We start from the raw sequence: 143,601 nt of genomic DNA, 5'->3' as shown, positions 1-143,601 counted from the left end.
ACAGCTGTGGCTGCATTTCCTCAGTGCCCTTTTCCGGTTCCTCTACTGTTTGGCTGCTCCCAGCTACACCTCCCATACTTTCTAGAGCCCCTTTGTCACCTTTAGCACAAAGCTTTAACCCCCTGTTCCACACAGTCCTGAAATCTGTCAATTCCAGCTGTTGTCACTCACTTTCCCAGATGTAGGATCAGGCACTGATGACAGATCTCATTTATCACACAATTTTGTCTGGAGCCAGTCTTCCACATGCATCTTCACCTTATGCTCCAGGTTCTAGCCTGGCTTTGTGGCTCCAGGTTCTAGTCTGGAAAGGCCTTGGTGGCCTCTTGTTATACACTGGTTATGACAAGTCACAACCCATGAGGTTAGCTGAGTGACTCCTGATGGCTTTTGAGAGCCCGTGGAGATTAGAAACCCAGAGTACCAAGAAGAAAGGAAGGGCCTTTGTGGTCATCCAGACCACATGGAGTTGTATCCATGAGAACAGTCTGGGATTTCTCTTCTTCTCCCTGGGCTCAGCAGTTCCTCTCCTCAGACTCTTCCAACTAAAAGACAATGGGTCACTGTGTCCTTTTAAAGATTGGAATAACAAAGTTCAGAGATGTTAAGTCATGTGCCCATGACCATACAATGGAGATCAGGGAAGGCTGGGATCTGGGTCTCCCAATTACCAGGCCTTGGCACCTCCTTCTGGGGTCAGACAGAGCTGGGTTTCAGAGACCTGATGACTGTACCTCTCTGTGAAATGACATATGCATTGCAAAATGCACCTTGGTTGGTGGTGAAGAGTTGTCTTAAGTGACAGGTCCCTAACTCTACTGCATCTTCCAGAAGAGTCCTGTTTCGGAAGTTCAAACCATTTGTGTTAAAGTAAATGTGTGAGCTATTCACACACTCTACTCTCAGCTGCAAGAGTAGAACTTCTAATGTTCTAGATGGGGATGGAAAAGTCTGATTGTGACAAACACCTCTCTCTCTCTCCCTCTCTCTCTCTCTCTCTCTCTCTCTCTCTCTCTCTCTCTCTCTCTCTCTCTCTCTCTCTCCCTCTCTCTCTCTCTCTCTCCTTTCCCCCTTTTTTCTCCTCCACCTTTACCTTCCTCTTTCCTCTCCATCACTCCCTTGAGTCCTTCCTCAGTAATTCCCTTTAGAGTTTGACCAGACTTTTATAAAAGGTGGTGGGGTAGGGAATATCCAGGACTTTGTTGGCACAAACACAATTTTTTCCCAATTCTGTAAACATTCCTCCACTTAAATATTCAAAACTCCCTTAAAATCGACCTGAGGAAAGCCTTGGCATCTTCCTTCCTTCTGTGAGGGAGGAATCCATTAGCCTCATTCCATCAAATGAATATGGGAACTGTCTAATGAAAGGGGTCCCATCTGCCTTTTCCCTCTGTGCTCAACATACTCTATTAAGAGATGGACATAAATATTACCCAGCTGGAGCCTAGTGGACCAGAGAATGTTGGACAAGCTAAGGATGCCCCTATTTATGCTCGGCATAAGAGAGGCCAGCCACCCATTAGGTGGCTAACTGGAACTTTGCCCAAAAGAAGATCAACAAAAATTGCTGGGAATAAATACACTGTTCTTTTGATTTTGAATCTAGCTATCCATCCTAGGGTAAGGAAAAATAGACTATTAGAATAATCAATCCTTTTTGCCTAGGAAATACCCCATTTTTAAACAGAAAGTCTCATGTCCTAAGACACCTCGTAATCCTGGGAAGTCAAGATGGCTGGTCTCTCTTGGTCCTAACATTGTTTCACGGCTGCTGCTTTGATCACGACTCTTTGATTACTTACATGCAATTAGTCACCAAGTCCTACTGACTTTTATTTTGAAAAGTCCCTGGAATCTGCCATTTCCCATTTTTCCTACCATCACAACAACAATCACAATAGGAAGAAACACCACCTGCCAGGAACAATGGTAGCACATCCAAGAAAGCCTGAACGGAGAAGAATAGGAATGAATAAGCACATAGAACTCAGATTTTTCCCCAAATTATTTGATAGTGAAATTAATTTTTCACACAACAGCTCACAGGCCCATTGTTCGCTCATCTAGCTCACCGATGTAATGTTTTGCAGAATTAGAAAGAATATTTTAAAACATCAAGACAAGCTCATGCTTTTAAGTATGGAAACTCTGAGTCCTTAGAGGAGAGAGTGGCCCAAGCCACATTGCTCACTGCTTGTTATGGTTTGGATGTGAGGTGTCCCCCAATAGCTCATGAGAGACAGTGCAGGAAGGTTCAGAAGAGAAATGATTGGGTTGTAAGAGTCTTAACCCAATCCATGAATTAATCCCTGATGGGATTAATCCCTGGCGGGATTAATTGAAGTGATACGATGTGGCTGGAGGAGATTGGAATGGGGTGTGGCTCTGGGGTATATATTTTGTATCTGGAAAGTGGAGTCTCTCTCTGCTTCCTGATGATGTGAAACCACGAGCCCTCAAATAAACCTTTTCTCCTCTACAATTGTGCTGGTCAGATCCTTTCAGTCACAGCAATGCAAATGCTGACTAAAACACCACTGGGATGTGCCAGCTTTGAATAGAGTTCAGGGTTCCTTACATGATCCACTACTTCTCTCCCCACTGAAGCCCTGCTAGTCATTGGAGACCAACCTTTTCACTCCTCTACATTCATTGGTTGGTGGCCACACAAGCCCACACTGATACCAACTTTTGCTAAATTGCTGTAACAGTTGGTTGTTTTTATCCTTCAGTTTGCTACTGAGTACCAGCCCGGGTATCACCACTTGTCAGCTGGTGACCCTGTCATCCATTGCCAATTCACCCCAGCATCCTTTCAAGCACAGCCCAGAAAGAGCTTCAGTATCCTTTTCTGCATAACACTCCAGATGGCCATAGTGACCTGGGTAGCATGTGAGATGGGACACCATCGAGACTCTGACTTTGTCATTAGTATCATGTGTGTGCCATCACTGGAGATCATATTGGAACTTCCTGAGCAGCAAACCCAATATCTCCAGATTCTTTCACCAAACCATTGGTTCCACGTATAGTCCTTTGCCCTAACAAATGCTCTGTAATTACTTGAATGCTTGAATATTAAACATTAAAATGATAATTACTAACATTTCCCCAATGCTTAGTTACAGCATACTTTCACACAGTACCACAGTTTACTAATTCTCAAAGCAACCCCGGGAGGTAGGTATGATTTTGCTCCCCATTTCCTCTTAGGGAGCTTCCAAAGAGCTGAGAGATGGTTTCTTACAGGCCCCTGCAGGGCTTAGCTCAGGATGGGTGGTTGATTTGTGGAATTCAGGTGTGAACCTTCAGAAGGGCTGGGAGGGTGTGCAACTGGCACCAGGTCACCCACTTGCCACTGCATTGCCCAGCCCAGCAAAGTCTTAGAAATACTGCTAAGGTGTTCAAGCGCCAGATTCTCTGCCTGTTGGGTGTTTGAAATCCACCATCACTGGTTTTTCTTTCTTTCTGGTAATGAAGCAAAACCTGGTGGGTTAATTAATCCTTCTCGGCGGTGGCCAGCAGTAATAGGATCAAGAAGAAAGCCTCTCTCCTCCTGCGCTCCCAAGGGTGCCTGGCGGGAGCCTGAGAGGAGAGGCAACACAGCCTTCAGTCTGTTAATTGTTCCAGAGTAAATCATCTGTCAGCAGGAAATAGAAAAAAAGACACCTCTGATTCAGAGTCGGAACAATAAATAACATTCAGCGCTATACCCTTGAGAAAAATAAAGCTGCCGACATTCTGCTTCACGGGAAAACAAAACCGCTCAGTGTTTCCGCAGACCTGTGGAGCACAAGCGTGAGCAGGACAAAAGCCTGCCACCTGTTCTGACCTGCTGCCTCTGGGATCGGCTCAGAGGCCAGGCCCCGCCCCATCCTCAGCACTCCGCCCCGCCCCCCACGGAGGCAGACATCTAGGAAAACGTGTGCATGCAAACCGGAAATTCATTTCCTGATGGAAACCCCCTTTGGGCAAGGTAGAGGGCATAGGCAATATGCTAGTCTCCCTGGTTCTGCACAGGCACTCTCAAATCCAGCCTGAGTTTGGGCAGAGACAATCCCCCCACTTTCCTGCCAGCTCCCTCCCCTATAATCTGGTCCCCTCTTGCTCTGCTCTTCGGCCTCACTCCTCAGGTCACACTCCTGCCTCCTCCTGACATTGCTCACAACCCAGTCCCTTTTTCTCCACTTGATTAAATCCTCCTCTGTCCTTCAGGACCACCTCCTGTGAGCACTTCCCCCTGACCACACTGGGCTCCAGAGCCCTCTGGAAACTCTCCACTGTCCCCACATGGGGCGATACAGTACCATGACCAAGAAGACATGACCCAGGTTCCAGTCTGATTCCTGCTACTTATCACTGCTGTGATCTGAGCTCTGATCCTTCTGGACTGCTGGGTGTCTCTCTTCTTCCTTATGAAATGGAGTGGAGATAATAACAGTTCCTTCTTCCTAGAGTTGTGCAAAGATCAAACTGTTTAATGCATGTAAATCACTAGAACAATGCTCACTGTGCGCTATCAGTCATTCATTATATTTCACCGTAGTCGCTGGCATGTCTATCTTTTTCTCTAAGCTCTGACTTTGAGAGAACAGTTCTTCTCTCATCCATTCCTTGTCCCCAGCACTGAGCACAGTGTTCCCATATACCTGGCCCCCCTCTTGCCTATAAGAGGATTAAGCATTGCTCCCCTTTGCTATGATTTTGCAGTGCCAACCTAAGGGATAGGAACCCTGCACGTTGATAACAAGCATGATTATGTGACTTGTTTTGACCCGTGAAATCTGAGTAGAAGTGACACTAAGCCAGTTCTAGAAAGAAGCTTCAAGAGGCATTGTACGATTTCACCAGCACCTTCTCTGCTCTGTCATGAGAACAGCATGGCTCAGACAGGGGCTACATCATCCTAGAACCCAGAAGCCAGAGCATAGCTTGGAACAGGAACAGAAACCACAGCTGACCTGCAACCAGCACATTTTATGAACAAGAAATAAGCATACAACTGTAAGGCACTGAAGTTTGGGATTGTTTCTACCATGACATAACCTAGTGAAAGCTAGTGAATACCACACTCCACAAAAGCTTGTTGGTCAGTAGCTGCACTGATCAAAACAACAAATGGATGGGTGAATTGTTTTGTCATAGTTCCCAGGACTGTGGTTCTGAGTCTGTATCAGCAAATCAACTAATTTAAGCATATGCTCTTTTAATAGTGAATGTGTTTCCCCACATTTATTTTGAAATACATGAGGCAATGATTCTGTAGTCATTCAGACAATCGGAATACCCATCCCCAGGTGCCATGAGGAAGTAAGGTGGCAGTGGAGACAGTAGCACTTCTTGGCAGCTACTATGTTCCTAATACTTTACATAAACCAGCTCAGCAAGGCCTCTCAAGAATCCTAGAAACAAAGTCTATTTTCCAAAGGTGGACACTGAGGCTCAGAAACTGTATGAACAGAAGCAGTCACCAGAAATAATTAGTGATGGTCCAGATGTGAACCTATATCTATTTGAGTACAAAGCCCATGCTCTCTCCACTAAAGGACACTGTAACCATGAAAGTTACAGCCTAGGAAAGCATGGCTATCCAACAACGCTCCCTCTAGACTACTGGTATTCTTCACTGTCCTCTGGCACATCGCCCAAAATGTTAACAGTTGGAGATCTACATGGAAGCATCTGAAAATGCAATATCCCTAGTGGGATTAAGCAGACTATCAATCATTACCCTAAGTAAATGGATTTGTTTAATCAGATTGTTTTCTTATCACAAAATTAAAATCTGTATGAGAAAAGAGACAATGCTAGTTTGGGTAATGAGAAAGGGAAAAAGAAGAAAGAATAGTTTCCATCAGGATTTCAAGCCTAAAATCCCACTGGACCAGGCAGAGAAGACAATAAAGAGGGCTGGGTGGGGTATTCTGTCTGCTCCTGTTGATCATGGTAACAATGCTGAACACAGACTTCTAGAAGCTGGAAATCTGAACCTATGAAAAGTCTCCAAATGTTTAAATGTTGTCTACGAAGTCAACACCATGTTTTCCAACCTCCCCCTGAAAGTGGTCAGGCTGTGTGTTAGTTAGCTTTGTGTTTCTGTCACCAAAATACCTGACAAGAACGATTAGGGGAGGGAAAGTTGATTTGGGGCTTATAGTCTCAGTCCATAGACAGCTGAATCCATTGCTCTGAGCCAGAGGTGAGGCAGCACATCCCCACCAAAGGGTGTAGTGGAGGAAAGCGGCACTCCCCCTGGTGGCCTGGAAATAGAAGGAGCAGGGGATGCTACAGGGAAGATGAGCTCTACCTGGGCACAACCCAGTGACCTATCTCCTCCAACCACACTCCACCTGTCTACTGTTACCACCCAGTCCATTCAAACTAGGAGGGACTAATTAGGCTGCAACTTTCACAATCCAATCAATTCACCTCCAAACATCCCTGCATTAACAGGAGCTTTGGAGGAACACCTCATATCCAAACCGTAATACGTTGGTTCTGACCTATGTGTCACACATTTATTATTTATAGACATTTAAGAGAATTGCTTGCTTGGAGGGATCCATGCTTGGAGAAGAATGGAGGAAAGGAGGTTGTGAGAGCAAATTATAAGACCCATATGCTTAGGAGGGAGATGGGAAGGAGTGGCGGATGGTGAAAGGCTAGCAGGAGGGCAATGGGAGGTTACAAAAAACAAACTTCTTTTAATGTGGTTGGCCTGGGCTGGCTTGTTCTTCCCCATTTCAGTGCTGCGTCAAGTAAAAGCAAACTCTGATAAGGAAAAGCCATTTGTTCCCGAATAAACTTCATTACTTTGCTAAATATCTTTACTGGATTTCATTTGATCCTAGTCATTCTTAATTCAATATTGCACTCAGCCACCTTAACCTTTTAAAAGGAGTTTTATTGATGGTGTGTTATGCAGACATTAACATTTCTCAAAAAAAAAAAAAAAATAAAGAAAATAGAAAGAATTAAATTGCTTTGCTTAGCGATCTTAATTATCTGGAATAATTAGCTCCAGTCAATTCTCCCACAAGAGCTCTCCGGAGAAATCAGTGTTTGGGGAAAGAGAAAGAAAGGCGGGAACCAAGCTTGGGACAAAAGCAAGCATTTGGCAAGTTATTTGGAAATATCTAATTAACCCCGAGAGTGAAGCTGACAATCAAAACCACTTTCTTAGTGCTTAATTATTAAAAGCAAATAAAGAAAGCAAATATTCAGGGAGCTAGTCTACTGGGCTCTGGAAAATAGGAGTCACTTTGTGCCAACATATTCAGTAATCCCCAAACATACAGGCATGTGTGTGCTCCCTAATCTCTGTCTAAGACATTCTTCCATACCATCTCTGCTCAAAAGCTCTTCCATCAGCCCTCCCGGATGTCCCCCCACCCACCTCTCTCCTGGAGCAGAGAAAAGTACTCTCCGCTCTATGCCTCCATAAGCCTTTTGTAATTCCATTGTGTATTCATTAGGAAACTGTCTGCCCCAGCCCCCAGATTATAAACATTGCAAAATTTAGTTAAGGGAGTGTTCATCTTTATTCCCAGTACCTAGAATGTCTGGAACAGTGTAGGTGCTTGATAGGCAGGTGTTGAATACACAACGTTTTTTGTGCAAAGTCTGATATGTAGTAGAAACTTAATAAATTCTTCTTTCTTTCCTTCTTTCTGTTCTCCCTTCTTTTTTTTTCTTTCTTCCTACATACCTTCATTTCGTCTCTTCTTCTTTCCCCCTCTTTCCTTCCTTGTTTTCTTTCTTCTTTTCATTTATTTCTTCACTTTTAGTCTTTACCATGAGATTTCAGAGCAGCCAGGCCCAAGTGACAGTGTTCACCTATGTGAGTTTGCATTTTGACTTAAGATTGTTTTTCAACCAGCCAATGCAAATTGCAGTGGAATTATTGAAAACGCCACCGCAGGGGTGGGCTGGGGTGCTCCATGCAGAACCCCACCGCAAAGGAAGATTCTCGACTAGCCACTACTCTTGGGCTGCATTATGTGTAATTGAAGGTCTCGGAAGATTTGAGAACAGCCAGGGATGGGAGGGAAAAGGATGGTAAGAAGAAAATTCAACACACATACCGTCTATTGATGTAGTTCCTGGCAATTTTTCAAAACCAGTGTGTGAGTCTGTGTCAAGGGCTCTGGGAATCTTGGGGGCTATTTGCAAAATATTTATCCCCAAACTCTAAGCTGTATCTTGGGAGTCAAGTAAGAATTCATTGAGTGGAGAAAGTGTAAATTTCTTTAAAAAAAAAAAAAAAGAAGAAGAAGAAGAAGAAGGCAGTGCATAACCAAGATGCAAGATGGAAGGTCATGGTGGAAAAGAGAATTCATAGGGACCATTTGATTTTCTGCACTGCAATGGCACTCTGCTACAACACGCAAATAGGAAGCAAGTAAGATGTGAGACTGGTGGAGTTGGGAGGAGATATTGATAACCCCTGCTAACTTCTGGTCTTGGATGTGACTGAGAGGAAGCGACAGTGCCCAGCCCTGGCCTCCTCTCTGGTCTCAGTCTTAGAATACATGGCAGGCTACACTTCCTTCCTCACCCGAGTCTCCCACATGCACCCCAGACTCTGCTTGCCCAACAATCCCCCTTAGCCTCCTTCCCTACATGCCTTCTTTTCCTCTAAGAATTCTGTTCATTGTACATCATTTTCCTAGTTGTCTCAAGCAAAAATCTTGTAAAACATCTTTGATCCTCTCTTTCCCACACTCCCACACTCACTCAACCAGCAAGTCCTGAACACTCAACCTCCTGAAATTTCCAGAACCTCTGCCTTGTCCTCACTCCTACCATCACTGAAGCCATCGTCTTTCCCCTACACAATTACCACCCAACCGTCCCCTTACCTCCAGCCTGGCTCTCCTTGACTCCAGCCTCCTCATCTATCACTCTTCTGCCAGCCTGCACAAGATAAAGTCCAAGCTCTGAGACACACATGCCTGGCCCTGCTGACCCCTCGACAGGGTATCTGCCCACTTCTGTATTGCACTCCTCACGTTGGGGACTCCCAATAGACTAGAGTTCCCCCAACATTCCATGCTACCCCTTCTCTCTGGGATTTTCTTCCTACTCCCCTTTTTCCTGAACACTCTTCCCATCTTCCTTTATGTGGCTCTTGCTAACCTTTCAACATTCACAGTTCTGTCATCTCTTCCAAAACATTCTTCCTTGCAAGTCCAGACTCCTCTAGGGCCCTCCTCTGTGTTCCTGCAGCTCCTGTGCTCAGGTCTGCCTGACATCATCTGACTACATGTGACTTTCTCTGTAGGACATATGAGCTCTCCTCAAGGACAGCTGCCACCATGCCCCATCCATCATGTTAAGTCCAGATCATAATGTGGTGCTTGGCACTCTGCAGTCACACATGTATCAGCTGAGGTTCACTCCAGGAAAGACTCCCTGAGATGATTCTTTTGGCAAATAGAAAAGCTTAGCCCCAATCAAAAAGCACTGTGCCCAGACACAGAAAGAGAAGGTCAGAAAAACAACCAAGGGCTCCAGAGAGCTCTGGAGAGCTTTCATTTTTGTTTGTTTTTGTTTTGGGTTCTGAAAAGTGGAATGCGCATGGACTCTGGAGTCTAAGCATATCTGGGTTGAAATCTCAGCCTATCACTCAGCTTGTGTGACTGTCAGAGAGATACATAATCTCGCTGCTCCTTAGGCGATTTGTCTGTAAAGTTAGGATTATTTGCTTAAATAGAAAAAATGTTTGTAAAGTCCCTAGCACAGAAACTGGTACAATGCAAGTGCCCAATAAATGTTAGTTCTGCCTTCTTACCTCTCTATTTTTGGAGAAATAGAAGATCCCAGTAGCCAGGAGTAGACTGACTTCGATTACCAGAAACACACCATCTTCCTGTTTCACATATATTTAAATTTTTTAATTTATCATGTCTAGCTATAATTACTGCTACTAATTAGCTTTCATCTATTAAATGCCTATCATATGCCATGTACATGCAAGACCCTCAAGATCCACTTAGTCCTCCTGGTGTTGGTGATGGTGGTGATGATGATGGTGGTAATGGTGGTAGTGATGATGGTTGTGATGGTGGTGGTGGTGATGGTTGTGGTGATGATGATGGTGGTAATAATGATGGTGGTGGCGATGATGGTGGTGATGGTTGTGGTGATGATGGTGATGGTGGTGATGATGATGGTGCTGCTGATGGTGGTGGTGATGATCGCTTTTCCTGAGTTCTTACTATGTGCTGAGAACTTTTCTAAGTCCCCTTCAAGTACTAACTCATTTAGCCCTCACAGTAAACTTACAGGCCAGATAGTATATCCCCATTTTACCTACCAGGAAACTGAGTCTCAAAGTTGTTAAGTAATTTGTCTGAGTTATATTTTATGAAGCAATGCTGGTTATAAAATTCAAGTTTCTCCCAACACCAAGGATTCTGGTTTTGTTTGTTTGTTTTTTGGTTTTATTTTGCCAAAACAAAATAGGATCTCTCCAGGCTTTTAGTACATAGTTTTAGTCAAAGTTAAAGTGAGAACTTTATTTCATTTTTAATACCCTTCCTGATAATGTCCCTCCCCTTTTGGTAACTTTATATTGACCAATCAGCAAATCATTCATTGGGCAGAAAAAACTCAGGATCATTTTCAGCCTCCAGCTGCTCAATTAGACAACTAGAGTTACTGGTGATGACCTGCAAGACAGGATATTTTGTGGTCTATCTCCACAAAGGCCACCTATCCGTTTTACTGACAGATCATTGTATGGAAACTGTGGTGACATGTAACATTCAATAACGGACTTGTAACATACTTCCTGTGCTGTGTTGTACTTAAACATGGAGATTGAATTATGGATTTGCTTTTACAAGGGCTGCCTTTTGGTCCTGAGAATTCTGAAGAACTAGACTTAATTGTTCATCAAGAATTCACTGTATGCCTGGTGAGTCCCAGGCCCTGTGCGAGTCTGAGGACTCAGATTATGAAGTCACAGGTTCCACTCCTAAGGTGCCCACAGCCTTGTGGACGAGAATTGCAAAGAAACCGCTTCATAGGGAGTGACAAGTAAAGTTGCCATCTGCCTGGAGCTCCAGTACCTTGGGATTGTTCTTAGTGTACTGTCCAGAACTCCCTGCTTCATTTTATCCTCAGAAATCAATTGGCCATATTGTTATATTATGTATTGTGTGAATATGTAACAAATCCCAGCGGTATGCCCAACTATAATGCACCAATCAAAAAAGGTAGGGAAAAAATCCATTGGCCAGGAAATCCTCAGCCTGGAGTGGTGGAATAGGCATGGGCAGAGCGGACTTTCAGTGTGGTCATGGCACTGAAGGCCACTTGCTCCCATGTAGACTCTCTCATGGTTGGTCTCCCTGCCCTGAGTGAGAAAGGGCTGGGCTATGTCTGCAGGGTCAGCTCCTCCTCTCCTGCTGGACAGGGAACATTCCAACCCACAAAGAATGATGCGTGCCATCCTCCCCCAACTTCAGCTTCTGCAGCTTCCTCTCCCACAATCTCCCAAGCACAGCAGTGATGCTCCAGATGGACTGGAAGCCCGTGAGCAAATATTGGTTCTTGGAAGGTTAATAATTTACAAATGAACTACTGCTGATAAAAAGTCAGGGCCTCTGCTGCTGGGATAGAGAGGCGTGATATGCATGCAGCTGCTCTCTCCAGTGGGGAGCAAAGCAGCAAGGGAGCCAGGTGGCTTCTTTATAAAAGCCTTCACGGGTGGGCAAGACACATGTTCTCTCCCATATAGCAATGGGGGTTATGGGGAGCTTGAGAGTTTGATTAATTCCCTAATATTTCTTAGGTCCATAGAAGTCCAGTGATATATATATATATATATCCTTGTCCCTGGTGTTACCTTGGTAGTGTCCACTCTTCATGCCAGGAAAGACACCCAAGGATTTTATTCACCTACACACACTAGTCACTTCATTGCACCAGCCCTGGCAAACAAATTCTCTACTGAGATGTAGATTTCCCTGGAGAAACAGGTGCCTGTATTGGATCCTCTGCAGAAAGAAGAATGCAAAGTCCATTTTCTCAAGTTATGTGAGACTTCAGAGGTGTATACAGGAGTGAGAAAAGAAAGGCAGGGACAGAAGCTAATAGCAGCCCGTGCATTTAGGAGCTGGGAAAGGGAGCTCAGAGCAAGTTGATGGAACCCAAATCATTTAATCTGAAAAAGAGGGAGATGACCATATTCAACCTAGAAATTATCAGACAAGGAACACATAAAGTTTAAGAGGATGAAATGAACTTCTGCTGCAGGAAATAAATGACTGGGTTGACACATGAAAAACAGCTGTGTTGCAGGGCAGGTATTTTTCTCCCCTGCCCTGCTCCACAGTCTGGGCTGACACACATGGAAGGTAGGTTAACGAGAGAGAGCATTTAGTAATTTTAGTAATTTTCTCAGGTGGAAGACAAGAAACTCACCTCACGTAGTAGTCCCTCAGTGCTATGCTAAGAGGCAGCCCCTCTGGGCAGTGACAAAGGTCAGACTATTCAGTTATTGTGCTCTCCCCATCCCTGTCCAAAGCAGAATCCAGAACAGCACACACATAATCACACGCACACGACATCATACTCACACACCTTCACACTCACACATGAACACATAAACCCAGATACACACACATGCTCAGACTTGCACATACCACTCACACATAATGTAATCACACGTGCAACACAATCACACACTTGCATTCACACACATGCTTACAGGGACAAACACACGTACACTGATACACACACCATCTGGAAAGGAGCCAGACATGAATGATCATACCTGAAACTTGAGAAGAGATGGAAGCCAAGGCAGAGTCCTGGTGGAGAGGCTTTTAGCCCTGTTGCTTCTCTACTTCTGAAATGTCCTTCCAGACCATATCCACATGCTTCCAATTCTTGCCCATCTAGGGGGGCCTGGCTTGAGAGGATGCCCAACACCTGTCCTCTGGCAACTAAGGCTGCTAGAGGGACGCCTTAGCAGCTTCATTCCTGAGATAGGCCCTCTGCCTACAGCTAAGTAGGGTAGGGACTGGACTCCTGCCACTTAGCTTTGTATTTTATCTCCTAGAAATCAAAGATCTGACCAGAAAAAAAAAAAAAAAAAAATCATGGTCACTGAGTCATACTAATGAGGGAACTCTTAAAGGAAGTGTCCCACAACAGGGCCCTGGGGATCTGTTTCCCACCCTGCCAGTATGCATTTGTTGAGTTTTTCTGTGGATTCTGTGAGGTAGTACAATCTATTTCATATGAACATCGTCTGTTACTAAAGCTAGATGATTTTCCTTTCAATTTACGTGCAAACAAAAGACTAATACACCACTCATTCTAACTCTATTCAAATGCCACTCTTAAGGATGCCTGTAGCCAGAAAGGATCTGCTCATCAGTAAAACACCCACAGATTTTCATAACTTCATTTTCTTCTCTCTGTATTATTTCTTCCTCTCTTCCCTTCAATACTAGAGCATAAGGTCCTTGAAGGTAGAAGCAGCATCTTGCAGTTTTAGCTCACGTGGCCCCTGGCACTGCACCTTGCACATAACTGTTCTGGACTTGTATTGGTTGAACAAAGGAGTACATGCCTGATAGAATAAAATTGGGGGTGAACAAATGATCTCATGTGATGATAAGTATTTCTTTTGTTTTCCCCCTGGAATTTATGGGGTCATGATCCCCAAAGCTAAACATTCTCACTTGTGACACCGTTCATGTTGTTTCAACATACATTTGTTGACAATCAACTCTGAGCCACACCCTATGTCAGGCACCAGGGATACAAAAATGAGTAAGATATGGACTCTGGTCTAAAAGAACCTGTGGTCTCACTGGACCCAGGGTTGGGAGTAAAGCATAAATGAGGCAAAAGAACACAGCTCCCACCTCGGGACACAGCCCTGCTCCTCCTGTCCCTGGGAACAGCAGAAGTAAGAAAGGCACATATTGCATATCCACCCCAATCTTGCAACAAGATCGTATTAAAAGCCATTTTTCAAGCCTGAGTAAGATGTTTATGACCTGATAGACGATGGCTGGCAAACTCATTTCATCATAAATATCACAGTAGATAATATACTTCAGTATAAATGATGCATCTGCCTTTGCCAGGATCTTCGGAGTGAGTAATGCTCCTCCAATATGGGCTTCTTAAAGATAAACAAATTACGGGCCGTAATGACCCGAAGTTTGATTTTCTTTTTCATGAGCTTTTCTTCACCCTAATCACACTCAGGGTGGGAAGATGAAAGACACAACGGGGACTTTAAGATAGGGAGAAAAGGGTCTGTCCCTCTGCAGTGAGGCAGGAAGCAGTTAAACGGCTGAAGACAGAGCTGGTGTTTCCCTTGTTCTGGAATAAAAGGAAAGGCTCAGCAAGAAGAAAGATGTGCAGAAAGTAAGAATATAGTAAGGGTAGATTTCTTAAACATAAGCATCTTTAGAAGATTCCCAAAAGATAAAAGAAATTCTCTTTTCTTTCTCTGACACATATATATCACACATATATGGACACATGTTATGCAAACAAAATTCTATGTCTCCAAACTGTCCCCACACCGCAGAGCTCAGATAAAGATTTTTACATTCTCCAAGCCTACTGTGGCTCCTGAATTTGTTCCCTCCTCTTTTCTGAGTACAATGCATCTTAGTCTGCTTTTCTGCTGCTATAACATAATGCCTGAGACTAGTTAGTTTATAAAGAACAGAAATTTATTTGGATCATGATTCTGGAGCTTGGCAAGTCCAAGATCAAGGTACCCACACTAGGTGAGAGTCCTCTTTCTGCCTCATCACATGGTGGAAGAAAGATGGGGAAGAGAGGATGAGAGCAAGTTAGTAAGATAGGACCAAACTCCCTTTTATAACATCAATTCTTACAATAACTAGCCCATTTCCATGATGACATTAATCCATTTATAAGGACAGAGCCCACATGACCTTATCACCTCTCATTAGGCCCCACTACTCAACACTGTTGCCTTGGGGATTAAGTTTCCAACACATGAATTTTGGGGGCACACATTCAAACTACAGCACAGTATTACTTGCCTCTGTTTCAAAGGTCAGCCTTTGACATACAAATTTAAAAATCCCTCACCTCTTGATAGTCTCCAGTCTGATTTTATCAATTGTTCCACCAAAGTGTTCTGGACATTTTATTAATAAACATGCTTGAAACTTAAACCTTTCCTTATACAAATGACCAGATTCTATCGATTTAGTATCTTCTCCTGGAGGGTGGGGGGGTCAGAGAAAAATTTCAAAATGGGAAGGAAGAACATCATTAAAAACATAATAAATGAACAAATAAGAGGATCACAGTGTAATGTACTAGAACAATCTCTAGATTGGACATAGGAAAACTGGATTTAAGTAAGACCTTCATTATTTCTTATGCAAGTGGAACTCCTTAACTTTAAGTTAGTTAATTTTTCTCCCACTTAAAAATGGGTATCATCCACTTGATAGGTTACTTTGAAAATCCAATGTAATATTGAAAAAAGTCCCAGTGATCTTCCAGAGTTCAATAAACATTTATTTCACCCCAGCTTCCTAAACTGGATAGAAAAGGGTTATAAATGTACACAACATTCTATGAGATATTTTTGGAAGTGTTTTGACATTAACTGCATTTTCCAGAGGCAGGCAAGATGGAAGTGGTTTGCTTATTTTATCAATGAAGACCTGGAAGCACACAGAGGTTAAAAGATTTGCCCAGAGCTACACGGAGATTTAAAACCCAAGCCCTTGAATCTTTCTGTAGTTCTTGAAGAAAGCAAACTTTGCCGGGCAAGATCAGGTCAAAAGGGGGTATACCTTTCGTGAAATATTTACAAACTCCTATGCTATTGAACTCAGCTACTGAGCAGAGAAGAGGCCTGCACAGCAATTGGGCTGTGAGTCCAGTGGATGTGAGCTTTGCCCTCAACGAGAAAGAGCCAGCTGATACCTGGTGCCAAAATTGCAATGATGAGGTCAAGGGTTTGAATCTGTGGAAAATGGGCTATGGAAACAAATATGCAGGAACCTAAGGACAAATGTGTTCATTTCCTGGAACTGATGCAAGAAAGTACCACAAGTAGCTGACTTTTAAAAAAATTCTCTCCGAGTTCTGGAAATTCAAAATCATGATATCAGCAGAATTGTGTTTCCTCTGAACACTCCAGGGAAGAATCCTTCCTTGCCTCTTTTTGACTTCTGGTTATTACCAGCAATCCTTGGCATTCCTTGGCTTGTAGACACATTACTCCAATTTCTGCCTCCATCGTTGCTTGGTGTACTCTCTGGACATGTCTGTTTTTGTCTCTTCCACTCTCCCCTTCAGGATGCTACCATATTAGATTAAAGGTCCACTGTACTCCAGTATGACATTATCTTAACAAATTACATCCACAATGATGATATTTCCAAATAAGATCTCATTCTGGGGTTCCAGGTAGGACATGAATTTTGAACAGACACAATTCAACCTGGTACAGAAAGGAAATAAGAACCAGGCTAAAAAACAAGACTGGGAAACTCAAGCTGAGAAAACTGGAGGAAGAGAAAGACCATAAGAAAGGAAAAGGAGTAGACAGAGAGGAGGTTGGGAAAGAAAAGAAAGAGAAGAAGAGGGATGCCAGTCACGCAAGGACATGCACACACTGACTCCTGTATGCCAAGAGTGAGAGGCAGAGGAACATCTCTACTTAAAGAATTCCCCACGTGTGCACTTTCCCTCTGACTAGACACCCAAGGTTACCTAAAGCTGTTACTGGGGCCCAAACTATGGGGCCATGGAAAGTGATTCGCATACTCTTTTTGAGGCCAATAGATGGCCTCAAGAAGAAAGACGAGCTAGCCGAGGCTTCTGGAAGACCTAGCAGCTCTCACGTTCCCATCTCCTCCTCTGACTCTGGATCCAGGGACTTCCAATTTTAAAGCTGAGAATCTGGATAATGATTTTAAAAAAAAAATTCTTTGAAAAGGCAGTTCCAGGGTGGTCTTAAGTTCATTTATCTCCTCTGGAGAAGAAAATGGAACCCCTAAGAAATGTGCTGACAGCTCCCCTGAGGAGCAATAGCCCCGTCCTCAGGCAAGCTGCTAGGGGTCAGTTCGCCTCCATCATTCATCCAACCAGATGTCACCCATTGTTATTTTTCAGATTCCATATCCTGATCTTTCTAACTTCCTGGAGTTTTCCAAAGATCTCCAAAGGGAGTCTACTCATGTTAGCAGGAGCTAAAACAGACTTTAGGCAAGATGAATCATAATTCAACAGCAGGAAGGAGACCTTGGGGCTGGCAAGAGAGCCCCCCTGTGTGCACTGGGGGGGCGGTCTCTGGACACACACACACACACACACACACACACAAACACACACAAACACACACACACGTGCATGGGCAGGCTTTTGTGGAGAAGTAGGCAGAAGAAAACCCATAAATTTAACCTCAGCCATTACTAAATGAAACAGCTCTAGAACTATCTTTATCATTAGGACAATCACTTGTTCATTCATAACAGAAAGTCATATAGAACAGGCAGAATTTATGAACTTGATCTCTCCTTGCTTTTATTTTCTTTTCCCATGCTGGAAAGTAATGAGTTTGAATTTAGAATAAGGGTCCCCATTCCCTCCCTGTCTAACCATCATTTAGAGTGAAAGAGCCTTAGCTTGAAAGTCTTTCCAGGAGAATTTTCCATGCCAGCCTGACTTGGCCTAGTGTAACTGGGGAAATGTAGGTGAAAGAACAGGACAGGCAGAAGCCAACACCGCTCTGGCTTAGCCCCTGCGCCATCTTTAGAGTAGTGAAGAGGAAGAGTCCTCTATTGACAGGAATATCTCCACATCTTTGAAGTTTCTGGGTTCCTGGGCTTCCCAATTCTCTTCCCTCCCACAGCAGGAAAGGCAGTAAGGTACACATACCCATCTGAACAGTCATGGAAACAGTAATGAGTTAATAGACAATTACTCTCCATGACCACATATTGGAATATATATGTGTCAGTTGTCATAGACCTATTATTAATTCATTCATCTCCTTATTTACTCATTCATTTTTTTCTTCATCATACTTATTATAGGCTATTGTGTTAGTCAGCTTTTCGTTGCTGTGACAAATTACCTGAGAAAAATTAACTTGGAAGAGGAAAGATTTATTTCAGCTCACAGGTTCAGAGGTTTCAATCCATGGTCACTTAGTCCCATTGCTGTGTGTATTTGCTGAGGAATAACATCATGGTGGGGAATGAATACATGGTAGAGTTGCTTTCCTCTTGGTGGTAAGGCAGTGGGACAGGATCAAGATATAGTCCCTAAGGGCATGCCTCCAAGGATCCACTCTCTTCAACTAGGTCCCACCTCTTACAGTTTCTACCACCTCAGCTGTGAATTCATAACGGGTTAATCCACTGATAATGTTAAAGCCTCATGATCCAATCTCTTCCCGATAGCCCCACCTCTGAGCAATGCTGCATTGGGGACCAAACCTTCAAAATGAGCCCTTGGGGGACCTTCTCTATCCAAACAATAATAGCTTTGTTAAATACTGGGGTTATCAAGATGAAAAGAAACTCAGTCTCTAATTTTAATTCAGGGCAAAAAAAAAAAAGTGATGAGGCAGGAGGATCCCCAGTTCAAAGCAAGCTTCAGCCACTTACCAAGGCCCTAAGCAACTCAGTGAGACATTGTCTCTAAATAAAATACAAAAAAGAGCTGGCAATGTGGCTCAGTGGTTAAGTGCCCCTGAATCCAATCCCTGGTACCAAAAATAAATAAATAAATGCAAGCAAAATGAGAAAAAGAATCTCTAGGGACTGAGGGCTTCTAGAGTTTCTTCTACCCAAGGATAGGCCTTTCTTATCTCCCACAGGGCTAGTGACTGTAGATGGAATCACAAAGGAGTATTTGGGGCCTCTTCCAATTTGGGGCCCCTCCTCTGCCAGTGCCCAGCATCCCCCTCATGATCTATTGATTTGAGATTCATTCTTGAAATGATCTATGGCACTCCAATCAGATGGCAAGATAAAAATCACTAGGTCAAGACACTAAAAGAAAAAAGAAGTCTAGAAGGACCAGAAGTTTTGAAATTTGCAAAAGTGGGTGGTTATTCTGGTACCTTGTTGCAAAGGATGCTGACCTCCCCCACTCCCAGGATGCTAGGCTAAAAGAGAAAGGTCACACAGCCTAAGAGCATAAAACATAATGAAAAAAACAAGCCAAAGCAGACATGAGTGCTAAGCAGTACTAAGTTCAGCCAGGGACAATGCCACATGCTGTATTTTTCCTGCTAGAATATGGCTTGACCTAGGAAATATCCATCCTGTGAATGTTCTCTCCAGCATATGCATGTGATGTTCTCTGGCATTTGATCAGTAGTAATGCTCTTACTTGTAAGCAGCAGAGTCTGAGGGCTTGTCATCTGCATCTCACATCCATCTCTGCCTTTCCTCTGCTCAGCTGGGTATTGCAGAGATTGAAAAGACTCCTTTACTAGCATGCTCTAGTTAGTTCTGCCACTTGCAGAAGGAGACAAAGGGAAGTCAGGGTATGTTATGGTTTGAATATTAGACATCCCCCAAAAGTGTGAGACAATGCAGGAATGTTCAGAGGTGAGATGATTAGATTATGAGAGGTGTACCCTAAACAGTAGATTAATCCATTGGATGGGTTAATAACTTGAAAGGACTACTGTACTGGCTGGTGACTATAGGCATACAGGGTATAAGGAGGGAAAGTAAGTCACTGGGGAGAGTATGCCTTTGAGATTTATATGTCATCTCTGATTCCTGGCTGTTATAAACCGGGCTCCTTTCCTCTATCACACCCTTCCTCTCTGATGTTCTGCTTCATCTTGGGTCCAGAGCTGTGGAATCTGCCAAACATAGACTGAACCTCTGAAGCCAGGAACCAAAAATCAAATTTTCATCTTCTAAATTGTTCTTATCAGGTATACTGGTCACAGCCATGCCAAGCTGACTATGGGTATTTTTTTCCTTTTTAACTTTGATACAGGCCATTCCTCTGACTATGGTCACATTATTATGGGGTGCAACTTAAGAACAGACTGATCACCACTGAGAAGTCCAAATTTGAGAGTCTTTATTAAGCTGGCCGGCTGACTGTCTCACGCAACGCCCAAAAAATGGCTATTGAGAGAACAGCCCTGACCATAGGGTTGTAGGGGTTCTTATACCAAAAATCACATCAAACATAAGTGTCTGTTGCTATGATTCAAAATTACAAACATCATGAGATAATCAACAGAGGGGTAAGTGGGTCAAAATGACCCTTACCTAGGTACAAACTAAAGAATGGTTACTAACATCCACACAATCACCGTTCACATGGTACATTGTTTAGGAGCAATAGGGATCAAAAGAGAACAATTTTTCATCTCATAAGAATTGTCATTTTGCATTGATAAACATGTCACGTTAAATAACTGATGATGGATACAGAGGCGGGGCCTTCCCAAGGGAGAAGCATTTCCTATATAACATGGAGTTTCAGAGCAAAATGGAGTCTGTTTGATCATTGCCCATATAGCCTGGCCTGTAACATTTCCAAGGAGCCAAATCTGTCAGCCCATCACATCATCTCCTTAGTTCATCTCCTACCAGACAGGTCCATGATTGAAGTCCACCTCTGGGACCCGAAAATGTCACCAACTCTCACTGTGACCCTAGAGCAAGGGCTAGTAACAGCTTCTACAACTCCTAATCTTCTGATCGCCTTGCCATTCCCTGTTTGCCTTTTCAGTTTTCCTATCCTTTGTATCCGATTCACAGTATTAAATTCCCTCAGCTGAACCACCTGGAGTGGTTTCTGTTTTCTTAACTGAATTTTGATAAATTCTGATTGGGTTGAGTAGAGAAACAATTGATTAGAAGGATGCTGGGGTACTCACAGTAATGAGAGGGGTGATGGAGTATGATGCAGAGCCAAATTCACTCCTCAAAAACTACTGTGAGGACATCCTAAGAGCCAGTGCTGCACACTAGATACTAGGACCACGATGCAAAAACCAACAGCACAAAGCACTCCTCTGCCCTCAGAAACCAGCTTCCAAATAAAATTCAGATGGCTCCCTCTGATTGGCTGCATCTCTGTCATTTATTCCATACTCATTTCAGAAGACTAGAAATTGAGAACCAGATTTTTACAGCAGAGCCGAGATTCCCTTCTTAGTAATACTTTAGGGTCAAGGATCCTCCAAACATCAGAAATAGGATCAGACACCTGCAGGATAGCTGTTACGGTTTGGATCTGGAATGGTCTCCAAAAACTCGTGTGTTGAAGACTTGGTCCCCAACATAGCAATATCCAGAGGTGGGGTTTTCAGGAAATGATAGGATCATAAGGGCTCTAACCTCATCTAACCTCATCCAACCCCATCAATGGAGAGATCAGCTTGATGGATTAATAATTTGAATGAACTGCTTGGAGGTGGTGGAAACTATAGGCAGGTTGGGCATGATGGGAGGAAGTAGGTCACTGGGGACCTCTCTCTCTCTCTCTCTCTCTCTCTCTCTCTCTCTCTCTCTCTCTCTCTTCTTTCCCCTGTCTGAACTTCTCCTCTGCTACACCATTCTGCCATGACGTTCTGTCTCATCTCAGGCCCAAAGTAACAGAGCCAGTTGACCATGGACTGAAGTCTCTGAAACAGTGAGTCAAAATAAATCTTTCCTCCATTAAGTTGTTTATGTCAGGTATTTTGAGCACAGTGATGAAAGACTGAATAACACAACAGCCAAATAAATAAACATTTATCACAGGAATAATACCAGGGGTTGGGATCAAGCTGCAATCTCAGGGTCAACCTTTAAATAAGAGAATCATTTTTTGATCATTGGGTTCATGGTGTTAGAGTCTAGAACTCTATGTGGGAGCCTGCAGCTTGTGGATAACATCATGGAATCTTCCCAGTATCCCCCAGACTAATATTGGACAGGCAGCATCTACAACCATAATCACACAGTGTAGAACAGCTTCTTGCTCAAGACTGAATGTCTACCTAGCTAGGACCACTTTTCAGAATTTGGAACAAAGGCTGACCCTAACCAGAGTGAATTTTAGGAATCCCAGGTCAGTCTTTTTTCTTGATCCACTCTGCATTTCTATACTGATTCCTGAGTCTGAGCTCTTTGCTAGTTCCTGGAAACTAGGTCCCCACAATGCATTGCTGAGCCAGTTTCTATGTCCCTGCCCTTCTTCCTGGTTTCTTACTGCTCCTTCAAAGGTGAAAGTACTAATTAGCATTCCCATCTGTTCCCTCTTAGGTTCTGACTCAGTCTACCAGATGAGTCTACAGTGGAGTCCTCTGTGCCTGCTTTCAAATTTGGTCTTTCTGCAATCGTCCCAGCCTGAAGACTGCCAGCCTGGAATTTCACCTGCTACTTGTTTTTTCAAATGCAACTTAACACAGTATAACAAGGATGTATCTGAGTTGAGGCACTTTCTTACTCTAACACTACTGCTTGTATAATTTTGGTGGGCTTCTATATTTGTTACAGTTTCTCAAGTGAGTCTCCATCTTTAGTATGTAAGTGCATAAGTATCCGCTGTCCTCATGTGTTTGCTTAAAGGGCAGAATTCTGGTCAGCATCCCTCAGATTTGATTCATTAGTTCTGGGGTGATTCTGATGCAAATGCTCCACAGACCACACTGAGAAACACTGCCCAGTCAGGTGTCTAGGTCGTGCCCATTCTTCATGTGGTTACATAATTCATACTGTGTTTTAGTCAGCTCTTCATTACTGTGACCAAAATACCCGATAAGAATAACTTGAAAGAGGAAAAGTTTATTTTGGCTCACAGTTTCAGAGGTTCAGTGCATGGTCAGTGGACTTTATAGCTCTGGATCCAAGTGACACCGTGGCAGAAGGGCATGGCAGAGAAAAGGGGCTTAGGATCCAACAGCCAAGAAAGAGAGAGAGCTTTGCTTACCAGGACAAAATATAAACCCCAGAGATATACCCCCAGTGACCTACTTCCTCTAGTCACATCCTACCTGCCTACATTTGTTAATCCATATCAGTGAATTAATCCAATGATTAGATGACAGCACTCATAATTATTTCACCTCTGAACATTGTACCATTGTCCCACAAATGAGCTTTTGAGGGACACCTGTTCAAACCATAACATTGGTGCAAATGGTCTTGGTATTCAAATAAGGATTATAATTATGTCCTCTAATGATTCACCTGGAAGTGGGTATGTTAGGCTCCCCTTCACCTCAGATCTACTGGATCAGAATTTCAAGATAGGATTGCACCTGACATATGCAACTCAACAAAGTTTCAGGTGTGTCTCTGACACAAATCCCTGACTCAAACGCTGTGCCTCACTGCCTCAATCCTCTTTCCATCAAATCTCCCCGCCCGCCACTTGTTCCTCACCCATACCCTTAACTTTCCTGCAGCCTTACTTAATAATAGGGCACCTGTTGTTGAAGGATGCTGTCAAACAGGCTTCATCCTCTATTCAGTTTCTAAGACTTTATCCATATCCATTTGGCAGGAGAGTAGATTTCATTATGATCATTACCTATATGGACAAGCAGCCAAGATTTAATATCTATTGGTCAATAACTGCTTTCCTATCTAATAGCTCTTGATGGCCATCTAGAGGGGATTGTAACCTTCTTAGCTATATGGTTTCCAAAGATGTTTGGTGGTGCTCACATAGCCTACAAAAACCAAGGATCCTGAAGCCTACAGCTTAAGACTTCCCTTCTCCCAAGGGAGTGCAGTACACTGCAGCCAGTAGGGAGAAATGGAAGACCAACTTTTTCATTCTCAAACTCCAATCCATGTTTTACCTCTTCCATGAAGCCTTCCTTGATCTGAGCACTCATTCTTCTCTGACTTCCTATCACATGTCACATCACAGAACTTAGCACTGGACTATATCCTACTATTTTGTGTGTGTATCCTTCTTGCTTATATAGCAAGATTGCAGACTCTCTGAGAACAGGACCTAGGTTTTAGACTCTCCTTGATGAATCAGAGAGACAGGAAGTGAGCTGATCAGGGTCAGTTCAAAGACCACACACCAGAGTAAGTAAGAGAGTGACTGAGGACCTGACTGCACAGGTCAAGCCTGGAGGCAGCTTGCCTCCAGAGTGAAGTTAAGGTGCAATATGAAAGGTATTCATTACTCTGGATATGTCTCAGGTCACAGTCAGCAGTGGAAGACCCACTGATTGGCAAGAGAAAGGACAAAAGAAAGAACACAGGACAAAGAATGCAAGAAGAAGATGGTTTTCTGAAATCAGAAAGTAGGAAGCAGTCACCATCCAAGGACTGTCCATTACCAGCTAGACCCCCAAGCAGTAGCCAAGGCAGGGAGAAGCAGGATAGGGTCTCAAGGTACCAGGATGGACTCAAGTTACATAAGCAGTATTGGAGAAACTGGGCTTGTAGACAGGAAAACCATCAAAATCAGAGTGAAGTCATTAAGACAGTGAAGAAAGAACTGTCCTCACACTACCCCAAACTCTCAGCTGCTCCCCTGGTTCTCCTACTCATCCCCACCACCAACACAGGAGATTCTCCAGGGTTGAGAGTCCTCTCTCTCTCTCTCTTTCTCTCTGTCTCCTGACCTGACCTCTGTGGCCACACTTTCTCTTTGAATCTTTGAATCTGGTTCCAGTTCTCGATCTAATCCTGTGAAACTTGAATAATTCCTTGACTCCCAAGGTTTAAAGACTTCAAGCATGTTCCCCTTCCACTCAAGTCTTCAGGGACCTGAGGACCTGGCTGCCATTTTCTAACCCTACCATACCTAGAATCATGCAAGTACATACTTGGCGTCCATCCATACCAACACATCAGATAAACCTAGTCCAAGCAAGTGCATGCACACAAGTAGTATAGAAAATTCCTGCTGGGGTTAGCAGGCCAGCTCTAGAATTACTCTAACCTTCAAAGTTACCCTCTCTGCACTCTCTACTTTCTTCTTCTCTTAAGATCAAGGACACTTGGGTTCAAGTCTCCTAGAGTCTTATGTAAGCTAACTTTTCCAAGAAATGGCACTGACCAACCCTATGGATAAGATGACTCTGTCCCCAATCTCTGCATTCCAACTTTCCAGCTTGCTATTCCTGACCTCACACATCAAAGAATAGGATCTGAGAATCAGCACATGATAAATACTTACTGACTTGACCACTTGACTTGTGACTAGGGATATCAAACCATGGGAAGGATCCATTCATGGAGAGTAGGGGGAATACCAGCTCAGTGTCTCTGGGTACTTGGGATGGCATGGCTCAACATCTGTGGGAAGGACTGACCCTCTGTTTGTAAGGCTAGGCACAAACTCTTAAAAGGTGAATTATATGAATATATCCATATGAATATTTTAGCATCATTGTAGCATTAAAGCATGAGTCATCTCAAAAGATGGATGAAAGAAGGGGGAGGGAGCACCAAGGAGGCAGAATAATGAAGGAGCAAGGACCTTTCTGCTCAGGCTGCTTCCCTCAGACTCTGTTTCAAGGTTTTAGTATGTTTTTAATCACTGTACTATTACTTATAAAAACCAATAGCAGGTGCCTGGTGGAAGAAGAAATAATGATTCAAGCATGAGAGTCATTTTCCAATTGATTTCCTTTCTCTTCATTTCCTTTTGACCTCAGTAGAGAAGGCACAGTCTCACTATTCAAAGGAGCTATAACTCAGTCCTCACTCATGGACTTTGTTTAAGAAAGTGCTTAATATTTTTCTTCTTATGTCCCAGGGAACTACATTTCAGGTGTTTAATCATCTTTACAGCCCCCAAATATTTGGGATTTATGGAAAGCATTTAAACTCAGTTGAAAAAAATAAAAACACAGTGTCCTAAATTCAGGGTAAATTTTTACTCTCGTTATGGGTGTTAATTTATGATTCAACAATGATTTCAAGGCTTTACGTCAAATCCTCCGAGGCTTGTATTTTCTTATTATTCAACCTGGTTTTATTCTCAGTGTCAAATGAATCACACATTCAATCACACAGAGCACAGTGTCCCCCTGCCCCTGAACATATAATTCAGAATCTTCGTCTACAGAATTATGACCCCCCTGGGAAGACCAAGGTAGTCCTTGTGGTATCTCATTCCCCTTGGTGATGAAAATGTCTAATCCTTCAAAAGCCTGGTTTCCAAGGGAGTCAATGCTCCTGGGAGCTAAGCCTGGAGGCTAGAGTGTCTCAGCCATCCCGAGGAAGTGTCCTGGCAACTGCAATCCATGAGGCGTCACCACAGAGGAATGAGGTCATTTCTAGAAGAGTGGATCTATGTTCACTGAGGTGGCCTTAATTCTCTGGTCTCTGTGGTAGTAGATCCCCTATTCATTCTTTACAGGGTGAAGAAGGGGCTCAGATTTGGGGCCCAAACTTTGGTCATCATGTATTCCTCACCCTTAAGGAAAAGACAAGGAAAGTGGTCAGAACTGAAAAGGGATGAGGGCTTCAGGGCAGATTTTGGAAGTCAGGTCAAATCCTGGTACACCGAGGGCCCTCCACGAAACCCTTCTGCAGACACCATCTCAAAGCATAACACAGGCTCTGCCACCCATCCTGGCTTGGAGCCTTCTCCTCTGGATGCTGTCCTTCCATGTTGCTCCCTAGAGCACCCTTTGCTGACTTCCCCCTTTAAATCAATGACTTGTTTCAATATTGGCCTCAATTTGGGGTTCAACTGCTCACTAGGATGAACCCCTCTGTCCCAGACTCTTGGCCTAGGTAGGTGATGGTCTCACCTTCACAATCCATCGAAGCCTCCAAGATGTTCAGGTTCCATTTGCCCAGGAAGGTGATTAGAGAGTTCATGAGGCTACAGAGGAACATGTCCTGTGTCCCCTTCCTCTGTCCCTCCCCTTCAATCCACACACTCTTGCAGGAAGCCAGTCCCACTTGCTTCCCAGGGCTGAGCTGAGTTCTAGCTCCCTCCTCCACCATCCCCCTCAAAGAAGCCTTCATGTGTCCCACAGGGTCTGCTAGGTCAGAGATGTGCTGATTTATGCTCAGACAGAAGCAGAATTATTCAAAAGCATATTTAAGGGAGAGCATCTTAATAAAGAAGGGAGAAGTGGCATCATAGAGCTTCAACTAGAGGCTAGAATTATTTTAGGAAAAAATCATTCCATGGTATTGTTCAAATCATATTATATAGGGTGAAATGAAGGATGATAGAGTGAAACAGACATTATTACCTCATGCCCATATATGATTGCATGACTGATATGATCCTATAACATGCATAATCAGAAAAATGAGAAATTATACTCCATTTATGTATGATTTATTCAAATGTATAAATGCATTCTACTGTCATGTATAACTAATTAGAACAAATTTTTTGAATTAAATTAAAGAAATAGAAAGAAAGAAGCTGACATTTATTTGTTACCGACTATGTGCCAAACCCTACCATGGACTTTCCCTCACATTTTATTTATTATTTGTTTGTTTGTTTTCACTTTTTACTTATTTATTGTTATCATTTTATTTCAACCTACAAATTTTTAAAAGTTGTCTTGCTTTTACAAAACAGAAATTGCAACTTAAAGCGATTAAAAGAATAGCTCATGCCGCTCAGCTAGTACATGGCAGAGTTGGGTTCAAATCTATGTCTCTATTTTCTCCTAGATTTAGGAGTTTTCAACTCCAATACTTTTCCCAGGGATGGCATTTAGTTTCAGAAAGCCCCTTGTATGGACGCTGACATTCCTTCCTGAGCTGCTGGTGGTGGGTGTGGGGTACTTCCCTTCATCCCTACTCTCTCTTCTGGCCCTGATACCACTTGTCAGACCAAATAGGCCGAGGTGCCCACACTGGTCATGGCCCAGTAGGGGATGGACAACCTGCCACACTGCCTCCCCACCACCTTGGAGAGGTGCTTCCCCCTGTCTGAGATCCTAGAACCTCCGCAGAGCCCCTTCATACCTCGACTCCTCAGAAGCAAAGGCTGAGAGGAGAAGCCTCTGGATTTGGGTCCCTCAAGAAACTTCCCACTAGACCACTGCTTCAGTCTAACTAACCTAGAAGTTTGATCCAATTCCTCTTTATTCTCCTACCCATCTAAGAAACTGCTAGAGATTGGGGAGAGTGAGGAATCCTCATGGCATCTAACAGTGCTGCTTCTTAATACAAACATGATCCATTGAAGGGCAAGGAAACTTAAGTTTAGCGCTGAACTGTCATTACAATGCTTGAGTGCTTGAGAAGCAGGAAAGATAATACACGATGCTTTTAAGAAACCATTATTGGCACAACATCCTCATAAAAGCCCATAAAATCCCAGCGGAGTTAGACGGCCCCTTCTCAGTCTCAGTGGTCATGCATTTGCCTATTTGCGATTCAGAGACCGTCACTGCTGGCTCAGCCTCTCTTCCATACTGATCCTCTCCCACCTATGAAACTGCCAGTAAGAACTGCTGATGGAGCTTCTCCAGAAAGAAAGGGTTAAAGCAGGCGACCTAAGACCTACGGGATTCCAGGTTCACCACAAGAACCTACCTGCCCTACAACTCTCTGGCCACGCAGAACAGCAGGTGTGAGTCAAAGGATCTAAAAGGTGAAGTGTGAGACTATTACAAAGAAATAGAAAAAGACAAGCATAGTGGAGTAGGTCAAATTGTATCCCCCCAAAATATATATTCAAATCCTAAACTCCCAGAACCTGTGAATGTGACCTTAAATGGAAATAGGGGGTTTGCAGATATAATCAAGCTAAAATGAGATAGTGGATTATACTGTGCCCTAAATCCAGTGACTTGTTGTCCTTACACAAAGAGGAAGATTTGGAAAACCACAAACAAGCATGGAGGGAGGTAGGCATGAAGGGAGGCAGATATTGGAGTAATGGGATCAAGGAAGGCCAAGGAAGGCCAGCAACCATCGGAAGCCAGAAAGAGGCGGGGAAGGATTCTTCCTCAGTCTCCAGAGGAAGCATAACCCTGTCAACACCTTATAGCCTCCAAGACTATGAGAGAATAAATATTTGTTGTTTTAAGCCACACCGTTTGTAGTAATTTGTTATGGCAGCCACAGGAAACTAATATATACGCCACAGGAGTGAAATGCAAAAAGATATAAAAAAAAAGCAAAATATGAGAGAAGAAATGCAAATAACAATAAAAAATGTAAACAATGCTAAGTCTCAGTGGTAACATAAGAAATGTGACTTAAAACAATGGTGTGCCCTTTTTGCTTTTCAGATGGCAAAGATTAAAAAGAATTATAATGCCCAGGGTTAGCAAGGGGGTGGGAAATACGCCACTATTGGGAATAAGCGGGAACAAATCTTCTGGAGAGTAATATGGTAATATACATCAGAAGCTGTAAAAATCATCTTACTCAAGGAAATAATTAGGTAAGTGTGTGAAGATCTATGCATAATACCATTTTCATCAAAGCTTTGTTTGTAATGGCAAAATAAAAAAGGAAAGAAATTTAAAGTTCAAACAGTAGGGAATTGTTAAATAATTTATGTTATGTTCACACAATAAAATTATTATGAAGCCATTAAAAATGATGATGTCAATCCATATTTATCGACAAGGAGAGATGTTCAAATATATTGCCAAGTGAGAAAAGTACAGAAGAGTCTAATATAATCCCCTGTGTGTGTGTGTGTGTGTGTGTGTGTGTGTGTAGCCAGAAAGAGCAAAAGCTAGGATAGATGCCATATTACTGGTTGCTAACGTTATGAATTATTTGTTTGTTTTCTGATAGTCCAATTTTCTTAAAATGAAAATCAATACTCTAAAAAATAAATGTATTTTAAAGAAATGAGATGGATGCGAGCACTCCTGCTGCCGAGCCACATTCTGAGGGTACGTCGTTGGGGGAGACGGCCCTGGGGGGGCAGCCTTCCCCCACGCACAGGGTGTTCAGCCAAGGCCGAGAGTGCAGAAGGGGCCAAGAACAAAACAGTCCCTGCTCTTGTTGCCTAGCTCACCTTCACTCTGCTTGGAAACCTGGAACACACCGGCCCAGATCTCCTTATTCCACCTCCAAACCAACCAGTATTTCTTTCAGCTGCCATTTTGGGTTTTTCTGTTCCTTTCGACCACTTCACCCTAACTGGCAACTGAATCAGTGCTTGCATCCTCCTTTTAAAGCTTAACCCCACTTTTTCCATCTCAGCGTGAGCCCCATGCAGTCAAGGGCTTCTGGTCTACCTGCACTTCCAGGGGCCCGGCACTGTGCCTGACCCACATGCTTCTTGGACCCAATTGAATCATTAAGTTTATAGAACTGAAAGGGATTTGGCAATCGTAACAACCGACCTTCTCATTTCACATGTAAGTTAATGAAAGGCTCAGAAAACTGAAAAGACGTGCTTGTGGGCAAATCAGGGAAAGACCAGACCTGACTCCAGGACATGAAGCTCTGACGGTATCACACTGACCCTCTCCATAGGCCAGGGGGACACTGAGCCGTTGGCAGAGTCTTCAGGGAGTGTGGTCCCATCACCAGCCTCCTCCCGGGTTCTCCATTCCTCTCTCAGGCCCTTTCAAGGGGAACAAGCTTCCAGGTGAGCTGCCTCCTCGGCCTCCCTGCCCCTTGCCAGTCCTCCTTCCCTGGCCCGTCTTATTCAGTCCCTGCCTGGTGTCCTCGTGTCTCTGACCACGTCTCAGTGACCCTCCACTACCATCCATCTCAGCCTCAACCCCACGTCGACTCCAGGCCCAGCTTCCTGTGTTCTATGGGCCATTCACACATGTATTGTGCCCCCACCCCCTCTGTGTTCCTCAGGCCTCACGGTCCCCTTTCCAAACCGTGTTTAACCTAAATCCCCCACCCAGACCTGGGGATCCTGGGCCTTCCCCCCAGAGGACAGTTCTGGGGGCCTCTGCTTCAGCACAATCGCCAGCGCTCCTGACTCCCTTTGCTAAGGGCTACTCTTGCCCACAGGTAGAGAACCCCCTCTCACCCTCTGCCCTTCGCTCAGGTAAGCTAGCCTTCCCTGATCTCCCTCAGAGGGAGGGCCTGCCTCACTTCCCCATGGAGCCTCAGTCGGGGGTCAGGGGAGTCACTCTTACCCACCAAGAGATAAGCACTGCATTCCTCAGAGCGCCCCCAGGATGCTTAGAGACCATGAGCACCGTTACTCCCACTCAGGAGGAACCCCCACTGCTACCTGTGGAGAGAAAGGCTTTTGGGACAGAACTCAAGAGCAGGCCCCACGGCAAAAGGTGAGCAGATGAAGGGGGACTTGGCTTTTTCCCCCTGCACTTCACAGAAACCAAGTTCCCGGAGGCCCTCGGTGAGGAGGTGAGGGGGAGGCCCAGCTCACGCAGAGGCGCTCCTCCTAGCTCCTTACGCGTTTTGAAGCTCTTCAGATTATATTTGAAAAAAATGGACACCACTGTTAAATCAAATTTAAAAATAACTGAACTAGGGTCCTGGAGGAGAACTGCGTCTCCAGACTAAGGCAAGGATTCTGCGGTCATGACTGGAACGTGTGTTTATCTACTCCTTCAACAGACACCCTGAGTCACCACCATGTCCTGCCCCAATGCCGAGGCAGAAGCACCTGACGCTTCCATGGGACTGGAGCTGAGGACTGGGACCTGCCTTGACCTCTGCTCCAATTATCTAATGAGCCACCCCAAATACAGGGCTGAAACCAACAGCAAGTGTGTATTTGCTCACAAGCGTGCAACGTGAACAAGGGTCAGTGGCACAGCTGGTCTCTGCTTGCTCCTGTGGCTCGCAGCTGCTGCTGGTTACTGACTGGGATCTCAGTCGGAGCTGTCAGTTGAAACACCTAAATATGGCTGCCCAAGTGCCTGCTCCCATCCCTGTGTGGCTGGGTTCATGGTGCAAGTTCCCAGGAGGAAGTAGCGGCTGCCAGCCTCTGAAGATCCAGAGCTGTATGCTAGCTCACTGCTGCTTTCCCTGTGGTCTCTTAAAGTTGTCAACCATTGCAGAGACAAGGAGAAGAGACACAGCCTCCACCTCTTGATGTGAGGAGCGTTAAAGACCTGTGAGGACATGTCTTGAAAGTGCCACAGCCTGCAAGAGATCAACCAAAAGGGGAGAACAGTGAGGACGGCACACGTAGCGCACCTGCAGCTCCCTTCCAGGAAGTTCAGTGGTTCAAAGTGTGGGTGATAGTAATGCTTTCTCTGGACCCTTGCACTGCCCTAGGGAGCAGCATGCAACTTGTGGATGCCTTCCGCTTACAAGAGCTCATCACAGATTGATGAGTGACTATTCTACTGGTCCCCAGAAAGCACTCTCCATTTCTGCATCCATTCCTGAACTGCTTTGACTTCTAAGCCCCCTCGCCAAGTCAGCCAGCACCCTGAGAGATGCCTGTGCTTCTCAAAGTTCGCTGGAAGCTACCACCCTGTACCCGGTGCTCTTGTCACTGATGAGCACCAGGGACCCCTGGGCGTCATCTCCTTTGCTGTGTCTGCTCCATCCACAGATTCGGTCTGGGGTCTGCAGCAGTCTCTTGGTTCCTGACACACACTGAGTGTGCAAGGGCCTACAGCTTTCTCCCCTGCGGCGCTATTAAGCTCCAGCCCCTCGTTCATAACAAATTCCATTCTACCACCATCGAGAGCATAGCCTATGTTCAGGCAGCTGATAGTTAAGGACCAAAAAGTGGGACTTCACGTTACCTGCCAAAAAGAAAAGTCACAATGCACATTACCATTTTTTCTCTCTGTTAAAGGTTCCTGTTGCCAGAGGTCTGGAAGCAGCATAGGAAGTGAAATTTCACCTGCACCAAGTTTCAAGTGTGCAACAAGACCATGAAATAATCTTGGGATATGCCAGCATCCCAGTCTCTTCTCCTCCCAGACCAGTCGCCCTACTCCCTCCCAAGTAAGAGAGGGCACATCCAAGAAAAGATCTGGCTCCCAAACTGACAGGTGGTGGCACAGGGCTAGATTTATTGAGAAATACCTAATTAAGCTCCAGAGTAAACTAGTCACCAAGGTGTTTAATTGGCAGCATGTGACTATTAGGAGCTAATTAAGTTGTTCTCTCGTACTTTAATTAATGTTTGTCATTCGGCCGCTGTATGGTTGGTGCAAGGGTAAAGGAAACAGACGGGACCTGCTGGTCAGGCCCTAGACAGAGTGACTAGCTGTTCTCAGCGCCCGGAGCTGAGCAGATGGGGCAGGGTGGGGGCTGGGCTGCTCCCTCCTCCACCCAAGCCCCAGAAGTTACTTTGAGTAACTCGGTGAAAATTTGTTAAGCCTCTACTCTGTACCAACCAGGGAGACTGAGAGGGTAGTGGAGAGAATCTGATTAAGGCTAGGTTCAAATTCCATCTCTGCTTCTTACTGGCCTTTCTGAAGTCACCTTCATTTATTGGTCTATCTATCTTTCTATCTATCTTCGGCACTGGGGATTGAACCCAGGGGTGCTTTACCCCTGAACTAAATCTCCAGTGCTTCTTAAGTAGTTTTATTTTGAGAAAGCATCTCACTAAGATGCTGTGCTAGCCTGAAATTTGTAATCCTCCTTCCTCAGTCCTTCTGAGTTTCTGGGATTACAGGCATGTGCCACAGCACCCTGTCTGAAATCACTTTTTTAAAATTATTATTTGTAGAATGAAAACAGGTAACACTTTCTCCAGCTATTATTTCAAAATAGAAATCAGATATCCTGCCGGACGCAGTGGCGCATGCCTGTAATCCCAGTGGTTTGAGAGACTGACGCAGGAGGATCATGAGTTCAAAGCCAGCCTCAGCAATGGTGAGGCACTAACAACTCAGTGAGACCCTGTCTCTAAATAAAATACAAAATAGGGTTGGGGAGTGGATCGGTGGTTGAGTGCGCTCTGAGTTCAATCCCCAGTAACCACACCCCTCTACAAAAAAAAAAAAAAAAAAAAAAAAAAAAAAAAAAAAAAACCGAAAGAAAAGAAACCAGATATCCTGTCCCTGAATTCAAGACCCTTCAATGACTTACCATCTCAGAGTAAAAGTTCCCACGGGAATATAAAAAGCTATTCAAAATCTCTTTCTCTGCAGCTCTCCCTCCCTTCCCTCTCCACCTTCTCTTGCCTCCCTCTCCTCACTCCAACCATACAGCTCCTTTGTTGTCTCTTGGACAAATCAAGGTCTCTCCTGCCTCAGGGACTTTGCACTGACTGTTTCTTCCGCCCATAATGTTTTGCTCCCCAAATATCCACATGGCTCATGTCCTCAATCTTTGCTCCAGTTGTCTGCTCAAAGGGGCCTCTTCTGACCTCCCAACTTCAAATTCTAGCACTTTCCCCCTCAAAAGAGCTAGCAAATACTCTCTTCTATTCTGCTTTTTCTCCTTAGCATTTATTCACATCTAAATACAATATATTTCAACACACCGTGTTTATTTATTGTTTTAGAATGTCTACCCCACCCCTATATAGAAAGCAAACTCAACGATGACAGTAAATGTTTGGTTAGTGTCAGTCACTACCGCGTCTCCAGTGCCTTGCATAGCGCCTGGTCCACAACAGGCACTTGATCAATGTGTGTCGAATAAACAAATGGGTGTGAGATGAGATAAACTATGCAAAGGACATAGCGTTAAAAATACCGAGTTGTCACAAGGAAGCAGACACGTACTCAGAAGTAGCACAGCAGGGCAAACTTTTCTTCTGCAGAAGGCTGAACAGTCTGGCAAGCAAGCCCACTTGGACGGCTGTCCGCCTGCTTTTAGCCCTAAGGCAGCGCTGCCCCTGCTCTGATAGGAGGAGCTCCGGGTTACAGTCTACATGATTGGCTATTTTTAAAATTGGGGTGGGCAAAGGGAAGGGCTCTCCAGGTGGGGAATAGCTCCATTTTAACCATATGGTTTTATAGTTTAAAATGGTTCTACCTAGCCCCACGGTGTGAAACTTAAGTTTTAGGTTACAGTTAACACATTTTTGTTACAGATTGGGAAACTCAGACTACAGGTTTGACCTTGACAGAAAAGAGAGCATTCATCTTCCAATAATAGCCCGGTGCCTGGAGCATATTGGTACCTGTTGATACTCATTTCCTTCTACCTCCCCTCCTCTTCTCTGGCACTGCAATAAAAACAGGTGTCTCAGCCTTGAAGGACTTGGAATCCACCACGATGGACGCGTCTCATCACAATCACTTGCCAGACAAATGGCCTGGATCGCAGGAAGCAGGAGCAGAGGGATGAAGACAAGCGCCATCTTGTGGCCAGACTGAGTTGTTGCAATCAGCAACTCAGGATTTACTGCACACCTTTTGATAGGGTTTGGAAGTTGTCTACGCACCAAAGGTTGCTGTGCAGGAAGCTCGGTGTCCAGTGTGGTGATATTGAGGTGGTAGAACCTTTAAGAGGTAGGGCTCACTGGGAGGCGATCAGAACATGGGGGCTCTGCCCTCATGAATGGACTCATACTTGTCTCGTGGAGTGGGTTGGGTGTCACAAGAATAATAGTTCTCATGAGAGTGGATTGGTATAAAGTGAGGCCACCACACAGTTCCCTTTTTCTTCTCCTCTACACTATGATGCAGCCAAGAAACCCTTACCAGAATGCTGGTGCCACGTTGTTGGGACCCTCCAGTCTCCAGAACCAAGAACCAAATAAACCTCTTTACTTTATAAGTTAGCCAGTCTCAAGTATTTTGTTATAGCAATACAAAACAGACTAATATGCCTGTTGTAGTGCATATACTCTGGGAATCCAGACAAGAATGGCACATACTGCCTGCCAACAAGTAGCCTAGAATTAAGGCCCAAAACACTTTTCAGTAAAGGTCAAGATAGTAAATAGCTTTGGCTTTACTGGTCACACTGTCTCTGTCTCAGCTATGCACCTCTACTATTACAGTGCCTAAGCAGCCATAAAGAGCATGCAAGTGAATGGTCGTGGTTGTATGCCATTAAAAGTTTGTGGATTCCGACATTAGAATTTCATATAGTTTTTGTATGTCATAAAATAGTCCTCTTTTGATTTTCCTCAACCAATTCAAAATGTGAAAACTATTCTTAACCCCCAGGGCTGTACAATTACAGGCAATGGGCCACATCTGACTGGTGCACCATCGTTTACCAACTCCTGAATATAAAGGCGGGCAGGGGGAATAAAACTCTACAGCTTGTAACTAAGGCTTAAATTATGGTTCTACAGACTCAATCTCATCAACGTTCATAGAAGAGGGTGGTTAGTAGAGAAGGATGGGGACGCCAGGGAAGCCATTGGGGTCAAGAGCTGAGACCCGGCCAGGAAGAGGCAGGCTACATGGAGGATGGGAGCCCCCCAACCCCCGAACATGGATGATGACAGCAATAATTGTAGTAGAAATAACAATAACTAGGACCTACTGAGTGCGTGTGCCATGGCAGGCTCAGCTCTTGGCATTTTAATAGCATTGTCTGGAGTAATCTCCATAGCAAATCTACTCGCTTGTAATTTCACCACCCTTTTCAAATAAGACCAGGGCGCACAGGGTTGCTGATGAAGCCAGCCAGCCGCTGAGTCAGGATCAGCCCAGACTGTCTGCCTCCCAGCCCACCCTTCCCCTCCTCCTCCTCCAGGAGCCCCTTTGATGTAGATCCCCTCCCATTTCCTGTGATCAGATGCTGCCTGTCCCTGGTGTGCCTGCATTCATGTAAATAACCATTTTCTAAATACACTCAATGAAAAATCAATTACATAGCAAAGTGGCTGAGGTTTGGATAAACAACCTAATTGTTCCCTCTGGGGCTGCCGGCTGAGCAATCCCTACTGAGAGAAGAAAGAGAGTCGTGTTTATTAAGAGCCCCACCTCCGGCTCTGATGGTGCTTCCTCCTGGACCCTTTGGGGTCTGAGTCCCTGCAGCCAAGCCCAAGGATCACAGGGAAGCTGCCACTCTTACACCACCCATGACCAAGTGGCAACAGCAGACCTCTCAGCCAGGCTGCCTGGAGACTTTGCCCCCCAGGGGTACCGCTCTGAAGCCTGTCGCCTTGCTCTGATGGAGTTGCCGGTAATTCCTCGGGGAAGGCCACCCTGCCTGTGCCTCATACTTACAATTTCACAATTAGGTTTTGTCTCTAGTTGATAAGCAAAGACCCCCAAGGAGGTCATTCCAATAAACCTTGTCAATCATTAACACCTCCTGTGAATTAGTTTTCAGCACTTTTCAACAGGACCATTAAAATTGAGCAAATGACTGGAGAAGATGTAGATTCCAGGTTTCCAGGTTTAGGGCACAGTCAGGGAAGGTTAAAGAAAAGCAAAGTGGTCTTTGACCAGAGAGGCCCTGAAAGGAAGCGGTGGTATTCCCAAGGCCTGAATCTGCAGGGCCTAGTCCTCCTTTCTCCACTCCTTATCTGGGATATTCTGTAGTGGGCCCAGTGTGGTGGGTGGCAGGTCAAGTTTGAAGAAATAAGATACAATCCCAAACCTGAGGCTCACAAATAATTACAACAGCACACATTATGCCCTTTAGAAACGCCAGTTCTGGAATACAGAGTTCCACAGTATGACCATTTAACCTTGTAAGTAATAGGATAACAGAAAGAGTCCTAAGCAGATCGTCAAGAGACAAAGGTTCTCATCCTTATTCTGTCCTTATTCTGCTGTGTATTTGCTGTGTTACCTTGCATGGGTGTTTCCCCCTCTCTGGGCCTTCATTGACTCATCCATTCACTTATTTATTCATTCAACTCTACACCAACCCTGTGCTAAGCTCGGGTCATGTATGTAGTAAAAGCAAACACCATTGCTATTCTTTTAGGTTTACAGTCTAATGGGGGAAATAGACATGAAAGAAAGAACTTCACAGATGAGGCCTGTGTAATGACGAAGTTGAGGTGGACCGGGGGCTTTCAACCCTGGATATAGATTAGAATCAACGGGGAAACTTCCAAAGAAAGAGAAGAGTATTTGGGCATCATCCCCCAAAATTATGATTCAGACATAAGATATTTTTATAATTTCCCCCAAGTGAGTCTCATGTGTGACCAGGGTTCAAGTCACTGAACACTAACACTCCATCGGTCCTTCATATCCTATGAAGAATCTAAGACATATGTTTACTTGTATGTGTATTTCTGTATTTTTGTGTGTAGGAGAAAGATCAATATGCAAGGAGAGACCAACTGAGACCATTACCATGTGGGTAGGATAAACCAAGGCAGACCAGAAAGAATTAATACCTGTCCACATGTCCCAAGCATGTCCCTGAAGAACGTGCAATTGAATGTTTGCACAGCGTCTGTCTTCAGACTCAATCCTCTTTTTTCCATTCCTCTTTGTTTATAAAGCTGATTTAATTCAGAGCAGCAAGGTGCTCAGATCTAGGTCTCCTTTTCCCAGCCTCCATCACAACTGGATGTGACAGTGACTGGCGAGGAGATGTCATGAGATGGGGCTTCTAAGAAACCTCCCTAGGGAGGTACCCACCTAGGGGAAGCATACTTAGGTCCTTCGTTCCTTCCTTCAGTTCCATGCCTACAACAAGTGTGTGCCAGCAAGCGCATCATTAGCCATCTAGAACCACAGAGGGACGCAGGGATGGGGTGACTAGCTCAAGATAAGAGCAGAGAGGTAAAAAGAACCAGGTCCCAAGTCCTATCACAAGGTCACAGTGACCTGGATGACCTACTTCCATATCTTCTTTCACCTGAAAAAAAATCATTCATAACCTCTTACTGGTTAAGCAATGCATTGAAAGACATTTGATAGGCATTCCATATTTTACAGAGACCCCCATTAAAATAAGTTGGGAACTATCACCAGCACCGTATGGTTCTCCACCTTACCTGATAAGCTTCCCACTGCACAGTTTCCTATATTAAATGTTTCTAACAAGGAAACTTGTTATGGTTTGGGTGTGAAGTGTCCCTGAAAGCTCATGTGTAAAACGATGCAGGAAGGTTCAGATGTGAGATGAGTAGATTATGAGAGCTGTAACCTCATCCATGGGTTAATCCATCTGATGGCTTAAAGATTTGAATGGATCAATGGGAGGTAACTGCAGGAAGCCCGGTCCCTGGGGACATGCCTTTGGGTATTTATCATCCTCCGTTCCTTGCCCTTAAGCTCTCTGCTTCCTGACTGTCATGAACTGAGCAGCTTTTTTCTGCCATGCCTTCCACAGTGATGTTCTGTCTCACATCAGGCCCAGAGCAATAGAGTCAGGAGACCATGGACTGAATCTCTGAAGCCATCAGCCAAAATAAACTCCTCTAAGTTGTTTTTGTCAAGTCTTTTGGTCACAAAGAACTGACTAAAATAAAACCTGTTTCCTTTGTCCAACCTGACACTTCAGGACTTGGATTCCCCATACTCCTAAATCACAGTGTGTACATGCACAAAGAGCATCTTTTCATATTTCATGAAACTCATATTCTTCAGTGTGTTATCTGAGGATCTTTGACATAAATGTATCGACCTGCACTTACTGAAAATCCAGAATACCCAACATCTGAGCAACTCAGCCCAAAACATCAATCAAATGTTCAGTATCAGATATGACATAACAACCAGTTAAATGTTTTCTTTTCCATTTAGTTGCTGATACCTTGAAGGAATAAATTCACAGGTGCTCTGCTCAGAAACAACCCAAATCCAAAATGATACAGGTGAATTTTCTCCCTCCAGCAGCCAGTCATTCCTCTTTGCCTGTTTTCTGTGCTGACCTGGGTCCATGCAGCATACTGACCCAACTCCATGCAGCATACTGAACCAACACCATGCAGCATACTGACCTGACTCCTTGCAGGGTATGACCTTGCTCCATGCAGGGTACTGACCCATATGTTCTTACCCTGACTCGCCTGGAAGGCTTCCAGGGATGTGAACAAGCATCAAGTCTGCCTAAGACCTGGCTCATAGAATGAAGCTCTATTGAGAACCCATTCCTCCAGCAGATCTAGGAAAGTAGAAACTACCCAGCAGAGCCTCTAGTCGGGTGTGGCATTTGGGTTTGGCCACCTCAGGAATCCCAAGGAGGTCTCTCTCACCCAAAATCCTGTTAACAGCTGACATGTCCTTTCATATCACAAGAAGCTTAAACTGAAAAAAAAAAAAAAAAAAAAAAAAAAAAAAAATCCTGTGAAAGAAACACTAAGAAATTCATGGAAAGTATAAATAGCTGATAGCCTTTCCTGCTGAGAGCTGATTTTCCTGAGCTGTTGTCCTTCATCTTTTTACTTTTACCCCATCTGTGTCTTTATATATAAGTAGAATTTTTGTAGACAATATAGTTTGGTCTTGTATTTCTTGAAGATTAATAGTCTTTCTTGAATATAGTGCAACACTGTAGACAACGTTGAACAATAGGCATTAAAGTTCTTAAAAGAACTTCTGGTCACTCCACACCCTTGAGTTCTGATGGCCTGATTTCCTCTTTCTCTTCCTTCTTCTTTTACTAGTGGTCTTATTTTTTATTTTTTTTTTAATGAGCTTTGACATCTTCTGTCTTTTAATTCATATTTTTAGATCATTCATCTTTTGTTTTCCTTTGTGGTGCAGGGGATTGAACTCAGGGCCTCATCCGTGCTAGGCAAGAGCCCTGTCACTGAGCTACTCCACCAGTTTCTAGACCATCCATCTACAAAGTGAATAGCGATGTGATTGGATTCATGTCTATCACATTTTTAACTGTTTCTCACTTACGGCCTGGGTTCTCTGTTTAATTGTTTTTTCTGTTTTGTTTGCCTTCCCTTCTTCTTCTGCCTTCTCTGGTTTTCCATCACTTCACAGGTAGTGTAAGTACCTTGTAGCAGAGTAGTCTCAGTCTCCCCGCCAGTGTCTTATAACACAGCTGTCAGGCATTTCACTCATCCAAACACGATAGTCACTGAATATGCTGTGGTTTGGATATGTGGTGTCCCCCTAATCTCATGAGTGATTTAATGCAAGAATGTTCAGAGCTGAAATGATCAGATTATGAGAGGCGTAACCTCATCAGCACATTAATCCCCTGATATGGACTAACCAGGTGGTAACTATAGGCCAGGGAGTGTGGCTGGAGGAAGGAGGCCCCTGGGGCCATTGCCTTTGGGGTATTTATTTTGTCCTGGGTGTGTGGAGCTCTCTCTGCTTCCTGGCTACCATGTCCTGAGCTGCTCTCCTCCTCCATGCCCTCTGTCATGATGTTGTGCCTCATTTCAGGCCCAGAGCTATAGAGTTGACCAATCATGGACTAAACCCTCGAAACCATGAGCCAAAATAAACTTTTTCTCCTTTAAGTAGTTCTTGTCAGGTCTTTTGGTCACAGCCATGAAAAGCTGACGAAAACACAACATACGGTTACCGTTCTTACTTTGAACACTGTTCTGTTCGACCAGCTAAGGAGAAGGAGAAGAAAAGTTTTTGTTTTGCCTCCACTTATTTTTTCTCTGGCACCCATCCTTCAATCTTTATGTACATCTGAGTTCCTAACCTCTACCGTTTTCTTTCTCTCTGAACTGACTTCTTTTAACATTTCTTGAAGGGGTAGTGAGCGGGCAACGCAGCCCCTCAGTTTCTGTTTTTCCGAGAAAGTCTTAATCCACTGGGTGCAGAATTTAGGTCGGTGGTTTTTCTTTCAACACTCTAAAGACTTCACTCCTCTCTCTTCTTACCACGCGGTTTTAACAGTGAGTCCACCGTAATTCCTGCCTTTGTTCCTCTATAAGTAAGGTATTTTCTTTCCTCTGGCATCTTTCACACTTTTTTCTTTGTCTTTAGTTTTCTGAAGTTTGAATTTGCTATGCCTCAATGTCAGTTTGGGGGTATTTATCCTGCTCAGTGTTCTCAGAGCTTTCTAGATCTGTAGCTTGGTGTCTATCACTAACGTTAGAAAATTCTTGGTCGTTATTGCTTCAGGTATTTCTTCTGGTATCTCTTCAAGTATCTCTTCTTCTTCTAATCATTACACGTAGGTTACACCTTTTGTCCCACAAGAGCATGGTTCTCAAAGTATCTTCCTCCCACCAGGTGTGCCAAGGTCACTTGGGAAGATGTTAACAATGCAGATGATCAGGCCCCACTCCACCCAGACCCATTTGTTCCAGGGGTGGGACCCAGCCCCTCAGCTCTGTGGCTCTGAAGCCTATCTCTGAGGGTATGAAAGACCACAGATCACTGAAGGAAGAGGAGGAAAGGAGGGACAGTGGGGCATGTTGCGAGCAGTGAGTAAGAGAGGAATTAAGTTTGGTTCCAACAAGTGGGTTTTATTCATGCAATGCACACGCAACATCCCTAATAATAGCAAGTCACCAATACATTGAAGATTCACTCCCTTGTTCCCCTAGAGTCCAATCCCCATGGACTTACTCAATGCAACGTCTCTTAGCCAAGAAGTCAGTCAGCAAGACCGAGGGGATACTTCTCAGCCGTAGCCTCTCTCTGCTCCTCAGATGTCCTCGGTTCAGTTGTCCAATAAGCGGAGGCTGGATGGCAGTTGTCTTCGCGGGAGCGGTTGTTAGTCATCTGGCCTCAGTGACCACAGTCGATCGGCAATCATCGATAGTGTGGACAACAGCGGGGCAGTCAAGAGACAGAGCGACGTGGAGTCCTCTGTTCACGGTGCAGCTGACAGTTTGCTCCAAAAGGCCAGGGCTTTAAGTGGTGATTTTCAGCCCAGTCATGCTCGGGTCTTCACTGATAAAGACCAGAACACGACTAGACTAGGAGCCCCCACTCGAATCCTAGATAAAGGTTCATATCGGCATTGTTCAGAAGTGTCATCCTGCCACACAGCAAGTTTGTCACCAGGAGCCTTTTATGATTTTAGTTTTACAAATCCAGGCAAATACCAAATACAACTTACTATTACTGCATAACACACAACTCTAGCAGTTCCTATTATTTCCTTGTCTCATTACAGGCAGTGTCGGACTTTCATGAAAACAACCAACTGGCCCTCTCGGATTCTTGTGCATGAAAAGTTTGAGAACCACTGTGCTAAAGTGAGAAAACACACTAGGACATCTGAAAGGGGTGACGTAGAGGAAAGAGAAGGGAAACCCCTGGAGACATTGAGTGTGCCTTCGAATTTGGACCTTGATTTCTGCCTGCGTATCAGAGGAGCTTCCCATTCGGGTCTCTCATGCCGTAAGTGAGGCCTGGAGGAAGACATGGGATGAACTCCAAATGAACTGCCAGCCTCCTCACCTCCTTTCACTTTGTTCCCAGCTCATGGTCCCCAGATCAGACTTCAAGTCACAAGTAGAGCTCACTTCAAATGACTCCAGACCCACAGAAGCAGAATCTCCATGAGGCTGTATTTGAACACGATTCCCTGGGTGTTCTAACCCAGCCAGATTCTGACCTGGCAATATGGAACCATAAAACTGGGCCGGTCAGTTGTACTTCATGGAAGTTCAACACTGCCCTCAACTCCAAACCAATCCTGGTATGTTGTCACCCATACTTAAATAGCCTCTGCCCCACTGTCCCTCCCTTCCTTCCTCCTTCCTTCAGGTGAATGAAGCTGTGGTCTTTCATACCCTCAGAGATAGGCTGCAGAGCCCCAGAGCGAGTGCTGGCCCCATGCAACTCCCCCATCATTGTTTAATGCCATCAAACACAGATCTAGTGACATTGGTGAATGCCTACACTTCCTCCCAGGATGTAACTCTTTCTGTTCCTTTCCACCCCAACCAACCCACAGAGGACAGTTCATGGAAACACAGCTCCTCTCCCAAATCGGGACTAGTCACCCTAGCGCCTCAGATCTCTGTAGGACCCAATCCTATCCTAGGCCCTAGTCACCAGTTAGGGACCCTGTGTGGTCTCCAGGCTTTTACTAACTGTTCAGTATAAGACAACTTTCTGGCTCTGTGCCCTGTCCCAAGGCCTGGTACCTGTGAAGGCCATCCCTTCCCTCCTCCACGGTGCTTCAAACATCCGCCTTTCAGATTCCCAGGGTGCTCCCAGCTGTTGGAAGGCTGCCACTTTCCTGGTGCCAGTGGGTTCTAGAATCATGCTGATAGTTCTGTGCCCCTTGGACTTGGCCTGGGCTCACTCATCTAGATAGTTCCATACATCTAGAGGAAGAACTCACTCTCTGGAGCTAGGCCTGTCTCTGTAGAGTCCCTGTAGATGGACTCATTTCAGATCCCAGGACTTCTCCAATCCCTCCTGCTAGGGCTGGACCTAGGGAAAAGCAAATGAGGTACCTAGGAGGTGCTCCCCCTCAGAGTGAGGCAAGGGCAGGGTCAGCACCAAGAGTGATGCCTTAAGTTTTGCACCCTAGACTCTTCCACTCACCTCGTCCTCATCCCAACCTACCTTTTGCCCCAGGTTGCCATGAATGTGCCAGGTCCCTGTGCAAGACTAAGAGTGGGACATTACCAATCCAAGGGCTCCACAAAGTCACTCAGTCACTCTGCCAATATGTACTGTGTAGCCTTAGGTCACAAACACACATAGACACATGCAGATGGAGCCCCTGCATGTAAAGAACTCACAACATGGTGGGGAAGGGAAACCTGTGAACAAGAAATGATGACACAAGGTGGTGGGGAAGCGCTGTCACTGAGGCAAACGTGGAAAGCAGGGGCATGCGCCACAAAGAGAAACAGCAAGGGAAGGACTGAGGAAGAAGGTAGTAGATTACCTGACTTAGGAAAATAGGCAGACTCCATCCAGGGAAAGAGGAGGAAGCTGAGAGCAGGCGGAAAGCAGCCTGAGTCAAGGTGCCCTGTGTTTTGAGACCAGCAGGTGGTCAAGCGGCAGGACTAGAGCCCTGGAAGGATGATGGGGATGAGGTTGGAGAGGAAGAGGACTGGGTCCTAGAGCTGTTTAGGAGTGCCAGGCTTTGGTCTATGGTACAGGGGGCCCCTTGGAAGATTCTGAGGCTGGGGAGAAAGGGAATTAGATTCAGCACTACAAGTAAAGAATCAAAAGTCAGGGATGGTGAACAAGATTGGCAATGGGAGGCAGTTGGGAGGCTGTTTTAAGAACAGCTGGCAAGCAGTGTCTGAGTTTTCTAAGTCAGATACATCCAATGCCAGAAGCTGCTGTACCTTGGGCTGGGAAAGTGGGCAGCAGCAGGGAGCCAGTGTGACAGGCACCCCATCATTCCCTACACATCTGCCAAGCACTGGCCTCTGCAGAAAGAGAACCTAAAGCCACTGGCCCAGACCTTCTATGGGACAGCAGCCTCTAGAGTCACCTGTTGAAAATGACAAGCAAGACAGGTTCCATGAGCTTGGTCTGCAGCCGGGTACCCTCAAGCTGCTGCTGCTTTAACAAGTTTGTATTAGCCAGAAAAGCTCCTCTCTCCAGCCCGGGAAGCAAAGCACTCACCTATTCTATAGGTTTAGGATTAAATGGCCTTCGACCAAAACCCTCAAAGAAGAATGCCCACTTCCTGCCCCATTCTTCTGCAGTTCGAGGATTCCAAGAGTATGAAATGCAAATGCTGGCGAGTTTAGTTCTTATACAATTCCTTGCTGAAATATTTCCTGGGAATCTGTAATAAAGCTCCTCACATTCATGGTTCAGATATTTCTGTCCACGCTGAGAAAGCCAGGCCTAAGCCACTGTCTTCCCTCCCCTGGACCACGGCTACAGCCTCCCACCTTCTTCTTGCTTTAGATTTGCACTTCTCATTCTATTTTCCACAAAGAAGCTAGAGTTAAATATCTAAAGCACATCAATCGGATCAGGTCACATCCCTGCTTAAAATCCTTCCTGAGGCCTTCAGGATGCAGACTCCATTTAAGTGCTCCCTGGGACCTTGCGTGATGCACCCCATGACCTCTCCAGTCTCAGCTCTCACCAACCCTCCCCCAAGCCCCAGTTCAGCAATTAAATATCCCTTCCAGTTCCCTAAACCCTTCTGACTCTCGCCGGCCCCTGAGCTCTGCCCAGACCATTCTCATCATCCAGAGCCATGCTGGCTGATAGAAATGTGAGCCACACACACAATCCACAGTTTTCTAGGAGCCACCATGGAAAAAAAGAAAAAAAAAAAAACAGGTGAGCTTGTCATTAATATTAATAATACATTTTATAACTCAGTCTGTCCTAAAGGTTATCACTTCAACATATAATCCATATAAGAATCATTAATGAGATAATTGCACTCTTTGACGCTGTCGTGAAATTCTGGAGTGCACGGGGCTCCTACAGCATTTGTCACCGTGAGCTTGCCATGTTTTCAAGTGCTCGACAGCCACCTATGACTAGTGGCTTCCAGATCAGGTAGCGCAAGCCTGGAGCTTTGTCTCTGCCGCATCCCACACACCTGTCATTACTCAGGGCTCCACAACTAAGGGCTCTGCTGTCTGTAGTCGAGATGCCTCTCCTCTGTGCTGCCACAGATTCCTTAGTCCTTGCAGGTTACTGTAACAAATCGCCGCAGACTGGATGACTGCCAAACCAGAAATCTCTCTCACGGTTCTGGAGACTGGAAGTCCAAGGTCAGGCTGCCAGCATGATTGGATTCTGGTGAAGGCCCTCTTTCAACTGCAGACTGCCAACTTCTCATTGCATCCTCATGTGGTAGAAGGAGGGCAAGGGTCTCCCCCAGACCTCTTTGGTAAGGGCACTAATCTCATTCAGGATGATTCCACCCTCATGACCAGGTCACCTCTCAAAGGCCCCACCTCCTAATACTACCACCACCTTGAGGATTAGGGCTTCAACATATCAATGATGGTGGAGGGGTTTGAATATGCTGGGGGCAGGCGTGTGCAAACCTTCAGCACTAGTACTTCCTGCTCAGGTCTCTTGTAACTTCTGTGCTACACTGCAAAAGGCTGTATTCTTACCCAAATTCAAGACTGTCAGCTCCATGTAAAGCAAGGACTAATTTTGTCTTGTTGGCTATTGAGTGCCAATACTGAGCCCAGGAGTGAGCACATGCTATTCCAACTGTGTCTGATGAAAGAAGAAACTAGTCTCCCAATGGGTCCTCACCCATCACTGGAGATGCTAAGATCACTTGTAAATCCCTCTCAGGTCTCCCTTTGGCTGCACCCAACCCTACTCTACCATCAATGTGTACGCATGCTCACCCCCACCACACACTCATACAACTTCCCACATACAAATACTCACACCCAAACACACATGCACTCACACACTCCCACTGCCTACACATGCCACACACGCACAAATGGCCTCAACTTCCACACCAAAATACACACGCCCACACGCATATATACACACACACATACACACTTAATTGTAGTCACACACACTGCAGAGGTTGGTGGGAGGCCCAGAAAAATTCTTTATTTGTTCCAGGTCACAGGGAACAACAGGAGCAGGTCAGGAACTCTGTCTCAAGGTGACGTTTGAGAAAACATTTTGCCTGAGCGGGACAGGGCACAAGTATGTCTGAGCACACCAGTCATGATTTCTGTTTGCTGACAGCCAGTGACTGATGCCAGACCCAAACATCAATTAAAGACACTCCTGCATTTTCATGCCATCAGGACAGACTCTGTGGCTGTGCCTCCTCAGAGGGAAGCACTCTGCTGTCCCCAGGGCAGGCAGGGCTATGCTGACACAGCAGTGGGCAGCTCGGGATTCCTGCGGATTTGCCAGGTCCTTGTGATCCTAGGAAAGACAAAAAAGTAGACACTCCCAGAGGAAAACAAGACTTTGGGCCCCACTAAGGGGAGCTCTGGATAATGTCCTGGAGCTGTGGCCTTAAAACTGAGCACATGAATTGCGAGGAGGTGGTACTTGGCAGTGCTTGCTGAGTGAATTTGTGTGTGTGTGTGTGTGCGTGTGCCTGTGTGCACATGCATGTGTGAGTGTGCATGCAGATGGCAGAGAGAGTGAGGACCTTCCCAGGCGTAAGCAGATATGGCTAATTTGACCCACAGCAGGCCCTCAGATCCAACCTAAGTTCCTACTGAGTCCCTTTGCTCTCCTGCACACTTTTTATTTGTCTTTCTCCAACTTTACAAAAGAAAGATGTTTCTCTCTCCAGTCCCCAGCCTTACTGAGTGTGATCTCCAGAGACTGAGATTCTTTGGGGAACCAAACACAAAGGACAGTTGCGAATGAATGTTATTTTGGAGTGGGTCTCCTTACCCATGAATGAAGACACAATAAGCCCACCTTTGGACTTCCGGTGCTTCCTGCTGCATGCATTCTTTGGTTAAGAGAAAGCCACAACTTTAGTAATGGCCTTTGTTGAAATGGTTTTGAGTCAGATGTATTATAGCAGCTGGGCAATGGGAGTGTGGGCAATTCAGGGGTCAGACCTCTTCTCTGCCCTCTTCATCTTGTCAAAGAATACATTGCTTTTGACAGTCTGGGGAGAGCAAAGACAAGATGATATTGCTAGGAATTTTAATGAAGGCTAAAAATGATTTTTTGCTCCAACATATTAAACACAAGCAATCTTTTCAACTACTATCAATATAAACCCCAGGATGACAGAAAGGAATAGGACAAGGGAAGGGAGGGAGGGAGAGAGAGAGGGAGGGAGGGAGGGAAGGAGGGTCTTTGAACAGCAAAACCAGCATCTGTTTTAGAACCTTGATTGTTTTAAGCACAGGGACTTTTAAGGATGACTAAAGTTTACAAGTTGTATGAAATAAAACCCAGAGATAAAAAATTTTATGTGATTTCTTTTGAGTGCAGTGTGCATTACTCAATAGGTAGTTAAAATCTATTTTATCAATAATGTAATGAGGTATGTATTCCAATTACAATCAGTTCTGAGACTATTTATAATCTTATAAAAATGTTTAAAATGTGTCTCTCCCGCACCTCCTATTAATCAAAAAATAAAATTAAATGCCAGCTTCTGGACCAGTTCATTTCTAGTGATATATACCTTCTCTTTCAATGAATTAGTTGGAGGGTTTATCTCAGTCTAATCAAAATAAAAGAGTGATTTCAGTGTTTTTACACAGATTTTTTACTTAATTATTCCCCAAAGCCTAAGTGTAGTACACACATTTACTAAAAAGATCCACACCTTTTATCTTCTTTTAGTTTCATAAATAACTTACAATTTTAGTTGTACCTAATACTTATTTCTGACAAACTAAGTAATAAGAAATAGCATATGGATTTATTCTCATTTTCATAATTTGCTATAAAATAGATTAATTCTATCATATCCTTTATGGTTTTTGGTCTTGACTCTCTTCAATAATCCTTTTTACAAGATTAGAAGTAATCCTTCTTCATTGGTTTTTATAGTATTCCTCAAAACATATAAAGTTGATTTGAATTAAAAATTTAAGTCAGAATTTTTCTTACCAAAAGTCTGACTTGAAGACTGGCTTGACAAGGAAGACTAGCTTTGCTAAATAGATTATGCACAAGGCATTTGCCATAAATTGAATGAGCTAAATCTGAGCTGGAAGGTTTTAACAAAAAGATACTTAAACCATGTAATAAAATAAATGCACTTTATATTTTAAAATTGCACTGGGCAAAGTGTATTGAAATGTATAATATTTTAATTTTCCAACACTTTCTTAAGAAATTGAATGAGACAAGTTGCTGCTAAGTGAAAAAAAATAACAGATATAATTAATAATCATCGAATAAATTTTGGAAAAGGCTTTTTGGATATTCCCAGAAATTGAAAAGGCAAATGGCTCTAATTATGGGTGACAAATCCCTTAGGAAGTCCTTTTTTCTTTGAACAAAATTGAAAAAGAAAGTAAGTTTCAATGATGGGTCACTGTGAGATTCAGGGCATTTGAACTCAGAGTTCAAATAATTAATGACGTTACCATAATAAAATACCTTCTGTTTCCATCAATTTATGCATGTAAGATTTGTCAGTGTGCACATCTATAAAAGCAAAATAAATTTTCAATAACAAATAGAATTGATTCTGTATCCTTTCTCATTCTAGCAATAAGTAATATTTACTATCTAGTTGAGATTCACACTAATCTCATTAAGAGATATAGTCCCTATAAATTTTTACTACTTGTTTAATTTAGCACTGACAAAATTTATTTTATTCTGGTCATATGAATACTGATAACATTTATAATTATCACTCAAGAAGTATTTTTTTTTTCTTTTTTATACCCAGGATTGAACTCAGGAATGCTTAACCACTGAGCCACATCCCCAGACCTTTTTAATTTTTTTATTTGTCCTAATTAGTTACACATGACAATAGAATACACTTTGACACATCATACATAATTGGAGTATACTTTTTATTTTTTATTTTGAGAAAGGGTCTTGCTGAGCTGCTTAGGGTCTCACTAAGTTGCTGAGACTGACTTTGAACTTGGTAATCCCCCTGCTCAGTCTTCTGAGTTGCTGGGATTACTGGCATATGCCACTGTGTCTGGATGCTCAAGAAGTAATTTTAACATGTAGAACTTTAAGGAAATGTATTATTAAAAATTCTGATGATAACTAACACAGGGAATGAACTTTACTAAACTATACATCCAAAAGTGGTTAAAATGATAAATTTCATGCTGTTTCTTGCAACAACAAAAAATTAAATTTGTAAAGATATTTAGTTATAAATATGTTATTTTGGAGATGTATATTGGTTGATTAGTAAGGACAATCAACAATAAAAAGATACTACATAAGAATAAAATTCTGTGGGAGATAGACTAGAAAGATGAGCCTCAGAAGCCTAGAGAATGAAATGAATTGCCAATGTGAAAGAAAAACTGTGTTCACATGGTTTTCAAGTGGAGGCTGATGGATACCAACCCACTATGGTAGGAAGACTCCACCAAATATGTTTAATAATGGTTTCATTTTAAAGAGTATTTATAATGCCCTGAAATTATATCCTTTGGAATGGCTTCAACTGATGGAGAAAATTCTAGATGTTAACCTGTGGAGTTTAAGGAGCTCCCTGGATTTGGGGGATACTTTCAGAGTCATGTGAGCAAAACAGTAGGGCGCTTCCTATGAGGGTGGGGTTGAGGCTTCTAGTGCTTCCAGTGGGGCCAGGATTTTCTCTCCTTCTTCTTCCCACCTTGTTCTTTCCGGGCGTTTCTTTCTCCTGGAAAGAATAATCCTGTGGACCATAGTTCCCAAAGCAATGTGACCTACGAGCCACACTAGGTGTCCAGTCTTCCAAGGGAAACACAGGTTGAGCCAGGTTTTTTGTTGTTTTTATTTTTGTTTTTGTTTTTTGTACCAGGGATTGAACCCAAGGGTGCTTAACCACTGAGCCACATCCCCAGACCATTTTTTTTTTTTTGAGACAGGTTCTCACTAGTTGGCTTATCGCCTCACTAAGTTGCTGAGGCTGGCTTCAAATCTGGGGTCCTCCTGCCTCAGCCACCTCACCCAGCTGGGCCAGGTTTTTACTATATGAACTGATTCATTGATGAAAGAAGGAGAGGAGGCATAGACTTTTACTAATTGAACATCTGCCATGTGTGGGAAGTTTTATATACATACCATGAAGGATGTTTATGTAAACATAATCTCATTTATTAGTAAGAACAATCAATGTTGTTCTGATGATATTGAGCATTTACTACGTACCAGTTGCACTGGACTGAGAACTTTACACGAATGATCTTAATCCAGTCTTACAGTACTCCTATGAGGTAGGAATTATAATCATCCTCATTTTGTACAGGACAAAAATTAGGCTCAAATAAATTTCTCAAGGTTAAACAACCAGAAGTTGACAAAGTCTGATGAGGACAGCACAGACCACACTTTTGACCGCCAGCGTTGCCATGCCCATTTAAAAGGAGGCTCTGAGAATCTCAACAGGTTGCCAAGATCATAAATGCCACAACTCAGGTCAGCCAGATTCATTCATTCCCTATTTTGTCCCAGAAAGGAATCAAGGCACTTGCCTGACAACTCCAAGGATTCATATTTATCTAGAGCTCTCCACAGACACTATTTCCCTTGTTTCTCTGCCAATTTTATGAAGTGGGTAGCATGAATTTTATTCTTTTAGTATCTCCCCCGACTCTTTTTTTTCTTTTCTGCGAATGAGGAAACTAAAATCCCAGGAACCTTTCCTGAAACTTGGCAAGCCCCCTCAGTGTTCTCGAAGCTCTGGATCAGAGCAGTCTGACAGCTATTAAAACCAGCCAAGGCAGCTGATGTGACACCAGGGCCCTGAGCTCCCCAGCTGGTGCAGCTGAGCAGGAGGAGAAGCCCTAAGACACACTTCAGATGTCACCGAGGTGTGGGTTCCTAACTAACGCCCTCCACCATGCAGGGCTGTGTTTCCTCTGTCTCACTCACAGTCTTGAGCAGGTGCCATGGAGCCCCGGCCCAGGGTGAGTGGGGGAGGGATACGGCAGCAGAAGTCTGAGAACAGAGCTGAGTGTGGGTCTCCCTCCTCACTGCTGCTCCCTAAGCAGGGGTATTTTTTTGGCTGCTTTGCAGGGTCTTCACTGGACCTTGCACAAGGGCCTGTTTTTATTAATTATGCCCCAGACGATGGGGAGGGAGAGCCATCTAAACTTAATGAGAGGCACGCAAAAACCAAACAGTGACTTGATCCAGAAGAACCAGAGCTGTGTTCTAACACTGACAGAAGAGGGCAGAGACAGGCCAGAAGCCTGCCACCCTGCAGGAGGTAGGTACCCCACTCCCTGAGAGGCTCCTCTGCAGATTGCCTGCTGGGGCTTCCAAAATCCCCTTGCCTACCCTATTCCACTCCTCCCCAGAAAGGTGCATCCCAAGGAGCAATAAATGGACTCATACCAGTACTTTTTGTTTTTGTTTTTGTTTTTGTTGGGATTAGAGGGAGAGAAATAGCTTTTGTTTTCTTTTCTTCCCAGTTGGCTAAACATGACATTCGACCCACGGGCTTGGAAAACAACTTGACTAGCTGTGTGAGAGATTAGACAGGACAACAGCCTGGGGTATTCTCTCATGGAAGGAGGAAAGCCCAGGCTGTCTTTTCTTCTGAAATTTGTGGCAATCATCAGGAAAGAGCAGCTGTCAAACTTGCCTCCTGCCCCACTGGGGCACCAAGGCGCTGCAGTCTTTACTTAATTGGTTTATTAATCTTATAAAGCAATATCAGCTTCTGTCTCCTTGTGCCTCACTAGCTATCCAGTGCTGGACTTTGTAAATATGTTTAATTAAGCTCCCAAAGTCACAAGCCTTCTCTCCTCTTAGTTACACTCCCACCAGGCCAGACACCAGCCGGAACTGAAATAAACAAGTGTCTCTGCCTCCCTGTCCATCTGCTCCCACCTGGGGTGAAGTTGCCAGGGAGGACATTCTGAGCGAAGAAATGTCCTCCGTCTCATCTGTGAGTTGCTGCTCTCCATAGCAGGAGGGCTGCTGTTCTGCAGAGAGACATTAATGAAGAGTTCTAGAGGGACGGAAAAGGACAGCACTCAAACTTTTATGTATGAAGTTCTTCCAGCCACCTGCACGTATTTGGGGCGGAGATCTGTCCACCCAAGGAGCAAAGCTTCTCTAGTAGTCTCTGAACTTCAGGAGAAAATATTTCCATGCTGGGGAGGCAGTGAAGGAAACACTAGGTCAGGAAGAGAAGGTTAGAATGTGCAGACATGGAAAGAAATGCTCTCGGTTTAACAGCTACATGCTGAGATACACGACTGTGAACCTGGCAGGCAAGGTGGTGTCTAGCACAGGGCAGGGTATACAGGAGACGAAGGAGTTTGGAAAGAGGGAAGGAAGGAGGGAGGGAGGAGATGGATGGATGGATGAGAAGTAGGTGGGTATGTGGGTGGATGGATGGTTCTGGGACCAGGAACTCCACTCGCTACTACAAGGACCCTCAGGTTCCAGAAAACCAAGCTCTGGTGCTCTTTCCAAGGGAGCGTCTCCTCCTAGGAGAGTGGGTGGAGAGTGTGGTCAGAGTTGGTTTAGGTGGAGTCGATACCACATACCACCAAAACACTGCCAGCAAGAAGGAAAAAATAACCATCCATTCTCTCTACCCCTTGTTTTGAAGATAAGATGCTAAATAACTCACTGCTTGGGTTGTAGAGGTTTACTTTATTTATTCATCTATTTGTTTTTACTGAATCATGTCCACGGGGCACCCAGAGTAAACAAAACTGCAAACATTAAATCTACCATCTGGACGTTTCTAAACATCTGGTTATTTGGCATCGCGTTGACCCTGGTTGGTTGTCTTATGGTCATGGCGTTACAGCCCAGAACAGATGAAGGGCAGAAGAGGAAGCGCGCGCGGACGGGGTATCCACGGGGATGGCACCCTCCCAGAGCACCCGCAAATGTCCGCATTTCAAACGCTCTACCCTTAGGTCAGGCTATGTCCCAATTTTAAATTTGGAAAATGTGAGTCATACTTAGATACAGGGGTAAAGAAAGAATTTGAGGACAAAGGAGAGGAAGGAAGGGGGGCAAGAGAGGAGGCATCTGGAAGGGGTGCATCTCTGAGCTGGGGGAAAGAAGCACCTAGGAACAGCCCACCAGGGGCAGCGGCACCTGAGGGGATGCTTCAGACCAGCTTAGGCTGTTCTCACCCCGAACTCAAGAGCCAGAGGGAAACAGCCTCAGCACCAAGCTCCCGGGGAAGTTATCTTTCATCAATTTTAGTGATGCGGTTGCTTTTCTGATGGTGGGGGACAGAGAAGAAGGGTCCAGATATCCCCATTCGACAGAGAGGGCAATCAAGGTTCAGGAGGGATGAGGTGAAAGGCAGAGGTCAATCTAAGCTCCCGGCTTCCAGGGTGGCATCTGGATGTTATTCCTTCCCTTAAGGGAAGAGCACAGAGAAGCCTGAAAGGAGATTACAGTGCCCCACTGCCCACCTGTAGATCCAAGAAGAGCAGGCGCCGGGATGAGATGCTTGGAAGCTGGGAGAAGATTGGCCACTGAAACATGACCAGCAGACACCCCCCTCACACATACACAGACATGCACACACCTACACACGCACCTGACCTTAAGAGTCATTTGATTTAAAACCGCTAAAGAGAAAAACTTCCTCTCTGCAGAGTCCCCGGGCCTGCCCACCTGCCTTGTGTCTCCTCTCAGCCATTCCAGGCTTGCTGGAGTGTGGTTTTGTTTTCTGTGCTGGGTGATTGATTAGAAGAGCAAATTAGCTCCCACTGCTTTTAAGATGCATTTTCTTTCTTAAAGAGAAGATGATGTGAGCATTACTTCTCTCTGCCCCCTGCTGCCTTGGCTGTTGGCCTGCAGTTACTGCAGTTGTAGAAGGACCCTCCTGGAAGGGAGGAGGAGCAGCTGGCTCTTCCCTAGGAGCTGACAGCAAACCAGGCCTCTGTGGCCAAGTCCTGGACCCACTCTGCTTCCCCAGCCTTCTCCTTCTCTCCCAAGGGAATCTCTCTGGTTACTCTGGGCTATTTTCAGCCCACTCTGTACAAACACATGTGAGTCCAACTGCCTAGCACAGAGTGGACACTGTTGAATGAATGAATGAAGAAATAAATGATGAGTGAATTATAAATACTGAGATCTCAACTTCATGAAATAAATGTGCTCTGGGCTCCAAAGTTTTTCTCTTTCTCTCTCCCTGCCCCCTCTTCCCCCCACGGGCTTGCTGCAAAAGTGTTCTCTGGACCAGCAGCATCAGCAATCATCTGGGAGAAAAGCCCCAAGGTGACCTATAAACAGATTAAACTTCCAGAAGCAGTGCTCTGTGGGCCTGAGTGGAGGTAGGATGGTGAATGAGATGACCTCTTGAGACCCCTCAGTGCCTGTGTCTCTCAAAGTGATATCAGACTGACATGGTTCTGAAATGCTTAGCTCAGTGTCAGTTCAGACCAACAGACCTGGCTTAGGATGGGGAAGATGGGATTTCCACTCTTTTTGCTCTCACCCATCCCACTCTTCAGCTCCTCTGGAGATCCCAGCTGACAGATCCAGCGCACAGCATGGCTTTGCTCTAACTAATTACCAACAGTTGGCTGAAGCTACATTCGTTATTCAAAAAGGCTCATTAATCTCCTAATGCCAGTGTAGTCATGGCTGCTAATGGTGTTCTCACCTCCCCACACCCCTTTCCAGGCAGAGCATCCTGGCTCCTTCTGGCAGCACAGAAGTAGGAAATAGCTTCCTTCTCAGAAAGCTGAGCTGGGGCCTGGGGACACAGAGCCAGAGTGGGTTTTGAGTCCTGCCTCTGACTGCAGGGGTCCTAGGAGGCTGTCCCCAATTCTAGGTCACCTTTGGGTCACAGAGTCTTGGAATGGTCCAGGTAGATGAAGGAATGTATTCTAAGAATACTCTGAGGTGTGTAACTGAGACCTCTTGGCTCACCTAAGCTACCCTCTTACAGTCAAATGCAGGAACTGGTCCCTTGGAAAACTTTGTGGTGTTCAGAGACACAGAAAAGGTGCATTCTAGAAAACTCATAAGGAAGCCCTGAAATATTACAGAGCCTGATGCCAAACTCAGAATCTGAGATTCAGGTTCGTGCTCACCCTGTGGCCCAGAGATTATGAGTTAAGTGTTCTCTGGCCTTCTTCCTCTAAGCCCCGCTTCTGTGGGTTTCTCCCACAGATGACAGTCCAGGGAATGGGATCTGCTGTGTCCTCACACCTACTGCCCTGGAGCCTAGTAGTTGATAAGTCATGAGCCAGCCACACAGACACACACCTAATGGCAGGTAGAGCTCAGTGCCAGGAGGAAGAGAGAAGAGGAAGAAAGGCAGGGAAGAAAAGAGAGCAAGTGAGGGCAGCTGGTCAGGGGCTCACCTCTGAGCAGGAAGAATCCAAGGAATGTCAAGAATAAGATACTCAGTGAAGACAGTTGCCACCGACAGCAATGACTGCAGGCCAGGACAGAGCCGAGGGAGGGACAGCTTAGAGCACCATTCTCTCTTTCCTTCCAACATTTGGTTATTAAATTTTTTTCAGACAGAAAAATTGAAGGAATTATATAGGAAATGTTCAGAATAGATGATAGGTATACAGATGTCCATTTTCTTTGCTGTTTTTGTTCTTCAAATGGACAGATCTTCTGATCTCTGTCAATTCCATCAGCAGTCCCCAAACTCAGGTGAGCGAACAGTCCTGCAAAATAGTCATTGAAGGATTTGTTGAAACAATACTGCCCTCTGCTGACCACAGGCTCTCACGTCTCAGGGACACCTCTGCCTAGCAAAGAAAGCTGGAACCGATTTTTCCTGCTGAGTCCTTTGCTTGGTCTGCATCAACCCGGTGACAAGCTCATCCTCCTTTTTATTTTATTTTATTTTATTTTTTTTTGCTGGGACCCACCCCGATGCAGTCACAGGCACCAGACTGAAGTCCAACTAAGCTCAGACACTTAAGCAATGGGTTGGATCAGTAAATGTTTTTGTATCATTTTTCTACAATTATTTGCTGAACATCTGCTGATAGGAGCCCAGCACTGCTGACAGGAGGCCATCATGAAGGCTGGATGCAGTGCAAAGCTACATCTCCGAGGTACGGATAACACTGTAACAGTGGTTCACCTCTTGCCTATAGTCCTTGCTGCTCTGCCACCAAGGCTTATCTTAAAAGGGACATATTTTCTCCTCTTCTCCCTCTTTCAAATTAACAAGTGAATCACAATCATCCTACAGAGAACACCTGGAATGTAGCCTTTGAATAGTTTCTTTAAAAACCCCTCTCTTCTCCCTAATGAGCAGAATCACAGCCCCTGGGACAGAAGTCCCCTGTGCTTCTCCTTTGCTAGCAAAGTAATAAAACTTTTTTTCCCCCTTATTCTCAAAACCATGTCCTCATTATTGAATTGGCATCAGGGACAAGGACTTTTAGTAACAACATGACCACTGGGAGCCTCACTCTCTCCTTGATGAAATAGGGATCCTCTTTCCCTGGGGCAAAGAAGGGCTATGTGTGAGTCAGTTTTTCATTGCTGTGACAAATACCTGAGAAAAAATAACATAGAGTAGGAAAGATGATGTGGACTCTTGATTTCAGAGGTCTCAGTCCATGGTCAGCTGGCTCCATTGCTCTGGGCCTGAGGAAAGGCAGAACATCATGGCAGAAGGGTGTGTTGGGAAACTGCTCAGCTGATGGCAACCGAGAAGCAGAGAGCAAGGGCAAAGAAGGGGCCAGGGACAAAATATGGTACCCAAGGGCCAGCCCCCAGCAGCTACCTCCTCAGCCATGCCCCTACAGTTTCCCCCACCTCCCAGTAGTCCATTGAGCTATCAATGAAGAATCCACTGATGAGGTTAGCGATCTCATAACCCAGTCACTTCCCTGAAGCTCCACTTCTGAACATTGCTGCACTGGGGACCAAACCTTGAATACATGAGACTTTGGGAGACATTCCAGATCCAAACCATAATGGGCTATAAAGCAAAGAGTGAACAAGTGTGCAATAAACCAGATGGTTTCACACACACCTGAGAAGAACTAAAAAGCATTCATCCTTTAAAGCAACAACCGAACATTTCCAGGTGGTTTGTTAGCATTAGGTAAATACCATGGGCCTTGGTATGTTTGGCTATATTTCCAGGTAGTAGATGATTAAGTATCTCCACCAATGGGAAGGAGGACAGCAGAATGGATTGTCCCAAATAAGGTTGTGGAGCAAGGTCCCTGTGAACCTAGGAGCCAAGTGTTGAGATCTCCTTTCATTTCTTCCTTTACCACCAGTTTCTTTCGGGATCAGTTAGAGGGGTGGTTTTCAATCTTTGGCTATGTCAAAATCATGTGGAAAAAGTTGTTAAAATCAGATAGCTGGACTTACCTTTAGTCTCTGATTTAGGACTAGAGGCAAAGCTTGATAATTTGCATTTTTTTTCTTTTGGATGTGTTTTTATTGAAAGATAACATACATACAGAAAGTTGAACAAATAATAAGTGTGCAATTCAATGAGTTCTCACGTGCCCATTTAGCCATCATCTGACCTGAGTCTAGAACATTCCCAGTATCTCAGTAGCCTCACTTGTGCCCTTTCATTATCAGCAGAGAAATCTGGCCTAGAGATGGAATGAACTCTAGGACCATTTCACTTAAGAATGAAATCATTAAGACAGTGGCATCTGCAGAGGAGAAAGAAGTCACTGGAGTGGAGAGTTCTGGAAACCAGTAGGTAGCACACATTACTTATGTGCCCTTGCTACATACAGAATAGGTTTAATTAGGGAAAATCTCACGAAGCAAGGGTAGTAGAGCTCACTTTATCTCCTGAGCCCAGAGCAGCCTTTCCAACTTATAGTTTGCATTTCTAAAACATTCCCAGGTAGGACCAGACTGAGAACCCCAGGCTCAGCTGTCTGTAGTAATAGCTCCTTCATACTGCTGAATTTACACCACAAAAGTGTGGTTTTTGTTCATTCCATATATGGAATAAAAGTCAGCTAGGCTGTGCTCCACACAGTCACTCCAGAACTCAGGCCAACAGATGCCCCACCAATTTACAGTGGCAACTTCTGGAATATAGGAACTTCTCAGTTGCTGTCACCTAGGAAATGAAACTGAAGAATCACGTTTGGGCTCTTAACTGTCTCAGCCAGAAGTGATGACATAAACCACACCTACTCACTTTCCACTGAACAGGATGAGTCACACTGCCCTACCCATGTTCCCTGCAGGAGTCCCTCATGTTCCTAGAAGAGGTGAACTGGATTTGGTGAATAGGGATTGTCAGCCGCATCACCTCAGCACATCTCTTTGCACTCTCAAGAACATGTACAGTCATATCCCAATGGCAGGGTGGTCAGTGAAGACATATTTTTAGCCTTTTAAATGTTGTTCACAGAGTGGTGATAAAGAAGATGATGAGGATGATGTGGTGGTGGTGATAGATGACAACTATTGAGTGTTTACTATGCTCCAGGAACTGTTCTGTTTTTTAACCCTTGACAACAACCTTCTGTGGTAAGTGCCATTTACATTCCCATTTTATAAAGGCAGAAACCGAGGGACAATGCAGTTCAGTAGTTTGCCTAGGTTATAGTGCTAGCAAGAGAGGGCTGGGATTATAATCCAACCAGTGTGACACTGGAGAGAGTCCACATTTTTAACCACTGATCTGTTCCATCCCATTCCTGTGCAGTTATTTTTAAGACAGTCTGGGATACTGTAGTGAAAGGCCAGTTTTCTGGGGGAGCTAATAGTTTAAACCCAAAGATTCCAAATACAGACAGTGCTACAGAGAGAGCAACCACACACAGGTAACTCTACTGATCAACAAAGGAGTTGCTTCAAGGCAAATATGTTAAAACAGAATTCTGTTCCAAAATGATGCCCTTCCCTGAGGCCTATAGTGTTTGGAAGGCCATTCAAGACATGTCTGACCTCCCCTCCCCCAAAGTACAATATTCTTAGTAACTGATCAGAGATTGGAAGGATGGAACAAAACATTGCTTGACTTTTCTCAAACAATTGCCTCCCAGGTTATTCAGGTCCCTTAAATAGGGACCAGGGAATCTTCCTGGCTTCCCTCCTCTTCCCCCATCCCCTCCTCTGGCTTCTTATTCCACCTGAAGAGACACTGCAAGCTGTGGCATCCCCACCCCAAGATGTGAGCATGTCCTCTCCCTCTACCCTGGGGGACAGCAGTAAGTTCTTATTTGACAATATCATAGAAAGAGACTTTTTCAGTCTTAGCACTAATAAAAACTCCACTCTTTTAATCTGGCTCATCTAAGACTCTCAACCCAAAAGAAATTGAGAAAGGGGAATATAGGAAAGAAATATGGTTGAGAGATAGAAGAGAAAAATCCACCTGGACACTCGAGAACAGATAAATTTGGTTTTCCTTGTGTGGAATGGGGTTTAGCGACAGAGCTCCGGCTGAGCCCATAACCGCCAGCAGAGGGCGATGGTCTAGTGCTTCAAACGCGATTGATAACTCAGCCCTCAAGATCATTCCTTCAGATCTCTGGGGGCACATTATCTCATCATGAGAGATCCCTTTAACCCAAAACACAGAATACTCAATGGTTCTTGTTAGTGCATCAAAGGGAGTCTGTAACTGGCCTCAAACTGTCAGATTTCTTTCCTGGGGTTTACAGTCCTCTCATTTCCTGTTTTTCTTAATAAAAGTTCAAAATCTACTTGGCAATGATTTTGAAACACTAGAGTTTTCAAAGCAGTCTAAAAATACTGGCTATTTCATTTGAGAAGCAATCAAAGATACACGACTAGTCATTCCACCTGTCCCCCCCCCACCTCTCTCTCTCTCTCTCTCTCTCTCTCTCTCTCTCTCTCTCTCTCTCTCTCTCTCTCTCACACACACACACACACACACACACACACACAATTTACTCACTTATTCAACCTTCACGATTTCTGCTGATGACTCAAATCTACCTTTACAACCAGCGATCTAACTGAGAAGAATGATTGGGATTTAATTGCATGCTCAAATAAATCATTCTACATTGAAGGTCTGTATTGTAAAGGGCCTTCAAAAGTTTAGGGTGTGTTTTTCATGCCCAAAGGCAAAGTACCATCCAGTAGTGACTAAAACAATTCTTTGGGGCCAGGTCTCCAGATGGTTAAAATCATGAAAGGCATCTTTCCTTTCTTGCCTGTCAGATGGACCAGCGGTGGGAATTGTGCTTTGGAAAACAGACTATAACAACTTGCTTCTTTGCTGATTCTGACACATAAAGCATGTAGCACACACAGTTCCTGAAGGTACCCCATGGGCCCTGACTCCAGATTGAAAATGAAAGAATAAGGATTCAGGATTTCACACTGTCAGCAAATCCATGTCTTGATGGGGCAACAAAGGCAGACTTGGGATCTACCGGGGCTGTCATACCAGTCCGAGGGCAGAAGAGGCGGATTGACCCCCAGACTTCCTTTCTATAGCCCTGACCAACTGAGCAAGCTTCCTACTCCAGAGTTCAGCCTTAGCCATCCCTCTGGAGGTATGTCAATCTGCTAGGGCTGCCATAACAAAGTGCCACAGAATGGGTAGCTGAAATAACAGAAATTATTCTCTCACAGTTCTGAAAATTAGATCAAGGGGTAGGCATAGTTGATTCTCTCTGAGGTCTGTGAGGGAGAATCTGTTCCATGTTTCTCTCCTAGCTTCTGGAGGCTGCTGGCCATCTATGGTGGATTAAGCATCACCAGTATCTCTGCCATCCCCTTATGCTTACACTGTGTGCTTGTCTCTGTCCAAATTCCCCCTTCCCATAAGGACAGCAGACTCAGAGGATTGGTGGTCTATTATCCTCCAGTATAACCTCATCTAAACTCAACTAATTACATCTGCACTGACCCTAGTTCTGAATAAGATCGCATTCTGGAATCCTAACATTCTTAGGTTAGGACTGTAATATACAAATATTGAAGGGACACAATCCAACCCATAACAGGAGTATATGTTCTCACCCTCCACAATCAACCCCGTCTGCCAGGCCAGTTGGAGATGCCGATGTCCAGGTAATAAAGATAAAAACAATCCCTAAATAATTAGCTTTTAGATCTAATTTCTTCAGCCTTCCAACCTATCATCTTAAATTGACCATCTTACTAGGACTCGTAATTCACATGTCTCTACCTCCTCCACCTCATGCCTCCCGGTCACACTGAACGTCAGGTCTTCTCCAAAGTTACCCCAAGATTCTATGTAAATCCTCAGGGGCGTCTCACGTCCACCTTTCAGCAAGTCCACCTTTCTGCTGGTGATATTATTGCATCTCTACTAAGCTGGTGGTCCTTGCTGCTGGCTGCTGCTCCGCCATAGTCAGGGATTCTCTGCCAGCCACTCTGGTGTCACCTACTTTTCTCTGGGGCTCTGAAGTTCTTCCCTGGTGATAGTCCATCACATAACGCCTCCAATGTCCTCAACCTTCTCAGCTCCAGTGCTGCTGTGTGCAGCCAATGTGGGGAGGAGGAGAAGTGGGTTGGAAATGACTCACCTTTGTGAGGCATGTTAAGAGGCGTCTCAGAGAAGCGCTGTCTGTGCCCTCATGTTACAGCGTTTTCTGAAACAAACTTGTTTTGAGTTCAGATCACTTTTTCCCTCTAACCAGTAGTATCTTCCCCAGGATTAAGTTCGTCACGCCTCAGCAGGACGTCTCCCAGAAGATTCCTTGGCTCCCCTGCAGGCTGGTTTCTGAAGAACAATCCTGATTTACCGAGATGTGGATGGTATCCCTGAACCTACCAGTGCTTTCCCAGGGTCTGCTCAGTTCCACGCAAATAGGCTTCTGGCAGGTCCACCCCACCAGTTTTCCAGATGAACCCAGATGTGTTGGATTCTTTCTCACATTCAGCAAGTGGTAAGCATCTACTAAGTTCCAATCATATAATCAGACTCAGACATTATCACCCTATATGCATGTATGATTACATGACTGGTATAACTCTACATCGCGTACAACCAGAAGAAAGAGAAGCTATACTCCATGTATGTGTGATGTGTCAAAATGCATTCTACTCTCCTATATAACGAATTAGAACAAATTTTTAAAAATAAACACACATACAAGTTCCAATCATGTTCTAAGAACTAAAACAACAAAGATCATTATGATGTCGTCCCTGCTCTTAAAGAATCCACAGTTTGGCTGGGAAGATAGTCAAAATAAGAGATTTTCAATGCAGAATCATAAAATGAATGATAGAGGCACTTGAAGAGAGCAATGGGGTATCACGGGATTTTTTTCACCCAGCCAGAGATGATTTCTCGAGGAGCTGAAGTTTGAGATGGCTTTGAAAGGTGAAGAAATACAGGATAGATATCTTAACAGAGGGTGAGAACCTGCATGATGAAGTACATGAAGCAGAAAACAGCAGGTGTGTACAGGGAATTGAGCCAGATCCATACTGTGCTATGTAGCTTGGATTTGATCCTGAAAGCCATAGGAAGCCACGGGAAGATTTTTAAAAAGAGCAATATGCTCAGATTTGCATTACCGATCAATTGCTCTAGTGGGGCTAGTAAAGAATGGGGATGGGAAAGACCAAACTAGAGGAAATGAGACCAATTCAGAGACTCTTCCTGTAATCCAGTCAAACAGTGAAGGCATGGAGCAGAAGGGGCAAATTCAAGCAATATTTAGGAAGTGAGATCACAAAACTTGGAGATTTGTTGGATGTGGAAGAGTGGGGAGTTGCTAGGGGCTCAGACTTCCAGGGGGCATGACAGAGGAGACAGGTGGAGAGGAGAGGGAAAGACGCCTTCACACTCCCTGCTCCTGACCTTTCTCACTTCCCTTAAGACCTGCTGAACTTGAGGTGACTGTAGGACTCCTGCCCTTAGAGAATTCACATTCTATTAGAGAAGATAAATATGTGTGATCCAAATATGCCCAGACTCAATCAGCTACAGTTCTACAATCCATTGTCCACGATTCCAAAATCCAAAGAGTCCTGGAAATCTAAAAGAAATGATTAAATAAAAATTTGAAGTTTATTTGGCAGCAAAACTGAACCGAATTGACTTGGGCTAGCCGCATGACTTGTCATCTCTGACCAGGAGTAGGTTCTATGTGGGTGTGATGGCTGTCATTAGAGCCATATGACATGAAGATAGGCATTTCCCAGCAAAAGGGGGGGGGGGTGTGAATGTGCACCCAGAAAGGCAAAGGCACCAAGGAAAGATGCCAGGAAACATTCACTGTGTTCATAGAACCCCCATGCTGTCAAGCTGGGCATGGTGGAGCATGCCTGTAATTCCAGCAGCTCAGGAGGCTAAGGCAGGAGGATCGTGAGTTCAAAGCCAGCCTCAGCAACTCAGTAAGACCGTGTCTCTAAATAAAATATAAAAAAGAGCCATACTTAGATTTCTCTAATGTCACTCACACAAGAATAAATTTAGATCGAAAACCTCTGCTATGCCATGAGAGTTTATAAAGGGGCATTACTAGGACCTGACCTGTCTTTTTGCCCAGACTTAATGCTTGATAGACTTTCACCTAACTTTCTAGTTATTTTTGTGTTAACTAAACACCATCTGCAGAAGTGTTTTGCATACCTGAGCTCTAACCGGCCCTGCTCTAATCCCTGGGTGAGAAGTAGAATCTCTCCTAGGAGTCTTGTCCTGAAGGGAGAAATTGTGCCATGTCTACACTGGAGGAGAAAGGCTTGCATTTAAAAACTACGAGTATGTCCTGTAGAACACACGGGGCAGGCAATACCTGAATGGATGCATCTGTGTCTATGCTGCAAGATTCATTGCCAAATTTTGTGCACAAAATGTCTAATATCTACTGGTGGCTTTAGTGCTGCTGTGCTCTGGCTTAGAAGTCTGTACATTTCTGCTTGTGTTCCCTTTTTGGAGAAATGAGAACAAAGCAGTAGCCAGGAGTCTGGCTTACTGACTTTTTGGCTTCTGGCACCTCAGTCCTCCAGTTTTAACTGGGACCACTCCAAGTCCACATCCCAACAGCAGACTCCACAAGGTACAAAGCTTGGTCACCAGGACAGTCTTCCATTGAGGAGTCTAGAAGCCCCTACAGTCCTGTGTTCATGGGTCTGGGCCAGCATCCATCCTTTCTCGGGCTCAATGTTCAACTCTGTGCTGAGTCTCTCCCTTGTTCCCACAACCAATTCTTCTCCCCGAACCCTGTTTCCAGTCCAGATTCCTGAGCTGCAGTCCCTGCATTAGAACTCTGTCCCGTGCCCAATTTCACTGGAACAGGGATATTTCCTTGCTCTTGTTTCCATCTCTACCCCAGGCTGGGTGTCTTGTCTAGATGGTTCTCATCCTGAATTCTCCCACAAACCTCATCCTTATGCTACCTGCCAGTCTGCTTTCCTGAATCTTAGCGTACTTTGTATGATGAGCAAAGAAATTAGTAGTTGCTAAATGCCAGGCACTTAAAGATGCTTAAGGGCTCAAAGTTTAGTAAACTAAATTAATAACTGAAAATTTGAATACAATCAAAGCACAATAAAGTATTGCCCAATGCTGCAGAAAGCATCATTTATTTTTGCTATGGAAGGTTTCAGAGAATGAGATGTGAGCTCTTCTTGAAGCAGAGCGTGTAAGCCTCTGAAGAGACAAGAAGAGAACCTGCCAGCAGAGGAAATGGCCCATGCAAGGGTAGGTGACATGGAAATCTCAGAATCCTGCTTTCTCCTCCACTCCCAACTCCTGTGCTACACTGGCGCCTACCTCTCACAGGAACTTTGGGAGGGGGTAAATCACTGGGTATAGCAGCCATTGCTTACAACCACCCTCCCCAGATACTAAGCTCCTCCTGGTCTCTCTGCTTATTTTCAGCTGGGTTATGTGTTCTGCCCAGACTGACCTGACCTAACAGAGAAATGCCCACAATGACTGATGGGGTGGACTTGCAGAGGCTGGCGCTGCCAGAGCTTTCTGGGGCTGGGAAAGGGACAGGCTCAGCCTCTGTTTCTGCCCTTTGCTTCCCTCCTGGAATCTGCTTTCTCACATTCTAGTCCAGCAGAAAACAGAAACCTCTTTTTCCTCTCCTCTCTCCCACACTTCCTCTTGCAGGCCTGGTGCTTAAACATTGGGCTGACTTCAATAGCTTGATTTAGGGTCCTTGAGGCCCCAAGATCAATCAATAATTCTCTAGTGCTGCCGAACGCTCTGCCTTGCCACCCCCACAAGAAATGACTCTTTGTCCCTTTGCAATCATTTAGACTGATCGCTTTCCCCCAAGGTTTTGGAAAACCTGTACAGAGCATTCTTTCTGTTTCCTCCCACCTGTTGGGGGTGGGGAACGGAGAAACACTGAAAGCTGAGATCAAAACAATCTATGAGAAGGAGTGGCAATGCCAGCCTGCTCCCTGTCCCCATGCTGCGGACTTGTGGAAAGAAAATGCAAGGACTAGCCTTGGATCCAGAGTGCCTATTGTGCCCGGTTTCCATGCACAGCACAGAGCTGAGCCAGGCCATTGTTCTCGGCCCACAGACCTTGCCCGGCGGTGGCATCGTGCCTACAGTCCCTCCCTCCACAGGGTTCTTTCAATCCATCTCTGAAGGTCAAATTTGGACCATAGCAGTGAGAACACACAGACAAGAGATCTGGTGTCTAAATTAAGCCATTGTTTCCTTCCTGAGGAGTCGATTATTTCTGCTGATTTCTACTTCTTGTCAGCTCTATTATTTAAATGTTCTGTCTCAGGAACAATGACTGAGGGGAGCATTTGGGTGGTGGCGCTGCAGCTGCCTGGCCTCAGAACCTGCCACCTTCTGCATGGGCTGGAAGGGGGAAGAGGGAAGGAGGACTGGGAATAGGAGAGGTTCACCTCCCTGCAGGGGTGTCAAGGGACAAGACAAAGTGTTCCTTTATTGCTACTTTCCCCAGGGCCACCTGGAGGGGGAGGTATCCTGGTTGTCACCTTCCCAGACCCATTCCTAAGGAAAGGTTTTGTGTTTCACTGGCCTCCCACTCCTAAGTCTCCTAGCTAGGGAACACCTTGGTCTCATGGAGTACCAGAGTGCTTGAGAGCACTTTCCTCTTCTTGGGCAGGCGGCTCCCGGACATAGGCAGACACTCAATTTCTTGGAAAAGACAGGCGTCCCAAGAGGGGAAGGTTACCTGCCACTTCTGTCATGGGATCATAAGTGAGACTTCTCTACACATGGAGATGGTCCATGCTGGACATCTGGCCCACAAACCTGCACACGCATGAACCCACGCTCACCCTTCATGCAGACACACTGTCCCTGCCCCATACAGCCCTCACCCAGCTCTCTTGAGCTACTTTAATGGCTGTATTGATCCCTGTAGTGTCTCAAATTGATTCTTGTCCCCAGAAGGCCCTCTTCCTGAGTGTTTATCATTTTCCAAAGCCCTTCATGTACGTTATCTCATTTAATTCTTTTGGCTCTCTTGTTGAGGGAAGTATCATTTCTTTATACCCATTTTGTGCCTGAAAAACTGAGGCTCAGAAATGTCAAGAAAATTACCTAGGATCATAGTACTAGTACATAGAGCACCTAAAATCCAGTGCCAAGTCTGCCTCTCATCTTTAAGTCAATTGCTTCACTACAATGACTCTCAAAAAGGTGTACACACATTCGGATTCTGGGGTATATCCAGAAAAGATGCTCATAAAAGTCAACTATTCACTCAGTAGAATATTCCAGAATGCTTATTCTATGTCTGCTCTGTGCTGGGTACAGTGGGGGACAAAGAGGACTATCCGGAAGTCCCTGCAGTCCCACAGAGTCCTTTTTCTTGGACTGGAAAGGGGCTCTGTAATCATCCCTGGGAAGTTTCCAGAAGGCAGACATCTTGGGGGTGACTGGTCAGAGATTCCCCTCCTGAGGAAGGAAGAATAGCCAGGTGAGAGTCGGCGGAGAGGTGACATTGCAATGCCTGCCTGCTGCCTTATCCATAATAGAAACCCGGCACATATTTGTTAGTTCTTAAAATATTAAAGAAAAGGAGCATCAGCTACCACCCATATTGGAAATATGGAGAACTGACCAGAGGGTTGGTCAGAAACAGGCAGACCAAGAAAACAACCTGTTCTCCCCATCAGCCAGGCACTAGACAGGACGCCGTCACTAGAGGGCAGTGGCAGCTCACTCTTAGAAGTGAGGGAATCCTGACAGCCAAGTCTCCCCAGAGAAGCCTGTTCAGTCCTGCGGCATAATGGCTCCACCCAAGGGGCAGGTGGCTCCTCCTGGACATAGGCACTCAATTTCAGAAGGGGACAAAAGCAACTTAACTTTGATGTTTTCATATGCATCCTTCTGTTTTCTTTGACCCTGACAAAAGATTTGTTGGGAAGATTGAGGTTTTTAGCCCAGTTGACAGATGAGAAAAGGAAGATCCTTGAGATTTAGACTTATCCTAGGTTGCCCAGCTAATAGGGAGCCTGGGGGTGCAGGTGGGCCAAGTCCCTTGAGCCCCAATCCCAGGTTGAATTCAGGACTGTCTGCAAACAGGATGACGGGGCTAAATTCCTTAGTGGAATTCTCACTATAGTAATTTTTCCTTTATAGGCCATTTGCCCATTCCCTGGAGCATTAGGAAGAAGCAGAAAAAGGAGAATAAAAACAAATTGCTCAATCGGATACTCTGTAAGCAGCCATGATAAAGTGTGAATGAGGCAAGTGATATTTCTTGCCCTAGACTCCCTCCCACTGGGTTTTCAAGGTCGCACTTTGGTGACCTTGGAGAGTCCTTGCTAATTCCTTTAGCTGTGGATACAGAAATACATGCAGATAATGATGGATACAGAGAAGAAAGATCTCACAACCTCTGCTGGGAACCAGAAGCAGATCTGCATATAGGACCCGACTGGATCGCCACCAAAAATCAGAAGCCCAGAGTAGTAGGCTTCTTCCTGCCCTCAGCTCTTTTGAACACAGATGTCTCCAGGCTGGGTTATTTGGGAATAGAACTCAGACAACAATGGTGAGAAATTCTTTTTAGCAAATAGACCCACTGCAGACATAGAGGTGAGGGTCAAATGAAGATCTACCCACCTTGTAGACATTCCACCTGCCAGACGCCGCCATCCTCACCCTGCCTCCCCCAAGGCAGAGCCAGAGACAGCTGAATGTTTGATGAAACTTGGCAGAGGCTGAGGAGGAGGATGGAAAATTATAGGGGAAGTGCACATGGGGAGAAGAGACCACGAGACAGAGGAGAAGAGAAGAAAAGTGCAGGCGGATGGGGCTGCTAGGACACAGCCAGAAACCTTGCACATTCCCCGACATTCAGCGCTCTGCAGATTCGAAAGAAATTGGAAGATGCAACGTGATCTAGAAGGAATGGGCTGCTTGGTGTGTTCCTGTGGATTCTGTGTCAGTTGGGGCAACCCACTGTAAACCCATGTACTCTCAGCATTAAACCCCACCCTGCTCTTGGGACTCATGGTATCAAACACAGGACACACCAGAAAATTCTCAGTCTTTGCTTTTATTCAGTTCTTGCAACCTCTGTTGAGGACCAGAAGCATCACCTGTCAATCAAACAGCTTTTTAAACTCAGACCCACCAGTTGTTCCGGGAGAGGAGAGGATGCTCCTAACATACACTGGTGCCTCCTTTGGAACATGCCTTTCTCTTCTTCCCTCCTGCTACCACTTCAGTTCATCCCCACATCACCTGAGGTTTTGGGGACCTAAAAAGCCTCCCTATTGACTTTCCAGTCTCAAATTTCTCCAACCACAGGCACACTGCCATTGACTGCCCACAGAATTCCTTGCTAACAGGGCTGCACTGACTCTCTGCTTCCTTTCCAGTCAAATCCAAAGCCCTCATCCAGTCTGCTCACTCCCCACCCATCCAGCCTTGTCTCCCACAACACTGCAAGGCTGACATCTCATTTCCAGCTCAGGTTTTGTGGAGTCCACCCTCTGTGTTTTTCCCAATCTCACCCCACCCACCACTGATACCTCCCAAATCTAATCCTACTCATCCCTAAACCTCAGATTAACTTCTATTTTTTTTACATAACCATTCCTGATGTCTCCAGCCCACAGCAATCTCCCCAGGTCCCCATTTCTGGGTACAACATAAATTAATAGTACCTTATTTCTCTATTGATTAATCTCCAATTGTTTTCCATATTTTAGTCATATATTCTCTCCTGGGCACAGAGTTGGTGTTTAATAAATATGTAGTGGAATTGCCAATTGAGGGAAATGTGGAGAAAAGGCCATCAAATTGATCTAAATCAGCCAAAACCTGCGAGCACACCTGTGCATGTGTATAGCTATGTTTAAATGCATGCATTTGTGTCCATGCATTTTAATTCCCAAAGCTCTTTCACATCATGGAGAAATACTTCATTTCTCCAGTCACCTGTGCCAAAACTTGAGCAAGGGATGCTCCACCCCGCTTCCCCCACCACCACCTCTGATGATTGGCATGTGGCCCAGTGAGTGCTTACAGGGAGACCTAGCTTCTGACCCCAGTATAAAGAGGCAATGCTTTTTCATCTGGCACCAGACACCTTCTGAACCTATTTCTATTCCCCGACGGAGAGTTCATTCCTGGCTCTGCGACTCACCATGGCCAGCAATGTACTGGTGGATTGGAGGGAAAGGGAAAGAGGAAAGAAGAATCTGATGAGCTTGTGATAGTCTGTTCCTCGCCCAATTCAGCTTTTACAAAGTCCCAGAATTCACTGATTCATGTGGTTGGAAATTCTATGAACATAGGGACTGGGTGTGGTTTCATATCCCAAGTGCCCAGTACCCAGCCAGCACTTGATAAATATTTTAAGGAATGATTGTATGTGTGTGTGTGCTAGAGAGACTTCAGAGAGGCAGAATTCAGCTCCCATGGAGATAAACTTTCTAACATGAGTTGATACCCATGGGCATTATTTGCTGCCTCAGGCTGTGATAAACTCCCCTGCTCAGGAGTGTTCAAGTAGGAGGAGGCTAGTGGCTATTCAGGGATGCTCTACCCAGGGAATCTAAGTAGTAAGTTATGATGTTAGACAATAGTGATAATATGCTATAATGCTCATTATCAATACTATTGAGCTAGCATTTATAGAGATTTTATTATGTGCACCAATCACTAGTAAATCATATTGTACTTACTTATAATGACTCTCCAAGGGTTTTCCACCTCTGAGAGAGGATGAATCTATCAGGTCCAGTCACCATTTATCAAGCTAGGCACAGTAGAAGGATTAGGGATGGAGAAAAGAGGGACAGAAATATAGCCAAAATCCCTGCCCTTAAATAACTCTCCACTCAAGAAGAGAAACAGAAGTAGAAGCAAACTGGATACCAAGGCAGAAAAAGATGAAGAACTAAGGAGAGTCATAGACAGAGTTTGGGGAAGAGCCCAGAGGATGGAGTATTTAGTTCTGAGAGGATGGGGAAATCATGGTTTCCTGGAAGAAGTGGTGTTTCTTGGTGATTTTCAAGATTTATAGCATTTTCAAGGGCAGAGATGCAAGAAAGGGCAGTTGATACTAGTAAATCAGGATAGCAAAGGCCAGAAGCTCTGCAGTTGGTGTCTCATATGCTATGGCTGAGTGTCAGATGGGTGAAAAGAGAGATGTTGGCGAGAGGAGTCATTTTGTGCCAGATCCTGAAGTGCCTTCCATGATTGGCTAAGGGGTTTGGATATTATTCTCTCAGTGATTTTTGAGGTAGAAGCAGTGTGTTTTATTGAGGTAAGTCTAGCAGAATCAAAGTTGGATTGGAAAGTGTCTTAGTCTGTTTGGGCTACCATAATACCATAAACCAGGAAGCTTAATAAACCACATAAATATGTTTCTTATAGTTCTGGAGACTGGAAAGTCCAAGTTCAAGGCACTAGCAGATTCAATGCCTAATGAAGGGCTACTTACATGGTAGAAGTGGCAAGGCAGCTCCCAGGGTCCCTTATAAAGTCACTCATCCCATTTATGAGTGGCCCACCCTCATGATCTAATCACTTCCCACAGTTCCCACCCCCAATACCATCACCTTGGTGATCATGCTTCAACACATGAATTCGAGTGGGAACCCAAATGTTCGACCACAGCAAAGAGATCATCATAGCTAGCAAGTGCTTACCATGTGCCAGTGAAGGTTGTACGTAACTTGTATCCTGTCTCACTTCAGTCTGCTAGTGTAGGAAAAGTAAGTTCTGAAATGCCTCATTTTTCAGATGGAGAACACTGAGGCAAAGGGAAATTAAGTCACTTACGCAAAGTCACACATTCAGTTCATGCGAGACTCAGGAGTCCAGCCTAGAACTCTTCTTCAGACCCAGTCTGAACTCTCCTACGGAGGCACCTCACCCAGGACCTGGTAAGAGCCCCGCCTATCATAATGAAATACCATTGGAGAGATAGAAATATAAGAGGCCAGCACTCCCCACCTCCTTGTATGTAAGAAATGGAGAAATATTCATATCTACTTGCATCCACATGAAGACATACCAGAGAGATATACAAGAAGCTAATAAAAGTGGCAAGGTCAAGGGCAAAGGGCAGAAGTGGAGTGGGATAGGGCGATGTACCTCAATGTATGCCTTTCATATGGTTCTTATTATTGACACATGTGAATGTGTTATTTATTCAAAGTCCAAGGAGATATAAAAGAAGGCACAATTTAAAAAACAAAGGAACAAATAAAAGCATAAAGCTGATTGGATTTGGAAGACACTCAAGAAGACAATGCAGACAAAGAAATCACTTGGGCATCTTACTTTAGCACTGGGGAAGATGGGGGCCCATTGGCTTCACTGGGAGGCCCCCAGAAAAAGAGTGGGTTGGAAGGTGGCTACAATACCTTTAAGCTTATTTATTTATGAAAGTGAACATTTGGATGTTGGGGTTAAAGATGAAAACCCAGATGGGGTGTTGATTTGGGACTTTCCCATGAAGTTGGTTATGAGCCTGTGAATGTGTAACATGAAGAGATTAGAGAAAGAGAAAGCCAAAGAGCAGAAGACCGAGGTTTAAGGAACCTAACTAAAAAGACAGCCCTAGGGGAAGCTTAGGTATAGACTGTCTGGTCAAAGGGCAGGATAGAGAGTTGAGGACAAGGGAGCAGAAGGAGGGAAGAACCCCAGAGGAGAGGACTTGTCTCCTGGATCCCTTGGGTCAGAACTGAGGACAGGATGGTAGAACTGGGATCAGAATGTGCTGCTGGAGGAGAGATGTTAGGCGGAACCACCCAACATAAGGACTTCCAATGGGACAACCAAGGGCTCCTTTCCCCATCTGTAAGGAACAAGTTGACAGTGAGAGGTCTTCAGTCTCCACGTGTCAGCCAATGTAAGTAACCTAGTGGGGGTGGGGAGGGTGTTTAGATAATATACTCCAGCAACTGAGTGGTTAAAAGGTGGAACTGAGGCACACAGTCCTAGAAAGCATCTCTGACTTGCTGTTATCTTCCCATTCAGGCCAGCAAAAAGCTATAATTTGATGCTATTTTTTTTTTCATTCTCACTTTCTCTCTTTCTAAGACACTCATCAATACAAACACAATTCACACACACACACACACACACACACACACACGCACGCACACGCACACATGCGCGCACACCTCAGGCATAAAAGGGCTCATTCCAGCAAACCTTTTTCTGATACAGCTCACTGGGAGGGAGGGAAAGCAGAGCAGAGGGAAGGGAAGGGGAGATGCAAGCCACCCTAGCTATTTTTACTCCCCTTTAAGGCTGCCTGGTTACCGTCCTAGGAAAGAAAACCCCTGCATTCCTCCCCTTTAATTGGGTTTATTGTTAAAGCACTGGAGCAGCTAATCCTCACAGACCTGTAGGAGCAGGAGTGGAAGCCCAAGAGCACCGTTCTTCCGAGTCCCTGGGTAAGATGAACCTGTTTGTTTTCTCGCTTTGGGGGTCTCCTTGCCTGGTGGGAGGCATGCAGCGCCTGGAGAGTGGGTTTGAGGAGCCACTTCTGTGAGCGGCTTGGGCATTCCTTTGAGCCCCAATCCCAGTCTTCCCTGACTCTTGCAGTCTCAAGGGTAAGTTGTAGCTGCTGTGGAAAATAAGTGTGAATGGGGGTCTGAGTGGGACTTCCCCGGGGAGCCATCTGACCATCACTTCTGGGCTGGCTCCCCGGGAAGCTTGTACACTTCTGGGCAGGGAAAGAGGAGCGAAATATCTGCCCATGCCCCTGGCTCCATCCCGGGGAGGGCCCTGTCCATCTGCAGAGCATCAGGACCTCCAGTCCCCTAGCACCCCTCCCTTCTGCTCACCCTTCATCTCTTAACCTCTCTGACCCCATCTGTCAAATGGGGAAATGCTTGCTCCGCCCACCTCTCCGGGGTTTGGGAGGGGGAGCAAGGAGAACCAGTGGGCAAAAAAGAGATTTGTAAACAGTCTAGGGCTCTGCAAACCCCAGGGAGGAGGATCAGGCTCAGGCCTCCGGACAGGGTCCGTGCACAGGCTCCAGGCTTCCTGTCCCCGCTGTGCTGCGTTAAAATGCAGAACATGGGCACGCTATTGCTGTCAGTCACAAGATAGCTCCTTCACCTTCCCCTGGGGCACGTCCACCTCCCTGGAGCCTTTAAACTTCCCTAGTTTAGTTTTCTGGTAAAGCTGTTACACGGAGGTCTGGATCCAACACCGCCACCCCCATCCGCACCGTGGCCCCTTCTCTCCACGTAACTTTGACGCACAAACATTAACCCTGAGGTTTCCGGAGGTGGCTGCCAGGGCTGGCGCTGGTCTGGCTGCAGTGTGCGCCTGGCCAGCCTCTTGCTCTGGAACCAGATACACTGATCATGAGGAAAGTCTCTGGGAAGGGTCAAGAGAGTCAAGCAGGTTTCGCCTTGGGTAAGGAGATAATCTTTTCCAGATCAGAAGCCAGAGATAGACCCTGGCCTCTGTCTTCCCTCCTGAGACCTGAGCTTAACCAGGGCCAAAGACGAGACTCACATCTGAAACAGGCCACTATACAAAGTGCTTAGTAATACCTGATGTGGGGACCATACAGTTTATGATATGCTTTTCATTTATCTTCTTAAGAACAATCCCACAGAGGGTCGTGGAGTATATATTGTTATCCCCTTAGCAGAGATGAGAACACAGAGGCTCAACATGGTTAAATGGTTTGCCTGGGGTGGCAAAGCTGCATACTGGTGGTATCTATTTGATGGTGGTAGCACTACTTTGAACACAGATCATCTGGTAAATTCAGTGACCTTTCCATGTTGCTACATGGTGAGAGGGTGCAAGAGCACTCTTTAGAAAGATGAGGCAAAACTTTGGGGAAAGTCTGAGTCAGAAAAGATTTAATCTGGAGCCAGACGAGGCTTCAGTAATAGATGCAGTGCCTCCAGCCTCAATGCTGATAAGCTGAGCACTTGGGGAACTCAGCCTTCGCAGACCACCCAAGCTTTGTGTTGGGGAGCAGGGAGGGATCATTCAGGTGTTGAATTATTGCAGGACAGCCTCACAAAGAGGAAGGTGGAGATGAGTGATGTCCCCACAAAGAGGAAACAGGAAAGAAGCAACAGGTTACAAGGTATAGTGACAAGAGAACTGGTGTAGGAGTCTGAGGGACGGGGGCTCCCAGCCTAACTCTGTCGCTTCCTATCTGCTTGATTTGGGGGCTTTCTGAACATTTCTATTCATCGGTGCTTCAGCTATGACACAGTGTTAAAGTGGCAGTGAGGCATTAAACAAGATTGTGCAGGCGAGGTGCCTAGCAGGGTGCCCCACCCAGTGCTCCGTCCCTGGCGATGATTACTACAAGGCCCGGAACAATACTGGTTGGAAAGGAAAGGCGCCCCCTCTCAAAGGGGAACGCCTCCCTCGCTCCCTCTCCCCCCCTACACACGCACACCCGGCCAGAAATAAATTGCCACACGGAGTGCTTGAGAGTGACGGCGCCCAGCCTCAGACTGCCAGAGCCAGCAGAGTGAATGAGCTGCAGCATGAATGAGAGGGGGAGCGGCTGCGTCTGCAAACAGGCTGCGTGCCTGGTGCTACAACTGCAGGCGCGCCGCCATGGTCAATGGCAAGGGGGAGGCGTGGAGCAGCTGCCAGCAAAAAGGGAGCCAGACTGGGTCAGGGGGCCGCACAGCCCGTGAATGAATGTCCCCAGAGGAAAGGCTGATAACTCAGAGCTTTGTCCCAAGTTCAGCCTGTCCTTCCTTCTACAGTCCTCTCTCAGGACAGATCCTTGCTCACCACTTCTGGGAGCTACAGTAGAGAACCTGGCTGGGACATTTGGTAAGGTTGAGCCCCACGCGTGTACCAAGGAGGCACCTCCTGCATGAGAGTCAGGCTTACCAGTAGCGCATATGACACACAGGTGGCATTACCCTTAACTCCTCAGAAAGGTGCCTGAATGGAGATCAGCACATGGCCCTCAGAGAAACCTGACATAGGTGTGGTCTCCTCCCATTTGAGGACCAGATGAAGTAATTGGCTTGCCTTCAGGGCCATGATATATGAAAATACAACGCAAGATTCTCAATAAGATGAGATGCTCACACTATAAGAAGCATGTGGGACTGAAGGTTAGCTGAGGGAAGAGCAGATTCATATCCCCTGTCATGCTCACTCCTATTTAAATTGTTTTGTTTCTCTTGCTCTTTTCTCGGTGGTTAACTTATATGCCTACAATGTGGGCCCATGGACTGGCGCTTAGAGGTTACAAAATGTTTTCGTGCCCATGGATGCATTACTCAAAAGGAATGCAGGGAAATAGAGCAGGCATCATCTTTCCCGTTCAGCAGATGAAGAAAGTGAGGTCCAATGTGGTTAGGAGCGCGTTAAGAATAAGTAGGAAAATCTTTGCTCTCTCCATTGACTCCTATGTGTTGACCTCTCAGTCACCAAGTGAATCTGTAGAGAATGGGCTTCATTTCCGCTATGAGAGGAGCATTATAAATCTTAAGCAACACATGGATTCTGGTTTATTACTGCTGCAGGACTAATTTGGTTTTGGTTGCACCTAAAATAAACTGCAGGCAGAAATTGAAAGACCTTCTTGCTCAGTTATTCTGTGAACAGAAACTGGCATGGGGCTCTGGTCTTGGAATGCAGGGCTAGCACAGGGCTGGGGATAGAGAGAGCCTCTGGGGAACTGGGCCTGGGCTCTGGTTAGCTGACAAGGCCCTGGGTTGCAACCCGTGAGCTGTAAACAAGTTCTGAAAGCTGTATGGACCCAGCCATGTGCCTGTGACATTGAGGAGGGTAGGACTGTGACTGATGCCAGTGGACTGCTAGACATTTCATATATGCCTCCAAAAGAGGAACAAACACAAGGCATTAGCAATGGTCTCACTGCATCTTCCAAAGTATGCTCTGAGCAACCCCAGATCCCCTCTCTGAGAACAGCTGTTCCAAAAGGAAAGAGTTTTACCATCAACTAAATTCAGAAAATTCCACATTAAACAGCCTTAAGTAGCTTTTTTCATAGTCCTCAGAACTTTTATTTAACAAGCTAATGTGGATCATGAATCTCTAGGAAAGGAGACCATGGGACAGCAAATCTGCCTTCTTTGTGGACAGTCTTCCTGAACTAATATTCTAAAAAACAAACACCAGGGAGCCCTAATTTAATTCAATCTCCTTTTCGTTTTTTTTTTTTTTTTTTTTTTTTTTCTTTCTTTCTTTCTTTCTTTTTTTTTTTTTTTTTGACTAAAGAAAAAGATGTAAACTCAGAGATGTATAATGATCTACCTGGGGCTGCACAGTTCCTCAGTGCCAAGCCAAGACTGTGCCAAAGCTTGGCCTCTTTCTAATGTACCTCTCAACAACCCAAAAGATGCTACAAAGTCTAATATGGATCAGAGTTCAGGAAATCGTGAACCCCAGGCAAGGATAATTCCCAGCTTTAGCCTTTGACCCCTTAATAATCTGGTGTCATATATATTTCTATGACTTTGTGTGCCCCATCAGGAGGTAGAGAGCACTTTCTTATTAAAGACGATCCAACTGATAACCTCTCTCCCAAAGCCCGCAGACCCTATGGAGTCTTGTTCCCTAGAAATAAAACCCAGGAAGAAAAAGTATAAAGCAGTCTTAGGGTGGACAGATTCTTCTAGATGAGTAAGAGAGCCCGGCAAGCTCTGGAAGCCAGAGGCTTGCTCACTGTGCTCCAGAATGATTCCCACCTCTGTTCAGAAGCCCTAAGCAAAAGCCCTGGAAAAAAGCATGGCAGCCCTTCACGTGGGTGGAACTGAGGCGTGATCTCTGGGTTTAGGACTGCAGAGGTGCTGCTCCAAGGATCTCTCCATCTCTGTGCCCGTCCCTCCAGCTTGTCCATGCCCGAGCACTGTGATTGTTCTTCCGTTGCATATACATTGCACCAGATCAAAACCAATGCCTTTGGATTACCACGTGATGCTCCCAGGACTCTGGGATGTCATAACAAAAGGTTAACAGCTATTCCTTTAATAAGCATCTCAGAGCAGGGTCCTAAATGGCTGTGACTCAAGTAGGAAAATTTGGTGGGGAGGCTACATGGGAAGCAGGGGCAGAGGTAAGAGTCTAGGGAGAGTGTCCATGCAGTATAAGGTTATGAGGTGATCTGACACTTCTGGGTTATGTGGTGGCAATAGGGAAACGGTTGAAGACACACCTCATCTACCTGACAGGACCAGTGCTGCTCCTGGGACCAAATGGAGCCTGGGAAGAAGAGAGTTGAGGCCACTTGCCTCCTGGGCTCACAGCCCAATTATTTCTCACCAGTTCCTCATCAGCGGCTGCCACCAAGGATCAGACAGCCTGCCCCCAGAAGCATAGTAAGGGCTGCATTCAGAGGTGGCATCTGCCCTAAGGCTGCACTGCCAGTCCTTCAGGAAGAACCTTCCCTCTGTATTCTCCTCCCTAGCTGCAAAATCCGCCCCCGCAAGACACCAGGAAGATCAGGTCTTTGGTCTTTGAGCACTAACTAGGAGCCAGGCATTTCACTAGGCCAGAGGAAGATGACAAAACAGACCATCTTTATCCACGTGGAGTTCCTTTCTAGTGAGGATGCCGACCTCAAATGGGAATTTCAGATGGTCATGTGTATTACAGAAGAAAGGATCAGTTTGTCCGGGAGGACCTAGGTGGAACAGTCAGCAAGGGGCTCTTCCAGTGCCTCAGCAAAGTCCTGCTGACCAAGAAGTGGACACCCCAGGCCCTATGTACTCTGTCCCTGAAGTAATGATGATGGCAAGAAGCCAAGGCAATTCTGTCTTCTGTGGCTTTTCTGCCCTCTCCTGCTGCTGGGCAACAGGTAGAGCCTCACAGTGAGGGGGTGGGGGGAGGTTACCACTCTCTGTACCAGAATGCAGGTCTTCTGGCTACATGTTCCTCTCTAGAGCAATGTAAAGAATGGATTTGCACCCCCACTTCCATACCATCTTTAGCCCAAATCCTCAGCCTTCCCTGACCAACTCTGCAGGGTCGTCTTCCTCTTTCACTTTTTTTTAACCAGAGCCGAACCTTTAACGTGTGCCAGGCACAGTAATAGACACTGTGGATTCAGGCACGTGGTCCCTGTCTTTTAAGCAGACTGCCTGTGGTTTTGTTGCTTATTTATACCCCGATATACTTAGGTTTGGTCTTTCCAACTTGAATGTAAGCACTTTCAAAGCCAGGCTCATATCACAGGAATATTTGTATTTAGTCCAGTGTGTCCACACTAGGTACTCCATGAATGCTTGCTGAACCAGAGCGTTATCTCTACGGCTCAAAGATGGTCCTATGAATAAGATCATTTTCTTTGTCAGGAGCCACTTTTTCAGAGCGTTCATGAGGGTCTTCCTCTGCTGAGGAGTGAGAGTCTGAACCAGGCAGGAAAGCCAAGTCCTCTGCATCTCCTGAGCCGCGAATGTGATTCCAGCCCGAAGCCTGGGAGAAGTCTGCAGCGGCTGCCCCTGCGCTCTGAAACCCGATGCAAGTTGTTACCGGAAATAGAGTGAGAGGCGGGGAGTGCTTCGGAAGCAAATGAGAGCAATATTGGAGCCTCACGCTTCTCAGAATTTTTTTTTTTTCTTTTCCTCTGAAAGAGCCTAGATTACAGAAGTCAGGAGATGAGGGGGGAGGGCTTTAGCAGAAAGAAGCAGGGTGCAGCCGGGGAATGTGCGCCATCCCTTTCCAAGGCCACATTAGACCTGTACCATGCCAGGTGTGGGGGTCTTGAGGTGGTCTTGCTGAGGTTCTGGAGGGGTGGAAATAAAGAGCCACTGGGGGGCCAGGCAGGGGGTGGTGTTAGATCTGGGTCTCCTGTGTTTTCCACATTGCTCTGATGATGAAACGAAATTGTTAGGATTCAGTGTATGGGAGGAGGGGTGGGCGGGAAAGATGTTTTCCATGGCCTCGGCTAAGAATATGTTTTTAAAGCTATTTCAGAGCCATGGGGAAGAAGGAACAGTGAGTACAGATCTGCTAATGAGGTGGCGAAGCCTCCTGGAGAGCAGGCAGTCATTCCGCCGGGCTCCAGAAGGGGGAGTGATGAGCACGGCCAGTGGCCCAGGAACAGGACCAGACTCTGGATTGCCCCTCACCTGGGAAGGGAGTAGCCACAGTTCTGTCGCTCTGTGAAGGCGCAGGGACAGAGGTTTGCCCTTTTAAACATCCCATCCAATATTCACCCAGAACCCCTGCATTTTTCAAGACTAACCAGCTGCAGTGTGCCTCCCAAGAAGAAGCTGCCCCTAGAGACTGGGTCAGCGAAGCGAGACCTGATACCTGAAAAGATTGATATCCGTAGCAGACAAGTTCAAATTGAAACCTTCCTATTCCCCCCTTTCGCTGCCTGGCGGGGTGGGAGTTCGTGCATTCCAGTTGCCAAGCACCCTGATAAGTGGAAGCTTCTGGATTTGGAGATCAGCATCTGCAGACTACATGGCTAAACATACCCTGAACAGTTAGTTCATCTTGCTCAGAGAGATCTCTGCCAGTCAGACTCCAAGAGGTTAAGAACTAACAGAGGTAGAAGTCAAAATCAGGTTGACCTCCAAACCTGATTCTTAGCTGTGGCAGCATAAACCCTTTTTATTCTGAGGCTATCAGAAGACCTCAGAGATTCTACATTTTTAAAGGTGGAGATGGAAGGCATTGCGTGAGAGGGGCAGCCATTAGACATATTTTCCTACTTCTCTGTCAAGTTCAAGGAGTGTGGATGGAGAGGACTTAGGTAGAAGTATGTCACCCATTACTCCCAGATACCCAGTAACCCTGCCATCCAGGTTTCCCCAACACCTTGTAAGCACATACTCGTGAGTTTGCTTGCTCACCACCTGTCTCCTTTGATTGGCAACTCTAGGAGGGCAGGGCCATTGGACAACATATTGTCCATTGTTACATATCCATCAGGGGGCACATCAAAGGTGCTAAATAAATATGTTTGGACTGCTGAATGAATATGGAATCCAGAACTCTGACAGAGTTAGGATACAATTCAATTCAGATTTTAATGAATAACTGTTTACCCAGCACTGTGCTGGATATTGTGGGAGCTGCAGAGGAAACATAATTCTGCTCGTTTAAGCTATAACAGGTAGGGAGAGTAGGAGGAGGAACAGTTTGGGGGGGTGGCAGAGCTGTGATGTTAGAAAGGAGTCGGGCTAACTCTGTAGTCTGAGTAAACATCTTGGTGATCATTTGGGTAACACAGGAAACGCCTCAACTCGGCTCAGATCCCTGGAGGTGAGCACTCCCATGTTATTCTATACCTATGCACACTGTTGCCCTTAATGCACAGGTTACAAAGTAGGGTTCCACCACTGGACTCTAAACTCCTCCATCAGGTAGCAAGAGTGATGCTCATGTAGCAGGTATTCAAGAAATTTGTTGTAGTGATTTTGAAAACCCGAAAGGGAGAATACTCTTATTTTTATCAATTATCCATGTTTTGCTCTCAACCCTTCCTTCTGGCCATTACATAAATGATGTATTTTAGATTCTTTTGCAAACTGTTCCCATCTTATTTGAAAACCTAGTTGATCGGACCATTTTTTTTTCCCTCCCTTCCTCCCTCCCTCCAACAAAGCATCCCCAGAAGCTTCAACTCTGGAGGCGATGGGTCGAAAGGAAGAAGATGACTGCAGTTCCTGGAAGAAACAGACCACCAACATCCGGAAAACCTTCATCTTCATGGAAGTGCTTGGGTCGTAAGTCCTGGGGACTGGAAGCCCCTGGTGGCCTGAGGGCGGGGTGCTGGGAGAGGTTGGAAGTGTTGTTCTGGGAGCAGCAATGGATGAACTGGACCGGGGCTGCTGTGACTTATTCTCGGTACCCTAAGGGACCTAGGGGGAGTTTATGGCCTGGGGCTGGGAGAGTGGAGTGAGGGGAGGGTTTGTATAAAACCTGGGATGACTTAATGCACTAGAGTCCTCAGGGAACACCAGCCCCTTTACCCCTGCATCCATCTGAGCCACACCCAGTGGCCCCCATCATACCTCCAGATCGGTGACGATGTGTGCATTCTCGCCCTGGCAAGAGAAGAACTGGGGAGCACTTCTGGAGGTTCAGCGACCCTAGCACCTTTCTGGGCATCCTCATTTCCCCCATCAGGGATCAAACCAACCTCACTGCGTGATTTAGATGAATGAGAAGGGGCTTCTAGGCTAGAGCAGCAGCCCCGCCTCCTCTCTTCTCTGGTCTCAGTGCTTGGCCATGCCATTGTCCACACTCCTACCAGCCCGCAGGCGCCTGAGCTTGCCCCTTGACGATGATCACACAGCTGGCAGACGCGAGACAGCTTGTCTGGAGCTGGCTCTCCGCTTAGTCCTGCCTCTCCCCCAGGAGGCTGCAGTCTGACGCAGGCGGGCAGCGCTCGGGGCCATGGGCCCCCACCTCTTCAGAGCCCCAGCTGGTCAGCTAATTAGCCGGGGCTAATTGGGCCTGGGTGGCGAGGAGCGTTCGTGGGACAAACTTTCCCTCTAGCCCATCCTGGCCGAGCGGGCTGCACTCTGCCCTGGCTAGGAGAACAGCAACCTCAGATAATGACAGATGCCCTCACTCCCGCTGCAGAGAGGAAGCAGGCATGGCCGACAACAGCCCTCCGGGCCTTCCTGGCACAGGCAGAGTGCCAGATTCTGCACACACCAAAGGATCTCAGAGGTAGCGCTGGCCATCAAAGTGCCCGTCTTCTATCGGGGGCCCTTGCCAAGACATGGGTAGTTGGAGAGGGGGTTTTGGCAGGAGAGGGACAAGGCTCATGAGTGAATCGGAAATGATTTGTTAAGCATCCCTCAAATGAAGGGAAGTGGGGAGAAGGAAGGCCAGGCTGACAAGAGTGTCCCCACCTCTGCTGTAGACTTGTGCTGAGGGACTGTCAGAAAACAAAAGCGCCCTCCCTCCTCATAGAGCTCAACAAGGTCTGCTTAAAAACAGCGAGACCTAGAGGGACACTTGCCATCTGAGAGCTTACCACGCCAGCTTCGAACTTAAACATAAGGGAAAGGTGGAATAATAGTAGAGTGAACATTAATGCACCCACCACCTACATCCAACAGTTGTCGACATGTCGTTATACCAGTTGACTCTCCCATATCCTCCGGTTCCACGTGAGCAGATTCGACCAACTGTGGGTCAAATATATCCAGAAAAAAATGCTCATCTGTACCCAAAAAATCTGTTCAGAATTTTTTCCCATTACCATTACCCAATAATACATTATAACAACAATTACATTGCATTAGATATTATAAGTAATCTAGAGATGATTTAAAGTACACAGGAGGAAATGCATAAACTACAGGCAAAAACTGTATCCTTTTATATAAGAAACTTGAGCATTCACGGAGTTTGGTATCCCAGGGGGTCCTGGAATCAGTGCCCCACAGATGCTTAGGGATGTATTTGTTTTACACACATATTTCTCTGAACCATTTATTAAACAAGTTGCCAATACTGTGACATGTCACCTCTGTCTACATCACCTAGAATAAGGCCCTGCCTGTTTTGCTTTGACGCAGGCAGCCTTGACTGCTCAAAACTAGTTCTCTGCTCCCCACCCTGACAGTGGCAAGGTAAAGCCCTCTAATCCTCCCCCTTTGTCCCACCCCACCCCAATGCAGCCATGATGCAGGACTAAAGTAAAGCAAGCAGCTTGACGGTAACACCCTCTCAAGTTGCCATAATACCACACAACTTTAGGTGGCGCCATAGGCAGACCATGCCCTATAGATGGTTCCCTGGGGTATGGGCAAACTGAAGGACCTCATTTGATACCATTCCCCAATAGACCCCAGAGTGGGTATCAGCTCTGAAATCAGGGGACCATCCATCTGTGGTTCCAAAGGTTCAGGTTGAAAGGAAAAACTCAGAAGGTGAATTCTAGCATGTCACAGCTGAAGAAGTCCTTGAGGCCGTGAACTTAATTGTCATTTTATAGATTAAGAAAGTGGAGTCTAAAGAGGAGTAGGACACACACTAATCCTTTCCAGACCCCATCTTGCCCTCCATCCACTAGACCATCCACTCCTTCAGCGAATGTTGACTGAGCATTTTCTATACACAACCACACATGGGACCTGGTGCCAGCTTCAAGCACCTTCCGTTATGCCCCGCCTGACTTCACGGATGGGGACATTCCACACCTCCAAGCTCCCTCCGCCCCTCAAGCCAACGCTAGAGGGGAATCCAGCAAGCTACACCTCCAGCCCTCCAACACTGCCTCTCATGCATCCTCCCTACCCCCACCGGAAACACTTCCAACTCATCCCCCCTCCCACACTGGGTCCATTCAGCCCTTAAAATTCAGTGTACTGAGCTCAGTGTACTTTTAAATCAGGGGTGAAATATTATGTGCTCCTCAGCTATCCCAATGGGTCACTTCGTACACTTTGCACAAATTAAGACAAAGGTGCCCCTTCCCCAGCACTCTGTCTTCTGGAAGGAAAACATTGTAATAATTATTCTGTGAGTATACGTAGGGGCTACGAGGTGAATAGTACCTATTGAGACTGTGCAGTGCACAACCTGCCCAACCACTGCCCACAGGATACTGTGTTAAGTGTCAGTTTCCTGTGATCTCATAATATGCTGTCCTTATCTACCTGGGTCTGTCTCTCACACTGGATTATGAGCCCAGTACTCATCCCAGTGCCTGACACAGAGCTTCCATCAGGAGCATTCACTGAATGCCTGATAGCCTTTTTTCAAATTGAATGATAATTGCTTACTTGTCTGTGCTCCTTGCTGGTCTATAGGCTCCTTAAGAACAGAAATCCCCACCCCCCTTTTTTTTATCTTCAGTGTCTAAGACTCAGTAGGTGCTCAACAAATCTTGGCAGAAGGGATGAATGAATGAATGGACGCACAAGAAACCTCTGAAGCTCTGATGAGCTCTGTGCAGCCGAGGAGCAGGAACCAGACGCAGGAAGTGCCAAGTATTTTTTAATGCAGATTTTCAAAGTCCTTGCAAAAGCTTGACTGTGGCTGGGCCTTCATTCCAGGATTCCCAGATGGCAGGGGAGAGGGTGGCTCAGCTATTCCCTCATTTACATTCCATTCCTCCTGCATCGCTAGGTATTCTCCATGATTTTATTCAAACGATGTTAAGAATAATTATAGTATCTGACACATATGGAGTTTTGTGTTTGGTTTGGGGTGCCGGGGATTAAACCCAGGGGCACTGTGCCATTGAGCTACATCCCCAGTCCTTTTTATTTGTTATTTTGAGACAGGGTCTCACAAAGTTGACCAGTGTGGCCACAAACTTTGAGATCCTCCTGACTCAGCCTCCCAAGTCCCCAGGGTTACAGGCTGTGCCACCACGCCTGGCTAATATATTCGGCTTTAGTAGATATCTAACCTCTTTGCATATTTAATTTATTTAATCTTCTAAACAACCAACCTCACAGATCAGGGTCTAACAATGTTCTCACTTTTCAGATGAGGAAGCAAACTATAGAAATTAAGTAACTGGCTGCCCCAAAACCTGAGATTCTAACATGGACAATCAGGCTCCAGTATCCACCTTCAGCTTAGCTGCTGTTCTTCATAGTGCTGTGGATCAAACCTAGGGTTTCGTGCATGCTAGGCAAGCACGTACCACTGAGCCACATCCCTAGCCCTTTACCTGGTCTCTATAAGATCCCTGCAAATGAAGAAGCCTGCAATTTGGAATGCTACCCTGTTTTCCCTTTTGGGGTTCTATCTGCTGTCTTTAGAGAGTCTGCTCCAGAAGCTGCGGGGTTGTGTCTTTAGTCCTTGCAGACTCCACTGAATGAATGAAAGGGTGCCCAGCTCAGAAGGTTCTCTGAGATTATCACTATCTAAAACAGACTTCCCTGCCCCACTGTGTCTGAGCCTTTCCCCTATTGCCACTACCACTGCCACTCCAAAGGGTCACACTGCACCTTCTTGCAAGAGAATGGACCCTGCAGTGGTCTCTCTTTCATGGACTTGCCAAGTGGAGAAATCTCCACAGCTGAAGGAGAGTCTCTGGAAGTCATTCTGCACTTACGGAAACAGGAAAAGCACCTGCCTACTCCCCAAGTGGGGGTCTTTTCCTTCCCATATGACCCAGATGGAAAGAGCACCCTGGCACGTCTGGTAGCCCTGCCATCTGTGCAGCTGGCCCAGGCCCACAGTGGCAATGGAGACTCATTACCAGTCATTCCTTAATACCCTCCGGAATGGTCTCTAGCTATTCAGAGTAAGTTTTATCTCTTGGTATCTTCCCCTCTCAGAGGAGCATTTTCGGAAGTTTTCCTGGTGAAGCAACGGGTAACTGGGAAGCTCTTTGCCCTAAAGTGCATCAAGAAGTCACCTGCCTTCCGGGACAGCAGCTTGGAGAATGAGATTGCTGTGTTGAAAAAGTGAGTGTCTCTTAGGGTCGCAACCGTGGGATCACAATGTGCCTTCACCAATTACCTTTGAGAAAAACTGGGCTGCATTTCCACATCCAAAGATGCTGCTCCCTTTGAGACGATGGGTCAGTTTGGTCAATCAGCTAAATGTAGTCAGACAGCTGTCCTGGTTGATTTTTCCCCCCAGAAAATTGACTAGTAAACTCACTGGTGGCAGAGCTTGGTTTTGCATGTAGGCCAGAGAACAATTATCTTAAAGGAACAAAAGTTAATTGATAGCCAGCACCAGGAAGAATCAATAATTTAAGGAGACAGCATAAGACTTGAAAATTAGCTTCAATTTGATCAAAAACAAATGCAGGTTCAGCACTCCAACTGTCATGTAACCATTGGTGACACTAACAGATCATCAAATGTTAACAGCAAGACTCTTACAACAAAAAGATGAGGCAGACAAAATTCCTTAATCTCAGGAGCTCACATTTTCCAGGTGCCCACAACAAACTCTAATCCCACCCAAAGCAGAGGTGGAGCATGGAGAACATAGGGATTCCTTTTACCTACCTGGGTTCCATGAACATGGGTTGTTAGGTACATTTTCAAAGAAGGACCTTAATGCATGAATAGAAATTTTTAAGGGCAAGAGGGGAGGTACAAAAAGGAAGTTCAGACTGGGAGCAGGGTAGAATCATGGAAGTTCAAGGGCTACTAGGGAAAAGTGAGTGTTAGAAGTCCCTGAATTTGAAATGAGTAGCATCAAGGGAAAGGAGACAAAACTAAAATGTGAAATGGACCTCATTGCAAAGGATTTTAGATGTCATGATAAAGAACATCTGCTTTATTCTGTTGGCAGAGAGAAGTCCCAGAAGGGTTTTAAATAGTCACTTGATCAAAGGAGTATTTTAGAGCCATCCCTCAGAAGCATGGTGGAGGATGAGTAGCACAAGACCAGCCAGAGGATGGGAGACCAATTGTAAGACTTTCAAAACAATCTAGGCAAAGGTAGTGGCAGGGCCATGTGGAAACAAGAAAACTGGAGGCAAGAGACAGTTCAGAAAGAGAAGTGACTGGATTTGCAATTGACCAGTGAGTGTAGAAGAGAAAAACATGAAAAATGATCTGAGATTGGGCAAATGCCCACTAAGTAGAGAGCAACATCATTGCTCAAGGATAAAGAAGAAAAAGGAGAGACTTAGGAGAAGTAGAAAGAAATTGTTTGGAACATATTGATTGTAGGTATCCATGTATCTCTACGTAGAGGTATCTAATAGGATGCTAGAGATACAGGTATGCACTCCATGGACTCTAGATTCATAAAGAGCAAAGATTATGGTGGTCTTTCTTATCATTGCACTGTATCAACAACATAAGTACTATTTGTTCAGCGAGTGTGTAAGCAATAAAGTAATGGTAGCATCATGGGTTTACAAATCTATTTGAAACCATCAAGCAACAGTGCAACAGGTCTCTAGTTTTAAAAAGAGCTTAAATCAGATAGGTACAATTGATTATGTAGTTGCTATTTCCCAGGCCCTAACTTAGCATTTTTCATGCATTATCTCTTTTAATCCTGATATTACCCTATGAGAGAAATGGAGGAATGTACTCATCAGACAAGGAAAGTAAAGCCTTAGAAGATCTGAGAAAGCTAGTTCATGTTACCTAATTAGTAAGTGCCTGATCTAGATCTGGATTCAGGCCCAGCAGACTCAGGTTCTAAGGACTTAGTCCCTGTGCTGCACAGCCAGGGTAAAACTTGCTAAAGACAACCTCCTCCCAAGCATGCCCAGCATTGCTGCCTGGAAAGCCAAGCCCCTCAGCTAATATGATTAATCCACTTGACTCAGTTCCTGAGTAATCACAGACAAAGGTCACCCAGGGCAGGGTTTCCCAGCACTATTGACTCTTCAGACCAGATCATTCTAGCTGGGCTGTGCACTGTCGGATATCTAGTAGCATTTCTGCCTCCACCTTTTAGGTGCCAGTAGCCCATCCCACCCTGAGAACAACCATCAAAAGTATCTTCAGATATTGTCAAATGTCCCCTGAGGGATAAAGACATCCCCTGGTTGAGAACTGCTAATCTAAGACATAACACAGAAAATAAATATCTTCCCTGTTTTCCACAACCTCCTGGAATAATAATTTTTCAACAACTTCCTCCACAGTTACCTAAGAGGGAGTTCAGCTAATCTTCATCTCGCCTGTAGTATTGTACTTTCTCCAAGCCATGTTTCTGAAAGAGAGATGGATATATCCATGGTGTAGAATAACCTGGCCTTGGGTACCTTTAGTCTTCCTCAGTGGGTACCCCTTAGTCTTCCTTAGCTCTTCTTCTTCTTCATTTTTTTTTAAAGTTCTGAGGATCAAACCCAGAACCTCATACCTTAGTAAAATCTAAGTACACACTCTACCATTGAGCTATATCCCAAACCCTTCCTCAGCTCTCTAAACTTTCTCTTTTGCTAAAGTTTAATAAAAAACCTGGAGTAATATTGAAATGTTTGTTCCTTAAAAATAAGATGATCAATTATTCATTCAAACAATGTGGATCAAACACCACCCTGGGAATCTTTTCTCTGGAATTACTCTTTAACAACTGACTTACTACAAATGTTCCCCAAGGACTCAGTCTTCCTAAAAACTGCCATCTAGAGTCTCTAGCAGATACTCTGGAGCTGGGGCTGCATTCTTTGTCCAGATCACCTGAACCACACATACCTTTGACCCTGACACCTACTTTTTCCTAGGATCAAGCATGAGAACATCGTGACCCTGGAGGACATCTACGAGAGCTCCACTCACTACTACCTGGTCATGCAGCTGTAAGTGAAAGGCAGCCCACCTCCTACACAGAGGCCTGCGGGGGCCTGCAAGGCCCAGAGGAGATTGGTCAGTGGTGAGAACATGGCAACTAAAAGACAAAAGCAGAATTAGTCCAAGAGGTTCTCAGTTGCCAAGACTTCTTTTGGGGTCAATACACCTCTGATCATAGGCATGCTGTGTGAGATGGGGAGTAACCCTGGGATTGATTATTGAGTTGGTATGTACCAGAACAGGCTTCCCTGTCATTACAATATTTCCTACAAGTGGGCAAAGAGCTGTCTGTGCTCTTCTGCCTCCCCATCCCTCCCCTGGGACTTTCTGGGACTTCCCCCCAATGCAGAACTAAATGGGGTAATGCCAGATATAGAATGGGCCACCAGAACCCTTCTCTGACACCATGACCCTAGTCTATTTTGACCAGTCCATGTCAATCAAGTGGATAGTAAATGTATTAACATCATTTCAGGGTAAAATTACTGTAGGAGGAGAAGTCACAGGTAGATAGATTTCAATTCAATATAAAGAAAGATCTTCTCAAAAGAGATCCACTCAAAGTTAAAAAGTGTCAGTATTTTGTGTGTTCATTTGTAGGACAGAAATAGAATGTCATTAGAAAGGTCTCTATGTCATTGTCATATCCACATAAGAGTTCTACCTGATGATGACTGCATGTGGGTTGGTCGGTGTTCCTGAAGGCACAGCCTTGGGTTCACAGACACCTCTGTAGTGTCTAAAAGGTCTGCACGCATCACTCCCAGAGATCCACACCACTTTGCAAAGTCAGCGTGGCTGGGCACAATGGGTTTTGACAGACGGGCCAGTTCCTCAGAAATTTCAATGCACTAATTTGATTAATTAGATTGGTTCACTAAAGCCCAGGAAAGAGACAAAACAGACAGTCAAGGGACTGAGGTGGGAAGGGCCCAAAGTGGCAATAACGAGTGAGCAGGGACCTATGTGGCACCTTCAGGAGGCCAGTTCAACAAGATTAGCACACGGATGCTCTGCAGGCTCAGGAAAAACAAGGAGGCGGGCAGATTTAGATGTCACTTGGGAGCCACCAAGCCTCCTAAGAGCACCACTCCAGGACCCGGTCATTAGTAGTCAGCTGTGTTTGAAGAACATCTTTCTTGGGAGCCTCCAGTTCCTATCACAGAACCCAGGCCCCAAAAAGAGAAACAAGGAGAGCAAGATGGTATGGGTTTGATTGGAGACATTCTAATCCTTCATTGCTGTATGATGCTGTCATCTAATGTCATGTAACAGTGGAAATGGGGGCCAGGATGGTGAGAGCATCAGAAACCCCAGATCATGTTCAAAATAGTCCAGGGATGTTTATCCCAGAGAAGAGGAGGTCTCAGGGGAGCATTCCACCAGCTTCACATACTTGAAAAGATTCGTGTAAAAAGATGTTGTGTTTGTTTTTTGCAGTCCCAATGGGTGGAATCTGTGTCTTCTGGAAGGAATTACAGGGCATCAGGTTTCAACATAATACACAGAAATATTAAGAAGTCAAACAATTTTGTCATCAGAGGTAGTGAGCTCTCTGACAGTAATGCGTTCCAGCACAGACTAGAAAACTTCCAGGCAAAAATGATGTAAATGGTATTCAAAAGATGAAAGGTTGGACTGGGCACAGTGGCACATGCTGGTAATTCCAGCAGCTTGGGAGGTTGAGGCATGAGGATCATGAGTTCAAAGCCAGCCTCAGCCAAAGCAAGGCACTAAGCAACTCAATGAGACCCTGTCTCTAAATAAAATACAAAATAGGGGACTGAGGAGATAACTCAGCTGGTAGAGTGCTTGCCTTGCAAGCACAAGGCCCTGAGTTCGATCCCCAGTACCGCAAAAAAAAAAAAAAAAAAAAAAAAAATACAATATAGGGCTAAGAATGTGGCTCAGTGACTGAGTACCCCTGAGTTCATTCCCCAGTACCTGCCCCCGCCAAAAAAGTAATGGGAGGTTGGACTTGCTGTTAAGCTCCTCTGCATCCTGAGACACGATGCCATTTGAGTCTTGAAACACTTCTATGCTCTACCTATAACTTCAGCTTTAGGTAGTCCAGTTTTCCAAGACGAGGAAAGAAATCCTGATATAAACAGAATTGTCTCATTTTCACACCTTTTCTTTCCTACCAGTTTCCGTGTCATTCTCTGGTTCATGAAGGCTTCTTGTGTCCCAGGCCAGGAAGGAAGACAGATGAGGAATGTGTCCACAGTAAGGGATTATTGGCTTCTAATGCAACCCCAACCAGGAACATTTGCATTGTAAAGGAAGTTCCCAGAGAGAAACTTGGCCCAGAGAAATAGGCCAATGCGATAGGTATCACACCAGACACCCAAGGAGGTGTTCTGAGACTGGAGTAGGCCTCCCCTCCCCTTAAAATCAGTGTTCATGGGCACCTTCCTGTTGTGTCTCAGCTCTATCTCCCTTGGACACATAGCAAACACATTGGCATTCCACTGACCTGCATTAAGTGCTGGATTCCTGTTCTCACCCTGCGCCCACAGTGTTTCTGGAGGTGAGCTCTTTGACCGGATCCTGGAGCGAGGTGTCTACACAGAGAAGGATGCCAGTCTGGTGATCCAGCAGGTCTTGTCAGCAGTGAAATACCTCCATGAGAATGGCATCGTCCACAGAGACTTAAAGGTACCAAAGCCTGAGCACCCAGTGGGAAACAGAATGATCCTTTAGGAAAGCACATGGACTGTGAGAAGTTGAAGTGGTAAAACACAAGAGGTTTGAACCAGTTTTACACCCAAGGTCTCTTTTGCCCTCAGATTTCTTAAACAAGTCTTGAATGGTTAAACAATTGTTGTTAATTTGCACTTCAAATTTTTCCTGAACCTTTCATCATGCCTTATCCTATTAAGATATCAAAATAATTCACATATTTCTGGAACCCAGTCAGAGTGAAATCAATTGCAACAAATTCTTACTGAGGGTCTACATAGCCCCAGGCATCACAGTAGAGTTTGGTGATGTCAGAGGAATTAACCAAGGGTTGATTCCCTCAAAAAAAAAAAAAGGAGCTGGTCCTGAGGTAGTTGGGAGCGAAGGGAGAAGTTAAGGCTGAGCAAAGTCAGGACTGTAAGGAAAACAGAGCACTCTGGGGTGCGGGAGTGAGGGCACAGGTTAAAGGAAGGAAGAATGGGGGAAGATGAGCATGGTCGCAGAGTCAGGAGCCCAGGACTCAGCTTTCTTATATTAAGTAGAAGGAAAGAGAGATATGTTTCAAGTGACCGTGTCCTATACCACCCCTTTCCTTCTCCTGCAGCCTGAAAACCTGCTGTACCTCACCCCTGAAGAGAATTCGAAGATCATGATCACAGACTTTGGTCTGTCCAAGATGGAACAGAATGGTGTCATGTCCACAGCCTGTGGGACCCCGGGCTACGTGGGTGAGTCAGGGAACAGGAAGGAAGTTGACTAGTTGACTGTATTCGACCACAGGGATGTAACTCACAGAGAACGGCGACTGCGAGGAGTCAGGGTTCACCTTCGGGGTTATCCAGGGAGAGCATCCACTTATGAGGTTTAGGACCAGCCAATCCATCTATCTGCAGAACTACACCTACTTCTTTCAAATCTGACATCTTTAAAGACAGCCTACCCCGAGCCCTCTCCAGACCTTATTAGCCTATACTTTGACTGTCACCCCTGAAGACAGATCTCCTGTCTTCATCTTTCCAATGTGATCAGAGCCAGAGACAAGATAACAAACCCAAAGATCAGTAGAGAGCTGAGGAGCTGAGCACTAGCCCTAGTCTTTCTCCCACTCTAGAAGAGACCTCCATCCCCAACTGTGGGGAGCCTAGAAGTACGGGATGTTGAGTTTAGGCTTAAAGAACCTACCTATGGACCCCTAAATGTACACCCAAGGAAGCTGGGGAACTGGCAGAGGTGGGGCATCCCATCCAAACAGACCTGTGGGCTTCCAGGGCTCCTGAAAAGGTGAGTGCAGGCAGAGTGCTGGTGAAAGCATTTCTAGGATCCCTGGGGGAGGAAGCTGAGACAGAATATCCGCTCCCACCCATTTCCTTTAAACCAATCATCATCTATTTGCAGTTAGGAAATGGGAAGCAGAACCCTGACTTAGAAAGGGAACCTACTCTCTCCAGAAAAGGATGGTCAGTTACTCTCCAGAAGACGTTGAGTTTCAGTGGGTACAAAGCCGAGGTAACTGCGTGAATACAGAAGGCAGCTCTCTTCGGCCTGGGGCTCCCAATCAAAGGAAGACCTGGTCCGTGTCTTCATGGAGCTCTCAATCTGTTAGGGACCCAGAGTCCGATGGGAAAATTACTGCCTGCTCTTTAGGTGCCTCCTAACTAACGGGGAGACTCAGCCTCTGCTTTCCAGGGGCTCCTACTCTAGTGGGAGAGAGACAGCACCTACCTGGGGTTCTCCCAGTCTGAAGGAAAAATCCGACTCTTGCCCCCAGGGATCCCCTATCTGACTGGGAAGACAACGATCCTACTCTCAGAGGGTACTCAGTCTAATGGGAGGACCAGCTTCAGAGATCCCTGGTCTGATGGAGGAGTCATAGAGCCTGGCGCAGGGAATTTCCAGTCGGAAGGAGGAGGCACAACCTCCCTTCATAGGAGTCTTCCTAGGGGAAAAACAGCTTCTGCCCCTGGGAGTGTCAGTCTCACAGAAATAGCACCATCCCCCAGGCTACCCTGTTCCCTTCTCTAAGCTTCTTCCTGACCTTCAGCCCCCACCCCACAGCCCTCTTCTCTCGCCCCCAGCCCTGACTCTGACCTTGGTTTGCTGCAGCTCCGGAAGTGCTGGCCCAAAAACCCTACAGCAAGGCTGTGGATTGCTGGTCCATTGGCGTCATCACCTACATATTGTGAGTAGAAGTTGGCATGGGCTCAGACCTTGGGAAATCTGGGAGCCTGCCCACCCCTTCCTTCCCCTCCCCATCTCCATTCCTCCTCCAAAGCAAGCACGTGTGCAAGTGCACACATATGTACACTTACTCAAGCACACATCTCCAAAGGTCGCTCTGTCCTAATCTCCATCGAGTTATGAAGCAGAGCCCAGTACACACCCACTACTCAGCCACGTGGTGCTCCCTCCTCCTGCACCCACCTCCCTTTGCTGCATATAAATGTGTGGAGTCCCATTCTGGAACCAGTAGTGAAAAAGCAAGAGCTCAAGGCAGGCGGGAAGCCAGGTAGACCCAGCACCCCTGCATCCCAGTATTCTCCCCTACCTGGTCTCCCAAGGCAAAACCATAGACTGGGTGAAGCTGGTCAGGACCTCTTTTTTTTTTTTTTTTTCTCCTCTCCTTACATTGTGGGGCTCTCCCTTTCCTGACCTGCTCACCACCCCCTCCCCATCATCAATCCTTGCCTGCAGCAAGCTTTGCTTTTAGGAAAAATAATCTGCTACTAGACATTTACCCCTTAGTGTGAATTCAGATCTCTATTTCCTCAGTTTATGTTGAATAATTATTCGGGTGCTTTCATTTACACAAAAAGACTCACTGCCTACTCTGTGTCAGTCCCTAGGTTTGGTGCTAAAGAATAGAGTGACAAACAAGACAGCCTAAAAAATTCGCTCGTGAAAATCACATTCAGGTGGACATTCCACATCCTTCTCAAAGATATTTTGTACAGAGCATCCAAGAGTCAGAGGAAAGTACGGGGAGAGGTAGTGAGAGTTTGGACACATGATGTACAAAGATCAGGGATGCCTGGTCAGGCCTGGGCTCCTGGACGGTTCTTTATGGGACCTGTGCCATTCTTGAATCAGAGGTAGATCCACATCCTGTCACACTGCTGCTTCAGGACCCTCAGGCCACGCCCCCATGAGTATAGTGCGAGGCAGGGTAGGAGAGAGACTGACCCAGGGAGGATGAGGTGCTTCAGCAACCTACCTCCTTCCTGTCCCACTGCAGGCTATGTGGGTATCCTCCTTTCTACGAAGAAACTGAGTCTAAGCTTTTTGAGAAGATCAAAGAAGGCTACTATGAGTTCGAGTCTCCATTCTGGGATGACATTTCTGAGTCAGGTAAGGCCAGAGGGTGTGAAGGACAAGATAACAGGCTCAAGGCAGAGGCTGCCAAGAGAAAAGATCTTAACAAAGGATGACAGTCCTGGTTCTCCAAAGTCCCTGGGGAGCTTACAGAACAAGCTGCCAGGGAAAGTAAAGAAATCTTCATCTGGTTCAAAGGCCAGATAAACTATTTGAATCTAAGATTCATGCTCTTATTTTCTTGCAGGCAGAACCAGTGTGTCTGGTGAGAGGGGCAGGAAAGAGGGTTCACTTTAGATGAGAGGCCAGGAGGGCAGAGTCAGGTGGAGAGGAGAGTTTCAGGCCAGAATGGCAAAACCAAGGGATTAGACACCAGGACAGAGCACGCAATGTCTGTGCGTATGAGAAGGTGCTCACGCATGCTTGCTGGGCCTGTGAAGTGGAGAGCAGAACCAGAAGGAGCTGGCACTCACATGTGTGCCCACGTGCTGCTGCTGGCCCATAGATCTGTGCAAATGCATGCACACATGAAGTGCAGGCACACGGATGCCTCATGACTGGCGGGGTTTCTGCAGTGCCGTGTGGGTGACTCTGCTTGGAGCCTCTCTTCTTGGGTGGTTTCTAGTGGGTTGTTGTGAGGTGGTTGGAATTTTTTTTCTCTTTTAAGACTCTTAAAATTGCCTCTTTGGAAGATTAGCTAAAGATGCATTCACTGCCACCCACCAGCCCGGAAGTGAATTTACATCAGTCATGAAATCTGGTCCTTAGCTGTCGTGTGTCTGATTGCTCTCCTTAGCCAAGGATTTTATTTGCCACTTGCTGGAGAAGGACCCAAATGAGCGGTACACCTGCGAGAAAGCCTTGAGGCACCCCTGGTGAGTGAGAAACGGCGTGGGCCCTCAATCCTCACCCTGTGGTTCCCAAAGCCACCTGACTCATCCACATGGCGGTTTCTTGGAACTGGCTTGCCCTGAGCCCCTGACTGTGGAGACATCCAGGAGCACACAACTGTTCATCAGTCCAGGGGGAAGTGCAAACGGCATTTAATCAGGCAGGTTCTGACCCAGGAGTAGCAGGACTGGGCAATTCAGGAGGCAGACACAGCAGGCGCTGTCATTCAGCAACCCTGGGTGTCGGCTCCCAGGCTTGTAGGTGTCAGTACTAGTTGCTCAAAAGAAAACCCTCTCGTGTCCTTAAGAGCATCCTTTTACTCTAAGATCAAACCTGTTTTGTGTGAGGAGATTCAAGAGCAATCACAAAGCAGAAAACTGATAAATGTATAAATAAAATCTTGAAACATTTTTTTTCATGCTACTCCCCTGATGAAGGACTTATAATATCTTCCCACTTCCTGCCATAGTGAGCTTAAATTCCTTAGTCTTTCTAGGTTTTCCCTAATCTGACCCTTTATCTCCAGCTTCATTTCCCAAGATTACTAATGCACCTTCTTCTGTTCTAGATAGACCTAAAATTATACTTCTCTTCCTGCCCTCCCCCACCCTCTATTCCAAGCTCTTTCCTGATGATATTTTGGGTCATACCACCTGTGAGAACGTCCTGCCTCCTGCCCTCTGTGTTGCATGTTTGCAAGTCCAGGTCCCTTCCCAGAAGCCCATGACACCCACAGTCCATGCAGTCCATGCAGACTTTCTCATTCCCCTTTATTAATTATGCAGCTTATGTCAACTTCCCTGGTCCAAGACATGAAACACACCACCCCCCTGGATTGTAGGCTCCTAGGGATTTGGGTTTATATCTCTCACTTCTCTGAATCCCTTAGTGATTTTCCCAATACTGTGCACATGGCAAGTGTCTATGGAATTATCAGAGATAGGTGAATAAGAGACCAAGGGGAAGGAGCACCGTATATCAGATGGCCTCACTGAGGAAGGCTTCAGGAGGAGCTGGTTGCAAGCAAGGTTTGGAACTAAAGCATAGTAATGTCACAGTGTCCAGCGATACAGGAATCCATAAACTGTTTCCTGTAAAGTCTTTGCTGGCCACGCTGTCTCTGTGGCAGTTACTTGACTACTGGGCCCTGCTGATCTAACACAAAAACATCCATGAAAACACCTATATGAATAACCATGGCTGCATTCCAGTGAGAACATACTAGACAATCACAGATAATGGTTATATTTGACCCACAGGCCATAGTTTTCCAACCCTGCTCTTAAAGTGTTTGGTTTTGCCAAAGTGGAAGCCCACTGTGACTAGACCAGTGGGCCGAGAAACCCTGGTTCCAGCCCTTTCCTATTGTGAGTCTACCTTCTCTTGGGGGAATTCTACTCAGCTTGAACCTAGACCTGCATGCACAGCCCCCTGCCCACCCCTGGCTGAGTGTTCACAGCCACCCAGTAGCCAGGGACCCCTCCTGTACCCACAGGATTGATGGAAACACAGCCCTCCACCGCGACATCTACCCATCTGTCAGCCTCCAGATCCAGAAGAACTTTGCCAAGAGTAAATGGAGGGTGAGCTGTCCTCTGCAGGGAGTGTGCAAGCTGCTGGGGCGAGGGTGGCTGAAGGCTGGGCTAGGAGGGGGCTAGTGGAAGGGCCTACCTCAGGGCATCCCTTCAGGCAATAGAGCTCCCCTGACCCCCCTAAATGACAAGTGGGCACCTTTGTTTCAAGAGGCCACAGGAAAGGGGGATGCTTGAGTCCCTTGGGGGCTCTAAGGATCCTGTGTTTCCTTAGCAAGCCTTCAATGCGGCTGCCGTGGTGCACCACATGCGGAAGCTACACATGAACCTGCACAGCCCCAGCACCCGCCCCGAGGTGGAGAACAGGCCGCCCTCCACGCAAGCCTCAGAAGTCTCTAGACCTGGCTCCCCTGAGATTACCATCACAGAGGCACCCGCCCTGGACCAGAGCACTCCACTCCCCACACTGACCCAGATGCCCTGCCAGCATGGACCCCAGTCTGTGGCCCCTGGTGGCAGGTCCCTCAACTGTCTGGTCAATGGCTCCCTCCGCATCAGCAGCAGCCTTGTGCCCATGCACCAGGGGCCTCTGGCCACTGGACCCTGTGGCTGCTGCTCCAGCTGCCTGAGCATTGGGAACAAGGGAAAGTCTTCCTACTGCTCGGAGCCCACACTCCTCAGAAAGGCCAACAAAAAACAGTAGGTATTTTCAGCCAGCAACAGAGCCCGAGGCATGCTCAACCAGGTCTGAAAGAACCCCTGCAAAGGACAGAAAGAAATTGACAGAAAGGCCTCTTCCACTCAGAGGCAGCTCTGAGAATGGGAAAAGACTAGATGGGGGGAAGGGGTTGCTTCCAGGCCTGTCCCTACCGCTCACTCACTCTGAGGCCATTGACAGCCAGGAGTGTCTCCCTTTCTAGTTTGCTGAGCTGCAGAAGGGCTTGATTAATGTGTATTTACCTGCTCAGCCTGCTCCACAGAGACACTATAAAAGTTGAGTGAAGCAACAGAGATTGTAAAAGCTCACAGAAAACTGGGCGTATGTGAGGAGTGTGCATTAGGACCTCCATGTATGGGGAGGAAGCGGGTGGGAGCCCTGGGTGTCTTCTTTGTCTTCTCTGCAGGAGCTTGGACTTTGGGAAGCTCATGAAGGGAGAGCTGGGCAGATGCCATGGCACAGAGAACTTCCCCCTGGCTCTTCCTTCTTCCTCCCTCAAATACTTCAAGACCTCTGCTGTCTCCTTTCCAGGAACTTCAAATCAGAGGTCATGGTGCCAGTTAAAGCCAGTGGCAGCTCCCACTGCCGGGCAGGGCAGACTGGGGTCTGTCTCATTATGTGATCCCCGGAGCCCAAGCCTGTGTTACTGTAGTTTTCAGGTGAGGCCTAGAGGCCGGGAAGCCCAGACACAGGGCTCGGGGAGGGCTTCTATCCCAGAGGGAAAGCCCCACCCCAGGGTCTAAATGATGGTTCTAAGGGGACAGTGCCACTCTGAACACCTTTCCTTTGCAGGGAACATGTCCAACTCTTCTCTGCCTGTCCAAACCTGGCATCTACCCTGCAGAGGGCAGAAGGGCAGCAAGTGGCGTGGGGTCTGGCAGGAGGGGGTTCTGATGTGAAACAGCAACCTGCTGCCACCGGGGGTGGGTCTTCACAGGGGCCCTGGAGGAAGCCCCAAGGCCTGGAGGCTCCTTGAAGCTGTGGGCAGGAGGAGAGGCATCTGCCGGCTTCCAGGTCTCCCTGACCTGCCTGCTCTCTGCCCCTATGCCCTATGTGCCCTGGCTCTGTGCAGTGTGCGTAGATAGTGCTCGCCTGGGTCTGTACTGTTTGTCGTGAAAAGCTTAGTGGACTGGCCAGGCTGTGCCACCTTCTCCAAGCAAAGCCATATGGAGTCTCTACTCAGACTCCCTGCTCCGCATACACTCTCCCCTGCCTCTCCAGCCTCTGGTCTCATGGCCAGACTGGGCTCCTTATCATAGCTGCCTGCCCATCTGCATGAACACCAGGCAGCTCACAGGGCTTGCCAGGGGGCCTCAAAACTCTAATCCTTAACTCCAGGATTAGTTCCTAACTGCACTGAGACGTGCCAGCCCACTCCCAGAACATTTCAGACCCTCCCCTCCCCCGCCTCAATCTAAAAGCAGAGCTACACCATCCAAGGTGGAACAGAAAGAAATTCATGACTGGAGGCTGCACGGACCTGTCACCCTGGCCCTAATTAAGTACACTGAAAGCTAACTATTTTCCTTGCAGCCAGGAGTTCCCATCTTGTCTCTGTTCCCTTGTCTCCCTGGAAGTCCGGTGCATTGTTCTTGTCCTTCCATAGTTTTCTTGCCTCCCCTCACCTCCAGCTTCATGCTCCATGTTGTGCTCAATAAAATGAACATATTTTTCTCTACAAAGCTTCATTTTATCCTTTCAAAGGCAGAAGCAGCTCAGGGACCTCAGCCTGTTTGGAGTGGAAGGTGCCTCAACAGCTACAGGTCAGGATGGAATGAGCAATAGTGGCTGGTGTGAAGTAGAAGCCTGCAGTGTGCCGGGCACCTAGTAATGTGAGTCACACCATTCACAGCAACAGGAGCAGGGTCTGTGGAGCCTAGTGGTCCGGCTCCAGTGTCCATTCTCTTAATGACTGTGTCAGAAGAACATGAGTTTGAAGCTCAGCTCTGTGCTCCCCTGTCACTTCTGTGACCTTGGGTGAGTTCTTAGCCTTTTGTGCCTTGGTTTTCTTATTTGTCTGATGGGAATAACGGTGTCACCGTTATGCAAATGATGTGTCCAACACAGTGCTCAATAAATAATTAAAATGATTGATAGTGATCAAGAAGTTAATGTAGATAAGATGCCTCACACCATACCTAGACTGTGGTTAGCACACAAATATTCATGCCATTCCATATTTGTATGCATACACACACACACACACACACACACACACACACACACACACACAGATGGCACATACTCTTTGAGATCTCTCTGAGATCCCTGGAGACATCCTAGTCTTTGTCCCCCCTCTGAGAGCTGTGTGAATCTGGACATCTTACTTCCCCTCTCTGGGTTTCTATTTTCATATCTGTAACTAGAAGCTAGATTGCTGTCCAAAGGTGGGAACTGCTTCTCTGGCCTCCCAGGGATGGGGTCCACCTGGTCCTAGGACAGAAGGGCCCAGTCTCCCTAGGTACAGGTGATGAGCAAGCAGAACTGAGATAGTAGGGCAGCCCAGTGGTCTTGAGCTCATAGGAACACCAAATAGGAGTCAGAAATAAGTGACAAAAGTTTATTTAATGGGAAGACAGACCATTTTCCCTCTCTGAGCTTCTAGGCTCCTTTCCAAAGATTTTTATTAGGTTTTTCATTTGCACATCTTTTTTTTTTTTTTTTTTTTTTTAAGTTTTTTTGTGTTGTGTTGGTCCACAATTCAGTCACAACAGAGGACAAAGGGCAGAGAAATTGCCCAGCTTGGCTCCCTCCACTTGAGTTTCCAGGCATGATGACATACCCACCTCCACCATCTCTGTCCATAAATGTAGTGGACCCATCGGCTCAGGCTCATCCTGCTGCACACCTGGGTAGCCTAGATGTGCCATCAGTGGCATCCAAGTCTCCCGGAGTAGAAAACATTCCACCCGATCTGCCCCCCAAAACCAAAGGGAGCTGGAGATCATTTGCAGGTGGCATAATAGAGTACACGCCCGTTGATGTAGTCACGGATCTGCTCCACGCGTTTCTCCAGCCCTGTCAGGTCCGCCGAGCGCAGCATGATGGTCTGGCTCCCCCGCAGCAGCTCCGACTCCATGTCTGAGGCAGATGGAAGTGTGTAGGGAGGAGGAGTGGATGGCAAGACACCCAAAGACGCCATCCCTTCCTTTTTCTCCCGCTGCCTGGAGGCAGCATGGGCAGGAGAACCAACTCAGAGGAGGCTGGCCTCGAGGTGTGGTCTCTGCAGCCTCCTGTCTCTCCAGTCCAAGAGGCCCCCACTCCCGTTTATCCCCCCACCCCTCTCCTCTTCTCCAGGCTCTCTCAGTTGTACCAGGCTGAGGGGTGTGAGGATACTGGCACCAAGATTAGCAGCCCAGTGCTGCTGGACCCAGATAGCCGCCATCCTACCAGTGACACTTAAGTAGGTTCCTTGACAAAAGAACTGCCCAAGTGACCAGAATCCTTGCCCACTTTCCCTCCAAAAATGCCACCCCAGATTAATCTAGTTCTCCTCACACCACCCCCATCCTGGTCCCTTCTGATTATGTGTAAAGGCTTGAAGGATACTGAAGTGACCAGACTGGCCTGTCCCCTAGGCAGGAGTCCCCTCTACCACATTCCCCCAGCCTAAATTTTGCCAAGAATAGGGAGGCAGCAGGCACAGTTTTACAAGGCTCCGACTTTAGGCAGCTCTGAATATTTACAAAGTCCTCTTCTCAGGCAACTGAAATCTAACCACTCGTTGCTTCCACCCAGTTGCCCCAGGTCTGTCTCCTGGGGATGTAGGAATATATCTGCTCTGTTCCCAAATAGGAGTCCTGCCCATTTCTGAGGCTTCGTTTTCTCCAGGTTAAAGGTCTCCATTCCTCATGGGATACAATTGCTGGGCCCCTCCTTCTCTCCCTCCCCAGTCACTCTCTTCCTGATGTGTGCAGGTTTGTCAATATCCCTTACGAAGACATAGCAGCCTTCACTTGAACAGAGCATAAGAGAGTATCAGGCAGTGAATATCCACATGGACCTACAGGTTGATCAGATATTGAAATGCATTCATAGTGGTGGTTAAATCACTGCTGTTCTATTTCAGGGCCCCTATGTTCAGAGGCTACCCTCATGCATGATCCTCGCCATTATCTTCCAATTAAAAGTAAATTCCTTCAAGTGGGTCCATTCCAATGCTATGACCCAAGACTGTTCTGGCTGGTGGGTATGTGCCACACCAGTTGCTAGGTAGTTTGAATATCACCCCTAAGCTTTCACTGATTCCCCTTACTTTGGCTGCTTTGAGTTTATTAGATCTCGGCAAAAACAAGATATTAGCTCTCAGCAGTACCAAGATATTGCTGCTTCGAAACAAGCTTGCAGTTACTCAGAACTCTTGGGTCTTTCTCAGGTGAGTGACAATTTGTATTTACCAGTTAAAACCATGTTTCAGTGACATGAACCACTAGAAGCCAGGCCTCTCCTTAGCTGTACTTGTGGTTTAGGCCCACAAAGGCCAGAGGTAAGGTTTCTCCTTATTTAATTTCATCCTATTGATTTCAGCTCATCTTTTAGTCTAGCAATTGCCTTACTGTGCTGATTTTGTCATCTGGTGTATTAACTGTCTGTCATCCACAGATGTGATAAATTCTTTATCTTCATACAGAGCATGGATGGGCAAGGCCAGGAAAAGCACTGACCCAGCTTCTGGTTCCTCCTTTAAGTTCAGCTCCTTGCCCTTTAGGGGTGGGTGGCCATGGCCTCCATCTCTTCATTATGAATCCACCAACCCAACTTTCTCTGTGGGTCTACCTGGCCACCCACCGAGGTGTCTGCCAATCACTTTTGCCAAAATTCAGAGAAACTATGCAGCATTCCCTGAACACACCATCACATCTTAGAGTGTGACTTCTAGATTCCTTATTCTTCTTTCAGAGGAAACCTCAGAATCCTTTTAAAAGCTACTGTCACCCATACTAGGTGCTCAGTAAAAAGTACCTGTCATACATGCTAGATGCTCAGTAAATCCTGATCGACCTCACTCCCTTAGCACTGCTGCCTCCAACCAGAGTGGACCTCAGCAGCCCTGGGTAGGTTCCAGTCTTCAGGGGTGCCCAGAAGTCCATGCCCCTCACCTTTCATCCTGTCCATCATCTCTATGGTCTCCCCAAACAGTTCCTCTGCCTCCGTCTTGACAGTCAGAATCCGGCTGCCCTGCTCACCCAGCATGGGACTCCGATTCAGGCGGTCCTTCAACCCAGCATACTTTTGCTTTATTCTCTCAAAATCCTGAAAAAAAGTAGAACCACCTCAGTATCACCATCCTCAGTCCTAAAGGCACATGGCTAAAGCACTTGACATCACCCCAATCAGCACACAGTGACAAAATGCCTCCTATTGTCACCCATGCATGTGTTTCATGTATAAACCCTTGTGCCCCAGATTATGTCTTCAAATTCCACCTTCCCCTCTCTCTATCTCTAGCTCCGCCACTCCCCATCTCACTTTAAGCATAATGCCAAACACATACTCATAGGTTCATATTAAGGTGTCATTGAAAAGCAGACTTGGCAACTTGGTTGCATCCCAGGATTGCACTTGCCAGTGCTCCTGACCCTGGGAGAAGCAGGTGGTGCCCTTGAGACACTGGGAGAAGCTCTTTAATCTTCTCTGATCTAACTCTGGTAGGGATGGAGCCCAGATCATTGGTCTAAGCTGAGTGTCCAGGCCGGGGATTGAGGAGACAAGCTCCAGATAACACATTAAGAGACCTGCTTTGTAGAACTGGGCAGGGGTGAGTGGCCGTCTCATCTGTAGACAGCTCCAGATGTCTCAGATGGACTGGATCATCTTTGGCACCCGTGACCCAGTTACACAGAGGCAGCCAGAGGCTAAATTTGGGTTAATCCTGGAGCCCCTCACTGGTGTGTGTGTCGTCAGGCTAATTTGCTCTCTCTGTACCTCCTGGGCACTCAGTGCCCGCTTGTTGGCACCCTCTGCAAGCTGCTGGGCCTGGGCTGTCTGTGCCCTCTGCTGCCGGGCCTGGCGGCGGAGCTCCTCCATCCGTGCTTGGAAGTCACCCAGCTGAACCCTCATGCTCATCACCAGCCTTTCTGCTGGCCCCAGGACCTGCTGAACCTTTGTGGGAAAAAGGAGTAAATCTGAAAGTTTGCAGTAGCTCTTACAGGCAGCCATAGCCTGCTTCTGCCATCTTGTCTCCCACTTTTCAGACAAGGAAAACTCTGTTCAACCAGGACTTCACAATGGCTCCCCTAAGCCCCTGCCTATCCATGATATCCAGGCCTCCTTCTGCAGCTCAGCTGACCCCCTCCCCTGCCTTCTGCATCCTGGCCAAGAGACCAGAAAATCCAAAGCTCAAAACCAGACTTGAGGCTTGTAAACCAGCCTTCTCAAGACCTCCAGCTTGGTCATTAAAGTCACTTTCTAGCATCTTCTATGCCTTGTGCCTAAAATCTGTTTATTCCAAAATGGGAGCCAGGAATCCATAATGCCTCACCTCAACAACCCTGTCCTGGATGAGCTTAAGGGAGCGGCTGGTGCCTTGCATGGTGTCCTGGGCCTCCTGCAATGCCACTGTGCCCTGCCGCAAGTTCCCAACCACATCCTCTACCTGGCCTTCCACTGCGTGAGCTCGGCTCCTGAGGAACAGGAAGGAAGAGCAAAGAGAGAATGAGTGACGAGCGAATGATAAATGTGTGGTTTAATTCATGCGCCAGCCTGAGAGAACACCCTTCCCAGCTGAGACAAAGAGTAGGGACAATACTAGCTCAGTAGCTCTTCCTTCCCAGGACCCCACCAAGAGGGCATAGTGAGTGTTACAACTGAGACATCCTCTGGGCCATTTCTTACATGGAAGACAGGGTCAAGTAAGTGAAGTGTAACCTGGACTTCTCATGTCCCTTAACCATCCCCACCATAGTAAGCAGCCCCCCTGGGTCCTAGCCTTCTGCTCCTCTCTCCCAGAAACAGGGTTGGGGGCCAAAACATTAGCCCCATCCTGGGCGAGGAGAAGCTCAGGGCCCAAGGCCATACCTGGCCTGCTCAGCCTCCGTCTGGAGCCTGCGGGCCCTCGTGATATCCTGCTTGGTCTGAGACAGCACCAGGTCCACATTGGGAAGTCTGGCTGCGATGGCCTGGATCTCATTCATCTTCCGCAGGACCGTAGCCGAGTCTGTGGGCAGCCACAGAGCCAGCACGGCCTCGCTGACCTCCTGGATGGTGGCTGCATCCATATCAGGGTCTGGAAGACAACCATCCATCAGACTGGGGAGGCCACTCACCTCCCCAAGGATCAGCAGCCTGTTAAACAGCACCATGGACAATGCTTCTGAGGCCTTCTGTTGTGGCGCCCCAGAGAAATGCTGCCCACTCTCAAGCAAACTCAGGTGCCCATTCTCTGGGAATTTCCGGGGATGCTGTAGGATGATTGTCCTGTGCTCTGTGCTGTGGGGAGGAGGCGTGTCAGCACAGCTGTGGTAACTAAGTGTCTGGTGCCACAGGAAACTGCAGGCTGGGAGGAGGAGGTGCCAGACAGCTGGTACTGAGCAATGTCTGCTGCAATCAGCCCCAAACGGAGGGGAGCGGTCAGGGACTGAAGCTGCTTCCTTGGCAGTGAGACTCCTTCCCATCCACCCTCCCAGGGAAGTACTAAAAGGCAAATAAGCATTAGCGCTCTTTGCTGGAATGTCACCTTCTCAGAGGCCAATCCTGGATCTCCATCCTCACTACACCAGGACTCCTCTTCCTCTTCCTCTCCAGCACTTACAGGGCAAACACCGAACTCATTTACGTGGTTTTGGTCTCTCCCCCACGTCCCCCTGCCACTGAAAGGTAAGCTCCAGGAGAACAGAGACTGGGTTTTGCCCACAGTTCCTTCCCTAGACCCTGGCACAGTACTTGGCACTCGGAGGTCCTTGGTGTTTGTGGGGTACGTGAATGACTGCCAGATCTAGGCCTCCCATTTGCCATTCAAGCAACCTGGGATAAGTCATGTGACTTCTCAAGCTCAGTTTCCTACTCCTTGAAATAGGACTAATGATCCCCATTCCGAAGTTGTGACATGTGACAATCAATTAGCAAGCGTTTTTAACCAACTCTGAGTCAGAGAGGGAGGTCAGAAGTACAGAGATGACATCTTCCTGTTAGCTTTTATAGATTTTACCTAAACAGAAGTGTCCAGGAGGCCTCACCCACCAGAAGGTTTGGCCTGGGCCTGAACTCCTCTGTGGCCCTGGGCCCAGCCTTGCTCCACGCTTGGCAGTTTCCTCACCAGCTGGCTACACAGGTCTCTTTCCCAACCTCCTCATACCAGGTGGAATACATTCCTGGAAGGTGGAAGCCACTCCTGTTCACTGCCATGACCACAGGGCCAGCCTGCAGCATCTCAAAATAGGAGCCCAACGTATAACAGTGGCTGGGTTTAACCGGGCTCATTCTACTGCAAGCTGCATGAGAACTTTGTCCATATTGATATCAACCTCTCTTCTAACCCAGAATCCTCTCCAAATAAAGCTTACCACACACCTTCCCAGGAAAGCCTCCCTCGCTGAACACAGCCCAACCGAGCTCTGGTGCTTTGTGTATTCTGCAAAACTTTACCCAGGCCGCAGCTGCCCCACACTCAGTTCCTGGCCTTCTGAAGCTTGAAGTGGGCCCTAGTCAATATTTGCTGCTTTGCCCAATAGCCCATGAGGAGTGGAGGCTGCAAATCAAATTAGCCTCAGTCCCTGCCTTTATGGAACTTGAGATCAAGTGGGAGAGGGAGGCTCATAAACAAGGAAGCAAAATACTGAGTGACCAATGGGGTAAGCAGAGGTGACAGGACAGTCACTGGAAGTGTGCCTCACCAGGGCTAGAGGTCCAGGGAGGCTTACTAGAGAATGGGGTTCTTTCCTGAGAGAACTCTGAGAAGATGACAGGGATTATCCAGGTCAAGAAAGATGGGAGAAGGCAGGCAATCCAGAGAGGAGGAACATTAGCACAAGCGAAAGTGAGTGTGTGTGTGCCTGTCCTAGAATAAATAATGTAGATGTGCACAACAGAGGGAGAACACTGGGCTTGAATCCTACCCATACCACCTCTAAGCTGGATGTTCCTAGACAGTTTGCATAACCTCTCTGTGCTAGATTCATTATATGTAAAATAAAGTAATAATAGTACTTAGCTCATGTAGCTAGAACTAAATAATGTAATTGATGCAAAGCCCTTCATACAGTATCTGGCACTTAATAAGACTTAATGAATGCTATTAACTTTTTCAGCTCCTTTGAAGAACTGGCAAAGACAAATGATGTCTCCTCTCTCCTCCATAGACCTGCCACTCTCCCTCCCAACAGCAGTGAGTACCAGCCTCCTGCCAGTGGTCTCTGAAGCTAGAACCCCCCACTTTGATGACTGCGAGAATATTCCTGGGTCCTCCCAATTGGCAGGCCTCTCTCAGGCCCTGCACCTTCTCCCTGACTCTGGGCCCATCATAGGACTTGACCTGAGACATATCACAACTCAGAGGACAAAAAGGGCCAGGTGGCTCCATGCCTGTTTATGCCAGCCTGGGAATTCCAGCCCACTCCCACCTCCTGAGGCCTGGGCCCTGGCCACGGTTAATTCAAGATGGGCGGTCATTCAGCCTCACTGGATGTGACTCAGGGGCAAGACCCCCTTATGTGTGAGTCTGAGCCCCAAACCTTGGCCTGTCCCTTCAGGTCTCCTTGCTGGGCACCATCTCCCTGTGTCCCCAGTAACATTTCCCGCCAGTGTGTCTTATGGCCTCAAGCAAGTCATGGGACCTCCATGGATCCTTCCTGCCTCTCTCTGACCTGCCATCTGCACTCAGGAGAGAGCTATGGCCTATTTGGGGCAAAAACACTGCAATAGTAGCAAGAAGAGCCACTGTCATTACGCCAAGCCCTCAGCTCATATTAACTGGGCTCCCAGCCAGCAAATTTCCTGGCAGAGACCAGAAATCTAATAATATCAACTCACATTCCAGAGGCACCTTTAATTTTTCAAAGCACATTTTACATCAGTTATTTGATACTCAGAATAAAGTTGTGAAATACTACCATCCCCGTGTGCAAATGAAAGATGGGGCAAAGAGAAGAAGCAACATGTCCAAAGTCACACAAGTCTCCTGAGCCCTGTCCAGAGGTCTTTCCATGGCACAGCCCAGTCCCACTCTCCAGGGCAGCAGGGGAGGAGATAGAATTCATTTACTCCCTCCACCACATAGGGTGCTCTCTGTGTCTGGCCTTACGCTAGGTGTGGCAACACAGCCATAGACAAAAGAGCCACCCATCCCTGCCCTTTTGGAGTCTGCAGTCCAGCGGGAGACACATGACATATTTACAGACAAACGAATTCCATAAGCAGAGACTAAGTAGCCCAGAGAAGGGGTGGGGAATAGGGACCAGGGGGCTGACCCGGACAGTGTGGTCAGGAAGGCTCCTCTGCAGAGATGACATTGAAACTGAGACCTGGAGGCCCAGAGGCAGCAACCTTGGAAAGAGCATCCCAGGCAGGCAAAGAGCAAAGGGTGTCCAGCGAGTGAAGGAAGGAAGAGTGCAAGGTCACATCCAAGAGATGGACAAGGGCCAGACCTTGTAAGCTAAGAAAGGAGCTGGGAGTTTATCCAGGAACAAGGTGAAGCCATTGAAGGATTTAGGCAAGAGTGGGATGCCATCTGACATATTTTTAAAAGGTGTTTCAGATCGTTCTGTTGAGAATGGATCACAGGGAGCAGGAAGGGAGGCGGAAGAACAGAAGGCCACGGCCATGGGCCAGACCAGTAATGGGGGCCTGAGCCAGGGTGCTGGAGGCCATGGAGATGGGAAGGAGGTCAGGGGCTGCTAAAGTGAACATGGGAATGAGGGACAGGCAGGAACTGAACACCAGCGAGGGGAGACTGAAGGCACCTCACCCGTGAGGAAGTCCCGGACCTGCTGGATGAGGAACCGTGTGCGTCCAATATCTTCCTCCATCTGGGAGTGACTGGTGCTCACCTGTGTCTTTAGGCGCTGCGCATCCGATTGGACCTGCAAGGCAGCTTCCTCGGCTGCCTTAATCTGTTGACACACACTGTGCATCAGAAGGGGCCGGAGCTCCATGGAGCCTCTCAGCAGCCCCCAAGGATTCCATGGATCATCCTTTACCTCAGGACCTACCTACAACCATCTATAACCAACCGAGTTTGGCCTCAGAAGATGTGATGTGGATGTTGGGTTTAAAAAAAAAAATCAAAAACATTGGTTTCAAACTCTATGTCACATTTGCTGTAGAACCTTAACAAATCTAATGTTTCTTGGCTTCAGTGTCTGATTTCAAAATGTGAATTCTGGCCCTAAAGCAACTTAGCGAGACCATGTCTCTAAATGGTGGCGTGGTGGTGCATGCCTGTAATCCCAGCAGCTCAGGAGGCTGAGGCAGGAGGATCTCAAGTTCAAAGCCAGCCTCAGCAATGGCGAGGCACTAAGCAACTCAATGAGACCCCGTCTCTAAATAAAAGACAAAATAGAACTGGGGATGTGGCTCAGTGATTGAGTGCCCCTGGGGCACTCTAAACTATAAAATAAAATAAAATAAAATAAAATATAAAAAAGGACTGGGGATGTGACTCGGTGGTTAGGTGTTCCTGGGTTCAATCCCCGGTAGCAAAATAAATAAATAAATAAAGTAAAAGAAAACAGAAAGTTCGTTCTGAATTGCCCACAGAGCTCCTTCCTCTCTACCCCTTCCTACCTGTGCCCACCTCCCTGCTGCTTCACCTACCATCTGCCTGGTCTGCTGGAGCTGGTGGTTGAAACCCCGGAGCTGCTCAGCCACCTGCCCCGCCATCCGGAAGGCCCCTCCAGCCTTGGGGCGAGCACCCCTGCAATGGGAGCCACAGGTGGTGCCATTATCCTGGGGACAGAGTTCACCAGGACATGCTCCCAGGGTGCAGGCTGTCTGCCTGGAGCCGCCACAGAGCTGTGGAGAGATGGGGTGTCAAAGAGGCCCCTCAACAACCACCCCCATCCCACACCAGGAAACTAACAGTCAGACATCCCCATGACAACCAGGCACTGGAAACTTGTTTCCTTGGCAATGCATGAGCACACAGTGAGGGGCATAAGGGTCAGGATAGGTGAGCCGGTTCTCACAGGGGCAGGTTTGCCCCAGTGGGAAATGTGGGGGAGTGGCAGCAGTCCCCGTGTGACAAGCGAGGGTGGAGGGTCCACAAAGGGGGACTCCCCTGAGTCACCTTGTTGATGGTGGCTGTCAGGTCAGGCAAGGATGCCATCTCCAGCTGCAGGGCCACCAGCTGGGGGTCACCAGCACCTTCTCCTCCTCCCACCAGCCTGTCCAGTCCCTCTGCCTGTCTGCGGTCCTCCCTGAGCTGGTGCAGCAAGCGGGAGCTGTCGGAGATCTGCCGAGCGGCTTGCGATGACCGCTCATAGGCTGCGGTCAGCATCCGGAAGGCTCCTGTGGGAAGAGGGGAGAGGACAGAGCTGTCCCTGGCTCTGGAGGCCTGAAGAGATGGGGAGGGGCAGATGGAGGGGGTGGGTCGTCTGGCTCCCTCTCTTCTCACCTGAAAGATCAACATTGCTTAGTTTTTCAAACTGTTGCTTCTTATTCTGATACATAACAAGGAGGTGATTGAAGCTTCTGTCCAGACTGTCCAAGTCTCCTGGGAGGGACAACACCTCCTCCTGCAGGGGAATATCCAGCTGCAGGTCCTGAAGAGTCCGCCTGGAATGGGAGAAGAGTATTGGCTGAAACGGAGGAGGGGGGTTGCCTCCCCAGAATCAGCCTCCCCTTGGAGAAACTGCCACAGAGTCAGGAGAAACAACCTTTACAGGGGACGTGCCCTCGGCAAAGGCAACAGAGAGGGAATCCACAGGCTGAAGAGGACTCTGCTGGGCAGAGGCGGAAGCCAGCTGGGGCAGGGACACAACCTTGTCCATCCCTCTGCAGATGGGCTCATTAAATGCTCACCTTCCTCGACTCCTCTGGCCTTAGTATTGGCCATCCTCCTCCACCTCCCACAGTTCTCTCCCTGCTCCTAGCTTCCAGAGGAGCACTGCCCTGTCCCCTGCTCCTAGCCTCTCTACTGGCAGAATTCAGCGGTGGCTCCCAAACTGTTCCTCTGGAACACACATCACCCCACTGAGCTGCAGACCAACCGCCTGCTGGCTAAACAGGCCCATGGAAGGGGCTCAGGCTGCATCCCCAGGCTCAGCCACAGGGCTCCCAGGGTCCTCTCTCTCCATGCCCTCTGTCTATCCACCAAGCTCGACTCCCTTCCACAGCACCACGTGCTCCACCTCCAGCTTTGCTCAGCTACAGAACACCGGTCCACCCTCCATGCGGGTCTTTGCAGCCTTCTGAAGCCCTGTGGACACACTACGCAGTTCAGAAACTTAGGTCAGACAGCAGCTCCCCTGCGAAGCCTGCCACAGCCACGCTTCAGGGGAGTCTCGGCTCCTTATAGCATGCCCACGTTGCTGTTCAGTGTTGGCACACCAACCAGCTGCACGTGAGCTTCGGGGGGCGAAGACCGTGCACGTTAACTCTAATATCCCTCACGCCTTGTGCAATGCCTGGCTCACACCAGGGGCTTTTGAATTTCCACAGAGTGAGTGAACCAATGATTCTCCACATTTGCTCCAGCTCCTCTCCTGAGGCCCCTGAAGAAGCTTAGCAATTCCATGAGTAAAAGAGGCTTTGGTCCTCTTGGTCTGCCTTTTCCCTGCTGCCAATCACACATCTGGTGGTACACATCTCTGTGTACCACCAGTTCACTGGTGCTCAGGAAATGCAAACTGATTATAGAATCTTCCAGAACCAAATCTCACTGAGAAAGTCACCTCTGCTGTTAGGAGTGGGGTGTGGGTGGGATGGATTCCATTCCAAAAGCAAGTTAGGATCTAATTTTAGCACCCCTGCCTCTAGGATGCCCTCCACCAGGGTGACTAATCCAGAGCTGACTATCTCCTACAGGCAGCACCAAGCACTTGAAAGAGCACCGGGCTTGGGGTCCTGGCCTGTGCTTTGAGTCCAGCCCTGCCCATCACTGGCCACATGGCTGTGACATCACTTATCGATGCCTGTCTCCTTACCTGTAAAACAGAAGTAATATTAGCCACCACTCCACCCTCACAGGACTGTAACGGTGGGGAGTGGGAGCATGTGAAAATGTTCTGTAAACTATAAAGGGCCGCACAAAGGTAAGGAAGGGCCTGCGTGTCCCTTACGTGAACCTATGTGGCATAATTCTTCCAACTGCTGCACAGGGAAAGGAATACCTGATGGAGAAGATGGCATTGGCCACCTGGGCCACATCCTGCTCTGTGACCAAGGCACTGCCAAAAATTCTTTGGATCTGTTCAATCTTGGCCTTGGCATCCCGAACCCGGGAGGCTAGGCCACGGTCCTCCAGGCCTGGCCCTGACCGCAGGCCAGCAGTGGCATTGCGGAGACTGTGGAGGCGCCGAGCCTGTTCCTTGAGGTCCGAATCGTAGCTCTGGAAGCAAGGGTGGCAGGCCACGCACACTGGGTAGCGGTCACAGTAACCTCGCTGGCACTGGTCACAACGGCGCCCAGTCAAACCAGGACGGCAGAGACAGCGGCCCGAAACCTTGTCACAGCCCAGATTCTCTGTTCCTCGGAAGTCACAGTCACAGGCTAGGGCCAGGAGAAAAGGCAGTCAGAGACCAGTCGGGGTTAGGGAGATGAAGGCATTTGGTGGGGAGAGCCCTAGAGAGGAGGTCTGACCTGAGGGACTGCCTATGTGACTTGGAATAGCAGTCTACAGCCACTAGAACAAAGGCAAGACTCACCCAGAAGCCCCCAGGGACCAGGCACTGTTCCTTAGGACAGAAACCCAGACTGGGTTTGCTACTCTTATTTCCCACTTTTATAGATGAGGCAGCTCAGGCTCATAGATGAGGCTAACGGGCCTCCTCCCCAAGATGAGGAAACCGAGTGTAGAGGGGAGTGGCTCCCTAGGTCACTGGGGAGAGCAGAGCGGAGGCCAGCACTGGGCCTGGACACTCCAGTCCTGTGCTCTTGTCACTACTGCCAAGCAGACTCTGGGAATGACACCCGCCTGCTCAGGGCTTGCTTTCTCCACCCATGCAGAGAGAAGAAACAGCCCCACTCCCTGCTCCCTGCCTGAAAATGTCCATTCTCGGGGAAGTGGGAGCAAGACAACCCTCCAGAGGTGGGGACGTGGGGTGGTCTATGGTTAGCCTCACTCAAAGGCAGGAAGGACAAGCAGGGGCAGGAGTGTGGGCATTCATGGGGTTGCTTATCAATGCAGGATGTCCAACCACATTGCAGACTATGTGACCCTACCACATGCTTGTCCCACCATGCAGCTAGCGCCCACCTCGGCATCCCGTGGCCACGTCTCCATGGGTTCGGTCTGGACACTGGCGGATGGCTGCAGCGGCACTGCACTGCAGGTCACTAAACCCTTCCCTACATGGGCACTGCCCTGTGAACTGGGAGGGGGGAGAACTGTCAGGCTACCTTACAGGATCTGCCTTGCCCTGCTATCAGGGACCAGGCTCACAGACAGAGCCCTGGGCCCACCAGTTATCTGCAGAGGTGATATGCTCCCCCACCACCCCCCAAAAATACAGAGACTCCCACCCAGAGACAAGCCCAAAAGTCAAAGCCCAGAGTTGCTCTGCAGAAGATGTGGTAAATATGACATTGCCCAAGACTGAGAGCCACAGAGGGAGGGACATCTGGTGGCCTCCCCTGAGAGGACTGGGGACAGAAGCATCCCAGCCTGACTTTCAAACCGCCCCCTCGGGCAGCATGAAGTAAGACAGAGATGCTGGTGGGCAGTCTCCCCTCTCCTGCCGAGGAGCCCCTGGGGCCATCCCACCGTGTACCTGGTTGCACTGGGGGCTGAGGGAGTTGTGCGGGTCACAGGCACATGGCTCACAGCCCCGGCCGCTGGCCAACTTCCAGTGATAAGGAGCGCACTGGTCACATTTGGGACCCACCACGTTGGGCAGACACAGGCAGCGCCCACTCTCCTCGTCACAGGGCATGTCCCGCCGGGACCCCAGGATGCTGCAGTCACAACCTGCAGGAGGGCGAGCTGAGCTCAGGCTGACACCACGAAAAATTTTCAGCCCCAGAAGACACACATCCAGAGAGGAGGCCAGCCAGGAAAAAGCACTGGGAAGGGCCGTCCCCTGTGGATAACATGGCTGACTCACAGCCACTGTGCCTTCCCAGCCACCTGGCAACTTGGCGGCCTGCAGGCCCACCCTTACTCTGGCTGACTCAGTCCCAGCTTCCAGCCCGAGCCTGTGCTGCCACCTTCTGGCAGCAAGTAGCACGGCACCTGGTGCTGGGAAAGACAGGAAATCCGACCTCCTGGCACATCCCCACTATCTGCCCTTGAATGGGATTTCCTCTGAAGATGGCAGTGCAAGACTTGAACTGGGGGCCCGTGACGCCCACCCCACACCACACTGGGCCAGGCCCCCTACTCACGGTGGCAGCCCTGTGGGTTGGTGTATGTGAGTCCCGTGAAGCCTGGTTTGCAAAGGTCACAGCGCTCTCCCTGCACATGTTCTTTGCAAACACATTGCCCGGTTACTGGGTCACAGGGAGCCCCTGGCACTGCCCCATCCGGATCACACTCGCAAGCTGAGAGACAAAAGCAGCCGCAACAATGAAAACGAAGAAATTTCAAGAGCTCAGAGAAGATTCTAGAGCCATACTGCCTGGTTCAAGTCCTTCTTCCAACACTAGCTTTCTATCTTATAACCTCAATCAGGTACTGTACCCCTCTGCACCTCAGTTTCTTCATCTTTACAATGGGAAAATAATACAGCCATCATAGCTTCTTATGAGTAATAAATGAGTAAATATGAGTAGGTAGAAAGACACTTGGAGATGTTAAACACTATACCAGTACTTTTGTTTTCATTTTTTACCAAAGAACTACTATGTACCAAGCACTGAGCCAGGCACTGTCCCATGATGTCTCATGTATTGCTCGTGATAACCCCGAAAGGTGCAGATTCTCATCCTCATTGTACAGATGAGGAAGCTGAGGCTCTGAGATGCTGAAGAACTTACTAAAGATCACATTGCAAGTGAATGCTGGACACAAGAGTCAAACTCAAGGGTGTCTCAGTCTTTCCATAAACAAATACTATCAACAGGAAGTGACCCAGCTTTCCCCTACCAGATTCCTTGGCCTCTGTCATGCCTTTCAAAACAAAACACTCCTTCAGTGCCGAAGTCTTTGCTGATTAAAACGGCCTCTGCCTGCCCGCCTCCATCTAGTTTGCTCTCTCCTATGTGCAGTCTGTGGCCTTGTGGGCATGTTAGCGGCCTCTGAATGTTCCATCCCCTGCGTTCATGCATTCATTCAATAAGCATTCCTTGAGCATCAATTATTTGCTAGTCATTGTGTTAGGACCAGAGGATATAAGACATGATCTCTGCCTGGGAAGAGTTATCGGTGTTGGGGAAATACAAAAACAAGTATCAGACCACATTGCAACATGATAAAGGCAATAGCATGGGCAAAGAGCCTTCATCCCTCTTTCGGGTGTATGCTTTATATTACCAGACAGCAGGAGCTGTAGCTTGCATTTATATTTTCTCTTCTATGGGCTGATTGACTCATTGATTGATGGTTCATAGAGGTTAAATGACTTGCTTAATAGTGCACAGCTAAGTTAAAACAACCACCACAAGTCATGATCCAACCAAGTCTTCATGCTCCCCAATGGCCTTTGTATGCCCAGGGACATGTGTCCTGTTATAACCAGAGAAAGCAGGATGGATGATACCCTGGGTCCCTGGAGCCCCTACTCACGGATACAGGTCTCCTGAATAGGAGCACCTGGTCGCCGGTTCCGGAAATAGTGCAGTTGACACCGCTCACAGTTCTTGCCCTCAGTGTGGTCCCGACAATTGTCACAAACACCTCCTTGAGCCCCGTGGCTGGCAGCAAATACAGCTGGGTCGAAGTGACATGTCTCCGAATGCCCATTGCAATCACATCCTGAAAAGGGGATCCTGAGGCTGATAACCAACCAGCAACATCGCCATTCCCCAAGCAGGGGCCAAGGCAGCTCATTAGCATCTCCAGCAACTCCACCAGACTGCCAGGGCAGGGAAATGGGGAGACCAAGGTCAAGGAGCCTTGTGTAATATACCAAGGAAGAAATCTGAGTACGATGAGGACTCAGGCCTCCTGATTCCCAAGCTTGGGTGGGCAAGGGCGAAGTCGAGAACAGTGGCCATGTTGGAGCAAAGAGAGAGCCCTTTGAATGGTCTATCCTCAGCCCTCTCCATGGCCACCATGAATCTCCTGCAGGGTCACTGTCCCCCTGGGGCTATGTGAGCAAAGATTCTGACTCCAAGCGACCATATGATATAGGAAAACGGACAGTCAGAAGCCAGATATGTTTGACTCAGGGTAAAGCAACTGGAGGGGCCAGAGAAAGGAGACTCTGGGGACACTGTGAGAGCCATGTGTCATCAGCAGAGACAAAGCCCTGGCCCCTCCAGGGCTGGCTGAAAACAAGGCAGAGGCAGTAGACGATCCCACCCAATCCTCTCCCCACCCCCACAGAGCCAGGACAGCTTAAATGGCAAGGCTGCAATTTGGTTTAGATTTCAGTAATAAAAAACAGATTCTTCCTTTGTCCCAGGCAAGGTCAGTGAGTCGCAGAAGGGTCAGCATCCAACCCAGTTGCTGCAGGGGACGGGGGTGATCCCAGGTTCTTACTTTGACATTCATGGGGGTCCTGGCTCTCCGCAGGTCTCCAGGGCTGGTTGTTATAGAAGGGTGCACAGCGTTCACAGTTGGGGCCAGCAGTGTTGTGCTGGCAGACGCAGACATCATGGACCTGGGACAGGGGACCGTGGGTCATCAAGACTGATTAACAAAGGAAAGCCCCAGGGATGGAGCTGCCCTCCCCTGTGTGACCCTCCTGCCCACCACTCAGGACTGGCCCAGGCCTCAGCCCTCCGGATGCTCTTCCTGAATGCACTAGCCCTCGCCCAGCTCCTGTGACAGAGTGTCCTTCCTGCTGCTGTTCTGTGTGTAAGAGCACACATGTGAATTTTCCAGCACTGGTCCTTGCAAGGATTTTACAAGCTCATTCCTTTCACTCGGACACCCCAGGATGCCCAGTCCAAGGCTGCACCTGGAAGGTGCTCAGACACCCTGTGGGTAAACTATGATTCTAGAAGCTGGGGGCTCTCTGGGTATTTATATTCCAGCTATTCATGACTAAGTTGTTTGGCTAATGGGACTCTTACGATGAATCGTTACTAGGCTCATTAAGGTATAAAAATAGAATAGCTGTTATGTGTTAATTGCCTTCCAAATTAAACCCAACATCCTCAGCGTGGCACTGGAGGACCCGTACCATGTTTGCTCCGTTCTCATCCCCTGCTCCCTGCCAACAACCCAGCAAGCTCAGCTCTCAGTCACTCCCTGTACCCTCTTTCCCCCCATCTTTTGGCCATTGCTGATGTTTCCCCTTCCATCTGGAATTCTCTTCTTCTGTTATTCCCCAGGAAAACCCAACCCAGTAACTCCAGCAAGAATGGTACCTCCTTCATAAAACCTCCCTGGTCCCTCAAGTTACATAAATTCCAACCCTGGCTGCGCTTCACAATCACCTGGGGAAACACTGATGCCCAGACACAGTTCAACCCGAATCTCAGGGGACAGACCCAGGCGTCTGTGCCTTTTAAAAGCAGTGATTCCGCTCACTGTGCTGCCAGATTTGGGAAACACCGGGGCTGGGTGGCCCAGTGCCTCCTCTATATCCCACAGTGCTGTTCCTCACACACCAGCCATCTCCTCATCCCCTTTGAGTTCCTTTTCAATTGTCTTATGGGCCCCCGTGGATCACCTGTCTGTTCCCTTCCCCTGGACTCCTCTGCAGTTTGGGGCTGCAGTTGATCCAAGAGTGAAAAGAACAAAGCCAACTGATGCCAGACCACCTGCACCTCTTCCCCAGGCTGATTTGTACATTTCTTCATGTCCCTGTACCGCCAGGACAAACACCATACTCCCATGTGTTGACAGAGAATTGACACCTCAGAAAAGGTATCAGCCCTGCGGGACCGCCTTTGCTGGTCTTGGGTAGACTTCACGTCAATCACCTACCCTGTTTCTCACCACTGGATAAGCCTGTATCCTGGCAGGAGGTTGCAACCACCTGGATCTTTAAATCCAATAGTAAAATCAGAATAGGTGATGGTGGAGGTCCATGCAAGTTTTTTCTAAGCTCCCAATAAAATAAAAATTTATAATATTGTCATATTTACATTTTTATATAATTTGCAAGTAGCAATTTATGCATTCTAATGACAGCATGTAGGCCGGGTGAGAAGTTTGTCCCATAAGCTCCCCCTGTACAGACAGACATTTACTCACAAGTAATTGAAAATTAAAACCATCTCAAGCTATAAAACAGGCCTGAAGAAATACCACAAAATTCTGATTTCAGAAATGATAGTCACTTAGATTCATTTTCATTATTGCTAAAATATTAAACACATCTTAAATTGTGTGTCCTCCCTATGTCACAGGAGACCCAGGAACACCCTTGCTCTGCCTGGTCCTACCCTTTCCCCACCCTGAGTTGTCACCTGCACAGCAGAGGAGGGGCCTGCAGAGGCTCCAGACTTGGGTGCACAGTGGTCAGCATGGCCATGACAGAAGCAGCTCCCCTGCAGACGCAGCTGAGATACTGCAAAATAGGCGCTGGGGGGAAGGTAGCCCCTCTGGGGCACTGGGGCCAGCCTGGTGAAGTTCACTCTCAAGTTTGTGATGTCCCCCAACTCTGAGAGGGGCAGCAGCAAGAAAGGAGGGGTCGGGAAAGGAAAAACCAAGAAAGGAAGTTAGAGGCAAATAAGTCTCCTAGACCAGGAGAGATAAGGAAAAGTCTCATCACGCCTCTGTCCTGACCTCATGTTGTACCAAGGACCATCCTCCCCAGCCCCCACCTCCCACAGCATCCTACACACAATATCCCTGTGGGGCAAGCAGGGCAAGCTCTAAATTCCAGCCATGTCAGAAAAATAGGAGAGAACAGGAAATTTCCATGACCTTGGTTCCAACTGGTTTCATTCCCCACTCACAGTCCCACGGGCAGGAAGAGCAGCCAAACTGACCTTGAATTTTTTGACTTTGAGTTGCTGGAATCCCAGATGCTAAATCCATAAGGTTAAGTTGAACCTGTACAGAGGAGAGAAAGGGAAGAATCAAAGCATAAGAGTGTGCCCCAGCTCAGAACCCTTCCTTTCCAGTCCGCACTCCACCCTCCTTAAACTCAGAGGTTCTTCTTTTCAGGAACATGAGAGAGAAGACCTCATGAGGCCTGCCACCTGCCCTAGATGAGCAAGGTAACCACTAGGCCCTAAGTGAGTGTGTGTGTGTGTGTGTGTGTGTGTGTGTGTGTGTGCACGCATGCATATAACTTCTCCTCTCCAGCTAAAACTAAAGGTATCTCAAGAATTTCCTGATTTTCTTGGGTCAAAATTCTACACAATGAGGGTTCAACAGATACTAATTTTCCAATGTCCTGGGATGAATGAAGTCCCAAGACTGAATGTAGTAACCATGGCACTCCAGACAACCCTAATTTCAATGGGTTTTTTATTTATAATCAAAACCACTCACTGGATGTGACTTCCTTGCATATCTCAGGAAGTTTTTGAGCCAACATTCCACAAATCAGGAAAAAGTCCTGCCTCTGATCTGGGGTCTGGAGAGCATGGTGAACATAGATTCGGATGAGGATGTAATGAGGGAGGAGCTGTCCCGCCCCAAGGACACAGCTATGCAACCTGCAGGCAGGGACCGCTCAGCATGAGAACACTCACCTGAGAGCAGCTCTTGGGGGTCACTTGCATCCCAGCCGGGGACAGAAGAAAAGAAACCAGCTTACTCCACCAGGGGGTGGGGAATCCAGTTATGAAGGAGTTTGACCCACATTAGGAGGATTTGGGGAGAAGCAACTTTGGGTATTTCCAGAAGCAGGTTCTCATTCGCAGCTCAGAGTTTAAATTCAGGTGACCTGAATACAGGGCTTTTTATACCTGAATTTCTCTTGAAGGACTAGGACTGGACTAAATAGATGAATTCAGCCAAAAAATTTTCATTTTTGTGTTAAATCCTAACAAATTTTTGTTATTTTCTCCTCTCTGTATAAGGGTGTGCTACTGAGTAGGCTGGGAGGAGGCTATGGAAGAGAGCAGGGCTGGGTAATGCAATATCCTCAAGATGCTTCTGAAATATCCCAACAAATGCTTGCAGGGTATCATTATAGGGGAAGTCAGGACAGATTACAAGGGGAGCTGGCCAAGGGTGTTCTTGATTCTTCTCACGACTCCTTGTGATTTTGTGAACTGAGGAACACAGGTATTTCTGTGCTTATTTTTTTTCAGAATTCCCTCTACCTACCTTCCCCCCATTTAGGTGTCCATTAGGTCTCTGGGGCAGGGGCTGGCACCGGGCATCCTGCCAACTCTGGGGCTGGCCCTGGCGGACCCGGGGGAAGGCAGAGGTGCAGTCTGTAGCCAGGTACTGGTACACCCTCCAGGTCTTGCCGAAGTCTGAGGAGCGCTCGATCAGCATGCCAGCTGGCAAGGGGCCCTGAAAAGAAACAAACAGGAGGACCTTGAGTGACAAAAGGAAAGGGAGGCTCTGGGGGTGTCCCCATGGGGACACAATCACAGAAACAGGTTCCTCCAATGAGGGTGATTTCTTAGAAAGGGGCCCAGTAGGTGGGAGTGGGCTCAGGGGCAACCCTGCAGTCAATCTTTCTGGCAAACCACAGGCCACAGGAGTTTGTACCCAGGGAAACTGTGGAAAGTAAAAGAAACAAAATCTGTATTCCAGAAGATGTGAAGGTGTGACCCCTAGCTCAGTCAGCCCCCTCCCCCCACCAGGCTTCCATGCACGAAAATACTCCCACTCCTGCATTTCCCACAACAACCACTTTTATACCTAGTAAACCTGGGTTCTGCCCTTACCCCCTCCCACCCCTGTCATGTGGTCATCTATGGCCACAGTCCAGGCTATGGTCATGCTGAGCTGAATTATCACAGCCTGGAATCATGAATCATGTCCATCCTCTGTCTTGGCCCTCCAAACCACTCTCCGCACTTCACCAGAGAGCTCTTCCTGTACAGTTCTTTTGATCATGACACTCTACTATCATTCTGCATTGGCCTAAAGATACGATGCAAGCTCAACACATGACATCAAGACATACATATACCCCTGCCCCTTTCCTTGGCGATTACATTCATTTCCAGGTGACTTCCCAGCTCGTGCCACTTCTTGCACTGCAGGTTCATAAATCCAAGCTCCAAAACAGAACCTAAATCAGGCCCACCTCTCTGACTTCAGTGCCACCTCCTACCACCCACTGCCACTCTGCCTTCCCCACAGATGCCATCTTATACCCCTTCATCCATTCACTCCTACCTCTGAAATCCATCATACCTGCCCCATACAAAAAGAGCTATCTCTTTTAAAACATAAACATGGACTGTGTCACTCCTTAGCTAAAAATCCTCCACCCACTCTTTAAAAATCTGAACCCCGGACTGTGAGAGGAGAGTCCCTGGGCTCACAGGGCCTGGACTGCCTCCTCCCCTCATCTCAGACACTTCCATCTCCACACCAACCCGCACTCCCTCAACACCTTGGTGCCGTCCTCCTGTCCTCCTTCTCTGCTTGAAATGGTCCTCTCCCAAGGGATCTCTCTCACCTTCTGTTCTCAGCTTAAACATCACCTTCCTCAAAGAGGTCTTTTTATACCCATCTAACGTGTATTCTTCTGCCCACACCCTGCCCACCACGCCCCACCACACCCTTATTTCCTATCCCAGCATCTCGCCTCCTTCAGAAAGTTCACCACAATTTCCAATGACATTTCAGTTTCCTGCTTTTATTCTCTCACTAGATTAGGATTTCTCAACCTTGGCACAGTTAATATTTTGAGTTGGATAACCCTCAGTTCCAGGGGCTGCTGTGTGCATTACAGGAGTCAGCAACATTCCTGACCACTACCCACCAGATGTCCATACCATACCCACAGTCGGGTCAACCAAGATGTCTCCAGAAATTGCCACCTATCCCCTTGGGAAAGGTGGCGGGCCAAATCACCCTTGGTTCAGAAATGGCACACTGGATTGTAGGTCAACTGGCCCATCTCATTCACAGCCTTATCCCCAGCATGGAGCACACAGTAGGTGCTTCATATACATTTGCTGGATGAATGAATCTTTAGTCTGCTGCCCCCTACACATTGACATCTGTAAAACTCCCACTCACGCAGGTCTACAGCCTTCTCAACTCCACAAATGCATTTGAGCCTCCTGACCCAGCAGCCATTCACTGGGCCCTCCCCAGTGATAAACTTTCCTGTTCACCGCCTGGCCTTGGCGCTTGCTCTTCTTCCCTGGAATGAATGTTGCCTTTAACCTGGTTATTAGTGGTCTGTGAAGTTCCATCTTGCCCTGGAGGCATTCCCCCACCCCACACCAAGGCAGACCTAGCTAGATGCCCCCTCCTGTGCTCATCAACCCTCTTCTTACCAGCATCAACACCCCTTACCCTCCCACTACTGGGTCTTTGTCTTCCCCACATATTGTAAAAGCAGCTTTAAAGAGTGTTGATCTAGCTTTACTTGTTTTTCTGTGCCTAACATCTGACACCAAACCCAACATGTAATCAGTATTCAATGTGTGTGTGACAAGAACTGACAAAGAAATGGATGGGTGAAGCATAATAAAGCAATGAGACCATTTAACAGTGTCCATCCAAGTGACTGTTGCCCTTCAAAACTGTCACCTTTAGAGACTGGGCATCCATTCAAACGATGCTGTCCTTTCTCAAAATACTCTTGACCTTTACGTAAGGCATGGCCCTTAGAGCCAACTTTCTCAGTCATGTAAGAAATTAGGTCCTATTACTTTTACTCCAAGCACATTTTAACTCTCGAAAAACATATTGCTTTTCCTGATCATCTACTTATTAACCAAACTTGATCCTTTCATATTTAACATTATCTGCAGAAACAATAAAATCAAAGCTTCTGTGGAAAGAAAAAAAATGACCTGTCATGAATTAATGAATATATTCCCACCAGGCGTGGTGGCACATGCCTGTAATCCCAGTGACATGGGAGGTTGAGGCAGGAGGATTGCAAATTTGAGGCCAGCCTCAGCAACTTAGTGAGGTCCTAAGCAACTTAGTGAGACCCTTATCAAAAAAAAAATTTTTTTTTTCAAAGGGCTGGGGATGTGGCTCAGTGGTAAAGCACACCTATGTTCAATCCCCAGTGTAAAAGAAAGAAGAAAGAAAGAAAGAAAGAAAGAAAGAAAGAAAGAAAGAAAGAAAGAGAGAGAGAGAGAGAGAGAGAGAGAGAGAGAGAGAGAGAGAGAGAAAGAAAGAAAGAAAGAAAGAAAGAAAGAAAGAAAGAAAGAGAGAAAGAGAGAGAGAAAGAAAGAGAAAGAAAGAAAGAAAGAAAGAAAGAAAGAGAGAAAGAGAGAAAGAGAGAAAGAAAGAGAGAAAGAAAAAGAAAGAAAGAGAGAGAGAGAAAGAGAGAAAGAGAGAAAGAAAGAGAGAAAGAGAGAAAGAGAGAAAGAAAGAGAGAAAGAAAGAAGAAGAAAGAAAGAAAGGAAAGAAAGAAAGAAGAGAGAGAAAAAACAGAAAGAAAGAAAGAAAGAAAGGAAAGAAAAAGAGAGAAAGAAAGAAAGAAAGAAAGAAAGAAAGAAAGAAAGAAAGAAAGAAAGAGAGAAAGAGAGAGAGAAAGAGAGAAAGAGAGAAAGAGAGAAAGAGAGAAAGAGAGAAAGAGAGAAAGAGAGAAAGAGAGAGAGAAAGAGAGAAAGAGAGAAAGAAAGAGAGAAAGAGAGAAAGAAAGAAAGAAAGAAAGAAAGAAAGAAAGAAAGAAAGAAAGAAAGAAAGAAAGAAAGAAAGAAGGAAAGAAAGAAAGAAAGAAAGAAAAGAGGGAAGGAGGGGGGAGGAGGGGAGGGGAAGAGAGGAGAAGGGAGGAGGCAGAGAGGAAGGAAGGAAATATCCCTTCCAAAAGGATTATCTCAGAAATTAGTACAAGAGTCTGAAAATACTTTGAGAAGTCAGAGCACTGGAGGAGGGGAAGGTCCATCAAGAGAGCTGCCCCAAAGAGACATCTTTCATATAGATAGGTGAGTTCTTGGCTAATGGCTAAATTTAACCTCATCTGCGAAGTTATTAAACAGAGTATACCAGAATATACAAGTAGATAATAAGCAGTCAGGCCCAGCAGAATCAGTTCTCAGGCAGAGTGAGTTAATCTGATGGGTTAAGGAGAGGGGATACAGAGAAGAAGAGAATATACAATCTCATTATGGAGCCTAGCGGTACAATTCTTTCCAGGAGCCAATCCTCTATTACCACCATGATATAAGCTCATGGTGAATGCTTCCAGGCCTGGGGAGAGGGCTGCCCAGCATATGGTGCTATCACTCCCAGCCTGGGAAGAGAACACTGTTCCTCCATGGCCTAAGCCCACATGGCCCAGGACCCCTCTCTTATCCATCACCACCTCCAGAAAGCAGACCTTAAAATCCATTGTGATGCCATGAAGCTGCAATCTCCTGTCCAAGTCCAGCTGCAGAGAAACAGGGCTCACATCTGAAAGGACGAATGGTAGAAGCATTAGGTCAGAGACTTCCCACCTTCCCAGCCCTGCATAAGATCCTGAACTAGACTAGCCCTAGGAAGTTCAAAACACTCCAACCTTGATTCTTGGTTTACCTCTGGGAGAGGAGACTAGCAGCACATCTGTATTTACGCCATCTATTCAAGATCCTGCCTGATCTTGGCCAAATTTCCTCCCCACCATCACCTGATGCTTCTCATGGCTTAGTTTCAACTTGTCTGTCCACACAGATCTGTTCCTGAAGCTCAATTCTTTCTATGCACCACCCATTGAGACTACATAGAGTGAAATAAAGGCAGTTCTCTCTCCTCAGACCCTTTCCTTAACCTCCAAAAGGCTCTTCACCTCCAACATCCAGTAGATCCCAAATATAGAGTCAGAAGGTTCTGCTTGTCAACCTCCCATGCCCTTCCACTACAAGTAATGCCGAGAAACCCAAAGGACTCCTGACCACCTCCATGGAGGCCCAGTCTGTGGGCTGCTAGAGGTGGCAGATCCTTACCATTCTGGGACTGCCACCAACGCGTGGGGCCTGAGGATGAAACCACATTCTCTACCCGGTGACTGTTATAGTTGTGAGGCAGCCTGGAGTCACATTTGCAGCATTTCATTTGCCACTGTGGGGGAGGGAGATGACAGAGGTTCAGAGGTGGGGTCCTTGTCAAATTAGCCCTTGTGTCCTAAGATCCCAATACATCGTGCCGTCCACGGGAATCCTACTCCCAGGGACCCACTGATCTTAATACACTTGGAAAGGTGAATCTCTTAAAAACAGGGCTACTGGCCATCTTTTAATCCCATTCCTTTCTGTCCCTACTAACATACAATTGAAGAGTAAATAGATGTTCATGGCTACAAAGAGGTTTAAAGTGGTGGAAAAAATAACCCTGGAATGTGACAGTGCCCTGAAGAGAAACTTGAGCAGAGTGCCAAAGGCAAGAAAGAGGAGAGATTTGCATCGGTTTACCACAGAGTATATGTCAGATACAAACTGAAAAGTTTTATATCTGATCTCCTTTACCCTGAAAGTCTGGCTGGGGAAGGCTAGGATTTTGAGGATCAGGGAGAGGGGACACCAAAAAAAAAAGATAAAGAAATTTGGATTTTCAGTGCTAACTTTGTTAACCCACTTCTAACACTGATTGGCTTTATAAATTGAGTGTGGTTTGGACTAGAGTCATTCATTCATCCAACAAATATTGATGGAGTATGTTCCACATACCAGGCACTACTGTGGGCTCTGGAATTAGAATATTGAACAAAACAAAGGTCCTGGCCTTGGGGGAATGTTGTCAGATGATCTCCAAGGCCTTCCGTCACAGACACCTGCGACTGTAGGGTCTTCCTAGATTCCATATTCCCTATCCATAAGAGAGAAGCCAGTCTCACTGAGGAAGTCCCCAGGAAACTTCACCTTCCTGGACTGTGCCGATCTCTTCAGGTAATATAAACCCCGTGGGCTCCATGGCAGGGCAGAGATCAATAAGAAAAAAATATGACCAAAGAGGCCATATGTCCCTCACTCTTTTAGTCTGTGCCTATGCACACACATGCACATGCACACACACTGCACAGATTACAACATGACCATGTCCCAGCTCCCCCTGCTATACATGCAAAATTTGTTCTCCTGGAGTAAGCATGATCCCAAGCCCTGTGCCTGGCTTCAAGAGCACTGTCCAGAGGGCTACAAATTCTTCCTTCTACAAAGCAGAAGTTTTAGACTAGAACTTCCCTGCCCCGCTGGTCCTTCTTGGTAGGGACACCTGGCACTCCACACTCCCCAGGCCTCAGCTTTCCCCTAAACCTACTTTCATCATAATTGAGAAGGGGCTCTGGTGGCCACCTCTGCCACCTTCTGGTTCCTCGAACTCTGCCACATTCATGAAAGGCCATACACACACCAAACCGATGTCTTAGAACTGAATGGATTCGCCTGACAGCTCAGTTCCAAAGAGATTGAGTGGGTAGGCCCTGCCTGTGCCTTGAGTTGGAGAAACACTCACCTGCCCTCTCCACCGCCAAGAAAGGTGGGGCACAGAGAACACAGCGGGGGAGCCGCAGGCCTGCCCTGGGCCTCTGCTTCCACCCCACTTCCCAGCTCTCACATCCACTCTGCTAAAGAAGCGAACTGCCCCCTTCCTGACGCTTGGAGGCATCCATGTCGTATCCCAAAACTGCCTCATTAAACGCCATCCTTTGGGAGTTTAATGCTCAAACAATGCTGATGTATGTGTCCTACAGAAACAGTACCCACTGCCCACCTGCCCCTTCCCCATCCCTGTCACTGTCTCTTCCCTTGCCCTGTTACATTTTTCTTCATAGTACATATCTCCACTTGATACTTGTGCATTTATTATCTGTTTATTTGTTTACTGTCCATCTATTGTTTGTTTACTCCCTGAGGTCAGGAGCTTGACTTCCTTCATGCTGTATTTCTGGTGCTTAGAAAGGCACCTGGCACATAGCAGATCCTCACTAAATACTCATTGAATAAATGAATGAATGCATGTGAATTGTAAATGTTCAGTAAACACTAATTATTTTCATTAACACTATTGATAAACACTTCTTTCCCTCACTCAGAGTTTAAAAGGAGGGGTGAAGAATAGGGAGATAATCAAATGTCAATATCAAAGGATGGGCCTATACTTCCAGCTACCCCAGAGGTTTAGGCAGGAGGATTGCTTGAGCCCAGGGGTTCAGAATCAGCCTGAGCAACATAGTTAGAACCCATAGCAAAAATAAGTAAAACAAAGAAGTGACGGGATGACTACCATGTACCAAGAACTGTATTAGGTAATTTCAGTATAATTCCCTATATTGATTAATAACCCTACATGATAAGTACTATTCATCCCATTTCATAGATGAGAAGGCTGAGGCTCAAAGAAGCAACATAAATTTCCTATGGACTGATCACTAGTGTCAACACCTAAGAGTCCCTAACCACCTCTCTCACTGCTCTCTTTTTCTTCCTTCCTCTTATCCTCCTATTTCCATAGGAAACCAGTTGAACGGAAGACCCTATGGGAGACACAGTAAAGAGTGACGATGTCTATCTTGCACAATGGGCTCCAAGCAGGGTTTGTTGACACTGAAGCCAATCATGGGAGATGCCTAACGCAAAGTCTTTGAGAAGAATCCGGTTTCTTCAACTCAGTTACCATTGAGTAAAAAAAGACTGGAGATATGTCCCTGGCCGAATACCTGGGCCTTTAACATAGTCCATTCTGGATAAGAGAAGGCTCTTACTGGAGTCTGACTCCCCTCCAGGACCCTATTTTGGTCCCTGGCAGTGGGCATGCCCTTTTTTACACTCTGCCCAGTCCCTCAGGGGCAAACTTTTCCACTCCTCATCCTCTGTCTGCACTCAGCACATGTCCTGAGGAGAGACGAGGGCCAGCTGCCTTCCGGCCAGGCGCCTGTCACCAGAGCTCCCCACTCCCAGCTCTGCTGGGAGCTGATCCCAGCCTGCCCCTGGCCAGGAGAGTGCCAGAAACAAGGCTCTTTCTTTCCCTGGACCATGGGACAAAGAGCTGGAAACTGTGGAAATGCCCTTGATACTCCCAAATGACAAAATATTATGTAATTATTAAAGAGAGTTTAGAGGATGCAATTCTCAGTAACACAAAAAGAAATTTAAAAAATAAGTTTAAACAAAAATTTTAACTACATGAAGAAGTCATTATGGTATGTTTTATGGGAAAACACATTGGGCACAAACTTTTATAAACAAACATCCCTCAAAAGTATTTAAACATTTAGAAAATGTCTGGAAGGAAATATACCAATATACTAGGTAAAACCGTATGAAATTGCTGATATTCACCCATTTTGACTTACAAACATAACAACAGCATGTAGTTCAACCTAATATCTGGGTAATAGGATTCTAGGTCACCTTTTTCCTTCTCTGTTATCTTTTAATATGTTTAAACATTTATACCTTGAATATATATTAACTTTTATACCCAGGAAAATAGGCAGCATTATAAAACAAAATAAACTAAAAATGTCCAGAGTCTGGTACGGACTTGTTCCCCTGCCTCCTGCCTTGGTCTTCACAGGGGTGGTCTGGGGAACTCCATGCCTCCTCCACCCTCCTTCCACGTGTGCAGTCACTGATGGAGGGATCAGATGGCCTCATGGGCTTAAAAACTATGTGCTGCTTATCATAGTAACATAGCTAAGGAGGGATTTACTTCAATCCTTAGAGGCAGGCTAAGCCAACAGGCTTGAGACAGGTATTTTAAGTAGCTCTGCTTGTCAACTAGCTGGTGGAATGAAGGCCTGAAATAGAGCAGCTTGTGACAGAAGCCTGTATAAAGACAAGCTGCATATTTCTTTCTTCCCCCTGGGCCTCAGTGTCCCTGTCTATTTTATTCTTGTGAGCTTACATGTAGCATGTACACATACATACACACACACACACATATATAAATATACATATATATATATATATATATATGCATGTATATAAGTCTCAGTTTGAGGCTCTTCTCTCACGAGTGTTATGTGCCTCCATCTCCCTCAGAGATGGAAGCTCTCAGCTGCAGCTGCCTCCCACTCTGGGGTCATCTGGCCAGCATCCTCCTGGCTGTGCCAGCTCAGAGATGCAGCATTATTATCAATTCAGCCTGTCAGGCCTCCAGCCAGTTTGGCTTCTGCTTGCTCTCCAGCTGGAAATGCTGGGCCTTCTCCCTTCTCTTAGAGCTTTCTAGAAGCTCAGCAGTCTGGCCGGAAGACAACCCTCCCAGAGAGCTGGAGGAGGGTAGAGGAGTGAGCAAGAGCCAGCAGGGGCTTGAATCTCAGTGGAGAAGGGTGGAAAGAAAGGCAAATGCAAATGAAAGCTCCATGCCTTTGCAGAACACAGAGCTAACTCTGGGGGGAAATAGGGGAACAGGCTCAGGTTGTACATGGCACAACTCCCTTCCAGGAGTGATCCAGGGGACCGCCTGTGTCCATCTAAGAAGCTACAGTCAGGGTCATGGCCACCATCCAGGGCCAAAACAAGGAAGCCAAGACCAAAACAAAATAAGACAAAACAAAACAAAACAAAATCCAGCTGCCTTCAAGAAAAAGGCATTTCCTCCACAACAGCTTCCTCATTGGTAAAACACAGGGGTTGATGAGATAATGAAGTTCCATCTTGCTCTAACATGCTATTGGAATTCTCCTCTACTCCAGCTTATCAGTCCAGAAGTCAAAGGCACTCCCAGCAAGTATACAAAGGAAGCAAGAGAAAAATAAGATATTGGACAGATGCTGTTTAGAAAAACTCTCTTCCCAGAGAAGAGGGCAGTGGAAGAGGGAGCCCTCAAGGCCTTTAGTCAACAAAGTATCTGTTAGATTCTATGAGCTGCAGCATTTCTCTGTCCAAAAAAGATTGCCAGGCAAGGTCAAAAGTCAGGACCTACTGCAGGTGCTAGCTGTTAAGTCATTTTCAACTTCAGTTTCTTCCTCATCACAAAGTGAAATGTTGACCAAAGACTTAATTTATTACAGCCCTCTCTCTATCCTAGCTAAATTTAGAGAGGTCATTTCTGAAGCTGATTATAGAGATGATGTATACTACACACCCCAAAATCACACTGCACCAGTCTCTCTCCTGAGCACCAAATATATATATGATCTCACTTTATCCTTCCAAAATCTCTGGATTCCATTTTACAAATAGTGGGTATTCCCATTTTACAGGTTAGAAAAGTGAACCTTAGGTAAGAAGTGTGTCCAAGCCCATAAAATTAGGAAGGGATGAAGCAGAGATTCTTATCCCAGGCTGTCTGACTCAAACATACCTATGCTCTTCTGATTTAAGGAATATAGAGGTCCCCTGGCAACTACGGGAAATTGCAGGCTAGAACAGGTTTGCAGGACACTCCCTTCCTCTGCCCCCACATCCTGGGAAGGGCAACCTCAACTGTATCACAGACCTCTTCAGAAACGGAGATGTTCCCCTCGTCCTAGGTGTAAAGAGTTGATATGTGTGTCTAGGACCTCTAGAAGTTTCATGACTGGCAATGGCTTTCTAGAGCTCCTGCCTTGGCCACAGGCAGAAGGTAGAAGGCTGTCAAAGAAGCAAGGTAGGCCTGGCAGATGTTGCCCAGAGGCTTCCAGCGTGCTGAACCCTAGGGTCAAAGGGGCGAGAGGCCAGGCTCGCACAGTTGTGAAGCCATCATGGTATGTGTCTAAGTCTCCCCTTATATCTTTCCCCCTCTCTTTTCTCCATTTTGCCCCACAAGCCCCACTTCCTTGCTCATAACAACCAGGACCCTAGAATCTCACATTTCACCAACCCATGTCTCGCTTCTCTCTAACAGCAACCCCCCACCTTACCCCTTGTTGTTTTCTTCTATTCCCTCAAAAATTACTCCCCTGGTCTTACTCTCCTGAGACTCTGCGGAAGTCACAGTTAAGTTTCTGATAAACCCTTATGAGGCCTGAATGGTTGAAAAAGATCACATAGGGGTGATTGCATTTAAAACAAGGAACTCAACAACCTTCCATCCAAAACAGTGATGCTCTCTTGGTAGGAGTTTTAGACTTAGGCCTCTGGGAAACAGAAAAATGGATATTTTGGTCAGACAGGCTCAAAGCCCTCTGTGGGCAAAGGATGGTGACCATAGTACACATGTGAACACATCCTCTGCCTACACGTGAGCTTTACTGGAGGTCAAGAAAACAGACAATTGCCAGACCAAAACGGGCAGTGGCTGTTGGTGTGTGCACATGTGGGTACGGGTGTGCTTATGTGCATGTGTGTGTTGGGAAGGAGGGACTCTCCAACTGGTTACTGCTCCCAGTTTCTTTCCAAGAGATTAAAATATGACAGCTGTTTGGTTTATACAGTTAATTAACCTGAGGAATGTGCTGCGTAAGACTGTTATTTAGGCAACTGGGTAATTAAGTTTTCCCCTAGAAAGGGAGAGATGTGGGGGGTAAATAGAGCAGCGAGGGGAGCAAACACAATGTTACAGATATTCTTGGGAGCAGAACTCAGAGCTGGAAGCTTCCACATGAAACTCCCTGGTTCTTGAGGATGGGCACTAGCCCAGAGCTGACCAGTGGGTGTGGCTCAGTCTCTGCAGCACTGGCCCTGAGAAAGACTGTGAGGACCCACAGGGTCACCTGGGTATCTCAGAAGCAGGCAGTCACTAAGAAGCCTGACTAACCCAACTCCTTCATTTCATAAAATGGGAAAAGAAAGAGGAGTCATGACCTTCACAAGGGCACCAACTTATTCTAAGGTTCAAACCAGGACCAGAACTAGAGTCTTCACCCCCAATCTGGGGAGATGTTGCTGACTGTGACTGCATGTGAATTCTCCAGCAGCCCACTGTGGATCAGATTGGCAGCAGTCACCTTGGGAGGCAGAGAGCAGGCCAACCCCAGGATGGGGTGATTTCCGCGAGGTACGTGAGCATGTGTTCTGATCAAGAAAGAATCTGCAGATGGGCCATCTCGAAGTGACACAGCCCCCGGGAGGCAGGAAAGGGGAAGGGACAGGACAAAAGAGTCAGCTTCTGCCAGGCACCTTGCATTCACTTTGCATATCCATTCATACAATACTCAGAACGACCCTTTGAAGCAGGTGCTATCATTACTCCCATTTACCAAATGAAGCTCAGGGACAGCACAGAAGTGAGTGAGGAGAGAGAGATGCCAGTCACTTTAACCTGGCCTTGAGGCTGAGGGAATAACAGTGGCAGTGGTCAGTTTACCCAGAAGTTATCTCAGAGCTAGAAGAAAGCAAGCAAGGGGACAGGCTGGAACTACAGCCTTGGGAGGTTTCAATAAAGAGCAGCCTAGGCCCAAGCCCAGACAGTTAATGGGTCATGAAGGCAGGCTGCCGCCCAGAAGGACAAAGTTGGTCAAGTGGAGAGGAGGTGCCATAAGGCAAACCCAGCCAAGTCCAATATCCATTGCAAGGGTTGCAACATGAATCCAAAACCCACAGAAGCAAGACCTTGAGGCCAATACTACTTAGCCACTGAGACAGAATTAGGCAGAGGAGGTAACATGCAAACAGGCTAAGGTAGGTCCACAGGAAAGGAGCTGCTTCTCAGAGATCAGGAGCTAAGAGAAGCAATTTTGAAATTAGGAGTCCCTGCTACTCCTATAACTCCCATTCTGCTAATCAGCGGATTGGAGGTGGGAGGTGCAGTAAGACAGAAATGTCCAAAAGTCATGAACCCCTGCTGCACTTTAATTCATGCCACATCAGCAGCAGGCAGCAAGTGCCCGGTGAGTCTGTACTATGCTCAGGGCTCGCCACGTCACCCCTGCATGGAAATAGAACAGAGGCACTACCCTGAGGGGCCTTAACTTGAGGAAGGTGTGTACATGGGAGTGGAGGCTGGTAGAGAGGAGTGAGGGGTCACAGGATGAAGGGGTAGGTACTAGGACTGCAGCTCTATACCATCCACCCTCATTTCCAGCTGTGGCTATCCAGAACATTCACTGTGCCTTCTCAACACCTATGTGTTTCCGCCAGCAGTGTGGAGTCCCAGCTCATACTGAAAACTTTCCAGTAGTTCATGTGAATGACAAGAGTCACTCATGGGGTGCTGTGACAATTAGCTTACATGAAACTCTTTGCATGATGCCTAGCACATATAATGTGTGCTTCATAAATGAGAGTTGATACAAGTATCATTTGAGAACAAAATAAACTTAAAGACTGGATCTGGAATTCAACCCAGCTGAAATTTGAATTCCTAACTTCTCACACAGCTATCAGTGTATGTATCCATTGTTGGAAGCTATGGCCTCAGAGAAGCCTAGGCATGTAAAGGAGAGGAGAAGGGAAATGAAAAAAGTCAGAGAGGCAGAGGGTTGGGGAGAGGTGCTGGTAGCCAGTAGTCAGCTCATTCCCAAAGAATGTGAGAGCACAAGAGCGACCTTAAAGACCATCCTGTCCAACACTCACTCATGGAAGAAGAGAGGAAGACTAGAGGTAATTTGGGGGCCAAGTTCACACCAAAAGTTAATAGCAGAACTGGAATTAAAGGTGTTCTCACCCCCTATTCTTTTCCAAAGCCTACCTGGATTTATTTCCCCTTAGAGAAAAAGAAAAAAGAGTCAATGCTTCTCAGCTTTCATGGCAAGAAAATAGTTGAGATTTATCTATCCCTAGGGTTGCAAAAGTCTAGACTTCTCTTTTGCAAGCACTGTGTTTTGCTCTCGGGGGCTGCTTACAAACATGAAAGGCAGGCTCCCTGGAGCATCTGGGAGAGGCAGAGGGCAGGCCATGGAGAAGCCAAAAGCCCAGGCTTAGCAAGGGAGAATCTGTCCAGACAGGGCTGGGAGCAAGAGCACACCCCAATACCGGGGCTTCTGATCATGCCTTGCTTCCCCTTCCAGAAGGCAAATCAATCTGAGGAAGAAACCAGCAGGAGGTATACCTGGAATTTCCAGACATGGGATCAATGGCACAAGATTGGACAGCAGGGAATGTAGGAAAGGGCAGCTAAAATTACTCTGTTGCCTAGAAAGCTCAATAATTCCAGGTCCTCTGATGCTTGTGGAGTCATACGGGCCCACAGGGAGTACTTGCCTTACCCAACCCTGTCAAATGGGCTTTCCCAAATCCAAGTGGGTAAGAAGCAGAAACCACAGCCATCTCTGCTCGGCACCTCCAAAGTCATTAGCCAGTACTATGAAAAATAGCCAAGAGAACACTAGGGACTAAAAGGCCAATGAGACCCAGAGGCCATATCAGATACCACCTTCCAGCGTCCTGAGGACAAGGGCACCTAGAAAGAGGAAGCCATAGATAACCCGAGTCTCCTTCATAGCAATCAATCTCTCTCACGAGCCTTCTCTCCCTCTCTTTCTCTTTTCCCCCAAAGGCTGCAAAGATTCAGGGCAAACCATGCCTTACTCACTCCCTTCAGGCCTATGTTTTTTGTTGGTTTGGTTTTGTTTGGTTTGGTTTTGGTACCAGGGATTAAACCCAAGAGCAATTAACCACTGAGCCACATCTCTAGCCCTTTTAAATTTGGGGTTTTTTTGTTTGTTTGTTTGTTTTTTGTTTTTTGTTTTTTGTTTTTGAGACAGTGTCTCACTAGGTTGCTTATAGTGTGGATAAATTGCTGAGGCTAGCTTCAAACCTACAATCCTGCCCCAGCCTCCCAAACTTCTGGGATTACAGGCATGCACCACCATGTCCAGCCAGGCCTATGTTTTGAGGGCAGCAAAATGACTAATAAAGCAACTTGGAGATAAGAAAACACTGAGTGATTTTAACTCTGCAAAGAAGACCCCACCTTGTTGGGGGAAAAGAAAAGAGAAACCAAAGTTCCTACAAAAACGTTTCAGAGGTGACATGGAAGAAAAAATACAAAAGTTCTTTTAAAACACCAATTACCTAGGCCAGACGTGGTGGCACATGCCTGTGATCCCAGCGGCTTAGGAGGCTGAGGCAGGAGGATTGTGAGTTCAAAGCCAGCCTCAGCAACTCAGCAAGGCACTTAGCAACTCAGTGAGGCCCTGTCTCTAAATAAAATATAAGAACGGACTGGGAATCAAAAGACCATAGCAGACAACTTGAGGTGCTACACCTGTGTTCTGTGAGCACCACTCTTTCTAATACAGGAAGATGTATTAGCGTGCATATAATGTATGCTCCCTGCCTGAGTACTTTCTCTGAGCTAAACCAGCAAAAGGGTGTTGGTGAACGAATGTTCTAGCTCAATTCCTATGCATTGAGTCCTTCCAGTCCTCCACAGGTCCTGCATGGGACTGGACCTCAGCTGCCTCCTGTGGTGTTCACCCATTATGGCACACTCTACTGGCTTCCCTCACTGCCCTGATCATTTCCCAAGTTTCCTATAGTGCTTCCTAGGACCAGTTCCCAAACTACTTGCTGTCAAACCCTGTGTCTTGGGTTACTCTAGGGGCACCCCAACTAAGTCATCCTAATCTCAGTGTTGGTGCCTTTCAACATATTTGTCAAACACAGGGATGGTTGCCATAGGATCAGGGTCAAGTCTTGGGTTACTGTATGATAAACTCTTAAAATTTGTCTGAATTTTACTGTTTCTTCATTCTAACTTTTGTAAATTAGTTTTACACTAGTTTGTCTTCAAAAAAAAAGGGGGGTGCTGGGGTGTGGCACAGTGGGTCAATCCTCAGTACCGAAAAAAAAAAAAGGAAAAAATGGAGTAGGGAAGCTTTCAGAGATGTCCCCATTAGGCTTTGGTAAACTCTCTTTTACCTGTGGTGGTCACTTCCCTGCAATAGAACAGGACATGGGACTATGGGAAAAGTCAATTACCTTAAAGGTAAGTTAATCAACATAGCTCAAAGAATTGAGTTCCTGGATTTGTTCAGTTCCCTTTCCAATTCATCAACTAAGTCTCTGACCCTTACTGATAACCTCAAGTCACTTCTTCACTTATCTCACTGATTTATTTTTAACAAGTTTGAATATTTTCCAGTGGACCACTAAGACTAACAGATAAGTAAGTTGGCCCCTTACACATAATGTGGCAAAATGCAGAAGATAAACTCTAGCCTCCAGTCATATATTCTCCTTCTAGCTCTGCCCCACCCACACTCCAACACTGGTCAAAAAGGTGGTGGTGATAGAGGGACCATGCTCAACTCAGGTCACATTGTGGCAAGAACACCAGTCAGCACACACATCCCAGCCCCCACATTCCACCAGCCTTGTCTTTGACCACCAAAGATGGCACCTAAGATTCTGCATACTTAAAGGATCAATATTTGTCCACTGCCTATCCCCAAAGCTTGAATCTATCCTTTGCTCATGCCCAAGGGCTGAGCAAAAAACCTCCCCAGCTTTATCCAATGGAAGAGAGCCTTTGGTTAATTCTGAGTACATCATCTCTTGCCCAACCAACATGTAAATCCCTTATAAGCAGGGATCGGCCTTATGCTTTTCTTATACTTCTCCACTCTTCACAGTGCATAGAGCTTGGCCTGTACTCCGCACACTCTAAGTACTCAGTGAACAAATGGCAGGCCCACCCACCCCAGTACCTCCCACTTCCTCCAGTTCCAGTGGCCATGAAAGTAGGTCCTACCTCTCCATACTGTGTGCAGTAGGTCTCAGGCTTGGTCAGTCCACAGGTGGATGAAGCTCGGAGAAATCGGGTTCTTCCAATGAGCAAGTCCCCAACAGGTGGATAGCAGGCCCCATGGGAGCAGGCTTGTTGGGCATACAGGAAGCCAGGTAAAGCTGCAATCACAGGGGTGTGTGCTAGGATGCAGCCCAGAGAGAGGAGGGCTTAACTGGCCACCCAGAGTCCCTCAGGGGAGTTGATATTTGCAAAACTGGACCCTCTCTCTTGCTCATGATCCACTCCCTACTGTGGTGGTGATGATTACAGTCCCAATACTAAATCTGGTTTTATATCCTATAATCCCAAACTTTGAAAAGGAGAAGAAGAGAAACACTGGCAACCAAAACCCACAGATGACCTTTAAATGTTGCATCTATAGGTGGCTTTGAGAATCAAGCTACAGATACGCACAGACACCAGGACATGGTATACAGCTCTTTTTGCCTGACACACGTCCTGGCAACAGCCTAGAGGACTGCTAGAAGTAACTGCCGAGCCCTTTGTGGAAGATGGAGAGAGGCTTCATTCTTTCTACTCCTTATCTGCAAAATTGATCCAGTCACACTTAGCAGGTATTCCATTACAATTCACTAGAAAATCAAGAGCTCAAGCCACAATGGCTCTAGAACCTGCTCGAGAGTGAGAGGGTGGGAACTAAACAGTGCAGAACATTCAGGAAATCACACACCACCTTCAGGTAAGAATAAAAAGACATTTGGGAGCCTTTCAAGAGAGGCAGAGAATCTTCCTCCTCAAAGGCCCAATGGAGTAGGGAAGCTCTCACAGAAGTCCCCATTAGGCTTTGGTAAACTCTCTTTTACCTGTGGTGGTCACTTCCTTGCTATAGAACAGGACATGGGACTCTGGGAAGGGATACTCACCGAAACACAGGAAAAGGAACAGCCTCATCATCAGCCAGTGGGGTGATCCTCAGACAGAACCTCACCTGGGGAAGAACAAAAAGGCCATGTAAAATAATACAATCCCCCAGGGCACACTAGCCCCTTCCTTTTAGGCTTTCGGACTCATGGTTTTTGTTTTTGTTTTTGTTTTTGTTTTCAGAAGTCTTTACTTAGGGTCTTGACCAACAGTAAGCAGCAAACACATTTATAACCAGAAGTTCGGAAAATGCCAGTCCTAGACCCCCTTCCCAGCTGTTATGTGACTCACAGGGTACCCTGGGGAAATCCCATCCCTCTCCCAGACTTAAACTTCCTCCTCTGAAATGGTTGGGAAGGAGGATCAACCCTGCTCACTCCGCAGGGCCATAAAGAGGACATGGGGAATAGGAAGGAACAGCAAAGAGCTGTAAGAAGACCTTGCTCCTTCCTCAGGGAGAAGACAGATCTTTCTCAGGGCCTGGACCAGCAGTCTCAACCTGGTCCAGCCTACAGTCCAAAAGGCGAATAGGCCAAGTGGCAGAGAGCCTAGAAGCAAGCCCTCTCCTGCCACTGGCACCACCAAGGACCACAGTGAGGCTGAGGCTGTGGTGATCACAATTTTAGACTAAGCAGATAACTGGTAGGCAATGGGAGACAGGTGGGCCTGTTTTTGAAAAAGTGATAGAGGATTTAATCTGAACTGAAAGCAAACCAAAATTCTCCAATTATGTGCAGGGAGTCTGAAGGCAGCTAGAAATGGAGATTCCAAAGCCTCAAGTGGGGGTCCCAGAGGTGTGCCCGCCCCGTGGAAGCATACTCTATCCTTGCTCTTGCAGTGTCCCCTCTCTGCCTTGGATTGAACCTTGTCCATGCCAATGACAGCCACTGGCTTTAAGCACTCCTTTAGGAGCTGGCATGGAGGGATGAGGGACTGGCATGGGTAATCGGTGACATTTCTGGCAACCTTAAACCTTTAAATCCTACTGCTTTAAAATCATTTTTCCATCAAAGGGAGATGAGTAAAGGAGAGGGACCAGCGGGTGGAAGGAGCAGTGGGAAGGGTGAAGTTGGGGTGGGAGTGATATTGGTCAAATTATATTGTTATATTATGTGCATGTATGAATATGTAACCAAAAAAATTCCATAATTACATACAACTATAATGCACCAATTAAAAAAAATGTGGAAAGAGGAAAAAAAAAATCATTCTTTCCAATACCCAGGAATCCAGGTTGGGGGCATGCAGCCTAAGGTCCCATGATAGACAGGTGGCCTAAGAGAGAGACCTACCTCCTGATTTTTATCCAGTGCTCTCTCTGCAATCCCACCCCAGAGCTGGAAATCCCCCAGGAATGAAGCACTCTGAGCTGGGCCAGCCCAGCCTTCCTGATTCTCTTTTGTGCTCAGTTCCAGACCTGAACCTGCTTTCTTCTAAGTCACTGAGGCACTTATCAGATGTGGAAAAGCAGAGCAAACAGCAGCAGACATCTTAACCAAGCATCTGGAGGTGCGCTTACTCGGGTGAGCTCCCGGGAAGAGGAATGAATCAGGCTCTGCTACCAGACCAGGGCACCCAGAGACAGCCCTGCTCCCCACCCAGCCCCCCAGGGCAGGTGAAGGCAGGTAACATACCTCTCCAGGGGATTGCTGCTACGGTTCCCTCTCCAGATCACCTCTCTAAGAGCTCCCCTCAAATGTGGGGGTCTCCTCTCTTGGCTCCAAAGTTTTAAACAACAGCCTCAACTCTGGAGACTCCCTGGCTGGGCGTAGCCCCACTGCAGGGCGGGCCTCAGGAATCTGGCAGCAGTCACGCCCGTCTGTCGTCACTGCACCCCCACCCCAGGACGGGACTGGGCAAGTGGGTCGTCCCAGAGGCCTTTGCAGGGCCAGCCTGCCTATGGATGCCTTGGGGGATTGAGGGGGGGGGTCCTTCAAACAGAAGGCACCAGGCAAGTATTAGTGATCTTTAGAGACCCCTAGATTGGGGAAAGGCTATCAATTTGATACCAGGCACTTACTTGGCACCATTCCAAAGCCAGTGGTGGTCAGCTTCCTCTTGTTTCCTGGACCACCTTAGAGAGAAGACTAAGCAGGAGACACAACGAGAAGAGTTTGTATACAAAATGTTAAAGCCCTAAACATATCACTGGGCTGGAAGGTGAGCTGACCAGGCCCCTCCCAAAGGAAAAACGTGGAAAATCCCAGCTTCTTGGGGACTTTGGAGGATCCTTAAAAGGATCAGGAAGCGGTCAGAGCTCAACTCACCCCAGGGAAGTTTAAGAGGGATGAACAGAGGAACTCCAAACCTGGCCTCTGGCTCCCTCCACAGAGTTGGCAGGGAGCCCTAAGACAGGTAACTACCTGTGAGTCACTGCACAGGCTGCAGGGAGGGTTGGTCTGCGAGCCCCTCCCTCCTGGGCAAGAATGCCAGCCTGGAGGGCCAGAAAACAGACTTGACCACAAGTGATGGAAGGAAAGGCTGAGGCAGAGCTGGACTAGAAAAGTCAAAGCAGACTTCCCCTGGCCCTCTGCCAAGTCGGATAACACAGCTCCCTTTGTGGGGCTGTAGGCAGGCTCCTGGCTCAGGGCTCCCAGGCATAGAGCCACTGTAAACGGCAGAAACGGGTCCAATGAAAGGTTGGTCTCATTGGACACTTTTCTCCCACCCACTGGGTCAGAGGGCTTTTAGTGAGACCTGGAAGGTCATTCTGTCCCTAACTTGGCCCTGGAGCACCTTCCCTGGAATCATTTTGGAACTCTATTACCTAAAGTTGCAGTTTAAAGGAGACTCTTACTCCATTCTAGCATTTCAGTGTCTTCTAAGCAGAAAGCTGTCTACCATCACAGGGGTTATGCCCAAGCAATTGGTTGGAGAATCCTTAAGGGAGAATGTAGGATTCTGTGGATTAAACTAGGTATGTCTAACTCCCACATTCTAATTAACACAGGTTCAGGTGGGTGGGAGAATCCTATAATCAGCAAGTGGGCAGTAAGTTATTTAGATGCACAGCTGACAGGCCAATAAATGTTAGTGTCTTGCAAGCATTTCAGTGAAGTCTGCCTTAACCCAGCATGCAGAGGTCAGAACAAGAAACTTGATTTCATCAGCCCTGCAGAACACAGAGACCCCCATCGAGTCCACTGCAGAGAAGGGTCACCTTTGAGGACCCTGCATTTTGAGCACTCCCACATGGTGCTCTCTCTCCACTCCCCCAACTCTCTGAACATAAGACTTCAGGGAATTTTCATCCTCTGCCCATCACCAAAGGATGTGACAAAGAACTCAGTAATAATTAACTCAGCAGAAGAGAGGAGGTGTCGCAACCCCAGATCCTAGACCACAGGAGAGCAGGCGGGCATGTGGGGGACCTCACTGTGAGTGGCTGGGGCCCTTTAAATCCCCACTCCTTCCCCTTTCTGGGGCCAGGAGCCCAGGTAAATAAGCATTTGGTGTCTCAGACTTCACAAGCTGGGACAGGTCCCTGAGAGGTTTGGCTTCACAGAAGGGAAACATCATTTGCTCTGCTTGGGCCCCCAACACACTCCCCAGCAAAGCTCAGGAAGCTGTTTATGCAGACTGCCAAAAGTAGCCCTACTCTTCAAGGACATTGATCATTCCCAAATCAGAATCCAAAGCTTCCAGAATTCCAGAACATCAAACACAGGCTTCAGAATGTCAAAGCCTAATGTATTCAGAGATGAGTAAACTAAAATAAAGCCTTAGGCTCAGTAGGGGTCTGACCAAGGTTAAAGGGGATACGGGGACATGACCGAGTACCTCATCCTCCTTCTCCGCACCCCTTTCTTCTTATCCTGCCAGCTACTTTCCTGCTCCAAAGCAGTCACTGCCCCTGGAGCCTCGGTTCATTAGAACTAGTACTTGGGAAAGTGACTGGTAAAATCAGACTTGACTACTCTGTTTTTCTCAGATCCACACCAATCGACCAGTAAATACTGTTAGCTCCTCCCTCTAAAAGTAACCAGAATCTACTTTCACCTTCTTGGATGAGCCTCTTTGCCCTGGACTTCTGCAACAGTCTCCTCTCTGCACAGGTCTACAGTCAAAGCTGAACACAAAGGCTCACTTCACTCCCCTGCTGGGGACCCTGCAAGAGCTCCCCATCTCACTCCAGACCAGCCCACATTACCTCTCTGCCTCTGCTCCTTCCCCTCCCTCCCTTCACCCCAGCCAAAGGACTCTTTGCTGTGCCTCCAGTTGCCAGGCCTGCCTCTGTCTTAGGGTCTTTGCTTCAGCTGCTCCTGACACTTGAAATGTTCTCCCCTGCATATCTGCAAAGCAAACTCACCATTATGAAGTCTTTGTTCAAATCCTCATTTCTCAGTGAGCTTATTGTGGCTACCTTATTTAAAATTACAACCAACTTTCCTGCCTCATTTCTATCCAACATTCCTAACACTCCCAAACCCAACAACTTTGGTGGGGTTTTCTTTTCTTTTTTTTTTTTTTTTTTCTTTTTGGCAACACCACCATCTAACCAACATAAAATAATTTATCTATTTATTATGTTTATCTTCTGTCTTCCCCAAGGGAAGGTAAGTCCAGGAAGGTAGAGGTGGTTGTACATTTTGTTCACTACTCTTTTGCAAGTTCCTGGCATAGAGTAGGTGCTCAATATTTGTGGAATAAATAGATTCTCACTGAAGTGTGAATAACTGATATCATTTAATGAGTCTCCCATGCTTTTTTTGCACCTTTGGAGGGGGCACTCCAGGCTTTTGGTCACCAGAATGGATTATTAATTGTTGAAACTCATGCCTTAATCAGCAGATGCTTGAAGGTCTTTCTTCAAGGCACATATCCCAGATTACAAAAATGTCACCCTATCAATATCGGCAGTACCTTCTTTTGCCTACTTAGCAGTTACTCCTGGCAATGTCTCTGCTAGAGCATGGGGGTGGCATTAGAAGCTACTGTCTTCATTATCCATCTGTCAGGTTCAAACAGTGTAAGTTGCCAGGAAAAGCAGCCAAAATCTGATCACTGAGCAAGGGAAGGAGGAAGAAAGGACGAGAATGAAAGAGGAAGAGCAAGCCTACTCGAGGCTGCTGCACTCAGGTGTTGGAGGAAGGGGCACCCAGTGACTAAGGCTCAAGCACCACCTGAATTCAGTGAGTCATGACTGAGTCCTTGTCTGGGGGACAGGGTGGACCCCAGC

General features: G+C 46.7%; 2 protein-coding genes across 4 annotated transcripts; one reads left to right on the top strand and one right to left on the bottom strand.

The window, feature by feature from the left end:
• The first annotated feature begins 73,792 nt into the window (after positions 1-73,792).
• On the top strand, positions 73,793-101,190 carry CAMK1G (calcium/calmodulin dependent protein kinase IG). Of its 3 annotated transcripts, none has more exons than XM_079107521.1 (13): positions 73,793-73,915; positions 82,051-82,171; positions 86,702-86,830; positions 89,572-89,646; positions 92,158-92,296; positions 92,925-93,048; positions 94,424-94,499; positions 95,553-95,665; positions 96,426-96,504; positions 98,016-98,103; positions 98,327-98,751; positions 99,302-99,429; positions 99,563-101,190. In XM_079107521.1, exons 2-12 carry the CDS (start codon positions 82,080-82,082, stop codon positions 99,390-99,392), a joined length of 1,431 nt encoding a protein of 476 aa, XP_078963647.1. In that variant the 5' UTR covers positions 73,793-73,915; positions 82,051-82,079; the 3' UTR covers positions 99,393-99,429; positions 99,563-101,190. The 3 variants fall into 3 exon arrangements, with proteins under 3 accessions (XP_078963647.1, XP_078963648.1, XP_078963646.1); XM_079107522.1 differs by lacking the exon at positions 73,793-73,915 and adding an exon at positions 73,999-74,074; XM_079107520.1 differs by lacking the exon at positions 73,793-73,915 and adding an exon at positions 74,800-74,888.
• Positions 101,191-101,316: 126 nt separating this feature from the next.
• LAMB3 (laminin subunit beta 3) lies at positions 101,317-140,362 on the bottom strand. The gene is made up of 23 exons (XM_079107506.1): positions 140,057-140,362; positions 138,425-138,489; positions 137,505-137,659; positions 125,954-126,068; positions 125,350-125,423; positions 121,200-121,391; positions 119,909-119,972; positions 119,384-119,577; positions 117,504-117,624; positions 116,586-116,774; positions 115,247-115,402; positions 114,634-114,830; positions 114,120-114,234; positions 113,035-113,413; positions 111,318-111,478; positions 110,991-111,211; positions 110,519-110,716; positions 109,671-109,815; positions 105,788-105,995; positions 105,252-105,393; positions 104,696-104,872; positions 103,870-104,023; positions 101,317-101,851 (listed from the first exon to the last, which is right to left on the bottom strand). The coding sequence occupies exons 2-23, from the start codon at positions 138,453-138,455 to the stop codon at positions 101,715-101,717; spliced, it is 3,525 nt and encodes a 1,174-aa protein (XP_078963632.1). The 5' UTR covers positions 138,456-138,489; positions 140,057-140,362; the 3' UTR covers positions 101,317-101,714.
• Positions 140,363-143,601: the final 3,239 nt, after the last annotated feature.

The sequence above is a fragment of the Sciurus vulgaris genome (genome assembly GCF_902686455.1).
Source record: "Sciurus vulgaris genome assembly, chromosome: 12".
NCBI lineage: Eukaryota > Metazoa > Chordata > Mammalia > Rodentia > Sciuridae > Sciurus > Sciurus vulgaris.
This window is presented reverse-complemented; position numbering and strand designations above follow the sequence as displayed.

What these genes read in the sequence shown, in the direction of transcription:
- CAMK1G (XM_079107520.1), top strand. Translation starts at nt 74,837, where the DNA reads ATGAGGAAAGTCTCTGGGAAGGGTCAAGAGAGTCAAGCAGGTTTCGCC. An exon ending in GGATGACATTTCTGAGTCAG is followed by an intron (nt 95,666 to 96,425) that starts GTAAGGCCAGAG and finishes TGCTCTCCTTAG; the next exon opens with CCAAGGATTTTATTTGCCAC. An exon ending in TTGCCAAGAGTAAATGGAGG is followed by an intron (nt 98,104 to 98,326) that starts GTGAGCTGTCCT and finishes GTGTTTCCTTAG; the next exon opens with CAAGCCTTCAATGCGGCTGC.
- LAMB3 (XM_079107506.1), bottom strand. Translation starts at nt 138,455, where the DNA reads ATGATGAGGCTGTTCCTTTTCCTGTGTTTCG. An exon ending in ACTGCACACAGTATGGAGAG is followed by an intron (nt 126,069 to 137,504) that starts GTAGGACCTACT and finishes CCTCCCCCACAG; the next exon opens with TGGCAAATGAAATGCTGCAA. An exon ending in TCAGCCCCCAGTGCAACCAG is followed by an intron (nt 114,235 to 114,633) that starts GTACACGGTGGG and finishes CCCCCCTCCCAG; the next exon opens with TTCACAGGGCAGTGCCCATG.